The sequence below is a fragment of the Stegostoma tigrinum genome, chromosome 24, assembly GCF_030684315.1.
Source record: "Stegostoma tigrinum isolate sSteTig4 chromosome 24, sSteTig4.hap1, whole genome shotgun sequence".
NCBI lineage: Eukaryota > Metazoa > Chordata > Chondrichthyes > Orectolobiformes > Stegostomatidae > Stegostoma > Stegostoma tigrinum.
Window position 1 is genome coordinate 25,322,324 of NC_081377.1, and position 143,783 is coordinate 25,466,106.

At 40.9% G+C, this 143,783-nt stretch overlaps 1 protein-coding gene across 5 annotated transcripts; it reads left to right on the top strand.

The window, feature by feature from the left end:
• Positions 1-1,319: 1,319 nt before the first annotated feature.
• On the top strand, positions 1,320-92,419 carry maco1b (macoilin 1b). 5 transcript variants are annotated; one of them, XM_048557847.1, is made up of 12 exons: positions 1,320-1,383; positions 1,558-1,679; positions 39,158-39,299; positions 49,564-49,690; positions 56,033-56,156; positions 60,943-61,121; positions 63,025-63,529; positions 79,895-80,053; positions 81,252-81,434; positions 82,182-82,302; positions 83,174-83,348; positions 87,201-92,419. In XM_048557847.1, exons 2-12 carry the CDS (start codon positions 1,600-1,602, stop codon positions 87,401-87,403), a joined length of 1,998 nt encoding a protein of 665 aa, XP_048413804.1. In that variant the 5' UTR covers positions 1,320-1,383; positions 1,558-1,599; the 3' UTR covers positions 87,404-92,419. The 5 variants fall into 5 exon arrangements, with proteins under 5 accessions (XP_048413804.1, XP_048413803.1, XP_048413805.1 ...); XM_048557846.1 differs by lacking the exon at positions 1,320-1,383 and having other exon boundaries at positions 1,396-1,679; XM_048557848.1 differs by lacking the exon at positions 1,320-1,383 and having other exon boundaries at positions 1,396-1,679; positions 56,087-56,156.
• The last annotated feature ends 51,364 nt before the right edge of the window (positions 92,420-143,783 follow it).

Below are 143,783 nucleotides of genomic sequence, written 5' to 3' on the forward strand. Positions count from 1 at the left end.
CCTTAGACATCTAAGATTCCATAAATAAATTAACAAAGAAAAACAGAAAGAGAGGCAAGTGGAAAATGTATATAACATTTGTTAAGCAAATTGTGACAGATGCAGTGCAAAAAAAAGTAACTGACGCACATTGCAAGAGTAACAACAGTTGACTGCAAAAGAAAGAAAAACCTTAAAAAATTATTTATGGAGGCCATACAATGGCTCCTCAGGGAACTCCGAACTTCCAGCCATGGATATGCATATTGGGTGCATCCGAAATTATCACATGGCATCACAGTACCAAAGTGTAGTCCTGTGTCATTTAAATGATCACATATCAGAATGCGCAATCCTGAGGCAGCACCCATAGAATAAGTTCGAATTCAGCTTTGGTGTCTGCCCATCCTGAATAAAATCAGTAACAACTAATAACGAAATAATGTGGCGTAGAAAATTGCATTCCACAATTGAAACTACAGATTAAAACCACAGGCGCTGGTTTAGAATGTGGGTTTCAACTTTAAAACAAGGGCGGGTTGGGAGAGTTACAATTATTAGACATTTTTAAAGCACTATTCTGTGTAATTAATATAAATTCAGAAAGCTCATCTAAGTATTTGGTGAACAAAGGCAGCTTGAAAGGTGCTTTTTGACAAAGTTTTTTTTAGCTCCTGTATTTGCTGAGCAGATGCAGGGAAGCCACTTTTCGATCGGATGCTGGGCGCGATTGCTCTGAAAAATAAAGTATTTATAAATTTCATTGTAATTAACCAACACATGAATCTTCGTTTCCTATTTAAGGAATGAAGTGGATTTAAAATTGGCGAGTTCACCATTAAATTTTATCCCACCTCCTCCCCGCTCTGGGCCTGTAACTTCAATACGACCTGCATACGTGGAAGCCCAGGCACTGCGCCTCCCAGCGACACACCGCAACCGAACCTGGCGGCCCTCTGCCCGCCCCATTGCCCTTTGCAGATTGGCAGCAGGTGGCCGAACGGACGCCGTTCGGGAGATGGCGATTGCTCAGTTTCCGCGCCAATCATGCCCACTAAGCTTGTGTGACGCTCCGCGGTCAGTGCGCTTGCGCGAACCTCGATCTCACCTTCCCTACAACATCAACCCTCCCTTCTCGCTCTGTCCGCTTGACTTCCCCCAGTGCCCGCCCTTTACGTCTGACTATTGGGTCATCTCGGGTGATTGACAGCGGTACCGACCAAAGGTATCCGCAGTTTATTGGTACATTTGCACGACAATCAGAAACAGCCGTCCCCTATTGGTCAGCGGCCGGCGTTCATCAATAGTGATCGAGGCCAGACAAGCTGCCTAAGTCCCGCCCTCCCCCCCTCCGCCAGCCAAGAGCCTGAGACCGAGAGAAAATATTGGCTTGGACCGAAAGGGGTTGGTTTCATTTGATTTAATTCTTTGTTTGAAAGAAGAAGAAGAAAGCGGATGGAGTGCGAGAGGAGGGAGGGTATGAGGGGGAAAATATTATTTTCAGAATTTAACGTTATTCGGAATTAATTTATTTTTCCCCCCATTTGTTATGTTAACATTTATTTGAAAAAAATAAAGAGAAGGAAACTGTACTGAAGAAGGGAAAGGCAGCGAAGGACAATGAAGAGGCGCAATGCTGATTGCAGCAAGATCAGGAGGCCGTTAAAACGGAACAGAATCACCGAGGGGATATACGGCAGGTAACAAAGAAAAAAAACACGCTCAAAATGCAACCTTCGTCACCCTAAAAGATATTTTTAAATGTTAATCATCATTACTGGAAATAAATGACCCCCTGCCACTGTGAGGGGAAACGTTTGTTGGCGCTGGCTCTGGGTGTGTTTCCATTGGACTAGGCCGCAGAGAAGCCTGGGACTCGAGTAAGAGAGACGCGGTGGTGGGGAATGGGGCAAATAGCGTCATTTTCTCATTTGGGATGTCCTGGAAGTATGCTTATTTTTTGGTAGGATATATTTTTTAAAAATAATACAAACACTAGTTGTAGTTATATCCCATCGTGCTGCTGCTTCTAATGACATTGTAATGAAAGCAGTGAGGTGCTGCAGAGGGCCGCTGCTGTTAAGAGACTTCAGTCAGAGCTGTCATACTCTGGTCTCTGACCAGGTAAAGTTCTAATGTACTCGTGATCTGAATTGTTGAATATTTTTTGTACTGCATAACTTTTTTGGTGTTGGACATAACTGATCAATTTTGGAAAGTTTTTTTTTTAAATCTTCACATGGGTATTTGGCAAAGGTGTGAACAATTCTGGAATGCTTATGCTGTTTTTTCCTTTGTTAATCCAATGGATAAGTTTTCTTTCTTCCTTCCTTGCTTGTTCTTTCTCCACAGTTTAAATGATGTTGTCACTTTCAACTATGCCTAAGTTAGGTAATTTTTAACAGTTTTACACATTTGATATTTTGTATAGGGAGGAATTGTTACTAATAATAACTAAATATTGTTGTACACCATGGCTTTCAGCAATTTTGTATTGTCTATGTAAAAGTGTCTCTTAGTTTCTGCATTTCACTAAACTGTACTATGAAATCCATTTTTGTTTAGTCTGTTTTCTTCCACTCAAAGATTAAACATAGCAAAAATTACTAAATTAGCAATTTGTGTTTCAACTGCCAAGTTTTATTTTGAATGAGATCTTATGTCATGGAAGCTGTTGTAAAATTAAAGTTACCTGGCTATTACGAGAGTTAGGGATCCTGGTATTGTTGCATTTTGTATAACACAGAATTTAAAATCAAGCATAGTTTTGTGTGCAACTGCAATGATCAAATTCTGCATTATGGAACATAATTGAAAACCAATTAAATAATTTTGAACTATAATCATTGCTAAAGTGGCCTGTTTGTGCACAACAAGACCCCTTAGTAGTCAAGTAAATGATGCATTGGTTCAGTGATAAATATTGCCCTGGTCAGCAGGGGAACAAGCTGTTCAAAATAGTGCTTTTTGGTCTTTCGTGTACACGAGAGGGCATAAGGATCTCAGTTTTACATCTCAACAGAAAGTTGACACTTTTGATTAGTGTAGCACTCCTTCAGCACTGTATTAGACGTTTTGAGTGCGGCTTGAACTCGCGTGCTTCCAACTTGGTGAGATCACCACCACTGGTATGAAGGTGACACCTAGTGTCCTTGAAACTCTGACCTGCACTTTTAAGGTAAAGGTTGAGAGGCTTTTGTAAACAAACAAGATCTTCTGCTGATAGCGTTTCAATTATATTTTTGGTTAAATATTTACACTGTGTGGATGTTAATCGTTAAGCCGTTGCAATTCCAAGTAGATTCTTTGAACAGCTGAGAGGTGATGTTGTTTACCTGAGAGGTAAAGTTGTTGAAATTGTAAGACAATGGTCCGTCGGGTTTGCTATAACCTAAGTAGTAAAGTTTTATCCCCATTGGAAATAATGTTATGGCTCATGTTAATGAGAAGCAAGTGTTGGGAGCAGTTAGAAATGCCACAACACATTAATGTGGACAGGGGAAGTTATAGTTCATTCTGCACAAAGCATCTAGTTTCGGTGTTTGAAAGTTACACAGTGCAAGTCTTGACAAAAATATGCAAGTTTGATGACTTGAAATTCAGTTCAATCCAATTTAGTTAAATCTAGATGTGACAGTTTGTTTATCTTTACTACTTAACTGTGTAATAGGCTAGGTTACCAATTAAAACTAGGCACATTGGGACAAAAAAGTTCTCAAACAGTGTAAAAAGAAACTGAACAGCATTTCAGTCACTGTATTGTATCTATACTGTATTTGAATTCTAGAGTGTTTTTTTTACTGCATTCAGGTTCAATAGGCAAACCACCAGATGCTGGGAACCCTAAAATTGGTAACATCAGATGTTACTATCACTGCTTTCAATTTACAGTTCTGCTGTGTTCCTGTGTGAAAATGCTCTAACATTCATCAGTAAGAAACTTGTGAATCCCTATCTATTTATTTCATGCATTTAGTAGGTTTGACCAAAATACTACTAGATGATCTAAATGTACAATATTGCTTCAATTTTTCAAATGTTTAGAATGAATAATGTTTGCACAAAGCTAATTTGAGTTGTCAGAGATGGTTGCAGTAAATATTTTAATAAAATTTAAGTTGGAATTCGCTAAAAGGAAACTTGAATCTCATATCTGGTGAGGTGCACAGATTTAAGAGACCTTTTTCATACTGCACAGACAACAAAGTGATTAACTGTTTGAAATGTATACTGCTTAGTGGTGTTTATTGTCCACAATATGCAATGCAAATTTGCTGTAAATCTAAAATTGAAGCTCTGAGACACTGATTTGCAAATTCATCTGCTAACTGAACTCAAGTGATGGCAAGTGCATAGGTTGTAGGTTGATAGTTTTCATTGCAACAGTTCTTGTTTTGGGTTCTTGGTTGAAATTGTATCTTCATTGGCCATGATCTAGAGCCATATCTGGGACCCTCACTTAGGGAGATTGATCAGATTATTTAGGTGCTTTGTTTCTGCACCTGTGCATTGAGAAGAAGTAATTAAGCTATCCAATTTGTCGTTCAGCATTGGTACACATCATTTCATATTGCTCCTGCCATGGCGTAAAGCTCACTTCACTGCACTGTATTGAATTGTGGTTGATTACATTAACACTGAAGTTGAAAAATGCATGTTGAAACTTTTAACCCATTCACCTCAGGCTGAAAGGAACTTAAATCGGCTAGGCTTCTGACTTGTAATTTCATGTTATTTATTAATGCATGAAGGAGAAAGACGTCTTGGCTGTTGCTTTACTAGAATGTGGAATAGAACAGTTAGCTCCCACTTATTGAATGTGTTTCATTGTACCAGTATGCTAGTGTAATTCCTTTTTCCCTGCTTGTTATGTAAACTACCAGAAAAAAAGCATGGTAAATGTACAGCACCTTGCCTTGGGGGGGTGGGGGGGAGAGGAGAGGAAAGACGCATGTCATTATTAATCTGTAAATTGATCAAGTTTCAGAAGTAAAATGTGAATTGTGATTTACACAAACAGCATTTAGCCTTTGACCTCTGTGACTTTGAAGCACTTGTTGGATTTGCACATTAATCTGTCTTAAATGCACCACAGAAAGTAGGGGTTGGAGCTGGTCACACCAACATAATAATTGTAGATGCAATACTGATCAATGTCTCTCTCCCAGGGAAAGTAAACACTGTTGACTTTGCAGTTGGTAACTTGAGAGATTTTAAGAATTTTTATTTTACAGTTTTTATTTCTTCTTTGAACTTATTTTGCTCTCAATCTACTCTGTTGTATTTCCGTGCTTGATTTCATCTAATTCACCTTCTTCTCAGCCTTGTTTTCAAAGTCTTTGTTATCATAGTTTAATGAGAGAGACTGACATTACAAGATGTTTCATTGCCCTTACCAAATTGTTATAAGCTCTCATTTAGAGCACATTGTGGTGCGTGCCGTTACTGAGTTGAAACGTACAAGAAGCAGTCTCTTAACATGCACCACAGGATCCTCTCCCAGCACTTTCAGGTCACAGATGTAGATTACTGAAAGTGGTATGACAAGACAATGGGTCTACTATTAAAGCAGTAGTATAGGTTTTGTTCTAATAATTTTATTTGAAATAACAGACCTGTCTTTGTAGAAATTAAAAGGTTTGTCGTGTTAAATCCTGTATCAACACTTTTTTATCGCATGTCTATTACAAATCTATTTTTATCAAATCTGGTAGTGAATGGAAAATCAACTGTCTGCACATTTTAACAAAATCAAATCTTTTAAGCTTAATATGCAAGCAGTTTTTAAATTATACTTGATTCTGTATTTCATGTACATTTGACAACATTCAATATTTTATAAATTCCCATATTTTGATGGTAGTTGGTAGAAACAAGGTTAAATCATAGTTGAATAGTAGAAGAACCAGAGGAGATATGAGAGAGAATCCTTTTACTCTTATGTTTTGTTATGATCTGGAATACAGTGTCAGAATGCATGGTGAAACCAGTTTCATCATAGCTTTTAAAGAATTTGGAAGTGCAATTATAAAGAAAAGTAATTGCAGCATTAGGGAGTGAAATTGATTGGGTAGCTTTTTTTCAGAGACACAATAAGCCAAATAGCCTGCCTGGAGATTGTGATTGTTCTATAAGGAAGTGTGACTGGTTATTTGTGCTAACTCTTAACTTGGAGATTTTTAGAAATTCCAGATGCTCAGCTGTTTGTTTTGTGTGTTGGTACATGTACTAAGTACAAGAAGGTGCAGAAAAAGCTAGTGGTAACACCAATTAGCGATGTTGTCTGAGTGTGTTCCATTTGCATTGTGTCATGAAAAACACCATGAAGACTTTTTTTTAAAAAGTTTGCAGGTATTTTTATTTGTGCCATTTTTCAAAATGACCAGTAATCCTAAATAAACAGCCTTACGGTCTGCCAATGCTGAGGTTGCATATTGACTCATTAACTGTTATTTTGTCATAGTACAGTTGTTACTGCTCCCTGTGCATTTTATCAATACACTTTGTGTTGCTTCCTTCCCTACTGTAAATACATTTTCATTTGCTGGTTGTCTATTTTCTATAGAGATGTACAGCATGGAAACAGACCCTTCGGATCAACTTGTCCGTGCTGACCAGTTATCCTAAATTAAACTAATCCCATTTGCTAGTATCAGAGATAATGGGAACTGCAGATGCTGGAGATTCCAAGATAATAAAATGTGAGGCTGGATGAACACAGCAGGCCAAGCAGCATCTCAGGAGCACAAAAGCTGACGTTTCGGGCCTAGACCCTTCATCAGCTGATGAAGGGTCTAGGCCCGAAACGTCAGCTTTTGTGCTCCTGAGATGCTGCTTGGCCTGCTGTGTTCATCCAGCCTCACATTTTATTACCCATTTGCTAGTATTTGCCCATATCCGCCTCAGCCCTTCCTATTCATATACCCATCCACGTGTGTTTTTAAAATGTTGCAGTTATACCAGCCTCCACCACTTCCTCTAGCAGCTCATTCCATACATGTGCGACCCTCTGCGTGAAAAAGTTGCCCCTTTTTGGTTCCTCTTTAAATCTTTCTTCCCTCATCTTTAACCTATGACCTCTAGTTTTGGACTGTCCCATCCCGGGGTTTGGTGGGGGTGGGGGGGGGGTGCGGAAGACTTATCCATGCCCCAAAATTTTATAAACTTCTGTAAGGTCACCCCTCGGCATCTGATGCTTCAGGGAAAAAGCCCCAGCCAATTAGTCTCTCCCTGTAGGTCAAACCTCCAACCCTGGCTATATCCTTGTAACTCTTTTATGAACCCTTTCAAGTTTCACAACATCTTTCCTATAGGAGAAGAGGCCAGAACTGAACACTGTATTTCAAAAGTGTACGTGGAGTTGAAACTTGAAACTGAATTAGTTTAATTTATATTTGGTAGATTTTAATAATACAGTAACACAAAAGCTGAAATCTGCAGATGCAGGAAATCCAAAATTAACATAGTCAGCAGGTCAGGCAGCATCTTCAGAGAAAGGAATAGTCCTACTGTTTCAGGTTGGTGATTCTTTGCTAGACGTGAGCTGTCGGATCTGCTAAGGTTTTTTAGGCAATTCATCTTTTCACGTTTTGCAGATGCTGGAAGCCTGAAATGAAAGCAATGCTTTGATCTCTAATTCAGTTGTGACCCTGATTGATAAGATTAAAATATTATTTTCACATTCATGGGGATATTGGGTTTTGTAGTGCAACACAGTAAATCCAGCAACTGTCACTGTATGTAGTATATTGATGTCAATTTCCGATGTGAAAGTTCCACTTCAGACAGATATCATCATCTTGGTTTGTAAATTGTTCTTTTGTAATTCCCACACCATATTATTTTTTTGAAGTTAGTTGCTATATCCTGCAGAAATATGTTTTAAGGTCTTTAGATAATTGTGTTTATGATGTATGGAAATTAATGTATTATGATTTCAGATTGAACAGTGACTGCCCTTGACATCAAGTCAGTGTTCAGCCAACTGTTGCAGGAAGGAACCCTTGCAGTGCTGGAGTGAAGGGAAAAGCCCTCTTCCCTAGTTGGAGTCCTACCTACCTATTACCTTAGCTAGTCGTGGTTCATAGGCTCGTTTCCACAGTGTAGGGATTCTTTCAACCCAACAAGTCCATACCACCCCTCAGAGCTTCCTACCCAGACCCGTTCCTTAACCCACCTAATCTACATATCCCTGAACACGATGGGCAATTTAGCATGGCCAATCCGCCTTGCCTGCACATCTTTGGACTGTGGGAGGAAACCAGAGCAGACACTGGGAGAATGCAAACTCCACACAGACAGTTGCCCAAGGGTGGAATTGAACCCAGGCCCCTAGCGCTGAGAGGAAGCAGTGCTAGCCACTGTGCCAGTGTCAATCCGTGAGTTCCAGGGCATCAGTGCAATGTCCCACATCCAATCATCAGCTGCTTCATCAATGGCTTTCCTCTATGATAATGCTGATGACTTGATGAACATCCCCAGCTACGTTCAGGACAATGTATGATGACAAAAATACTAAAATGGTCTCTGTCTAACTGCAGCAAGATCTGGACAATATCTGAACTTTGGACTGACAAGTGGCAAGTAACATTTGCAACCAACGGCCATCTTCCAATGACTAACCACTGTGTCAATATATTAAATGGCATAATCATTGCTGAATCCCCCTTTATCAACTTTGAGGGTTAACATTGACTAGAATCACAACCAGATCTGCTCTGCCTCCGCAATGCCTGGTCACCACCTATGAGGAGCATCAGGAGTGTGATACCATGACCTCTACTGACCTGGATAAGTGAAACTGAAATAACTCTCGAGCTTGACACCCTCCAAGACAGACCAGCCCACTTGATTGGTATCCTATCCACAGCCTCAACATTCACACTCTTCTCCACCAATGCACCGTGGTAGCAGTATGTCCAATCTACAGGATGCACTACAGTAACTCACTAAGGCTATTTAATCAACATCTTCTACATCCACGAGCTCCCAGTTAGAGCTACAGCAACAGGTGCATGTGAATAACCAGTCAAGTTCACTCCAAATCCCACACCATTCTGTCTTGGATGTTTATTGCTGGATCAAAAACCTAGAAGTCCCTTCCTAACAATTTGGCCGTTTAATTGTCCTTCTGTATGTAAATCAAGCATTTATTTTCATTCGTTGATATTTTTTTCAAAAACAAATTTACTTTGCTGTTGTTCTAAAATGGAAAGCAGCAGATGTAACATTTCCGAAACGCGCAGGAAAATACATGATTTTCCCTAGGGTTTTGTGAGACTATTTTGATACTGCAGGGATATTGAAAGAATTTCTGACTTGTAAATATACTGAAATTCCAGGTGACCTTTACAAATTGAATGCAATATTTACATTATTTTCAAATAGATTTCAACTCCAGAAAGTTTAATTGAACATATTATCTATCTTCCTTGGACTAGTAACTTCAATGTCGGTATTATGTAACACTAGACCTGATGTGTGGTTTGTTCTTTAAGTACTAGTTTATGCCTCAGAGACCTGCTACAAAATATTGTTTTAAATTCACAATGCTTTGCACTTTTAAACCTCTGCCTACAGTCTGTTATTTTCTGAACTTTCTCCTCTCTTCTGGAGATGAAGCTCTGTCTTAATTTATGAAGTAAATTTAAATTTTTAAGTCTCGTGTACTGGTGGACATGTCAGCTGTGGGGAATATTACGGCTGACTCAGTCCTCCGTTCATTTAAGTTTTTAGCCATTCTATCACCTTGGATGCTAATTTCCAGCTGATTCTGTTCCGTTATTGCAGTTTTCAGAAGACCTTTAGCAAACAGTAATAACTGTATTGGTGCCCAACAACATGGCTTTGAGAATATCTGCAAACAATGTAAAACCTTTGCCTAGTCACAACACTGGAAATAGCTGACAACATCCTATCCACAAGCAAAGCAAGTCTGAACTTCAAATTCCTGCCTCATTGTTAATCATCAGAATTGTGAGAGGACCTACTTGGGTTATGTTTTCACTGGTCACTTCCCCTGGTAATACTCAGTTATGATTTTGTTAGGATTATTCTGCTCTGAATCTTTGCACAGCCTTGATTAGAAGAAAATGCTTGAAGAGACACTGAGCTAACATTGGATTATAACATGAAGGGGCTTCAGCAAAGCTGATGTCAAGGTGGGCAATCATTCATTTACAGGAGTAATGGCTGACACAGGCAGATTGCTACAGTTGCTGGTCAATCTTTGTAATCCCAGTTCAACATCACTGGCTTTCATTAGGGTGTCTTTGGTCCAACCATTTTAATCTCAACCCTTGCTAGCCTTTGTTTAGGAGGTCAGAGGTGGGATTGTTTGTACTTGCAGGTTGAGCAAGTAATTAAAGCTAGCAAGGTTTCCATTTATTGCAGGGGGTGTTTAATAGAAAAGTGGAGAAGTCATACAGGGCACTGTTGAGACCTCATCTGGAGTATTGTGCACAGTGTGGTCGTCTTATTTCAGGAAGAACATAAATACATTGGAGACAGTTCAGGGAAGTTGTACTAGGTTAATACCTGGAATGGTATTCTTATGGTTGTCCAATGAGGAAACATTGGACAGACTAGGCTTGTACCTGCGGGGGTTTAAAAGAGTAAAAGGCATCTTGATTGAAACATAGAAGGCCCTTTTAGGACTAGACAGGGTAGATGTGGAGAAAATGTTTTCTATTATGGGAGAATTAGGGGTGACTGTTTAAAAATCGGGGATCACCGAAACATTTTCTGAGGGTCATGTGTCTTTGTAACTCTGTTTCCACCACCTTTTCAAGAAAGAGGTGGTTGGAATCCTAAGCAAAAACAAATTACTGTAAAAACTCAGCAGGTCTGGCAGCATCTGTGGAGAGAAATCGAAGTTAGGTTTTGGGTTCAGTGACCCTTCTTCAGAGCTCTGTTCTGAGGAAGGGTCACTGAACCCAAAATGTTGACTCTGATTTCTCTCCACAGATGCTACCAGATCTGATGAGTTATGTAGACATAAAGATGTACAGCACTGAAACAGACCCTTCAGAGCAACTCGCCCAGTCCAACTAGATATTCTAAATTAATCACGTCCTATTTGCCAGCATTTCGCCCATATCTCTGTAAACCCTTCCAATTAACATACCAATCCTGATGTCTTTTAAATGTCGTAATTGTACCAGCATTCTCCCCTTCCTCTGGCAGTTTGTTCTATTTATGCATCACCCTCAGTGTGGGAAAAAGTTGCTTCTTAGGCCCCTTTTTTTTTGAAATCCTTCCCTTCTCACCTTAAACCTATGCCCTCCAGTTTTGGACACTTTTTTTTTTCTACTCTGGGGGTAAAAGGGCTTGGCCATTCATCTTATCATTTGTTTTATAAACCTCCTATAGGTCAACGCATCAGCCTCCACTGCAGGAAAATAGCACCAGCTTATTCAGCCTCTCCCATAGCTCAAACCCTCCAACCCTGGCAACGTTCTTGTGAATTTTTTTCTGAACCCTTTATGTTTTGCAACTTCTTTCATATAGCAAGGAGTCCTGATTTGAATACAGTATTCCAAATGCGACCTGAACAATGTCCTGTACAGCCCCAACATGACATTCCAACTCGTAAACTCCATGCCCTGACCAATAAGGGAAGCCTACCTAGCGCCGCCTTCACTACCCTGTCTACCTGCGACTCCACTTCTCGATCTCTGTTCGGCAGCACTCCCAGGATGTTAGCATTAAGTGTATAAGTTCTGCCCTGATTTGCCTTCCTGAAAAACATTGCCTCACATTTATCTAAAATAAACTCCATCTGCAACTCCCCTGCCCTTCTGATTAAGGTGCCATTGTACTGAGATAAGCATTTTCTTCTTTGGTTTCTGTTTATGTTTCTAATTCCAGCATCAGCAGTTCTTTTGTATTTTTTTTTGTCACTAAAATCTTATTTACCTCTTGGTCCAGGCCCTCATGGTTTTTAGCATCTCTAATACAAGAGTGGTAGTTTTTTTGTGCCATAAAGAACTTAATAAGTACTTGCGTCAGTCTTCACAGTGGAAGACATGAGTAGTATGCCAACAATTAGGGAGTCGGGGGCAGAGTTGATTATGGTAGGCATTACAAAAGAGAGTGCGAGAAAAGCTAAAAGGTCTAAACATTGATAAATCTCCTGGCCCTGATGGGTTACATCCTAGAGTTCTGAGGGAGGTGGCTGAGGAAATAGTGGAGGTGTTGGCTGTGATCTTTCAAAAGTCACTGGAGTCAGGGAAAGTCCCAGATGATTGGAAAATTGCTGTTGTAACCCCCTTGTTTAAGATAGGATCAAGGCAAAAGATGGAAAATTATAGGCCGATTTAGCCTAACCTCGGTAGTTGGTAAAATTCTAGAATCCATTGTCGAGGACGAGATTTCTAAATTCCTGGAAGTGCAGGGTCAGATTAGAACAAGTCAGTATGGATTTAATAAGGGGAGATCGTGCCTGACACACCTGTTAGAATTCTTTGAAGAGGTAACAAGTATGTTAGACCAGGGAAACCCAGTAGATGTTATCTATCTTGGCTTCCAAAAGGCCTTTGATAAGGTGCCTCACGGGAGGCTGCTGAGTAAGGTGAGGGCCCATGGCGTTTGAGGTGAGCCACTGGCTTGGATTGAGGATTGTCTGTCTGACTGACAGGCAGAGAGTTCAGTTAAAAGGCTCTTTTTCGGAATGGCAACCGGTGATGAGTGGTGTCTGGCAGGGTTCAATGTTTGGGGCTGCGGCTGTTCACCCTATACATTAATGATCTGGCTGAAGGGACCGGGGGGAATTCTGGAGAAGTTTGCCGATGATACAAAGATAGGTGGACAGGCAGGTGGTACTGAGGAGGTGGGGAAGCTGCAGAAAGGTTTGGACAGTTTAGGAGATTGAATTTCATCAGCCATTTCCTGGACCAATGTAAGCAAATGTGAGGTTTTGCACTTTTTGGAAAAAAGAATACAGGCATGGACTATTTTCTAAATGGTGAGAACATTTGTGAAGCAGAAGTACAAAGGGATCTGGGAGTGTTGGTCCAGGACACTCTCAAGTTAACTTGCAGGTAGAGTCCATGGTTAAGAAAGCAAATGTAATGTTGCCGTTTCTCTCAAGAGGGTTGGAATATAAAAGCAGCGATGTGCTTCTGAGGCTTTATAAAGCTCTAGTTAGGCCCCATTTAGAATATTGTGTCCAATTTTGGGCCCCACACCTCAGGAAGGATATACTACCCCTGGAGTGTGCCCAGCAGAGATTCACATGGATGATCCCTGGAATGGTAGGTTTAACATATGATCGGCTAAGGATCCTGGGATTGTACTCATTAGAGTTTAGAAGGTTGAGGGGAGATCTAATAGAAACTTGCAAGATAATGTATGGTTTCGAAGGGGTGGACGCTGGGAAGTTGTTTCTGTTAGGCGGGGAGACTAGGACCCGTGGGCACAGCCTTAAAATTAGAGGGGGTAAATTTAAAACTGAAATGAGACGACATTTCTTCAGCCAGAGTGGTGGGCTTGTGGAATTCATTTGCCATGGAGTGCAGTGGAGGCCGGGACATTAGATGCCTTCAAGGCAGAGATCGACAAATTCTTGATCTCAGAACGAATCAAGGGCTGTGGGGTGAGTGCAGAGAAGTGGAGTTGAAATGCCCATCAGCCATGATTTAAATGGCAGAGTAGACTTGATGGGCCGAATGACCTTACTTCCACTCCTATGTCTTATGGTAGATACCTGGGAACGGCGTTCTCCAAAGAAAAGGTGAAATAACCTTCCCTGACCTTTAAATCTCCATTGTTGAGATCTTCCCTGATAAGGTCCAGAATTGTGGTAGTGGGTTGGTACGTCTTTGCTTGGGACCAAACTGAACCAGACATGTTGACATTGCAGTTTCAACAGCATGGAGAATGAGCCATTCAGTATTCACGGTCTGATTCCCTGGAGCTACTCTACCATTTTACAATGCTCAAATGTGAGAGAACATGTACCACAAAGCTGCAACAATATTTGATGGGCTTGAACTCTATCCAGGACAGCAGTCTGCTTGATTTTTGTTTTGGCACCTGCATTCTACCCAACATTTCTACTTTTAAGCAGCGGCAACTACATTTCAGCACCACCTGGTGCTCAACCACAATCACTAGGGAGGGCAATAGTAGTAAAATTCAGAACATCATCCCAAATTGGATGTAATTTGGCATTTCCTTATTGTTGTTCGATCATCAGCCCACATAAGACCATTGTTTACCATCATATCAGAACAAGAAGGATGGGCAACTAAAGTTACTTTGATCTGTCACCAACCTAAAAGGATTGCCTAACAGATGCAATATTTCAGAACTAAGTAGTGAACCTATTAGTAAGGATAAGTATTCTCCTGTAAATCATAACAGCATATCATGATATGGTTGTGCTGATGTAGTTGAAAGCTTTCCTTCGCTTTGTTTCTAAACATGTAAACATTGACTGTCACCTTCTTTCATATGTAAAATGTATAAACCTTCAAAGACCAGGCAAGAATTTGTTACAATCCCACTTCTAAATTTGAGATGCAGTGAGATAAGCTGGCCTTCTCTCAAAAAAACTACTTAAAATTAACAGGGGAATAAAAGATGTTGTTATTCTCACCTCTCTTACAAAAAAAGTGACTGCTGCATGGTTATATTTTGAAATGTTACATTACTGTTCAAAATTATTTGCTTCTAGCTTCTTCTCTATTCCCGACTACCCTTTTGATAGTCATATGTTAACTCTGCTCTGTAGTGGTTTGGCTACACGGATGACAGGTTTTGCATTATTCATTAGTTAATGACTCACTCATGCCTTTGTAGCCAAATCCATGAAGCATATCAAATAAAATCAAAATGCTGCAGATGCTGAAAATTTCTGAAACAAATGCATACTGGAAAAATAACTCAGGTACGGTGGAATCTGTGGTGAGAGAAACGGTGTTAACATTTTGAGTCCGATACAAATTGAAGACTTAACTGTTTCTTTGCAAATGCTGCCAGAAAAGAAGCAGGACTGTTGTTTACCTGCTGACTGTAGCTGTCTTTGAAGTCACTTGTGACTTCAAGCCCAGTTCAGGGCTTGAAAGCAAAAATGAGGATTGTCACACTCTCACAACAATGTGTGAACTGGTGCTTTATCTTGAGCTGCTTTCTTGGTGGGTTTTTTGCAGTGGTTTACCATTGCCTTCTCCTCCAGAACAGGTGAGGAGGCAGGTCCCAAATTTACCTCCAGCTAGAAAGGAAAGCGAGCGATACTATTGGCATTTTAAATCACACAATAGTCTCAACCAACTGAAGTGAATTTCCTAGTTTCAAGTGCACATAATCAACAGAAATTAGAAGTTTGTGAATGAACTGTTTGTTCACCTTGCCTTGGTTGCACAGTCTCATAAGTTTGCAAATCTTTCTTGATAAAGACATACAAATCAGTTCTCTATATCTGAACTTTTTAAATAACTTTTTCTGTATTCCATTTGCCAGCAAATGGTCCAAAATGCGCCATATAAGTTAGTGTATTATCTTTATCATTAACACCTTTGATAATACAAATTTAATGTATATTCAGCAGTTTTTCATGGCAGTATCTTGTGCTCTTTGTACAGTTATCAAATCAATCCTAGAACTCTTTTGTTACTGAAGCCTCTGCTGACTGAAAACCAAAGGACATGGTAGCAGAAGTAGACCATGCGGCCCATAGAGTCTCCTCCTCAATTTGGGGAGTACGGCTAATTGGATAATCTTCATTCCTCTTCTTCCTTGCCTTTTCACCATAACCCTTGATCCCCTTACTAATTTTAAAAAATCTCCCTTCCAGCCTTACTTAATGATATGGCCTCTATAGCTCTCATAGATTCTTCCATCAATTCACCACCCTCTGGAAAAACTTCCTCCTGTCTTAAATGGGTGACTCCTCCTTACTATGAGATTAAGCTCTCTGGCCTCAAACTTGTCCTCCTTGTGAGACAGTCTCTCCATGTTTACCCTGTTAAGCCCCTAAGTAATTTGTATGCTTCAGTGAGGCCTCCCTTCATTATGGTAAAGGTCAATGAGTATAATGCCGGCCCAATTTCGCTTCCAGAAGAACATCTTTCCTAGAATCAACCTAGTGAACCTTCTCTGGTCTGCTTTGCAATCCAAAAAAAGTCTCCTTTTTATTAGATAGAGGAGGCAAAATTTTTCATTGTACTCCAGGTGTGGTCTGACTAGTGCCTTGCATAGTTTTAGTAAGAAATCCAATTTCAATACTCCATTCTCTTTGAAATAAAGGCCAGCATTCTGTTTGCCTTCCCAGTATACTTGGATGCAAGCTTTTTGTGATTTATGCACATCTTTATATCAGTCTTGTACTTTCTTCCCTACTTATTTATTTTGTATCATTCACTTCCCTCGCTCGAGTCATTTATTTAATGTGTAGTAGGTAATTGTGGCCCCCTCCACTGGTCCCTGTGGCACTCCACAAGTTTTATAAGTTGCCATTCTGAAATGCCCCTTTTATCCCAACTCTAGCTTCTATTAATTAGCCAAACCCCCCTCCATGTCAATATATTACCCCAATATCATGGGCTCTTAAGTAGCCAAAGGTGTGGTGCCTTATTTGCAATAATGTAATTACTTAACAAAATACAAATTCATGACATCAACTGGATCCTCTTTATCTGCTGTTTGTTCCCACCTAAAAGATTTCAATAAATTTTGTTGGGCATGATTTCCCTTTCATGAAGGCATGCTGTGTTACTTAATGATCTGTTATTGCATCCTCTAATGCAGTCTCTTGTCATCTACATTTGGGAAAATGTTATGCTAACTGGTCTATAGTTACCTGCTTTTGTTTTTGACGTTCCTGCCTTTTTGAATAAACGTTGGCAGTTTACCAATCCAATCCTTTTGGATTTTTTCCAGCATCAAAGGACTCTTGGAAGATTGCTACCAGTGTATTCACTGTCTCGCTCTCCAACTTTGCAGTCGAAGGTTTTGTGCATAAATGGTTCCAGGAGGAAATACTGCGCACAGACCTTGGAGGCTTGCACAGAAAGAAAGAAAATTAAATTAACTAATTGGTTGCATCCAAGGATTTTAAATTAATCAGGCCTTGGGGACTTTAACAGCCTTTAACTCATTAGTTTCACCAATACTTTTCCTTGCTCTTGCTATCTTGCTCTCATTTACCTACCCACAAGTATACTCTGCCATGAAGATCATTGTGGAGACATCTGCAACTTAACAGAGATAGCACAGTGTGGAGATGGAGGAGCGCAGCATTAGAGGAGCAGGAAAGTTGACTTTCCCCTCGCTTCTAAAGAAGGGTCCTGACCTGAAATGTCAACTCTCCTGCTCCTCTGCTGCCTGGCCTGCTGTGCTCTCTGACTCCAGCATTAACAGCTCTTACTATCTCGTACTTAACAGTGAAGATTGGATTAAATGATCCATTCAGCCTCGATGTTCACTTTCTTTTCTCTTGTGTCCTTTGCAGTTTATGAATGATCTTGTAGCATCGTATAATTTCAGAGTTAGATCTTTGTGAAACTGATAGTTATTTTGTTGGCTTATTATTTGCATTTTGTTGAAATTGAGTTTAATAATATGCTCAGGACAACACGGATTGCTTTAATTGATTTTGGGAAACTGTCTATTTTGCTGCATGAACTGTGACATATTTAGAAGAACATTTTGAGAATATAATCAAAACCGCTGCTACCACCATTACTGAAGGATTGTGTTTGTTAGGATAGGAAATTTTTAACTTTTATCTCATTGTAATCAATTGCAATGCACTAGGTGGTTGTTTGTCAATGTGTTGTCCTTGTTAAGTTCGTGCTTTTCAGAGGTTTGAGCAACTGTTTTCTATTGCTGGCCCATGTAATTGTTCCTTTTGTACTTGTCTAATTAGGTTTGCATAATATTTGGTCTGGAATTAATATTTTATCTGCTATTGACCGCAGTTCTGACTGACCAGCTGTGGATGCTGGAAAGGCAAATATAAGGGTATCTTGTCTGTTACCTTCGTAGAATGAGCACTGAATGGAGCTGCTCAATTATCTTGCACTGCTGTGGATGGTATTGTTGCTTTCCAGGCCAAATCCCTGTACCAGCTCAAAAGATTCATTGTATTTCCATCTTGTACTTTCCCACTGGTCTATTTAACATAGGAATTTGTTTCCTTCATTAGCCTACTAGGCCCTTTTGCAACAAAATAATTGGTTAACATATGGTCAGTTTTTTTTTGTAGTCAGTAGGTACTCATGACGCCCCTTGCCTAAATGTGACAATAGATGCTGGCCAATAAAATTGTATTAACAAAGTATTTGATTCCAGAGTTTCCCTCCATTTACCTCCCTGAGAAGTTTGACTTTTCATGGCAGACATGATGCCACAAATAGTTATAACCACCTGCTGTATTCACAGGTTTACTCATTCATCTGATTTTCTTGCGTGAAAAGTGTTGTTATAATCAAAAAATTTCTTGGTGGAGAAAGTAAAATCTATCTTCCAAAGAGTCATTTTTTTGATTGCCTCTCCATGAACTTGTTGCAGTAAGTAGTAGGAAAGCTGATGTGCACATTTGTGGTAAATAAGTTTTTAGTTAGCTGTCTTGGATAGGTTTTATGAAGTGCAATGACTGTCATAATGTGGGAAATTATAACTTTACTTTGATTTAGAGTCTGGTTTCCCAAGTGGCATTGAAGAAATATCCCAATAATTTATTTCAGTTATGGTCGAGGAATCTTCAGGATTTGCTCATTGCTTTTACTTTTCATGCATTTTAGATGCATCTTTTACTCCTGGGATAAACTGTATATCCTACTGTGTTTGTGGCACATCCTGTTTGAGTGAAAAGTATCCCCATGTACTTGACACTTAAGAGGATAAATCAATTCTCTGCAGTCTGGGAAATTCCTCGTTTTCAGTCACTTCACAGTACAATATGAGCTGACCTCATCAGATTTGAACTCTCAGTATTTGCATGATGTATATTCCTAATAATTAAACATGTGGCACTAAATTATTATCTAATGCTTTAGTTATGTTTACATATGCAAGATTTAATCCTGTGCAGTGTTGCCACTTTAAAATTTCGATGGGTGTGTTCTATCCTATGTTCTTTATAAAGTAGGAGAAATAAATAGCATGACTATTCGATTTAGTCTGTGCATTTTTCCTCTTTTCTTCCTAGACATGTAGGGAAGACCTAAAAGTTGCTGGATAAATGCATGGTTCTGAGCACACTCTCAATATTTGACTTTCATTTTCATTTCCCTCTAGTATTTTGTCAGCTTTTTCATTTTTTTTGTTTTTTTCCTTTTCAGGTTATGCACTGTTGGAAGAATTAAGAAATTGTGAGGCAAAGTAAAACTAAACAAATGCGAACGTTTTTTCTACTTTTGTTCTACCTGATTTTTTTTTAAGCTTGTATGATAGGAACTTAACTGCTCTTTCTCTGTTCAAATTAGGCTAGACGTAATTACATTTAAAGTGCATAACTGCTGTTGGAGAGTGTGGTTTCTTGCTCTTAGCCAGATGTTATGAAGGATTTCTAAAAGAGAACCAGAATATCCCTGGTGAAGTGAATTTTTGCATACTTCTGGCACATCTGTCATTGCCTTCAATGCTGTTTCACTTCAAAATTGCAGCAACAATGCTTGCCAGTGCAATGTATTTGAAAGATTTTTTTTAACAAAAGTGCCAACAGAATCTTATTCCACAAACCCTGTACCAGCTGTCAATAGTGTTAAGCACGACTGTTTTAATGTGCCTGTTTACCTCTGGTTCTTAGCGAAGATCTTGGGAAAGGGCACTGTCTGGATTAACTGTGGTCTGAGACAAAATTTCCATTCAGTATACAAAACCTAGTCTAATGACAGGCTGTACAACCTGATTGCATGCTTACAGTTCCGATTATTTGCCAAATGTCTAAGTATTTGACCTTTTTGAGAAGGTTCAACCTTGACTCACAAAAATAAAATTTGCTGTACACTGAGTTGGGTTTTGAAGTAATAAAAAGCACTTTGCCAGTTTTTAATTTTGTTCTGAGTTTCGATACCTAGGTCAATTGTTGCCTGATAAAAAGTTGCAGTTTTAAGATTTAAAGTTGCATGTATCATTGGGACTATTCAAATATATTTCTCCTGAATATCCAACTTTTTTTCCCTACCACTTTTAGTAATTTAGAGGTAATAAGAAATAGTAGGGAACAAGAAAGCAAATGGATTAAAGCATTCATGTCTTGGTGATGTCATCCTCCACCTGGATGAGCACAGTACAAATACCCAGGTCTCTGTCAGTCCTTTGTTTGAACATGGTTTTGAGCTTGTATGTGCCCTGTAATTGGTTTTAGTATTTGCTAGAAAAAAGGATCTGAGGCCTTTTTCTGAATGTAATATGATTAGGAAATGTGCAGATTCACTGTAAAATGTTAAAAATCATTACAAGTTTTTTGTATTGTACTAGAACATTTGGGATAATATGAGTTTTAGTTCGTGGCATGTTCTGTTTGGCAGGCATGCGCTGAGAAGTCTGTTTATGAAGAGCATTATAAGCAGCTGTCAGAAATTTGCCTTGTTAGGGAATGTCTTGAACCGCCTTGGAACTGCTACTATAGTTTGATGCCATATTCTCTTGAGATCATGCAAAGATTTGGAACCACAGCTTTTGGTACTGTAATTCTAACAAGTTGGTTATTTGTAAGTCATGCGGGAAAATCTTAAATGTTTGAGCCTTATCTACTGTTTGAGTCATGTTTTTAAATCACCCGATTTCTTGTGCATTTTGAGGGGTCTTACAATGATCAAATTTATTTGTTTTTTTTTAATGAAAGACTTGCAATGCAAACAAATGTCCCAAAGCGCTTTACAGTTAGCATTTGTACATCTGGACAGTTGGGAGAATGCCTGGGCTATGCCGAAAACTTAGAGGCCTGAACCGCAAACAATATATTATGCATGTGGGATAATTTCCAGGAAAGATATTAGCACATCCGCAAAAGATTGTCTCCATTTCTTTGTCTCTCATTCATGTTTGAATATTATAATGTTAAAATATTTAGAGTATTTTTTGATATTGTATAAACTGTTGCTTGCCAATGTGGATTTCGTACTTGTTTCTATGTTCTGTGCTCCACAGTGGTTTTATTTTCTTGTTAGTGAGTTTTGAGAAGATTTGTAGCTCAGGTTGAGGTTCTGGATGTGAGTTTGCTCGCTGAGCTGGAAGGTTAGTTTTCAGACATTTCGTCACCATTCTAGGTAACATCATCAGTGAGCCTCCGAAGCGCTGGTGTTATGTCCTGCTTTCTATTTATCTGGTTAGGTTTCCTTGGGTTGGTGATGTCATTTCCTGTTCTTTTTCTCAGGGGATGGTAGATTGATTTGGAGCCAATGTGTTTGTTGATGGAGTTCCGGTTGGAATGCCATGCTTCTAGGAATTCTCATGCATGTCTCTGTTTGGCTTGTCCTAGGATGGATGTGTTGTCCCAATCAAAGTGGTGTCCTTCCTTATCTGTACATAAGGATACGAGTGATAGTGGGTCATGTCGTTTTGTGGCTAGTTGATGTTCATGTATCCTGGTGGCTAGCTTCCTGCCAGTTTTTATTTTCTTGTTGCACAACTGAACTTTTAATTCTTGCCAACACATACTGTGGAAAGGTTGCTCAAAAAGAAGTGCTAGTTGTTTTGTTAACCTAAACTGTATTCTGATTAAACTGGAAATAGAAACAAAATTTGACGATCAGTAAATCTGAAATTATGATCAATTTTAATTATAGTGAAATTCAGTGTATACATATAACTCTGATCAAATATTTCTTCATGAACTGAGAATCATTTTGGGCTTACTTTTATTATTGTAGAGTTATTAGTGCAGCAGTTGTTGCAGTAGCAAAATTTCAAACTTGAGCAAAATTGTTAGTGATCATATTCAATTTTCTGAACACAAACATAACTCAGTCATTAATAAAATCAAAAAAGTAACCTACACCCCAATTTAAACAAATTGGAAAACAAAAAAATTACAGTGGAAAGTTGTTTTTCTGTTCCTACCCCAAATCCCAATGAGTTGCCAGTCAAATTTTCATATATTGTTGTCCCAGACACCCCCATCACCGCCCCAATGTTGGTTTCGTCGGTCTCACCTGGAGGACAGAATAACTAGAATTGTTGGCACAGTGATAAATAGTGGGAAAAGAGTTCCTCTGGGAATCAGTAACATTGGCTCTGGACCCTGTGATGTTGCATTTGGTCAGGTGGGCAAGACTTTACACCATTCAGGCCACAACCTCCTTGATTGGCTCCCAGCCACTACCTTCAGCATTTCCTGACTTGGCTACTAACGCAGTGGCAGCTGTGTGTATCATCTACAAAATAGACTGCAATAACTCAAAACGTCTCTTCCAACAGCACCTTCTAAACTTGTGGCCTCTACCACTTTGAAGGACAAGGGCAGCAGATGGGTGGGTGTACATGAAAGTGCCCGTGTTGTGTTACTAAGTGCCAGCCTGCCACCACACACCAGTCAACCTAACATGGTTGGTAGAAACAACATAAAAGACAAAATTATTTAGCATTTGGAAAAGCATGAGCAAATAAGTAAAAACCAGGCATGGATTTCCTGAAGACACGTGGTTCAATAAACTTGATTCAGTTATCTGAATAAGTAACAGAGATGGGTGGTAAGGACATGGACATCAACAACTGTGTATGATCTTTGAAAGAAATTTTAAGTACCAAAGAAGAAACCTGTGAGCAAATTTTAAGAGACAAGTAGCAGCATGAATATAAAACTGACTAAGCAACAAAAAGCAGAAAATAGTCATTGCATTTGCGCTATAACTATAATGTGAGATATCAAGGAATTTTGCTATGATCTATTGAAAAGAATTGTTACAAATTCCACTGTTAGTGGTGCTGATTGTCCCAAATGGCTGACATTAGCAAAGTGACAGATAAGCTAATGTGGAAAATGTCGTGATAATTTTTCAGGGGTCAGTAATTATGATTGGTTGTTAGCGCAGAACATGAACAGGCTGTCCAATGTGCTTACATGCTTTTATTTATCTTCCATCCATTCAGATGGATTGTTGTGCGCACTGCAACAACGTTTAATTAAATACGCTGTGGTTTCACAGACTATCAAAATAGTCATTTGTGTGATAGAATGCTGTCGTTGAATACTTCTCCTCCATGGATTCACTTCAAAATGGGACTCCTCAAAAGATCAAAACAATTTTAAACAAAACCAAATCTATTCAGCCTTTTTTTTACACCAGTGCATTATTGCATAATTATAACGTATACATATGTAGGTGTATATTCTAAGAAAGTCAAAGTTTCTTAGAAAATTGCTCCTAGATGTTGCATGGCTATCCTTGTGGGTTCAGCTGATTTGGGACTAGACAACTTTACGACGGAAAGAAATTGCTATTGGCTTTTTGAAATTCAGTAATGTTTTAAGGGTAAGCAGGAATTCGTTGACTGCTTCCCCTGAAGGTCTGAATAGTTATTTGTAGCTTGTGTTTGGATTTGTGCAACAGGCTATCGACTGTTATCCTGGGCAAGCCCCCAGTTTGGTTGTGTTATGGACCACCGACTTTTTTTTAAAAGTAGACAAAAGGTGAGACCTGAAGGAATTACTAATAGAACAATGACACAAGATTCTGTGATTATGAGCAAACAATACTGAATGTAATATGATTGTACTATGCAAGTTGCAGTATATGTATAACTTATTGATTACACATAGCCCCGTTTACTTCATGTTATTCCTAACAGCAAAACAGCTGCTTCAGTTCTATTTAATCTCTCCTGTCCTATCTCCTGGACTCATAAAAACTGCACTCCAATGCTTATTTACTGGTACAACTGCAGCATTTTACCAGCATCTAACCTCACATGACCCTGTTTTTTCCTGAGCCCAAAATCTTCCTCAGTTGTATGAAACATATATGACTTATGAGTTGATCAGATACTGCTCCTGGCTGTATTAAAATATATGCAGTCACCCAACTTCTTACGAGCCATCACACCTTCCAGGACTTTTCCTAAGCTCTGATTGCAACATTTAGCTGCTGAATCATTCCTTTAACTTGGTTAGAGTTCTAACAGAGCAATAAATGCTTTTGGAGCCTGACTCATGTCCCCTTATTGGGGCAGTGTATTTAAGTTGCCTTTCCAGCAATATAGCTAAATATGAGCACTTATAACATAGAGTCTACTGTCTACTGTCTCCTTCATAGACAACACTCACTCCTCATTATCCACTGAATTGCTGTCCATGTATTGGGAAAGTCAGCCCCAGATCCTGTTTTTTATTTTTCTCATTGGTCCAATCCTCAGGTTCTTCGCAGTTACTTTGGAATGATAGCAGCAGGAAGGCAATGCCCCTGACTGCTGTGGATAACAAGGATTTGGTGTTCTGAACTTTTTCTCTGTCTCCTTTTGAACTGTAAACTGTCTTGAGTTATCTCTTAAATCTTGTTGCATGGCCCTCCCATCCTGGTTGGAATTTAATGTTGCCACTTAGCAACCTTAGGAACTGACTGTGCCATGAGTATTACTGGTCATAGCTTATTAGCTTGCTTATTGAATTTCACTTTTTCAAAAGACATACTAAGCCATTAGCTCCGATGGCTTTCACAGTTAGAAGTTAACAGATGAGTTTGTGCCCCAGGTGAGACCAACCTAGTAACTAATTGGGAAACACAGAAAACATGACTTGGTTGTTTTAGGAGAATAGATTTGATCTGTATATGACAAGCAGAAAGCAACGATTTTATGCATTACCTCTGAGAACTCCAGATAGAGGCCATCAGGGAGCGGCCTCATAACCAAAAAAGAGCTCAAGGAGGAAGGCACACACGCATGACCTGCTTTTCTGCTGAAAGTCTAGGCAATCCGCAGTTGGTACAGAGATGGCAAACAAATTGCTCTCGCTCTCAATTTTGCTCCTGTTCCCTCCCCCTCCTCCCACTGTCATCCATATCCAGATTATCCATGTCCACTTAAGCAGGCGTGCGTTGACTAGTGAACCACACAAACCATCACAGCTGCTGAATTTAACTTCAAGTTTCATACTCTTCACTTTGGAAAACATAATGTTTTAAGAGCAATGATCTCAGAGACTGAGATAACAAGGTGTAGAGCTGGATGAACACAGCAGGCCAAGCAGCATCAGAGGACCAGGGGAGGCTGACGTTTCAGGCCCGAAACGTCAGCCTCCCCTGCTCCTCTGCTGCTTTGCCTGCTGTGTTCATTCAGCTCTACGCCTTGTTATCTCCAATTCTCCAGCATCTGCAGTTCCCACTATCTCAGACTGATATTGCTTTCACGTTTTTTTTAATCTGTTAAATCTTGTTTAATTTTGAATGCTTAATCATGTTTCACTTACACAGCTATTGTGGAATTTATTTTAATAAACGGGCATTTGTACTTAAAGCATAAAGCTGTTACTTTTAAATTAGAACACTCAAAAAGGCAGATGCAAACAAATTATGCAGAGTTGTTGGTTCATGCACCACTCTAAGGATGTGCCTCGTGTGATTGTGACAGTAGCTGAACTGAAGAGAAGTAATTTTTCTCTTGGGGAAACATCTGTACATACAGCAATTTTAAAAAAAATCTGCAGTCTTACCATATATTTGAGGACAGCCAGGCCTCCAATGAGGAGAGAGCTTAAAAGGGAGAGTCCCTCATGGTCGCCTCTGCTGGCATGGGAATTGAATCCACACAGTTGACATTACGCTGCTTTGCAAACAACCTGTTCACCTGACAACCCTCCACACATACACAATACATTGTGTTCATTTTATGACGGTGATACCTTTTCTTCAGAGTACGAAGCTGTTTTATGTTGTCACAAAACCCATCCAAATGGTCTGTCGTAGAAGTTAGTGACTTTCAAAGTGTTGAGAAAACCACTGATTTTAAAATTGCTGTCATAGGCACAGCTCTGGTAACTAAACAAGTTTTCCATGTTGCTCATTTTAATGGCTTCCTTAAACCTTCTACACAAGGAAGAGGACATTATTGTTATCAGAAGAAACATTTCATTGATAACTGAAGCAAAGATTTAAGATGTGACAAATTTACACAACTCCAAATTTAGTCAATGATTGCAGGCTTTTGGGATGTGGCCTTAACAGTTGGGAAGTGGAGTGGGAGGGAACAATCCCAGCAACTGTTAGCCATTTGCATGGTGAGATCAAACATATAATTAAAGATGATGCCAGGTGTTTCCTGTGTGTAATTCGATATGAAGCAATGCTATATCAAAAATTTCTGCTTTTGAGGTGGCTTAATCTGATTGACAACATCCTCCTGTTTTGTATTTTTCCAATGAGTATCCAGTGTGGTTGTATCTCAGCTGATGTACCTATATTTTAGTGAATGAATATGAAATAACCAGGAGATTTGATAACAGAACTACTTATTTTTTAATGGATAACTCCATGTACAGTAAATATCAATACAATTTCTGAAATCCTAGAGATGCACCATAACGTGGCTTCGTGCTCATTGCCTTAGTTGCAGTAAAATTGAAACTTACGTTGACATATTTGTGGTGCCATGATGGTTCAGTGCTTCCTCACAGTGCTAGTGACGTGGGCTTGATTCCACCCTCAGGTAATTGTCTGTGTAGATTTTGCACATCCTCTGTGTGGATTTCCTCTGGTGGCTCGGGTTTCCTCCCACAGTCCAAGGATGTTCAGTTTAGATGGATTGGCCTGCTAAGTTTCCCCTTATGTCTAGGAAAATGCTGGCTGGGCGGATTACTGTGGGAAATACAGGGTTACAAGGATAGGGTGGAGGGGTGGGTCTGGATGGGATGCTCTTTGGAGGGCCAGTGAGGGCACAATGGGCTGAATGGCCTACTTCTGCACTCTAGGGATTCTGTGATTCTGACAACAAAGAATAGTCAGCATTCTTTGAGAAATTGGAATTGGAAGCCTTATTTGATTGAATGGAGGTTACGCTTGGGTTCCAATCTGGGCTGGGTTGTTCTCTTGATGTAAATCTGTTTTAGGAAATGGGTGATATAAATTCATCAACTTGGGGCATATCCTGAAGATGATTGCCCCTAGAGTAACATTGTTTTGGAGCTCCATTCAAATAGGGAAAAAAAAGTGGTGCAGTTTGAATTGACTTTTTGAAGTCCAAGCTGAGACCTCCTGCACATTTGGTCTGACATTCCTGTCTTGTTAATACTTATTGTTGACACTGGATCATTCATCCTGATGAAATTGAAAATGTATGGATAGGTGAATGTTTGTTTGTTTTTGATGTTTTGAGGATCATTCTATTTAACCTGGGAAACTACTAGGCTGGTCCACGAGGAAGAACAAACTTGTCGTTGAGAGGGTATTTGCTTAGATTCAGTTTTTAGTGAATATTAGTTTGAAAGGCATGCTAACATATGAATGGAGCAGCTATACATTTCAGAATTTTCTTTTTCAAATTCACTTTTCCAATTTTGCAATCCTTTTGTAATTGAGTTCAATACACATTGCTGGAAAAATCAAAGCTCTGTAGAAGGGTTACTGGACCCGAAACATTAACTTTGCTTTCTCTCTACAGGTACTGCCAGACCTGAGTTTTTTCCAGCAATTTCTGTTTTTGTTTTTAATTCCCAGCATTCACAGTCCTTTTTTTGTTTTTTTCTTTGTTTAGTGTTTACCTTGGTGCACCATCTCTTTTTCAGGTCTGCCCGCCTTGAAGTTCTGCACATCTCTCCGACAGAATTTCACTTCTAATCTCTTCCTTGTTCACCAATGTTACTTTCATTGCTGCTTCCGGTGTTTGATAATGTATTTGCCAAAACTCATTTCCACAGCCACGTCACATTCCTTAGTGACTACCTCTGGCTCAGATTCATCCCACATGTATTCCAAATGAAATATCAACCTTTGTTTTGAATCTACCCAGTGTCACAGATCTGCATGGTGTACAGTGCTCTTCATTCTGCTGTTCTTGCTGCATTTTGAAATTCACACTTGGTGCCGCATGTCGCCATATGCACATTCAAACTCTCTCCAGTACTGCCTCATGCAAGCTTTAGAGCTGCCTGCCCCCAGTTCCACTTCATCCTCTGTTTCATTCAACATTCTAATAGGAATGTTTTGTTTTTTTTTCCTTTCCAGCATTAAGGAATGCATAAGATGCCCAGAGCCCTCTGGAACCTTCCTACCCTCTCCTCTCTCAGACTTCATCTCCTATCCTAATCCCAACCCCCGTCATGTATTTACAGTCCCTCTGACCCAGTTATGAAGAAGAGTCACTGGACCTGAAATGTAAATATTGCTTTCTGTCCATAGATGCTAGATCTGCTGAGTTTTTCCGGCAACTTCTGTTTTGGGCCTGGGTTCAAGTCCTGTCTGGTGTTAATGCGTATGATTACGTGTCTGAACAGAATAGGTTGATGAAAAATATTGGCTAAACGTGATTTCAGCTCTAACAACAGCATTATGCAGGATGAGGCACCCTGCCTGACTGGCACCACATCCACCATCATCCACATTCACTTCCTCCAACACTGCACAGTGGCAGCAGGGTGTAGCATTTATAATTAGAACTGCAGCAACTCGCCACAGGAGCTTTGCCTAAATCCTTGCCCTCTCTTTTTCTCCCTCCCAGTCAAGTGAAAACACTTCACAATGTGGCTTTAACACTCCTCAACGGTGTCCATCCATGCAATGTTTGAAATAACCTTGACTGTAACAAAAAGTTGGATCGCTTTTTAAAAAGCTATTTGTAAATTTTCCAGTTACTGGGCATGAGAGAAGCAATTAATCCATCTTTAACTAGAATTGCATCCTAATGTGATTTTTGAGGGAAAAAATTAGACGGCTTGCGATACTCAGCTTGGTTGGGGCTGTGTTTCTTTGAACATGACTATTTCACTACTGCTACAGTTTTGAAGTGATTTAAGTAGGCTGGAACATCTCCAGCATGTAACTAGTTACCGGATAGTTTGCCAACCTGAAAATGGTCCAAGTCTGTTTTCAGTTAGTCAGTCCTCTATCTATGCTAATAAATCTCATCCATCACCAAGTGCTTGTGTGTTGTGCAGTAACCTTTGATGTGGCACTTTATCAAATACCCTACATCTACTGGTTCCCTATAATTCACCGAAATCATTTGTATCTTCAGAGTTCCCTAAATTTCTCCAGACATGCTTTTTCCTCTATAAAGCTCTGTTAACACCTGTATTTTAAGACTGCACTTGCTGACACCAAGCAGCATGTGCATTAGCAGTGATACCTATCTAGTACAGTAAGGTATGCATAAAGCAAGGATATAACTTTAATGGGAGACTGTATTATGCCAGAAATAAACTGTAAGACCAGAAGCAGTTGGCACAGGAATAGGCCATTCCGCACATCGAGTCTGCTGTGTCATTCAGTAGGATTATGGCTGATCTGATAACTCCATTTTCTTGCTTTATCCCCATTAAACCAGAATCCCCTTGCTGAATAAAACTGTCCATGTGAATGTACTGGATGACCCAGCCTGGATAGCCCCTTGCAGTAAAGAATTCAGATTCACTCCCCTCTGAGAGAATAAGTTCCTTTTTTCATTTTTGTCTTCATTTCAGAATAAAGGATCACATGTTTTCACCGCCTTGTCCTAGACTTTCCCATGGGGGGGGGGGAAAGAGGAGAAGAGAGTATCTTTCCACACCTACCCTGTTGAGTAGCCTAAGAATCTTGTATCTTTCAATAAGATCACCTGTCATTCTTCTAAATTTTAATTAGTATAGATCCAACCTTCTTTACTCCTCATAACACAGTCTGGATAAAATAGAAATTTAATTTTGAAAAAAAAACAGCTTGTCAGGTAAAGAGACGGCTGGAAAGTGGGAAGCCTTCAAAAATGAGATAACGAGAGACCAGATACAGAATGTTCCTGGTAAGTGTAGGGAATGCTGGATGACTAGAGAAATTGAGATTTTTGTCTGGGGGGGGGGGACAAAAAAAGCATATGCTGAGTATAGACAGCAGAGATCAAGTGAATCACTAGAAGAGGTAACGGCCGTAGATGCACACTTAACAGGGAAATCAAGCGGGTTAAAAAGGAGCATAGCTTTGGCAAATAGGGTTAAGGAGAATACAAATACACTACAAATACCCTCTTGTTCTTAATGTAACTAGGGAGCGAATAGGGCCCCTTAACGATCAGCAAGGCCGCCTATGTGTGAAACCACAAGAGATGGGAGAGATCTGTCACCCATCGAGAAGGATATGGAAGTTAGAGAACTTGGGGAAATAAATAGCCACATTTAAAAAACACCTCCATTTTATGGAGAGAGAGAGATGCTGGGCATCTTAAAATGCATAAAGTTGGATAAATCCCCAGAACCTGATTTGAGTGAACCCTAAACTTTGTGGGAGGCTGGGAAAGTAATTGTTGAGACCCTTGCTGAGATATTTACATCATCGATAGCCGTAGGTGAGGTGCTGGTAGACTGAAGATTGGCTAACATGATGCCTCTATTAAAGAAAGCCAGGGAGCAATAGATTGGTGAGCCTGATGGTGGTGGGCAAGTTGTTGGAGGGGAACCTGGAGGACAGGATTTACTTGTATTTGGAAATCCACAGACTGATTACAGATAGTCAGTATGTCTATGCCTGGGAAATCATGTCTCTAACTTGATTTTGTTGCTTCCTCAAAAAAATCAGGATTGATGACAGAGCGGTGGACGTGATCTTTGTGGATTTCAGTAAGTCACTTAACAAGGGTCCACATGGTAAAAGCAAGCAAGGTTAGCTCTCGTGGACTACAGAGAACTAACCACTTGGGCATAGAGCTAGCCAGAAGATAGACAAAGGATTGTAGTGGAGGGTTGCTTTTCTGACTGGAGGCCTATGCCCAACAGTGTGCCACTAGAATTGGTGCTGGGTCCACTGCTTTTTGTTGTTTATAATAAATGATTTGGATGTGAATATAGGTGGTGTGGTTAGTAAGTTTACAGATGACACCAAAATTGGTGGCATAGTGGACAGCCAAGAACTTTACCTCAATGTACAGTGGGACCTTGAGCAGATGGGCCAGTTGGGTGAGGAGTGGCAGATGAACAATGCAATAAAAAGTAGTGGATCCAGCCCTGATCGTTGTGGCACAATTGGAAATGCACACACCAGCTGTTCAGCCATATCACGAGGACCTTTTTAGAATGCAAGTCATCAGACCCATGAATTTATGAATCTTTAGTTCTGTTAATATGACATATGTTTTCCTCACATAATAATTGTCTTAAATTTCATCTACTTATTGTTTTTTTTTGATTCTCTTAATGGTTTCCACTCTAAGACTGGTACAAGAATGTCTCTGCCATTTCACTGTTTCCCATTGTTAATTTTCCATTCTCATCCTGTAAGAAATCAACATTCATTATTCTTATCCTTTTTATATCCTTGAAGAAGCTCTTGCTGTAGTGTTTGTTTTTGCTAATTTACTTTCCTCATCAATTTTCTCCTTGTTTTTATTTTGTTTTATCCTTTGTTGGTTTTTCAGTCCGACTCAGTATTTGGATCTGCCACTAATTTCCTGTACCTTTTATGCATTTTCTTTAAATTGTATATAATTCTTAACTTCCCTCGCTAGCTTCATTATAATTCATCTTTCTCATGCAGGTCCTTTTTCTCAAAAGACGCTTCTTTTGTGAATAGTTACAGAATAATACCTTAACTACCTAATCTTTTAATCTATTTTCCTAGTCTACACTATTTGAAATTTCAACTGTTGACTTTGTTGGAACAGCAATGTACATAGTCTTTAGTTGGGATTTGGCTGCAAAATGTAGCATAAGCAAGCTGAAACTTGCTTGTAATCATGCCATTCATCCTGTTTAGTGTCTTGCTCAATATCTTGACAGCTGCTAAACTCAGGCAGTTCCCAGTGGTGGCTAATTTTAACGATTACACTGTAGTTGAGCATTCGTCGACAAAAGTGAAATGATTGGTCTGATAGATTTTCTTATCTAAAATTTCTTTCATACTATGTGGGCATCCTTTTACGAGATCGGCATTTGTTGGTCGAGCATAGTAGAAAAGGAGGTGGTAAGCTGCTACTTTAATGCTCTCAATATTCCAAATGAATGTGACTATAGCATTATATAGCCTCAGCAGTATATCCCTGTTCTTGTTTTCTAGCATCTTCAAATGAGTGCAAACATTGCATTTGCTTTCCCAACTAAGAACTGAACCTGCATGTTACCCTTAAGTGAATCCTGAATGAGGACTCCAAGTAAGTCACTCTTGTGTTTCAGAATTCCAAAGCCTTCCCCTGTTTTAGAAAATTGTCTACATCAGTTCTTCCTGTCAAAGTACATAACCTTTCACTTTCCCACATTGTGTTACATCTGCCACCTCTTTGCCTATTCTCCTAACCTGTCCAAATCCTTCTGTAGTGTTTCTGCCTCCTTTTACACTACTTACTTTACATTACCACCTTCGACCTATCTATATGTCATCGACAAACTTAGCAACTCAGTTCTTTAGTCCAGATCATTTAATGTATAACAAAAAAAAATTGTGGTCCCAACACTGAACCATGCAGAACTCCACTGGTCAGTCTGCCATCCTGAAAACATTCTCTTTGTTAGCATTCATGAACGACATACTGATTAAGTGGATTTTGCTGTAGCTGGTGTTCAGCTGCTTGAGTGCTGGAACTCACCCAGGCAAGCGAAGAGTTCCATCACTACTGACTTGCACGTGTGGATAGCACAGGCTTTTGGGAGTTGAGAAGATAGTTTGTGCAGGATTCTGCAGTTCCTTCTGATATTTCTCGACCATCACATGCAAAGAATCAAACTTGAATGACGTTTATAGCCTTGTGATGTTGGCGACCTTGGGAGGAGGCTAAGAAGGATAACCCATTCATCATTTTTAATCCTAAAGATGGTTGCTAATCCATCGAGATTATCAGCACAATTGACAATGTTAGGCTTTCCTATCTTTGAGAGTGAGGATATTTTAAAAGTGTGCCTCCTCCTGTTAATAACTGAACAATGGCCTATTGCCATTCATGATTGGATGAGGTGGGACTGTACAGTTTTTATATCTGATTAGTTGGTTGAGTTATCATAGCTCTTTTCAATACAATTTCTGCTTTTTGAATGCAAATAGTTCTGTTTGTGGATATTTATAAGAGGTTCTTCAGTCCATTTAACTATGATGTTTAAAGGCATGTTATTGCAGCTGAGGTTGCAAAAGTGAGGTTTTCAAAAGTGTTCTCAAACTTATTTTCCTGATTTACATTAACATTTAACTATTACTTTGCCCATGTCATGTGGCATTTTCTCTATGGAGAAAGGAATCGTGTAGATGTAACCCCTTCCATATGACCATAATGTCATAATTGCCCTCCTACCCAACAACTAACCACAACGAACAAAGTTCACAATTTATATTGTAACACAGCAAACAGTTTGAGCAGAGAGATTTCCATAGAAGGGTCCAGACTTGAAACGTCAGCTTGCCTCCTCCTCTGATGCTACTTGGCCTTCTGTGTTCATCCAGCTTCTACACCTTGTCGAACGGTTTGAGCATTCAATGATTTGATCGTTGGGGGGGGGAGAAAAAACCCATCTTATACACCAAAGAATAAGTAAATTGATCGTGTTGATGACTTAGGAATTTATCTACCTGTGAAGTGATCTTGCCTGAAATTAGCCAAATTGGTAAATCCTTTTATGTGAATCAAGCCAAATGTGATTTAATATTTTCATTTAGTTTTTGTGTGTTAGCAGCGAGAATGAGCAAATGTTGATCAGGCTCTCTAGTACTGTGTAGTAATCAGTTTGTCTGTGATTATCTATTATTTAATCTCTGGAATTAAAATTGTCAGGATATCTTTAATGAACGTAAGTCTCTGTTCATCAAAATAAGTAAACTATTAAATTTTGTTTAATTGAATGATTTAAATCACTGATTAAACTTGGTTTTGCTCGCTCGCCTATCTGACGCAACAATGCAATATATGCAGTTTATTTGGCCAAATAAACAATAATTAGTTCCACAAAATCAATTTAAAATTATCAGTTTAGTGCCTTGAAAAGTTTTACACCAGTTGCAGTAGTTGTCTAGTAATCTGCACTTAATTTCCAATAATGCAACATCAAGCCCTTGAACTTTGGTATTTCTTGTTGGCTGAACTTATTGTAGGTGAGTTTCATATCCTCAAAATGAACATTAAACTTATTTCAATTTGCATTAAGTACAGAAGAGCCATAGTTATACAGCATGGAAAGAGACCATTGGGTCCAACTAGCCCATGCTGACCATGTTCCCAAATTAAACTAATTTCGCTTGCCTGCGTTTGGCCCATATCACTCCCAACCTTTCCTATGTAGAACCTCATCAAATTCTTCACAAAGCTGACGTAAACCATGCCTAACCCTCTACCCTCATCAGTCTTTTTAGCTACTTGCTCAAAAAACTGAATCAAGTTCGAAGCAGAATTTCCCTTTGCACAAACTATGCCAACTAACCCTAATCAGTCCTTGCCTCTCCAAATGCATGTAAGTCTTCTGTTTCAGAATCACCTCCAACAACCTGGCCACCTCTGATGTCAGGCTCACAGGTCTGTAGCTCCCAGTCTTCTTACAGCCTTTCTTAAATGAAGATACAATGTTAGCCACTCTCTGCTCCTGTGGCACCTCACCCATGGTTATAGATGATACAAGTATTTCTGTTCGGGATCCCACACTTTCTTTAATTTCCCACAGTGTCCTGGATGCACTTTATCGAGTTCAGGAGACATAGCCACCTTTGTTTTCTACGACCGTCAGCACTTCGTATTGTGATCTGATTTGTATTTCCTCAAGTTCTCTAGCTTCTATTTCTTGGTCCCCAGTAAAAACTGACACAAAATATTCATTTAGTATCTCTCCTGTCTCCAGAGTTTCAACACATCAATGACCTCTGATCTTTAAGGGGCCTTATTCTCTCCTGATGTTTTCAAAATACAGGAGGAAGATAGAGCTTGGTGACACGCAGTTAGAACAACCTCTCAATGTTGGCAAAACTAAAGAACTGATTATTGACTTCAGAGAGAAAGGAGGAGAACATGCCCCCATCTACATCCAAGGCGCTGGGCTTGAGAGGGTGGAGAGCATTCTTAGAGTGTTGATCACCAACAACCTAGCCTGGACGTAAGGCACATAAATGCCTCCTCTTCCTCAGGTGGCTCAGGAAATTTGGCATGTCCATAAGAACTCTCACCACCAACTACAGATGCATCCTTGAGAGCATCCTGTCTGGCTGCATAACGGCCTGGTATGGCAATTGCTCTGCCCAGGACAGTAAGAAACTGCAGAAGGTGGTCTGCACAGTGCAAACCATCACAGAAGGTTAACTTCTATCCATGGACTCCATTTACATGGCTTGCTGCACTAGAAAGGCAATCCAAGATCCATCGCACCCTGATGGCGGTCTCCTCCAATCTATTCCATCAGGCAGAAAATACAGAAACCTGGACACCTGTATCAGCAGGTTCAGGAACAGCTCTATCCCAGTGGTTACTAGACTGAATGGACTCTCTAGTGTCAAATAATGCTGATCTTGCTAATGCTGATCTCGCTTGCCACACAGCCTGTGCAATGTAACCTGTATGCCTCTAAGTCTTTTTGATCTGTAATTCCTTGCTTACTATGATCTGCCTGTACTGCTTGTAAACACAACTTTTCACTGTACTTCAGTGCAGGTGACCATGAAAATCAATCAATCAATCAATCATAACATTTCAGCTCCACCATATAACACAAAATATGTAAGCAGTTTGCATTTTTTTGGTTGGAATTTAATTTTTGTGGTTTTGAAACCAATAATTTTGGCAGGATTGAAATATTGACTAAAACCATATTGTCAAGATTTATAGAACTAACCTAATATAAAAAAGTTAATTGCCTGCTGATACTCTACACAAGAGTCCCCGATCCATTGATGATAGGATGTAAAGGTGACCACTGGTAGCAGGCTGGTGGAGAGCATAAACACAGCCTGTTCTGTTGAGGCCCATTTCTCTGAATAAATCTACGTGCTTTCCTAACAAATGTATATTTTGTGGTAAATCATTCACAATTGCAAGAATTCTCAAGGTGTTGCTTTTTGTATCTCAGGTCATTTACCTCAATTCTTAAATCATAGGCTTTCAGTTCCTTGCATACGTTGTAACAGGTAGAGCACAGGTCAGTTTAGCTGATTTAAACCTGATTCCTGAATGAAATCAAAATCCAGAATATTAAACTAACATGACCAATACTCTAATTTAGAGTACAGCTATTCTTCTGTTTATCCCAACAAAACCTTGATTATTTTTCATAAAATATAACTGGATTTTTACTTTTGAAATTATCCTGTGTCAGGTCAGTTATTTTATCAGTCATTCTACATTAATGGAAAGCAGTTAGTTAAACAACTTGGAATTCTTTTTGAGAATCATCTTTTGGCATGCTGCAGTATACATTTAATTCTAAAGCTGATTTTTGAGTGAGATGAAGACAGTCGGTACTCCTGTCGCAGGAGCCTGTAACACCTTGCTGTTAACAGAGTGTACTTATCTTCCTGCCTTCCTCTTAGCAAATGTGAGCTGCAAGTGTTGGCATCAAGAAACCATTATTGTATTCCTTTTATTATTCCAGCACTGTTTTTATTTCCTTCCTTAATCATCCTAAGCCATCAAATTATTTTCATTGCTAAATGAAAACTATACATTGTCAGAGTGGAGTATTGTAACCATGATTTGGTTTACCAAAACATTTTGCCATTGGCTAATTCTTTTTGTATGGCAACTATACGCAAAAGTATGAGATGACTGGTTTAATATTTAGTTTAACAAAGTACTCTGAAAATAACACTACAGTTTTATTTTGTACAGAAGTAACACCATCTAATGAGAGATAATGGGAACTGCAGATGCTGGAGATTCCAAGATAATAAAATGTGAGGCTGGATGAACACAGCAGGCCAAGCAGCATCTCAGGAGCACAAAGGCCCGAAACGTCAGCTTTTGTGCTCCTGAGATGCTGCTTGGCCTGCTGTGTTCATCCAGCCTCACATTTTATTATCTTAACACCATCTAATCTTGATTTATATTCAAATTCAAATCAGTCCTTCCTGTACGACACAACTGGTTTTGACGAAATGAAGTTATTTTCAAGTTGCATCCACACTAGTGCTAGTTGACTTGATGTTTATCCTTAACTAGACATGAACATACTTTCTGACCTTTTTGATGTTGGTTTTGATGTGTCAGCAACTTTAAGATTTGATTTTCTACAGGACAAAACTAACAGCAGCTTTTGGCTTCTGCAGATATGTAGGTGAATGTGGAAATCCAGAGCTAGGTGTCAGTAATTCTCAACTTGTCTACTGGTTGCACTGTTGCATTCCTCTATAATGGCATCTGTGCAAAGGTTAATGTGATGGCCTGAATTGAGACTAACTACCTGTTATTACTGCACTAAAGATTTCAAAAGCAATTAGGCACAGCAGATTTTAGTAGCATGAAAGGTGCTATTTACATTTGAGCCATGTCCTGGCCCTGAAAGTGCAATTTTATAAGCATGGTGTCACATTCCCAAGAAGAAAAGTAGTTGTAGATTATAAAAATATTGTTTTTATCTTGTTTATGACCTTTAACTCTGGATACACTGTAATTTTCATTTTGCTTCTAGTCCAGTGTTTTTGAATGTATTTTGTTACTTTTTTCCTGTGTTACAATGTGTGCATTTTGAGGCGGTTTCTTAAATTCAGTTAGTTTGAACTTCACAGCTCCTAAAGCAGATGGCCTGGCGAGCAGGCCGTTTTGGACCAGATACCTGAAAATTGGTTACCTCAGCTGATTAGTCTGAAGTCTTGACAACTGTTCGACACTGTGCATTGTTCAAATGGTTTCTTCTCCAATTGCAGCCAACTCTGGGCAATTAAAATGGGAATTAAGGTGAAAAATGCCAGAAAGCCAAGACCAAACATTTGCTGTAAATGATAAGTTTGGACATCTGGTTTAAGTTTGTAAACTTTCAGCAGCAGCTAAGGTCAAGATTACTTTGTTTCTTGAACATGAATTTTATTTTTGTATCATCTGATTTAACGATTAACAATTTGACAATGTGAGAGAGGTGTTTATAGCTGCACTGATACCCCAAGATTTAACATTGCCATTTCTAATGCATGTTACTTCATGTTCATTGTGTCCTCAGAGTTGCTAACTGCTGTCACCAGTTTATTTGTTTAATGTTATCTAGATTCATTGGGGCAACAAAGGAAACGCAAGAATCCCCACTACCTTTTAATTAAGTAGAAAATAGATGGATTCTACAAAGTCAGAAGATTCTACATTTATTTCTGACAGTTTGCATTTTGGTCAGTTGGATTAACTGATTTCAACAAGAAAGTCAATCAGGGTGTTGACAGTTTATGGGGCTCCAAGACTAAAGAATGGAAGTTTGGGCAGTACTCTTGAATTCCCGATTACTTTTATAATTGCAAGTTGTTTTTCTTCTGGATTCCTTCTTGAAGGATGAACATATGGAAATGTAAAGACCAAATTGAGTTCAGTTTTGATGCATGCTGCAATTGATCTGAAATGTAGGTTAGTTAAATGAATATACCTGTTAAGGTGAAGAACTGAAAGCCTGAAACCAATTAAAAGATAGCCACTGGAAAATCTAAACCTTTTACAACTTTGAGTTCTACATCTTGAGTGAACAGTTTGCACCATTTTCACTTCCCCAGTGAAACTTCACTGGATGTTACCTGCTGTCTTAAAAGCAAATACAAAGGTTTCTTTGGATTCCTGAGATCATGGGATGATTTGATGGAATTGTTTCACGTTATGAAGAGCTAGGAGAAGGTGTGGAGAAATAGGATGTTTTTAATAATTGAACAGTCTAGAACAAAGGGAGATGGACTCAAGGTTGAATACATTTAGGAAAGTATTTTATGCACTTTCAGATGGTTGAATTGATTGTAGTTTGTTGAAACAGACAGCCTTGCAAACATTTAATATTGGGATAAATGAATATTTGAAGAAACAAACAGGAAGCTGGGATTAGAACCACTGCTCAGATGAACTACTTGGACTTGATTGATTGTTTCCGTGCAATTTGATAAAGTGGTCTCATAAACTAAACTCTGTTCACTTGATGACAAAATCAATTCATTGAAAAATATAATTCATTGTCTGAAGTAACTTTTCTTTTCAATTGCAGCACTTTCTTGTACCTTAAATTCCTTGTTGTGTGGGCACTGGTATTGCTGGCAGATTTTGTCCTTGAATTCCGCTTTGAATATCTTTGGCCTTTCTGGCTGTTCATCAGAAGTGTTTATGATTCCTTCAGATACCAGGGTCTGGTAAGTTGGATAAAGACTTTGTTACTAAAATATACCAGTTCTCTGTTGTCATGTCATTTAATGCACAGCACTATTATAATATTTTAAGAATGGAGCTTGACTTAGAAACTGTGATCAGAGCCCCTAATTATTCGCCTTGAAGGGTTTGCAGGAAGGTCTTTGATATATCAAGAAATTGGAGCAGACTGCAGGAACCTATGGGATCCTTGCTTTCATGTCTACAGACAGAGTAGCTTTTTCTTGTATTCTGGACCTTTATGAAACTGCGCTTGAGCCCTGGCTGAAGTCTTATGGCCAATTTTAGAAGTAGACTTTTGGAAGGATTGGAGGACTTAAGGAGGCTGTAAAGGAGATTTATCACTGTTACCAGTTTTGTGAAGTTAGAGGAACTGAGGTACCTTGTAAAGCATTGAAGGCTGTACATTTGATAGAAGTGTTCAAAATATTGAAGTATTTTGATAGACTAAATAAGGATAAACTATTTCCAGTGGCAGATAGGTCAGTAAACTGATGAGAGTTGGTAGGAACTGCCGATGCTGGAGTCTGAGTTAACAAGGTGTAGAGCTGGTTGAACACAGCAGGCCAGGCAGCATCAGAGGAGCAGGGAAGTTGACTATTCAGGTCTGGACCCATGTTCAGTAACCTGATGACTAGATTGGTGGCGGGAGGGGGGGATAATAGAAGTCATGGAAAAAAAGGATGATATCTGGATTGCACTGTCTAATAGAATGTTTGAAGAAGGTTTGGTAATGGATATAAAAGGGAATTGAAAAGGAATGTCCTGGCTATGGAGAAAGTGAAGAGTAAACTTGCATGCCTGTTAAAGAGCTAGTATTGGTGCATTTCACCATGAGTTCCTCCTATACGGTACCATTCTGTGATTTTAAATGGAAATACATTTTTGTTAAATTGAGCAAGTTTTCCTGAAATTATTTTTGAAGATGTTTTATTTCCCAGAAATCTTTGAAATCTAAATATGAAAATATTGAACTGTAGTCACATCTAAAGTAACAGAAGTATGTATCTACCAAAGGAGACTGTGTTCATTAGTGACACTTTACATTAATGATGTCTTAAGAGCTGTTGTGAGCTGAAGATTTTCTATGGTGCAGAAATATTTACTGAAATAAATCATCTCGAATCACAAAATGTACTTATTGTCAACTAGAATTTTAAATCTGTCTCTCCCTGTATCCCTTTATAGCTGTTTTGAGAACATTCTTTTGTTGATGAATGCTGTCTTGTGTGCACTAATTAATTTTGAAACTTTGTTTCAATACTTACCCTTTTTATATGTCACATAATTTAGAAATGTTTCTTGGGTTCGTCCTTCTTTTCAGCTGTTCCACAGTTATAACCTCTGACTCCTTATCGGTCTTGACTTTATCCTTCTCTGGTGTTCTTTTCAACCTGAGTTTGAGCGTTATAATTTTTGGCAATTGCCTTCCTAAAATTGTTCTATCTTTGCTAATGTTTCTTTTCTCAAAATAAACTAATAAATCACTTTATCTGGCGGTTTGGACAGTTATTCTGAGTGTAAATCTGCTTTGGTGTTTGAATTCTAAAACCAAACACTAACATCTGTTGACATCTGTAGCTTAAGAAAATTAGGTTAAACTTTTGAATATGGCTCTGCGCTATGAAAGAAAACTTCAAAGGAACACCAATGGACCTAAACTTTTTTAAAGTATTGGAATAAAGACTAAATGTTTAGAATAATCTGCAGTTTAGAAGTGAAACAAAATGTTAGTGATGTCCAAATTGGAATTTGATCTTCTAATGGAAAATCCTGGGTATTGGTGTGCCAATACTTTCTTTTGTGGTATTAATAAATTTCCACTTGCATCTTTCCTCATCAAATCAGAGTATACCACATAAGGAGTTGCTTTTGAAATGTTGCTGTTACGCAGCCAGTCTGCAGTAAGAGAGCCTCATAAAGTGCTAATATGAATATTCTTGGTGATTTGTTTTTAGCAGCTGTGATACAGACTTAACTCTGCTTTCCTTTGACATTTTAATGTTCCATTAGAGCCACTGCACGTAAGAAGAAAGGATGTCATGATGCCACATAAATGAAGAGCAATACCTAAGACAATTCAAAAACTGGTGGCTTGAGTGCTATGTTTGAAATTTTAAGCATAGCCTACAGACCCATTGGCAGACTGCTATCAGTTGAAACATGTTGATTAATGTGCCTTTATCTGCAGGTGCTGTAATTTTGTTCTTAATTTTTTTGTAGGGATTTATTTGGTAACTCGGTGCTAAACCAAATAGGATTATATCTCTTCATTTCTTAAGTCTATGGATCAAACATGGAAGAAACCTACTAATTAGTATGCACTAGACTAGCATCTCCCCAAAACAACTTGGGAATTGAGGTTCCACCATGTAGGTCGCCATTTAGATGGAGCCCTGGGAAGCAATGCCTTGGAAGAATTTGGTCAAGCTGTTTTTGTCCTGAGGAAAATAGCTGTTAAAGTTGGCGTGTGCTCAGTTAAAGAACTTCCACAAGTCTTTAATAGTTGTCAACCTGTCATAATATTGTGGGAGTGACCACTACACAGTCATCGTGAAAGCAAATTTCACATTTACAATGTACCCTCAATTCTGTAGTTTAGTATAGCACGTTTAAGTGGGATGTTTGTGCAGTCTATTAAGTGCTGAGAGCGATGAACAGCAAAATTATATACCTGCAATTTGTAGTCCCACAATTACAGCCGTTGGTATCCAAGAATATTACTCTCTTGACTTGGGAAACAGTTGAATGGACTGGCCACTGCAAAGATCATAGATTATAACTGCCTCTTCTTAAGACCAGAGTACCAGAACTGCCAGTCCTGCTACCAAAGCTGCTTCAGTGAAGGTACAAAAGTGGCAAGTTACCTAACCGTGTAGAAAATGGTTTGCACTCATAAATAGGGACCCATTTTGTCTGGGCGGTTTATTCCTGCCCTTTAATCATTAGCAAAGAGAATGAAAGAATCAGTAAATCTGCGAACCTGCCCTCTGTTTTATTTCTGCCAGAATCACACATCTGTACTTCATGCAACCTTGATTTACTTCTATGTGTGAGTTGAATGGCAATGCTTAGTTTAGCCACTCTGTAAAGATAATTTGACATTTATTATATCCTAACAGATTACAGATGATGTTAGCATTATTTGAAAGAAAATGTTTTCAAATATGTACACCATGTTTAGCCCACTTAACATTTTTAATTAGCATCTTTGTTCAAGTTACATCTATTGAAAGAAGCCAGTCAGCATTGTTTAGAAAAATTGGCTTTCTTTAAAGATCCCCTGGCTTTAGCCAGTATTGCTGCAAATGACCCATGAACTGGAAACCATTTCTCCCACACCAATCTTTGAGTCAGATACTCACCTCTTTAATTCTAAAAGCCCTATGCCAAATTTGCACTTGGGTAATAATCCAGAGATTATAATTTTTGAGATTCTGCTGTTCAATTTAGTGTCTTGTGCCTCATTGCTTTCAGTACAAAACTTGTTTCCTAGTTTCATCTGTTGTTGGTACCTACATATACCCATGTAGTCCCCCGCCCCCCACTCTGAGCTCCTTTCCAGCCATAAGCTGATGACCTGAATTGTGGCAACACGTGATCAACACAACTGTGACTCTGTGATACCGTTTTCTGTACAATCTCACTCACCAACTGCAGCTATTTCTTTTTTATTCCTCCTACTTGAAATGGTTTCTTGTGCCACATGTCATGGTGAATTTGCACATCCACCCTACGGCCCTAATCTTACTCAAACAGGCCGAGACAAACTTATTGAACAGTTGCAGAACCTGCCACTCCTATAGCCTTGCCCTCAGGGCCCCGTTCCCTACATGACCATACTGTCCTGTCCCTGATTCACTGAACAGATCAGAAGATCCTGTCCTAAGTGGTGTAACTGCGCCCACGTACCTTTCGCATCCCTAATGTGGTGCACTGTCTGTAGTTCAGCCTGCAACTCAAACTCTGAACCAAGGTTGCTTGAATCTCAAGCATTTAGTGTAGATGTGTTTGTCCTAATCACACAGCTCTTGCATGCTGCAATCTTGACACATCACCTGAACTGCTGTCCTTAATTATTTTGTTTCCCTACTTGTGTTGCTTTTTGTCTGTTTTAATGTACAAATTGGTGATAAAGTTACTCTGTTAAAATTTAAGATTAAGTGGCCAAGAGCTTCTAGTGTGTCACCAAACTGCTAGCTGTTTTCTTTAGAGAACAAGAACCAATTCCAGTAAGTGCCTACCTGCTTGCCATAAGGCTCTCCCCTCATTCACTCCCATTAAGAATATGGATGATCTATTCATGAAATCTGCAAAGCTGAGAGTCCACGTCTTTGGCATAAAGGCGACAATCAGTTGATTAAAGCAACCAGGAACACTAGCAAAACCGTTATCAATCCAAATTGAGAGAATATTTTTATTGCCTGGTGTTATACTTGGTAGGAAGCTCATTATAATTTTTGAAAGCTAGTCAGTTCAGCCCTAGGACAACGTTACAAAAGTCTCTTGGCATGTTGACCATGGCCTAATTCTATGTGCTGTCTTGATGATACCCTTGAACAATTCACCGAAATACGCTACTGTGGTATGTTACCCAGTTGTGACCTCATCTACTTCTGACTGGAAATTATTGGTGCCCCTTCTTTGTAATTAGGATAAAATGCTAAATTTCCCCATCCAAACATCTCCATAGTAACCGCATCAAGACAGAACATAAAGCTGTTGAATAAGACAACTTGCTACTGCCATCATGTTAGCAGAAATGGTGCAAAATGTACCCTTGCTAACAAAATCTATACCTTGAACTTTTTTAAACAATTGGCCTATAATAGCTCGAAATAAAATCGACCTCCTAAAGCTTAAAATGATATCTTAACCGTGATATATTAGAGATCTTAAGATTTACATCTCTGCTCTTGGTATTATTTTATCCAAAAATTGGACTGTGAATAGTGTGCTGTTAGTAAGTGGGGTAGGGGTGGTGAAGAACCATCTGAGCTGCCTCCTGATGGTCCCAGCATCACAGATGGCAGTCTGCAGCCAATTCTACTCATTCCACATGATAGCTAGAAAGAGCTAAAGGAACTGAATTTTGTGAAGGTTATGGGCCCAGACCCTGCAAAAGACTGTGTGCACCAGAACTTGCTGCTTCTCTAGGCAAGTTACTCCAATCCAGCTGTCATTAGTTTTTGCCTTGGTTTTGGTTATTCCTGCACAGACTTTGAAATAGTCTGCGTGGCGCGTTTTAAACAGAAGCGGCAGTCACAGTTTAGAATTATAAAGCGTGTGCAGGGTGCAGCAAGACCTCAAGAATGTGTGCCCAAGCATTGATAAATGACAAATAACATCCATGACACATGTGCTAGGCAGTGACAATCAGACTATAGAGAATATACCATAATATCTTGACATTCCATGGCATTACCTCATTGAGACCCCAACTATCAGCATCCTGAGCGTTACCATTAAATCCAAAACAGAACTGGTCTATCCCTGCAAATACTCTGGCTCCAAGAGCAGGTCAAAGGCTAGAATCAACAGAGAATAAATTGCCTCCTGGCTCTCCAAATTCTGTCCACCATCTACAAGGTGGGTGCATGTTAGGAGTGGGATGGAATATGCCCCACTTAATGGATGAGTGCAGCTCCAACAACACTTAAGAAATTTGAAACCAACCAGGACAAATCAGCATACTTAATCGACACTACATCTGCAACCAGTCATTCTCTCTGCCACAGTACAGTGGCAGCAGTGTACACCTGCAAGATGCACCACAGAAATTCACCAAGGGTCCTCGAACAGCACCTTCCAAACTCAACGACTACAACCATCTAGAAGGACAAGAGCAAAATCAAGTGAATACCTGTAAATTCCCCTCCAAGCCTCTTACCATCCTGAATTCAAAGTATATAGTTGGGTCAAAATACCTGGAGCTCCCTCCCTAAAAGCATTGTGGTATCTACATCAAATGCGAAACTAGAAAAAGTCAAGAAGACAGTTGACCACTGCTATCTCAAGGGCAACTGAGAATGGGCATGAAATGGTAGCCCAGCCAGTGAAGCTGACAACCTTTTCATACCATGGGGTGGAGGGTGGGTGACATCATTGTTCAGTGGCAGCTCCACTGTCTGAAGGAAGCAGGCACCTTGGCTCCGTTCCAGCCTCTCTGACTCTGTGGAGTTTGCATGTTCTCCTTGTGTCTGCATGAGTTTCCACTGGGTGTTCTGGTTTCTTCCCACAGTCCAAAGATGTGCAGGTTAGGTGGATTGGCCATGCTAAATTGCCCATAGTGTTCTGGATGTGCAGACCAAGTGAATTAGCCATGAAAAATGAGGGTTATGGGATGGGGTGGGGCTTTGGATCTGGATGGGTGCTCTTTGGATAGTTGGTGCAGACTGAGTCAAATGGCCACTTTCCGTTCTGTAGCATTTCTATGATTCTACAAATCAATTGACTTCGAGCATTGGCATCGCTAGTGGCTCCTCTTAGAAAAGCAGCTATTCAGCTGATTTGAAAAACAATGGAAATGGATGCAGTGTTGCACGCAGCAGTTTTCTTTTTGTATCTTGCTGCTCCCTTTTAAAAGTTTCATCCTTCTGCAATTGCAAAGGAACAGACCAAGAAGCTGTGAATTCCTGTATGGCCTGATAAAAGCGTCTAGACCTTTGCTGGGGCAGATAGGGAATGCAGGCCGTTGTATTTGGATTAACTATGAGCTTCACTTACAGGCTGCAAAAATTGCATGTTGAGATTTGTTGCCATGTGTAATGTTCTCCTTAACTTCTCAAACACATTTTTACCCTAAAGTTGAGTTGTATATGGAAAAATTATGGAAATTAAGAATATTCCAGACAATAGCTGGATGGTACAGGGATTCAATATCAAACAGCTGGTGGGTGATGCTGCAAACGTTCTGATGTATGTATAGAATTGCTTACATTTCGGTCCTTTTCTGGTGTCAGATTTGGGAATTATGATTCCTCGCTGCATTATTGATAATTAGATCAGTTAGTTTAGTTGACCAGACAACTAGTTTGCGATGCAGAATGACAGCAGTAGTGAGAGTTCAGTCTCTGCTGAGGTTACCGTGAAACTTCTCTCTCTTAAGCCATATCCTTGCCTGAGGTGTGGTGACGGAAATTACCCCCAGTCATACGCGCTCTCGCTCTGTTAAGAGAGTGGCCCTGTGGCCATCTGGGTATATGGCAAGTTTACCTTTTATCTGTATTAAATCTGTATATAACTTCGTGCTGTGTAATTGGTGTCCATTGTACTAATTACATAATAAAACCTTCTTTAGGTTGCATATGTATTCTGCAGTTGCTTGCTAATTGCAATAGTAACGCATGACATCAATGAATTAGAATTTTCTTTTCCAAACACTTGTTAAAATTGTGGAGTCGGGCCTACGACAGCTCTCAGCTTTTTCGGACTGACCACCTGAGGAATGTGGAGGTGGCTGTCAGCTGTGCTGGGGATCTCTTCTCCAAAGTTAGCTCTACTGGAGTGATTCCAGGCACAGAACTGCAGAGAGGCTGCTAAGATTTCGTCAAGACTTGGACGAGAGTCATAATTTTACAGCACAAGAACAGAGCCTCTGGTCCAACTTATCCATGCCAACCCGATATCCTAAACTGATCCAGTCCTATTTGCCAGCATTTGGCCCATATCCTTCTAATCTCAGCCTGTTCATGTCCCCATACCTGCCTCCACCATTTCCTGTGGCAGCTTATTCCATACAGCACCCTCTGAAAATGTTGCACCTCTGGTTTGTTTCAAATCTTTCCCCTCTTGGTTCAAACCTCTGCCCTCTAGTTTTAGATGCCCCCCTACTCTGGTGGGGGCGGAGCTGGGGGTGGGGCTTACCTATTCACCCTATCCATGCCCCTCATGATTTTATGAACCTCTCGAAGGTAATCCCTCACCCTTTGCTCCAGAGAGAGAAGTCTCAGCCTAATCAGCCTCTCCCTATAGCTCAAACCCTCCAATCCTGGCAATATCCTGACATCTTTTCTAAACCCCTTCAACTTGCACAAATCGTCCTTTAAATCAGGAAGACCAGAATTGAACACCAGTGCTGTAGCCAAATTTGGAACAATGTGGCTGTACACAAACTGCCCAACTCCTGTGCTCACTGTGCTAACCAATGAAGGCAAGCGTGCCAAATGCTGCAACTTTCAAGGAGCTGTGCATCTGCACCCCTTGGCCCCCTTGTTGAGCAACACTTTCCAAGACCCTACCATTAAGTGTGTATAAGTCTTCCCCTGGTTTGCCTTTCCAAAGCAACATCTCATGTATATCTAACTTCAGTTCTGTTTTGCTAATCATTGGGCCATCTGATCAAGGTCCCATTGTACTCTAAGACAACCTGTCCAGTACACCACTTTTGGTGTTCGTCTGCAAACTTACTAACCATATTTCATATATTCACATCCAAGTCATTCTCTATAAATGATAAAAAGCTGTATGAGCGGGAAGACAACTTGTTTGTATACATTTTGCACAGTCCTTGATTTGATGAAAAAAAAATTCCTTGGCTAGATGCTGAAACCTTTTAATTTCACTTCAAAGTTGTAAATTTTCACTTCGTGGCTATCTCAAATTTTGGAAAATCCTTGATCTCAAGACTGTGTGGCTTTCTCAATTTTTTTTCCATGAACTTTGAGTCTCTAACTTAAATTATGCATGTGGATCTAGAACGCAAGCAGCGATGGGGTAAATGACATCAATTGGACTAACCCAATTTTTAGTTGGCATTTGGATTGATTTTACTTATTCACTTGAAGTGAAAGGAGTATTGCTACCCTCCCAGCAAATATTCCTGTAAAAAGGGATATAAGCTTCATTCAGTTTGGAAAGCATTTTTGATCCTGAAATAGTGCTCATTGCTACTGTTGATGAAAATGCATTATTCTAATGGTTTCTGTGGTGATCAAGGTTTGTTTAAAAATGGAGTGAAAATGTAATTTTTGAAAACTGTTTGCTTGTTTATCGCAATTCAATTAATGACATTCTACAAATGTCTTGGTTTGATGTAACGTTTCAGGGAAAATCTAGAGAAACTTAAGTGGAAAGACTTTTAATAGTTAGCTAAATAAGTGTAATAAATTACACTGAGCTGCTGAAGTGATACAGTTTTCCTAATTGCATGAAGAATGTGTTGGTGTCCCTGTTCCTACAGTATCATATTTCATAACTAGGTTGTTCCTAAATGAGATTTTAGTGTGAGGCAGACAGTGGCTTTTAAGTGTTAACCCACATGCTTCCTTTGTTACAGCTAGAGGTGAGTGTACATGAAGAAAACTAATAGTAAATCAAGCCCTAGTCATAATGTTCATTGGAAAATTTGTTTTCTGATGCTAAGGTACTTTTTACTTTGTTCTACTAACCTATCAATTTTATGTTTACTTTGGATGTCAGTACCTGAGTTTGGTATAGAATTTATTAAGTCTGACACATTTTATTGTTTGACAAGGGTGTACAGATTATTAGATAGTTGTTACTTTTTTTAAAGTCAGACTGTGCTCTTCTTACTGCAATCATTAGTGCAGCTATTTTCTCTTAACAGTTCCCATCAAGAAATGCAATTTTGTTTTTTTAAAAGTTGCCAGGTTATCTAACTGAAAGCAGCAATTTGTCCACCTGAGTTTTCTACAAAGGATCTCTTGGCACATGATCACAATGTATATTAGATTTCTTGAAATGTTTTGCCATATTCCACAGAGAATCTGTTTTTGAAATGCTAAAGCAGTTTAGATTGTAGCCAAATCGAGAAATGGGAGGGCAATGAACATTGCCCTCTTCGAACCCACAGCACTTTATTTTGTGGGGATTTTAACCACCTACCTCCATAATGACCCCCTTTCAATATGAAACCATGCTTAATTATGTTTAGGAGAAAATTACTGAAAACAACAAATGCTGAAGGTCGCAACAGGTCAGACACCATCCACGGAGAGAGAGAGAGAGAGAGAGAGAGAGCGAGCAAGCTAACGTTTCGTGTCCAGATGACTATTCATGATGAAGGGATGTCTAGACTTGAACCATTAGCTTGATCTCTCTCGCGCGCTCTCACTCCATGGATGCTGTCTGACCCACAGTGATCTCCAGCATTTGTTGTTTTACTGCTTAGCTATAGTGTTTTCTCTAGGAAATTAGAATTGATCTTCGGGGAGCTCAACTGTATTAGTTTGAAAGACTGTAAAGATTGAGCTTGTAATGCATTCCTTTGCTCTGTTTTTCTTGCAGGCTTTTTCAGTATTTTTTGTTTGTGTAGCGTTCACATCAGACATAATATGCCTACTCTTCATACCAGTGCAGTGGCTTTTCTTTGCTGCCAGTACATATGTATGGGTTCAGTACGTCTGGCACACAGGTATGTTCAAGTTTTTTTCTCCCCCTCCCCAATTAAAATTGGCTTTTGTAGGAAAAAAGCAACATTTAGAATTGTGAACCTTACAAGTAAGAGCATGATTTTAATCATCATTTGGTGACCATTTTGAAAATCAGATTCTAATTTGGCCTCACTGCCACAACTTGGGATCCATGCCATGTTGCTGCAACTTCATGGGAGAGAAGAAAGACAAATTCTTACCTGGAAAAGTGTACACTATTGTCAATATCTCAGTAATTAACTTGCAGCAGTCAGGTTCATTGTAATTGAAAATTTACAAATGCATAATCTGTCAGTTGTATTGTACTGTATAAATTCCACTTTGTCTTATGGTTTAAGTGATAGCATATTCATAATGTTACTAATCTTAATTGTTTGAAAATATTGCATTTGTAGTCCTGAATAAACAGCATAATGCTTATTTCACCATTTTTAAGATGCACTTAAAGCCCACATGTTGAATACAAATCAATATTATTGAATTGAATCATTTATTATCATGTGTAGTCAGTGTAAAAAAAGAAGTGAAAAATGTGTACCTTTCACCATATGTACATGGTGCCATTCACATTAACTTAGAATAAGTTAAGAAAGAATAAATAAGAGTCCAACTTCCCTTTTGGACTGCAGCAGTCCCATTCCGGGCTTTCCAGACCTTGCCACACCTTCACCAGAGTCCCGCTGTAGGCTGTCTCACTGGCCCATTCTCAATCTGCTGTCTTTGCAGAACACAACTCGTGCATTCAGCTCTCGCTGTGTGGTTCCTGGTCACGACCCAGCTCCTTCCTAACTCCATCTGTAGTAATTGTATGACTTCGCTTATCCCTTTTAACAGCCTACCTAAGGAGAGAGAAGGGAGGCAAAAAAGGAAGGACGAATAAGGAGAGAGAACTGGCGAGCAGAGTGGAGCTCCAAATGGAGCGACTTACCCTACTGCCACCTTGACTGTGGTATACTGTAGAGTTTCAGGCAAAACAGGGGTAAAAGTAATAGGCCTTGACTGAAAGGAGAACTTTTTCCAAGACCTGCCCTTTACTAAATTGTAACATATTCTACTTTGGTTTTAGGATCAGTACGTCAAGGAGCCAACAAAGGCATAGCTTATTTCTGATCCAGTTTTGTGTGATGACAACAATAATTGATTATTGTATCCTGTACAATAATTTATTGTAGCCTGTAGTGAAGGAGTCTGTGGTGAAGAGTGATTGTATGATTTGAAAGTGATTTAGTCAAGATTGAAACTAGGTTCTTAAATCTGGAAAGTCCAAACTATGTGGATATGAAGGGAGATTTGCATTAAGTAGATTATGAAATTAGATTAAACAAGCGTACAAAAAGGTTGCAGAATTATTTAGAAAGATTAATGATTTATTTTGGTTGGTAAAATGGAATAGCATATTTGTTTTGTTTGAAATGGCAAGGACAAGGAAATGTTGGTATTTGAAGTGTTATCAGGCCTGCCAAGCACAAATCACAGCAAGTTAACATCCAGGTACACAAGCAATTAGGTGTGGTGTGTTGGTCTTTGTGTGAAGAAGTTAGTTTAAGGATAGTAAGTCAGTAAGACCATATCTGGATTACTTGTCAGTTTTTAATCAATTTAGATAATTCTACTTTTAATCGTCTTCATTAGTTAATCTAAGGAAAGATAAACTTGCCTGAGAGACAGGGACAAAGGTTCACTAGACTGATTCCTGGGATCTGTGAGGAAAGATAAAGTAGAGTATGCCTATATTTCCTAGAGTTTAAAAGGATGAGAAGCAGTTTCGTTGAGACGCTTAGAATTCTTAAGAGGCTTGATAGGCAGCTGCTCAGAAGATATATCCCTCTTTTGGAAGTAGAAGTTGCGGCATTAGAATAAAGAGTCATCCATTTGGGATTGAGATGAAAGGGACACTCCTCCTCCCCCCCCCCCCCCCCTCCCCCTGGGGATGTTTGTGAATCTTTGGAATTCATGACCCCAGAGAACTGCAAATGTTCAGTTGCTGAGTGCATTCAAGTCAGAGATCCACAGATTTTTGAAGGGAATAGGGGGATTTGGAAAGTGTGTGAACGTAGAGGGAAGATAGAAGACTAGTCATAGTCTTATTAAATGACAGAGCATGCTCAAGCATTGGCACCTCCTGCGATTTATACTATACTTGGGTCAAAATGTAGTGCTGTAGTGGTTGTCAATTGCTAAAGTCACTTTGGATCCAGTTGATAAGGGGAAGTCCTGATTTACGTATTCAACAACTACTTCTAGTGGGAAAGAACCTAGCTTTTGCTTGATGTCTTCTCATGAATAAGGCTGATGTTAGTGTTTTATTTAATGGATTGCTACTTATAGTAGCCTAAATTGGTGAAAATCTTTTAAAATAAATAGTGCCTGTGCTGATAGATATACTAGAAAAAAGAATCAACACCTTTTCCAGGCAATGGTGGACTCAGTGGTCAGTTCATTCGTACAGGTCAGTGATGTGGTATGCAGCTTTCTGTTCTGGTTTGTTGAGTTCGGTGTGGTATAATAAATGTCACAATGTCAGCATCTTTCAGTCAAATTGACAAACTAGTTTGTGAAGTTCAAAGGACTTACTCAGCCTGTTGGACCAAATATGACAGTGATGTGCAACAGTAGCTGGTGTTGTTTCATTGTTGTGCTTAATTTAAAGTACCTTGGTCCTTTCTTTGTTCTGTATGTAATGGCTACTTATTTCATAGCTTAGCAAGTCTTTTTTTTAATAAAACTGAGTATATTGAGGCTGTTGTGGTATCAAAATTGTTTATCCTGATAATCCACCAAATGGAAAGTCAACTAATCTCTACCACGTTAACAATGCGTGAAAATTGGGTTGCGAATATTCCTCCTGGTAACAGTTCACGAGGCCTCGTAATAACTGTTGAAAACCATACAGCTGTATTTTGCCTGTTACTTCCCTGAACTCCCTCTCGCTGCCACCCCACAATTTTTTTTAAAAACATACCTGTTTTTGGAGCAGCTCTTTGTGACTGTAGCACCTGGGCCTTCAGGTACTTGAGGCTGCTGGCCTCTGGATGACAGCCTCAAGTAGGATGTCACTGGTGAATGAGAATGTCACTGGGCAGCACTTAAACTAATTTAGTATTTAGTCTGCTAAGTTTACTGAGTGATGGGGCAGGAGTTGACCACAATTGAAGTCACTTGTCACAGCATCTATTGCACAGAATAACACATCCTGGCCTTGAAGTTCAAAAAAGTAACTTGGATCCTCAGTTCCATTTCTTTAAAAATTATATGGCTAAGGAGGCAAAGCAGTTACTCTAGTCAGTGGTGTATTTTTCTATTCTGTCATGTTATCTTTGCCACTGTGGTGGCAATTGATAGTGAGTTAAAGTTCTTCAGGCAAAAGCAGTAGTAAAAGGCAACCATTCTCCATTAGTCTTTATATCTTTCTTCAACACAAGTTTTCTGGATGGCAGGTAGACTTTTCTCAGGTATTGAAATGACCTGTCTATCTCTAGCTGGAATGTAGGATACTACACGTATTCCTGACATAATGTTGACAAACAAGCATGAAATCGCAAGGAAATCTCTGCTAGCTGAATTCATAGTCTTCACACTGATGTGGTTTTGAATAACTCTTGCCTGCAGGGAAAGGATTTTAATGTTCTTCTGTTCGCCTTTTGCTTAATAATGCCACCATATGAGTTATCTAGTATTGGTTTCTACAGTTGGGTAAGTTCTCTGAAGAGAGAGCTCCAAGTTTATTAAAGGGGGAGAAAAATTTGAGCACTAATTCCTAACTCAGTGGTTTGTTCCCTCCCGTCCTGAGGGAAATGTTAACGTAGTTTTAAATTTTATTTTTCATGGCCATTCCTGTAGTTGTGCTAACCATGAAGTGGTAAAACATAGGTTGACTGCATATTCTTCACTGATCCCAGCCAGACCTTATGTGAGAGTACCAAGTTAAGACAAGATGTTTCTCCTTATGGAAGCGGGACGGTTAAATCTGCCTGGTTATCTGTTTGTGCACTTAGTGAACATCCATTACAGGAACAGCATTGTCAAAGTCTTTTGTAACTTGTCTGGTGTACATTAAAAGAAGGGAGCTCTGAAATGGCAGTGAATTTTTTAATGTTGAACTGTAATTTGCAAACCTGTATGTAATTCCAAATTGCAGATGCAATTGTAAATAAAGATAATTAGACTGTTAATTACTGGCTCATTTTTCTAATATTTTTATTTCTTTACATCATTCTTTGTAGTCTCTTTTGAATAGCTGTCTGTTTTTAATAAATTATTAGCTGCTTAATTCAAATGGGACTGAGATACATTTTAAAAGCTTCATTTGCATAGCGCCCTGAAAACTGACAGTGAAAGAGAAGACATTATTTCTACCTTGCACACTAAATTCTGGACCTGTATTGATTGATTGCTAATCCCTGCGTCACTGTTCCCTGTATTTGATATTTTGCATGTGCTGATATGTGGCCTAAAAAGAAGAAATGAGGTGGGGGTGGAAAGATGATTTCCTTAAATGTATTTACCTCTCACTTCAATTGTAATGTCACTTGCTATGTTTCCGTTGCTGTAGTGTGCATGATGCCATGCGAATCAGAAAATTGGTGGAATTAGAAATAAAATTATCTAAGAAATAACTTTTTAAGAAAGAAAACCAAGTTTTTTTGTGACGTTTTGTTTCTGAAATGATTTTTAGTTAAGATCATAAAATGTAAGAGGAGAAAGAAGTTATTCAGTCCATTGGGGCCACTCTGCCATTTGTTGGGATTATGGCTGACTGCAATTTTTTTTGTCTTGCACTGTACCTCTTGAATTCTTTACTGATTTGAAAATCTGTCTCTCAACCTTGAATGTACTTAATGACACAGCTTTTACAGCAATTCCACAGATTCATGACCCTCAGAAGGACGTCTTCGGTGCTTCTGTCCTGAAAGGAGTGACTCCATATTCTGTGATTATGCACTCTAGTCTTACACTCTCCCACAAGAACAAATAACCTCTAAGCATCTACCCTGTCAAATCCTTCTAAAAAATTTTGTTTCAATACTGCCAGCCGCCTCCTTCAATATTTCAATGAGTACAGGCCCAACCTGTTCAGCCTGTCCTCACAAAAACATCTCTCCATGCACAGGATTGACCTAGTGAACCTGCTCTGGACTACCTTCATTGTCAGTACATCTTTGCTTTAGATAAGAGAACCTAAACTGTTCATAGTATTTGTAAACACTGTGTTTTTACGTTCTCGTAACAGGCTAGCACTTTGCCAGTGGCAGATGTTAAGTTAACTGTCCTATAGTTATGAACTTCATTTTGAATTTGGCCGTTACGTTGGCAGTGCAAAGAAAATTTGCTGGGAAATCTCAGCAGTTCTGGCAGCATCTGTGCAGAGAAGGCAGAATTAATGTTTCAGATCCAGTGACCCTTCGTCAGAAATGAAGTTGACTTCCTTGGTTAACCATGATTGAGAGATCCCTACCTAGAATCCTCTTCCCTCGCTTGGATAGCATTAGAGTTGTGAGCTGCCAACTATTTTCCTGACATCTGCCTTCATTCAACAATTGCCATTTCTGCTCAACTCCTTTCCTGCTATACATATTAGTGCTGTGGTCACTTTGCTCTTTCTCCCTACAGTCTTCTCCCTTGTCGCATACCTTGTATCTGTTGGATGCTTGCAGGGGCGGAAAATTTTCAAGTGTTTCTCCCTGGACCCCCATTTCTGCCTCACCTGCAGTCACTTGATTCTGATTTTTTTTAATCAATTTGCTGCTTGACCTGTCTGATTTCCAGCTAATGGACATCACCCTACAGTACAACAACTTCATAGAAGCTTATCTTAGAATCCCTACAATGTGGAAACAGGCCCTTGACCCAACAAGTCCACACTGACCCTCCGAGCATCCCACCCAGACCCATCCCTCTCTAACACACCTCGTCTACACGTCCCTGAACACTATGGGCAATTTAGCATAGCCAATCTGCCTGGCCTGCACATCTTTGGACTGTGGGAGGAAACAGGAGCAGCCGGAGGGAACCCCTGCCAATACGGAGAGAATGTGCAAACTCCACACAGTCTCCCCAGGGTGGAATCAAACTCGGGTCCCTCGTGCTGTGAGGCAGCAGTGCTAACCACTGAACCACCATGGTACCTCGATTTGAGGAGCCTTATCTTTGTGAAAAGGCGTTTTGCAAACTTACATTGCATTATTTAGCTGGTGCGTGATGCAAGATTATTGGAATTTTTTTTGCCTTTTATGAGAAAGTCAGAACTACCTTCATTGCTATGTTAATGGAAAATCGTTCCTCAGATTCAAGTGTTTAGTTGATGACTTTTTTATCTTTTTCAGAAAGAGGAGTATGTTTACCAACTGTATCATTATGGATATTATTTGTTTATATAGAAGCAGCAATCAGATTTAAAGATTTAAAAAATTTTCATGTAGACCTTTGTCGCCCTTTTGCTGCACACTGGTGAGTTATCTATTTATCTGAAAGATGTATGTAAGCAATTATTTTAGATCACAAATGTCTTCAGGATCTCGGTATTGAGCAGTATTTAGTATCCCTGCATGACAAATCTTCTGTTGTGTTAACTTTATAGGTAACTATCTACCCAACTCTCCTGCCACATTTCAGAAAGGAGCAATGCAAAATAAAGGTTGCTAAATCTGACGCATAATGACGTTCTGTCAGAGACTCCAGAATATCTCCTTTTGGACTCTGACAGCTCTTGCAGCCCAAACTCAGGCTTTTCCATTTTTGATATCACAGCATCTGGAGATGCTTCAGAGATAATAGGAACTGCAGATGCTGTAGAATCTGAGATAACAAAGTGTAGAGCTGGATGAACACAGCCGGCCGAGCAGAGGTGAAGGACCTGGGCCCGAAACGTCAGCTTTTCTGCTCCTAAATTGCTGCTTTGCCTGCTGTGTTCATCCAGTTCTACACTTTATGTGGAGATGCTTGTTGTTCCTTGTGAATGTATAAGTGCATGTTCCAAGCACTTTGCTTTACAAACAAACAAAGAAACCTACAGCACAGGAACAGGCCCTTCAGCCCTCCAAGCCTGCGCCGATCAAGATCCTCTTTCTAACCTGTCATCTATTTTCTAACGGTCTGTGTCCATTTGCTCCCTGCCCATCCATGTACCTGTACAAATATCTCTTAAAAGACGTTAACGTGTCTGCGTCTACCACCTCCGCTGGCAATGCGTTCCAGGCGCCCACCACCCTCTCTTTGTAAAGAACTTTCCACGCATATCTCCCTTAAACTTTCCTCCCCTCACTTTGAACTCATGACCCCTAGTAATTGAGTCCCCCACTCTGGGGGGGGGGGTAAAGCGCTTTGCTATCCACCCTGTCTATACCCCTCATGATTTTGTAGACCTTTTATCTGATTAATTTGTCTTTTGGGGTAATTGTGACTTTTTTTCATGTAAGCTTTTTAAGCTACTGTGTCTTCTCATTTGAGAACTCTGTTTAAAAAGTTACACTGTGTGTTTGTAGTATTCTGAATTAGATCAGAGTCCATTTACTTGGAAATTGAGCAGTGAAGATTGTTAAAATATTAATGGGACCAGAAAAAAAATTTGTACATTTCCACACTGATACATTTGTTTTGCCGCAGTGAATGCTGGTTATACCAAATGGGAAAAACAATTCACCTCCTGTTAGTCAGTCATGCAGCACAGAAAACTTCAGTCCAATCCCTCCATGCTAATCAGACGTCCCAATCTGACCTAGTCCCATTTATGAAGTCATAGTGGTCTACAGCATGGCAACAGGCTGTTTTGGCTCATCCTATCCATGCAGCCTCGTTTTCACAAATAAACAGGCCCATTTGTTTGTGTTTGGTCCTATCCCTTCATACCTGTCCCGTTTATGTATCTGTCTAGATGTTGCTTAAATGACACCATCTGTTTTTGCTTCCACCACTATAATTGGCAGCCCGTTCTAGATGCTCACCACCCTCTGTGTATGGAAAAATAGTCCCTTTTGGACCCTTTTGTATCTCTTCACCCCCCCCCCCCCTTCACTTTAAACCTGTGCCCTGTCTAGTCTTGGATTCCACTCTTGTGGGGAAAAGCTGTTGGTATCTACCTTATCTATGCCTCTTATGATTTTATAGTCTTCCATAAGGTCACCCCTCAGTGTCCTATCCTCCATGGGGAAAAATAAAGTCACAGCCTATCCAACCTCTCCTAATTCAAACCTTCCAGTTCAGGTAGCATCCTGGTAAATCTTTTCTGTAGTCTGTCCAGTTTATCCTTTCTATGGTAGGGTGCCCAGAACTGCACCCAGTACTTCAAGTCTAGTTTCAACAACAGTTTGTCCCAACTCTCAGTTAAACTGATTCCATCTGCTAGCATTTGGGGCACATCCCTCTAAACTCTTCCAATTCATATACCCATCGGATACCTTCTGAATGTTTCTGGTATAGTTACCCAAATAGCCATGAGTAGTGCTTCAATAGGAGGATCTCCAAGCAGAAGTAACCGTCACTGTGCTGCTTAGCTATTTAAAATTTATAGATGGTTAGAAATAGAATTGAGAGGGAATTAAGATAAGTAAAGCTGAGAACATAAAATTCCAAATGGAATGCAGAGAGGTCAATAAAAGCCAAACAATGGAGACATGAGGATGAATAGTACTTGAAGCTGTGATTTTATTTTTATAATCAATTACTTTATTCAAAAATTTAAGATCATGATGAGATACTTATTCACTGGTGTGTGAAATTGTGGTGTGGTGGATGATGCATACAAAAGTTTCTGCTTCACTCCGAGCCATTCATTATCAAAGCACTGTCATTAGCTCCAGCATCTTCAGATTGGAGAAGGCAAGAAACTGATTAGATTTCTTCCTTTTAATCACCAAAGGGAAGGAATTGGTGGAGGATAATCTCTGGAAAGGGAGTGTTGAGTTTTAAAGCCAAGTTGCTATTAAAAAAGAAGAGGTGTTGTGCATCCTAAAAAGATAAATACTGGGTCCTAATGGAATCCATCCCAGATTGTGAGGGAGGCAAGAGAACAAATTCCTGGAGCATTCAAAGGCATCTTTGTATCCTCTTTGGCCACATGAGGTCCCAGGGGATTGGAGAATGGCCAGTGTTGCCCCAGTGTTTAAGATGGGTAGCAGGGATAACCTTGGAAATCACAGGCCCATGAGTCTCTCATTGGTTGAAGGAAATTATTTGGAAAAGCTTCTCGGAGACAAGATCTGTACACATTTAGGAGCAAATGGACTTGGTGATAGTCAGCATGGTTTTATGCAGGGAAGGTTGTGCCTCACTAACGATAGAGATTTTTTGAGGAGGTGATGAAGAGGGAGGGAAGAACAGTTGATTCTTTTCCGTGTTGTTAAAGACTTTCCTGAAGTCAAGATCCTTCATGGCAGACTGGTAGAAAAGGTGAAGTCATACGGTATCATCAGTGAGCTGGCTGGATAGATACAAAACTGGTTTAGCCACAGGAGACAGGGTAGCAGTGGAAGGATGCTTTTTGGAATGGAGGTTGTGAGGAATGGTGTTCCACAGGAATCAGTGCAGAGACCACTGCTATTAGTGATTTACATAATGATTTGGAGGAAAACCTAGCTGGTCTAATTAGTAAGTTTCCAGATGATACAAAGATTGATGGAGTTGCAGATAGTGAGGAGGATTGTCAGAGGATACAGCAGGATAGTGGTCAAGTGGAGGCATGGGCAGAAAAATGGCAGATTGTGGTTTAATCTGGACAAATGTAAGGTGATACATTTTGGAAAGTCAAGTCCAGGTAAAACTAAATGGTGAATGGCAGAGGAGTGTTAATATGTAGAGGGATCTGGATATGCGGGTCCACAGATCACTGGAGGTGGCAGTGCAGATAGATAAGTTAGTAAAAAAGACTTCTGGCATGCTTGCCTTCATTAGAAGGAACAGTGATTATTAGGATAGACAAAGTCATACTGCAGCTTTATAGAACTTTAGTTAAACCACACTTGGAATATTGCATACTGTTCTGATCATCATACTTCCAGAAGGATGTGGATGTTGTGGAGAGGGTACAGAAAAGGTTTACCATGATATTGCCTGCTATGGGAGAATTTTGGCTGTGAAGAAAGGCGAGATAGTCTGTTTGCTTTGACTGGAACACAGGAGGTTGGGGGGCTACCTAATAGAAGTTTGTAAAGTTGTGAACGGCATGGATCGAGTGGTAAATGAGGCTTTTTCCCAGGGTGAAGGGATCTATTTCTAGGGGAAACGAGTTCAAGGTGGGAAGGGAGAGTAGTTTAAAAGAGATGAGAGGGGCAAGTTTTTCACACAAAGGGTGATGAGCGCCGGGGGCGTGTTGCCAGAAGACGTGGTAGAAGCAAATACAATCGCAGCCTTCAAGAAACACCCGAATGAATACGTGAAAAGGAAGGGAATAGAGAGATACAGGTCCTGTAAGTGAAGACTGTTTTAATATGTAAGGGCAAATATGCTAGCTCAGGCTTGGAGAGCCGAAAGGCCTGTTTCTGTTCCTTGTTCTTTGACTTCTGTCAGAAAGCATTTGTAAGAGTAACTAACCGGCTCTGATGCTACTGAGGTAATGGATCAACAGCTCAACGAAAATTGTCACTTCCAACAAAGGAGCAATATGAAGAGAAATTGAATGATGGTGAAAGTCACCTCACAGGAGCCAAGGCTTGTTTATATCTAATTAAATTTCAGTAATTTCAGAAATATTATTCAGTAAAGTTTGTATACGATTTTATTACAAATGGTTGAGTTTAGCAGATACTTTTTACAAGTGTTTTCATGGAAAAATCCAGAAATTTAATTCCATCTATCAAATGTTCTTTCTACTTGTGCTTTTAAAGTGCAAATTTTTAATTGCTTGGTGACCTTACTTAAAGAATGTAATTTGAGGGAAGCAGTGGCATATTATTACTAGACTTGTAATCCAGAGATTGAGGTTGATGTTCTGCAAATATGAGATCGAATCCCATCATGGCACATGGTGAAATTTGAATCCCAGAAAAACCTTGAATGAAAAATAAATAATGGCCACATAACCATTGCCAACTGTCGTGAAAAGCTATCTAGGTCACGAATATCCTTTCAAGGAAGGCAATCTACCACCCTTGCCCTTCTGACCTATATGTGCCTCCAGAAACTCTGCCCTCTGGAGGAGTAGGAATGGGCTGTGAATCATGGCTTAGCTAGTAACACGTGTCTCATGAGGTAATTTTTTAAAAATAAGTTACTTTTTTTCCTCCCTTTACATCTGATAAAGCATTGGCTATCCTGTGGTGACACTTGGATTTGGCTTCAAAAGTTATGTAAGCTATAAAATGCGGTTAAGAAAGCAGAAGGAAGTCCAGAAGGAGAATGAATTTTACATGCAGCTCCTACAGCAGGCCTTACCGCCAGAGCAGCAGATGCTACAGAGGCAAGAGAGGGAAACCGAAGAAGGTAAGAATTTCTTTAGATAGTCCTTATGAATACCCTAATTTTTTTTTAGTCCGTGTTTTAAACCAGGATGTAAGTAAAAAGGCTTCCTGATCAGTGAGGCGTTAGATTAAAATATAATTTATTATCAACAGCCAAAGCAGGAGTGTGTGACTTTGCTAAACTAAAGAAACTCCAACTTGGTCAAAACAGACTGACCTATGTTCTGCCCTGCATCAAACCCTTCTCTGTCACCCTTTTGCACTTGCCACCCTCCAATAATTTTATGTCCTCCAGTGGATTGAAATCTGAATTTTTGTTTCTTTGGAACATTATTTCTGTAGTCAGGGAATCAGTTATTTGCCTAATGTTGGCTAATATTTTGAAATGGCTTGCCTAAGCATTTATTGATCTTTCTGAACATGGTAAAAATATGATTTTCTGATACCATTGAGAGGTGCCGCCTTGACCTCCAAATTGTACTTCTCTTTTGGAGAGGATCAGCCAAGCCAAAATTGTTTAAATCCTTTATTGTGTATGCTTGAGATATTTATTGGAAAATGTTTCTCTTCAGTGTTGAAACCAGTTTAGATAATTTTGGCCATTTGTCAACAACAGCCACTAAACTAGGAACTGTATCTCGCTTGCTCAGTATTTGTTCATTGTGCATTTTTGGCATCAGTCCACTTTGGGAATGTCTTACAATGTTGGAATTTTTAAGGAAACTGCAGCTTGATCTGTCAGCATTTGTGTCCTTAAAGCTATCACTGTGCCCATGAAATATCTTAGCTTAAAAATTAATTATCTGCATGCTTCTGATCCACTGCATCTGGTTTGGATAGTGCACAAACCAGTGATTTAGATTACACTTGATACATTAGGTAAAATAGATAAAACTGAGAAACAAGTTTGCTCCAGGTGTGCGTGTGTGTATTTTCTATGAAAGCAAACCGTTAGACACAGATCAAAGCAGATGTTGGGGAGTCCATTTCCAAATATGTGCCTTCCACGTAAGAGTTTTGGTGCAGATTCACTAGGAGGTTTCTGGTGGTTATGGGTTGAATTTGAGGACAAGGTTGCCTAAATTTAGTTTGCACTTTCTTGTAAATAGAATGTGAAGGAATGGTCTGTTCATTTTATTTAAAACTTTTAAATGAGTTAATAGAATAGGGAAGGAGAAATAATTTCCTGATGTGGGAATGCTGAGAATAAGGGGTCATAAGCCCCTTTGTTTGTTCACGATCATGATCAAGTACTGTTTTTCAAATGTGAGCAATCAGTAGTTTTCTTTCCCAGAAAAGTTTCAAGCAGCTAGGACATTCAAGATTGGAGCAGATAGATTTATGATGGGTAATAACATCAAATTTTGTGGAGCAAAACCAGGTGAATGGAATTAAATGCGGTTAAATGAAATGCAATTAGTGCTCAAGGACTAAATTACGTGCTTTGGTTCCTAGGTTTGGGTTAATTGTGCCATTTGTCTGAGTCAGATTGAATACTTGAGCACTGCTGCACGGGCTGGCATCTAAGTTGGGCTGGCACTGCTGGAGTAATGCAGTTTTGAGGGTGTTATCATTTGGATGAGGTGCTAATGTAAATGGTATAATATGAAACAACACAATGAAGGATGTTGGGACTGAAATGGATATTTTCTTCCTTTTTTGTGCAGTAGTTTGTATATGCTTTGTTTTTGAAGAATGTTAGAAATGATAAATAAAAAATTTTTAGCATAAAGGTCTATTTGACATCCGTTATGATCCTTACTGATATTTTGCTTCACACTTGCCTTTTTAACAGTTTTAAGGTTTTGCTTAAGTTGGTACACAAGGAATGAAGTGCATGATGCTTCACACACTGCAGTGATAGTTCAGGCCTTCTACACACTTGCTTGTATTCTGAGTGCTAATTCTTTTTAATTTTCTCCTAGTTGCTACAGCCAAAGGGATCACAGATATAGATTCTACACAGCTCCCACAACATAATGGAGGAATTCCAGCTGGTAGAAAGTTGACAGCGGCTTTACCAGAACTAGAATACAAAGAAAAAGGGAAGGAGAAGGACAAAGAAGCCAAAAAACCGAACCTTGGGATTAATAATAATATTTTACAGCCAGTAGACTCAAAAATACAAGAAATTGAATACATGGAAAATCATATCAATAAAAGATTGAATAATGAGTTTGTAGGGAGCACAGAAAACCTATTAAAAGAGGACTCCTTTACAGCTGCTTCAAAGAATTACAAGAATGCTACTGGGGGAATCAACTCTTCACCTAGAAGTCACTGCACATCCAATGGTAGTATCCCTTCTTCTTCTTCTGCTAAGAATGAAAAGAAGCAAAAATGCACCAGCAAGAGCATGAGTGTCCACAAGGAAATAATGGAAAACTGTATACCTAACAACCAGCTCAGCAAACCAGACACATTATTAAGGTAATAAATTTTTACAGTATTCACAAAACATTTTTTGCTTTGCCTGACTAGAAGGAAAATAGTTTCCTCTGCTCAGTCAAGTTAGTGCCATCTAGTGTTGTATATAAACTGCAAGAATTGAGTACTGCTGTGAAGTAGCACAAAACCAAACAGCTTGTGTTAGGGGAGTTGTGTGAATTTTTTTTATTCTTTACAGCAGCCACCAAATGATTGAGTGTCAGTACTGAAACTTTTTTTGCCATTTTTAATGAAAGTTAACACAAGCCTTTTAGAAGCTGAGACCTTGTATCATTGCTATACGAGTTTGAGCTAGGTTTCGTATGCTCGTAACTTGAGGTATACAAGTAATCACGTATTCCAATTTTGATGTTTAGCTCCAAGTGCTTTTGACAGTTTTCACCATAGATTCGCATCAGGGTTTTCTGCAGTCACATAGATTAGTTTGACCAATGGTGTTTCTTCCAGGGCTATTTCCCAGTAGCTAAAGTGTTCTGAGTTACAAAGAAAATTACAGCACAGGAACAGCCCCTTTAGCCCTCCAAGCCTGCACCGATCGAGATCCTCTGCCTAAGCCTATCATCTATTTTCTAAGGGTCTGTATCCCTTTGCTCCCTGCCCATCCATGCACCTGTCCAGATACATGTTAAAAGACACTAACGTGTCTGCATCTACCACCTCTGGCAATGCGTTGCAGGCACCCACCACCCTCTGCATAAAGTACTTTCCACGCATATCTCCTTTAAACTTTCCTCCTCTCACTTTGAACTCATGACCCCTAGCAACTGAGCCCTCCATTCTGGGGTAAAAGCTTCTTACTATCCACCTTGTCTATACCCCTCATGATTTTGTAGACCTCAATCAGGTCCCCCCTCAATCTTTCTAATGAAAATAATCCTAGTCTACTCAACCTTTCTTCATAGTTTGCACCCTCCATACCAGGCAACATCCTGGTGAACCTCCTCTGCACCTTCTCCGAAGCATCCACATCCTTTTGATAATGTAGTGATCAGAATTGTACACAGTATTCTAAATGTGGCCGAACCAAAGTCTTATACAACTGTAACGTGACCTGCCAACTCCTGGACTCAATACCCCGTCCGATGAAGGAAAGCATGCCATATGCCGCCTTGACTACCCTGTTGACCTGTGTTGCCACCTTCGGGGAACAATGGACCTGAACACCCAGATCTCTCTGTACATCAGTTTTCCCCAGGACTTTTCCATTTACTGTATAGCTCGCACTTGAATTGGATCTTCCAAAATGCGTCACCTCGCATTTGCCCAGATTGAACTCCATCTACCATTTATCTATCCAACTTTCCAATCTATCTATATTCTGCTGTAATCTCTGAGAGTCCCCTTCACTATCTGCTACTCCACCAATCTTTGTGTCATCTGTAAGTTGCTAATCAGAGCATCTACACCTTCCTCCAGATCATTTACATATATCACAAACAACAGTGGTCCCAGCACAGATCCCTGTGGAACACCACTGGTCACAGGTCTCCAATTTGAGAAACCCTTCCACTACTGTGTCTCCTGTTGCCTAGCCAGTTTTTTATCTATCTAGCTAGCACACCCTAGACCCCATGCGACTTCACTTTCTCCATCAGCCTGCCATGGAGAACCTTATCAAGTGCCTTACTGAAGTCCATGTATATGACAGCTACAGCCTTTCCCTCATTAATCAACTTTGTCACGTCCTCAAAGAATTCCATTAAGTTGGTAAGATGTGACCTTCCCTGCGCAAAACTGTTGCCTATCACTGATAAGCCTATTTTCTTCCAAATGGGAATAGATCCTATTCCTCAGTATCTTCTCCAGCAGCTTCCCTACCACTGACATCAGGCTCACCGGTTGATAATTACCTGGATTATCCTTGCTACCCTTCTTAAACAAGGGGACAACATTAGCAGTCCTCCGGGACCTCACCGTGTTTAAGGATGCTGCAAAGATATCTGTTATGGCCTGGGCTATTTTCTCTCTCACTTCCCTCACTAACCTGGGATAGATCCCATCCAGACCTGGGGACTTGTCCACGTTAATGCCTTTTAGGATTCCCAATACTTCCTCCCTCCTTATGCCGACATAACCTAGAGTAAGCAAACATCTATCCCTAACCTCATCATCTGTCATGTCCCTCTTCTTGGTGAATACCAGTGCAAAGTACTCATTAAGAATGTCACCCACTTTCTCTGACTCAACGCGTTACTTTCGTTCTTTGTCTTTAAGTGGGCCGATCCTTTCTCTAGTTACCCTCTTGCTCGTTATATATGAATAAACGGTTGTGGGATTTTCCTTAACCATGTTTGCTAACAATATCTCATGACCCCTCTTAGCCCTCTTAATTTCTTGTTTCAGATTCGCCCTACATTCCCAATAATCTTCCAAAGCTTTGTCTGTCTCCAGTTGCCTAGACCTTTATGTATGCTTCCTTTTTCCTTAGCCAATCTCTCAATTTCACCTGTCATCCATGGTTCCCTCATCTTGCCATTCCTATTCCTCATTTTCACAAGAACATGTGTCTCCTGCATGCTAATCAACCTCTGTTTAAAAACCTCCCACATATCAAATGTGGATTTACCTTCAAACAGTTTCTCCCAATCTACGTTCCCCAGATCCTGCTGAATTTTGGTATAGTTGGCCTTCCCCCAGTTTAGAACTCTTCCTTTAGGACCATTCTCATCTTTGTCCATGTGTATTGTAAAACTTAGGGAATTGAGGTCACTATTTCCAAAGTAGTCCCCTACTGTAATTTCAACCACCTGGCCGGGGCTCATTCCCCAACACCAGGTCCAGTATGGCCCCTTCCCGAGTTGGACCTCATACGTACTGCTCTAGAAAACCCTCCTGGACGCTCCTTACAAATTCTGCTCCATCTTGACCCTGAACACTGAGTGAATCCCAGTCAATGTTGGGAAGGTTTAAAATCTCCTATCACCACCACCCTGTTGCTCCTACACCTTTCCATAATCTGTTTACATATTTGTACCTCTCTCTCACGCTCACTGTTGGGAGGCCTGTAGTACAGCCCCAACATTGTTACTGCACCCTTCCTATTTCTGAGTTCTACCCATATTGCCTCACTGCTTGAGTCCTCCATAGTGCCCTCCTTCAGTACAGCTGTGATATCGTCTTTGACTAGTATTGCAACTCCTCCATCCCTTTTATCTCCCTCTCTATCCTGCCTGAAGCATCGATATCCTGGGACAACCAGTTCCCAATCACGCCCTTCCCTCAACCAAGTCTCAGTAATAACAGTAACATCATACTCCCAGGTACCAATCCAAGCCCTGTGCTCATCTGCCTTGCCTACTACACTTCTCGCATTAAAACAAATGCACCTCAGATCACCTGTCCCTTTGTGTTCATCATCTGCTCCCCGTCCGCTATTCCCTTTAGTCACGCTGACTCCATTATCTAGTTCTTTACAGGCTTTAGTTAGTACCTCCTTTCTGTCCAATATTTGGTTCCCTTCCCCCTGCCACATTAGTTTAAACCCTCCCCCACAGCATTAGCAAAAGCGGCCCCAGGGACATTGGTTCCAGTCCGGCCCAGGTGTAGACCATCCAATTTGTAATAGTCCCACCTTCCCTAGAACCGGTTCCAATGTCCCAATAATCTGAACCCCTTCCTCCTGCACTGTCTCTCAAGCCACGCATTCATCCTGGTTATTCTTTCATTTCTGCACTGACTAGCACGTGGCACTGGTAGCAATCCTGAGATTACTACCTTTTGAGGTTCTACTTTTCAACTTGGCTCCTAACTCCCTAAATTCTGCTTGTAGGACCTCATCCTGTTTTCTGCCTATATGCACCACGACACCTGGCTGTTCGCCCTCCCCCTTCAGAATGTTCTGCAGCCGATCTGAGACATCCCTGATCCGTGCACCTGGGAGGCAGCGTACCATTTGGGAGTCATCTTTTCGACCACAGAACCGCCTATCTACTCCCCTTACAATTGAATCCCCAATGACTGTAGCCCTTGCACTTTTTTTCCTGCTCTTCTGTACAGCAGAGCCAGCCACGGTGCCATGAACCTGGCTACGGTATACCTGTTTTGGAGGGAGATGACCGCAGGGTATACCTGCACTGCATTCTTGCTCTTTCTCTGCCTTTTTGGTCACCCATTCCCTTTCTCCCTCAGCAATCCTAATCTGTGGTGTGACCAACTTGCTAAAAGTGCTATCCACAACCCCCACAGCATCGCGTATGCTCAAGTGAGTCCATCCGCAGCTCCAGAGCCATCATGCAGTCTAGCAAGAGCTGCAGCTGGGCACGCTTCCTGCACGTGAAGGAGTCAGGGACATCAGCGGTGTCCCTGAGCTCCCATATTGAGCAAGAGGAGCATGACACTGGTCTGAGATCTCCTGCCATTGTTAATGTTAAACTTAAATAAATGAAAAGGAACGGCAAAAGGTTTTGCCAATCACACGATATTAAAAAAACGTGAAATAGAAAAAGCTTTACCTTCTCCACACACCACCAAGTCCCCTTTTTTTTTGGTTCGAGGGCGGCGGTGGGAGACACTACACATGTAGTGCCTCAGGTTCAGCCGCTGCCCAAATCAATGCAAGGTATTCCTGCTCGAGGTAAGCTTTTTAAAGTGGGAAAAACTTGTGTTCCTGCTCGAGCTCTCCTCCTGAAAATGAAGTTAATATTGATTTTTTTTTCAAATATTGGTATTCATGGTACCCTGTTGTTCTTGATGACTACCCATATTAACAAACCCTTCCAGTTTCATACCCTTCTGAATATTTGCATTCGATTTAGGGCCTTTTGATCAACCCAGATTTTAAATGCTCTGCTATAGATTACTGTACCTTCCTCAGGCTTTGTGCTGTGTCTCCCTGTCCCTGGCTTGCACTCCCCCTGTCCCCACTTAGTACTTTCAGCGCCTCGATTTCTTCCCTTAAAAGCTAGCCCTTTGAAGCTTTTGGTGATCTGTCCTAATATTTTCCTAAGTGGCTCAGTGTCATTATTTTTTGTTTTATAATGCCTCAGAAGGACTTTGGGATACTCTGATTTATGTACTGCTTTAAAGAGACAATGTTTTTTTGAATGACATTGAAGTAATTGCAGCTTTTAGCATAAAATAGTCTGTCACATGCTTTGTACTCAAATGTAGCAAATATAAATGTGGAGCTAGCATTGTGCTATGCTGATCCCAGATCGAATGGGTTTCTTGGTATCCACACTTTTTAATTTGAAACTGATTTTGGTGAATGGATATGTTTGAATTACTACTGTTGGTTTTAACAACTCATTTCTTAAGATAAGTGAAAGAGGGTTGAAATGGTTGTACAGGTGATCTGTCAAGCAATTTTGCATATTTTATGACTGTTTTGTGATTTGAGGCCTCTATTATCAGGGATTAAGTCTTAGTACAGTTACAAAAAGTGCCTGCTAGCTGGTTAATTTGAATATGCAGATAGCATACTAATTGGGTAGAAAGAAGAAATTTGTCAGATAAGGTCAATTGGTTTCCCTGGTTTGTTTATGAACTGAGCAGGTGAAGACCAAGCCACGTGATTTTTGAGGTAAATTATCTCACTGTTTCAGGAGCAGGAGTAGGCCATCAACCCCACAAGCTTGTTCCATCATTGTAAATCGTAGCTGATCATCTCCCTGAATTCCATGTTCCTGCTCTCTATCTTCAATCCTTACACATCATTAGTAACTTTTAAAAAAAAAGTCTCTTGAAATGTTAACTGTTTTTTTCCTTCACAGATGCAGCCAGATCTGCTGAGCTTCTCCAGCAACTCTGTTTCTGTACTTAAGCATAATTTGGTTTGATGCAAGTTAACAAAAGTTCAAGTTAGCTTTTTATTTAAACCTTTCTTTCTTGTGGATTCCATGATCCAGAAGCCTGGGTTCAAACCTCAACTGCTCCAGAGGTGTGTATTAACATCTCTGTACGGGTTAATTTGAAGTAGTCTGTTTTTTATGTGTTTTTTTCTGATGCTGGAAATCGGAAAAAAACAAAAACAAAAACAAAAGTATGATTCTCCTTTTTGGCAGACCCTAAACTGTTAAAAGTGTTATTTCATTTTGGTTTTGGATTAAACTCTCTCAATCATGATATTTATCAAGGACTTAAGGAAGAATTTCAGTCTGTTACAGCCCATAAACTAGCACCAGCTTTGCATACAATGATGGTATTGTATTAAATGGTATTATCACTAGACTTTTTATCGAGACACCCCAGGTTCAAATCCTGCCACAGTAAATATTGGAATTTTAATTCAATAAAAGTATCAGAGATTAATAGTCTAATGACGACCGTGAAATCATTGCTGATTGTTGGGGAGAAAAAACTATCTGGCTCACTAATGTCCTTTGGGGGTGGAAACCTGCTATCCTTACCTGATCTGGTCTACATGCAACTCCAAAACCACAGCAATAGCGTTGACTCAACTACCATGTCGGAAAATTGGGAATGGAGGGTAAATACTGACCTGGTCTGTGACATCCACATCACATGAATGAATTTTTAAAAAGTGCATGCATAACTGTGTTACTGATGCATTTCCTGACAGATGGCAACAAGAGTGCGGTGTGTTTGAAACTGTGATGCAATGTGCCTGGACACCCTGAAAGCCTTTGATAAAGTTTCAGTTGATTGTCTAATGTAGTGGATATAATCGACAAAATGCAGAAATGTATTTACTTGCTAAATGAGGACCAGTAGTTATTCTTTGTAGAAGTATTATGGAACCTGTACTACTGTTACTCTAACAGCCAGCACTAAGTTTGGAATGCAACTTCCTTTCAGAATTGCAAATAAACGCGAAGCTGGGGAGAGGAAGGGGCAGTCTATTTTTGAAAAAGTAGACAGGATCCACACAAGACCAGAAACACAACTTAGAAATTATAGTGTGAAATTGAACCAAGATGTATGCAAGTTTCGCACTTAGAAGGAAGAAAAAAAAGGAAAACATTTTTCGGTGCAGAAGTTAGAATTAAGATTGATCTTTGGTATGGAAACGGTGCAATAAGAAACATTTGAATTTTCTGTCAACTATGTGTGGAATCTATATTTGATTTTGAAGCATGTTTGGAAAGGACTTAAGTTTATACCAATTGTACTTTTCGAATAATGAGAAATATTGGTCCATGTGATCTGACTGCAGTCCTAACAGCAGGAAGGAAGTTAAGAAAGAAACCTTGTGACTGTTGAACACAAAGGAGAAATGCAAACCAAGGAGCTGGAGGATAAAGATGATCAGTGCACCCCTTTCAAAAATCAGCAAGGTCCAAATCCATATCCTGCTTTTTGTTGGCATATCTGGAGGAATGAGATGTAAAGTTTTAGTGAAAATTTATGTTGAGTTGGGACAGTCCATTGAGCTAATGTGTTGGACAACTGATTCTTTCTCCTTTTCACAAGGAAGCAAATTCATTTTGTAGAGACTCCTAACAGCTTGATTGCATGATTTAAACTGCACACTGTTGCATACCAGAGTTGTGGGCTTGTGGATGAGACAGTGAAGGAACTAAAGCAAAGTTTTGTGTAATGTCAAGACGTTTGTAACACCATTCAGGTTTGATCAGTTTTCCCATCTTCTGACTTTGCTCAACTATCATTGTGAAAACACTTTTTGCTATTTGCTACCGTGCTGTGAACAGACTGACTGACTGACTGCAATATTTGCCTGCAAAACATTGTCTGCACTCTTCATCGCACATTTATTAACTTCGAATTACCTCAATGCAGATTTTTCTTTGACATTGTAAGTAGTAGTCAAGGTTAATTTGGATTTGTTGCTTAAGGCTCAACTGTGCCTGCAAGGGAAAGGGAACACTGATACAACTGGGAAGTTAAGGACTGATATCAGCAAGCACTTCACATATTGTGAATAGTGCCATCAGCACTCCTCAAGTGGAGTAGAAAAGTCAAAAACTAAGTCACTGAGAAATCAAATGAATGCTGAGATGGTGAATTTCACTGGAGGGTGTGAGCTTGCTCAGTTAGTCCTATAATCCAGCTTTTGATGTGTACATTAGCCTTGTGTATGTAAAAGGTTGTTTATGCGAGTGTGCTTAACTTTATTCAGGGCTGTTTAGGCAATGTGTCTAGTATATACTGAACTGAATTTTAAGTACTCAATTTCTAAGTTGCTTATGTCTAAACTACACTTGTCCGCAATACTGACTCATTTTGTGTAATGGGTAGTGAATGGAAATAATGTGGTACGTTGGAATTTAGTGTTTCATTTGTTGTCAGGTAAATGCTAAGTAAGAGTAAACATGCACCAATGTCCTAAAGAATTTGCTGAACTGAGAGCATAGAAAAGGTGTGTATGGAAAGTACTATTACAGTAATCATGGGGTGCTTTCAGTATGCAGGCAGACTGGTAAAATCAGGTTGCAGAGGATCTCAAGGAAAGGAATTTATGGAATGTTTGAGTTTTTTTTTAAACAACTTGTGTAAAGCCCATCGTAAATAGGCAATTCTGGATTTGATGTGGAAGAGCTTAAAGTGAAGGGGCCCCATAGAAGACTGTGACCACAATATGTGAGAATTCAGTCTGCGGATTGAGAGGGAGAAGCGTAAATCAGATGTAACAGTATTCCAGTTGTTTAAAGGTAACTACAAAGACATAAGCTGACCAGAGTTGATTGGAAGGGGAGTGAAGTGAACTTCACTAGCAGTGATGGCAGGAATTTCTAAGCGTAATTCAAGAGGCACAATTGAAATTTATCCCAAGTAAGAAGCAGCATATTTAAGGGGAGGATGTGGCAATCCTGGCTAATGAGGGAACAGCCTAAAAGGAAAAGTGTATGATGTAGTGAATTGGGAAGCCTTAAAATACCAGCAGAGGATAACTAAAATAGGTACTATAACGTTACTATTTAAGAAAAGGAGCAGTCCAAAAGCAGGAAACTATCAGCCGGGTAGCCTGATCATCTTTTTATCAAATGAGATTTTAGAGTCCGTTATTAGGAATGAGGTTGCAGAACATGTGGAGGTCTGTGGTAGGATAGACCTGGGTCAGCTTCAAGGGGAGATCATGTCTGACAAACCTGTTAGAATTCTTTGAAGAAGTATGAGAATGTTAAACTAATAATACCCAGTGCATGTGACCACTTTTCTGCATATCATCCTATCACATCAGATGTTGCTAAATAGGACAAGAGCCCATGGTGTTAGGGGCAAAGTACTGCCATGGATAGAGGATTGGCTGACTGGCAGAAAGCAGACAGTAGGGGTCCTTTTTAAGATGGCAGCCAGTGACTAGTGGAGTTCTGCAGGGCTCTGTGTCGGGGCCATACCAACCCATGTTATACATTAGCAATCTGAACAAAGGAATGGAGGACATTGTGTCATCTGTAAACTTGGCACAAAGATAGGTGGTGGGACAGGTAGCCCTGATGAAACAACAGACCGCAGAAAGACTTGAACAGCCTAGGAGAGCGGGCAAAGAAGTGACAGATGGAATACAGCATGGGAAAGTATGAGGTAACACACTTTGGTAAGAAAAATGAAGATGTGGACTCTTTTGTAAGTGGAGAAAGGCTTCGGGAATCTTAAACAGAATGGGACTTGGAAGACCTGATTCAGGATTCTCTTAAGGTTAACATGCAGATTCAATTGGCCATTAGGAATACAAATGCAGTGTTAGCATTCATTTCAAGATGACCAGAATGCAAGAACAGAGATGTACTGTTGTGGCTGTATAAGGTTCTGGTCTGACTGCGTTTGGATTATTGTGAGCAGTTTTGGGCCCTGTATCTAGGGAAAGTTAGGAGGTCCAGAGGAACTTTACAAGAATTATCCTGGGGACGATTCCTCATGTGAGGAATAGGTCTGGGTCTGGGTTTGGGTTTGGGTTTGTGCATGATAGAGTTTAGATTGATGAGGGGGAATCCTGAGAGGCCTGGATAGAGTGCATATGGAGAAGATGGCACAGCCTCAGTGAAAGGATGACTCTTTAGAACTGAGATGGGGAAAGAGTTTCTCCAGTCAGAGGAGTATTAATCTGTGGAAGTAATGACTGCAATCGGCTGTGTAGGTCAAGTAATTGAATAGAACACAGAAAATGGAACAATACAGCGCAGAACAGGCCCTTCGCCCCTCAATGTTGCGCCGACCTGTGAGCTAATCTAAGGCCATCCCCCTACACTATCCCATCATCCATATGCTTATCCAAGGACTGTTTAAATGTCCCTAATGTGGCAGAGTCAACTACATTGGCAGGCAGGGTGTTCCAAGCCCTTACCACTTGGAGTAAAGAACCTGCCTCTGATATCTATCTTAAATCTATCACCCCTCAATTTGTAGCTATGCCCCCTCGTACAAGCTGACGTCATCATCCTCGGAAAAATCTCTCACTGTCCACCCTGTCTAATCCTTTGTCTGTATTCAAGACATAGATAAGTCCTTGGATTAGTTAAGCAGTTTAAGGTTGACTGAAGGCAGGGTTTTTAAAACTTTATCAGCCATGATCAAGTTGCGGAGCAGATTTAGTAGATTGAATGATCTCCTTCTGCTTCAATTCTTATGATGTAGTTTAAGGACAGGATTTACTACTTTTCCTAGCCTTTTCATGTCATCTTTTACTCTCTCTTTGCCATGGCAATTTGACATACCTTCCAGTACACATCCTTCTCAATCAAATTATTTTTGGTTTGTTTATCTCTCATTCTCTCTTTCTGTTGCATGCAACAAAAAGAAGCCTTTAAGTCCATCTAGCTCACCTTGAAAGCACTTCACTCCTTCCTGCCAAATTCCCCCTCATTGGTAGAAACTGAAAGTAGTTTGATGTAATGCAACCATCTACTACAGTTGTTTAAATAGTAATCCTCTAACCTTTTTTCTGTTGTGCTGGTATTTTGTATTCTTCGAGTGCTTCTCTAATTTGTCTCCTTTCAAAACTACAGATTGAGGATTACTAAATTCTTCAGACTTTAAAAGCACAGAGTCGAATATTTTGGAGATGAAGATTTTATTGCCACAGACTGAGAATTAGTTAAATTTAATTAAAATTAGGTTGGTTCCCTTACGAAGTAGAATGCTTGTGGCAAATTGGTTTGTGTACTGAAGTGTAGCATCCCTGAATGTTGCAGTGTGATTGTCTCCATGGGAACCTCATAATCTTGATGTCCTTGTTTATGTGTGTTGCCATAGTTTTACCAGACCATAGAGCTGCTGTCTCATTAGAAAGAGACAACTGGTGGTGGTTTAACCAGAGGGCCATGCCACCTCAGGCAAGGGGAGAGTTCCATAAATTACTTTCCTTGAGATCCTCTAGCAACCTGATTTTACCAGTCTGCCTGCATACTGAAAGCACCCCATGATTACTGTAATAGTACTTTCCATACACACCTTTTCTATGCTCTCAGTTCAGCAAATTTTTTAGGACATTGGTGCATGTTTACTCTTACTTAGCACTTACCTGACAACAAATGAAACACTAAATTCCAACGTACCACATTATTTCCAAGTGGAGAAAGAGAGTCCTTCATGGAAACCTCAGCCAGTGATGGGAATTGAATTCATGCCGTTGGCACCACAATGCTTTGCAAACCAACCGTCTAGCTAACTGAGCTGTCTTTAGTGTATAAAATAGATGAATCCCAAAAACCTATTTCATTACATTGAAGTAACTAAACAATTTTATGCAGGTCTGATGCACTGGATGGAGCACCCTGGAAACCCAGAAAATGCCCAATTGCACACTTGTCTGACTTAAGTTTATATGTCAGGTCAGGTGAGACCAGACAGGAGCAAATTATTGCAAATGCTGGAACCTGTACTGAAAATAGAACATGCTGGAGATCCTAGTGGGTCAGACAGTATTCATGGAGGGAGAACAAGCTAGCATTTCATGTCTAGATGATTCTTCAGAGGCAATATTTGCAAATTTCTGGGTTGTCTTGAAGTTTTCCATCTTTTGTTTCTGAGGTCAGAGATCAGGGCAGTTGGTGATGGGTAAAAAATGCTGGTCTAGTCAGAGATTTTTTTTTTACAAACAGAAAATGCTGTATGCGCCTTTATTAACTCAGGCAAATTCCTTTTAATCTGTGTTTAATATCCAGGCTTTGTAGTGAAGGTGCCAAAAAGTACTGTTCAGTTATTGTAATTATGTAATTTATGTAAGCATGCATGGAGCCGCATGTTATATTTCAAAGAGTTTGTATTTATTCTTCTATTTCCTCCATTCATTGTGTTCTTTATGCTGAGACACAAATTATTTGGCTTTAGGACAATTCTTCTTGCTCGGGTAGTATTTATTTAAAAATTCACAAATAGTGATTCGTGTAAAGGATGGAAGTCATTGTACCTATTTTAAATATGTGATGTAAAATTGAGCACTGAATAATATTGCAGCTTCATTTCTTAATATCGATTTTATTTTCTTCTGCATTTCTCAGTTATATCTCAATGTTCAGTGTTACAGGTGGACACTAAGCTTCAGGACTTTATGGCAATTCAGGGCCCGCTAATTAATACTCAAAAACTAATGTCATCGTATTTCGTGAAAGGGAACAACTGGTCTCGTCTGTTGGAACAATGACCATTCTACAGTTTTTCTATCTTGTGTAGGTATTTGTAGAATCGGTACAATACAGAAAGAGGTCATTCAGTCCATTGAGTCTCCACTGACTCTCCAAAGAGCATCCAATCCATTGAAGCTTTACCATGGCTAACCCACCAGCCTGCATGTCCCTGGATGGTATGGGACAATTTAAAAAAAAACCCTCCTAACCTGCATATCCTTGAAAAGTGGGAGGAAATGCACGTAGACACAAGGAGAATATGTGAACTCCACACAGACAGTTGCCTGAGGCTGGAGTCAAACCTAGGTTACTGGCGCTGAGCGGCAGCAGTGCTAACCGCTGTGGCACCTGTGTGTTGGAAAAGACCTATGTTGTTTCCCATTTTCAGATGCCTTTATTTTTCCTGGAGCGTTGAGGGCTGATCTCTTAGAGGTTTATAAAATCATGAGGGGCATGTATAGAGTAAATAAGCAAAGTTTTTTTTATCCCCGAGGTAGGGGAGTCGAAAACTAGAGGGCATAGGTTTAAGATGGGATGGGAAGGATTGCTTAAGAGATCTAAGGGGCAACTTTTTCACACAGACAGTGGTGCATGTATGGAATGAGCTGCCAGAGGAAGTGGTGGATGTCGGTACGATTACAACATTTAAAAGGCCTCTGGATAGATATGTGATTTGGAAAGCATTAGAGGTATAAGGCCAAATGCTGGCAAACGGAATTGATTTGTACAGGATATCTAGTCAACATGAACGAGTTGGACCAAAGGGTTTGCTTCTGTGCTGTTTATCTCTATGACTCTGTAAGACAGGCTGGCATATGAAATAGAATTTGACAAAGTTATGAAGCACAAGGTGCAATCATCGGTTCATGGCAATTTGTTTAAGGCTGCACTTATTTTCATTGCTCTGTACAAATACAGTATTGCAGTACCACATCATGGCACTTGCCAGGAACAGCTGTGGTGCTGTCCATTTAATCACACTGCAAGTTGAAATCAAACTTGAGTGCCTATTCTTGGGCAGATTGTAAAAATTTGTTGTCAATCCGTCTTCACCCATTGTAAAACCAGGCAGACAAGTTTCACTGAAAGCTCTCTGAACCTTTGGAGTTCTACCTGTACGTTGTATGGAGGATGAGCCTTACTGACATTAAACAGTTTCTGTGGAGATATCTGCATCACATCAAAGCCTGACAGAGTGGAGGGTTATTCATTTGGAAGTGAGAGGAATAACTCCAATCCATGGAAGAAATCTGTTCAAATAGGCCAAATCTGCTAAGGCCCTATTACTTCATACTGGTTAAATGCTGTAAAGAAAATGCGAAGAAAGCTGCTGCCTCCAGTGTTGCCAAAGCATTTCTGAAGTGCTCCACTTTTCTGACATCACCACCGGTACCATCTGTGCACATGCTAGTGGTAGCTGTTTTTCTAGCCATCTTGGTGTTGGCAAGGCACACGCCTTTACTTAATTACACGTTCCGAAAGCTTTCCTTGTGTTGAAGATAATTTACATTTGATAAGAATATTGCTGACAAGAAAGTCCTTAAATGCAGCTGCAGGTTTTGCTACTATTTAAGCAGATGATGTGTTTTCTGGTTGTTGGGGCTGTATCACAACAAACTCCTAATATTTTGCTACGTTTCAATAAGCATTGTGTAATTTTGAGAGAGGCTGCCGAACATACCAGAGAAATCAATTGCTCCTCATGCATTAATTTGCAGTGTAGAGCTACTTTGAGGTCTGTCTGTCCAGTTATCTCTTCACTCTCCTATTGGTATTATCATTTTGTGTTGAAGTGGAAAAAGCAGTGATTGAAATGAGTTCCAACCCTTCAAGTTACTCTTCAGCCCAGTAGCTGAATTTTTTGCAGTTATCTGCTGGGGCAAAAAAAAACGCACCTGACCTGGTGTTAATAGGTTTAGTGGTTTTAAAAAGGAATACTTGAAATGTGCTCCAAATAATCCTACTTTTGATGTTGCAACATTTTTGGTTTTGTTTTGGCAAATGCGTGAGTCGAGACTTTATCTTGCAGTGGATCTAAAAAGAGCAGAAACAACAACACATTTTATATCACGTGTGCAGTCTTTATTTTAAGAGATTACTCTTTGCCCGCCTGATTATGAGTCTAGGAGAAGCAAAAAATCAGGCAGGCCTCAAAACTGCTTGAATAGTTGTCTCGGAGGCTGGTTGAACATAATGGCCTCTTGTTCACCTTGGTGTCTGATGCTATTTTAAAGCAGCAGAAATTCAGCTTTCAAATTAAAAGCTTAAGAAAAACCAATCAAAACAGTGGGTTGCCAAATCTTTTAAATTGGCATTGTTTGTAATATCAGTTAAGAGCTGAGTTATGCCCAAATACAAAACAAGCAAGAAATGGAACGACATTAACATGTAGTATATTTGCAGTGATTGAAATGAATTGTTGGTGGCAATGAATTTGTATTAAAAAAAATTTGAATTCTGAATGTTCCTTTTGAAGCCGTGAAAATTCCATTTTCTGAATAAATGGATGGCATGTTGAACCAGCAAAATGCCTTGTCACCTCTAATATTTGGTTATGAATACATTAAAAGTTTTAGGAAACAGATTTGAGCAGTTGATTTCAAGCACAGCTTTTGAGTGTTGTCAGACTGGAATTATATTTTGCCATATGGAAGACTAAAGAATCATCTTTCCTTAAAAAATAAAAGGATATGATTTGAAAGGAAACAATAGATGGTCTAATTTACTTTCTATAATAAAAGAGCAAAAAAAAATTATTTAAAGCTCAACTGAAAATCCCAGAAAATTGAATTGTTCAAAAGAAATCCTCAGGAATAGTTAATACGCAAGTCCTTACCATGTATAAAAACTGAGAATCGCAAATGCTGTAAATCAGGACAAAAACAAAAGCTGCTGGAAAAGCTCAGCAGGTCTGGCAGCATCTGTGACGAAAAGAGTTCTGAGAAAGGGTCACCAGACCCAAAACATTAACTCTGATTTTTTTTTCCTCCACAGATGCTGCCAGACCTGCTGAGCTTTTCCAGCAAAGTCTGTTTTTGTTACTTACCGTATATGCCTTGCATTTATTGTGTCAATTATATTTGAAGACAGGCATACAAAATTTGGCCAAAATGTTGAGAGCATGTTTTTGATTAGTTTAATGCTAATCAATTGGTAGCCATTGGCAGTTTTGTGCTGCTCATGGACAGATGATTACATATTACATATAATCCAAAATACACAACCTCTGATAATAAAAGTGACACATCCTCTCATTTGTTATGAGGATAAACATTTCAGAAGTCTTTATGCTCCTAACTAAAATCTGTTAAATTTCTTCGGACTCTTTTAATATCTGATCAGTGTTTTGTAGTTGCTGTAGTGTGTACTGGAATTGCTGCATATTTTTAATATTTGAGTTGTGAATATACATAATTTTTTTTTACTCCCAGGATTTCTAAGCATTCCTTGCTAATTATATGGTCAATTGGATTCAAAGACTGATACCAACCAAGACAAAATCTCAACCAATGCTTTCCATTTTGCCAGTTGTTAATTTCTGAAATCTGTATAAACAGATGCTACAAAATGACTTGTAAAGGATTCATGGACCTATTCTATTTTTGTTTCATGGCTTAGAGTATTGTACATGTACACAACCGGTGTAACTTCCTACAGAGCAGGAGCAGAGTTCCAAAATGTACACAAGCTGTGATCAGAACTGAGCCAACTGTTCTCTCAAAGGTTGTTACTGCCATTTCTTTAACTCAAATGAACAGAATTAGCCCTCCGTATGGAAGCTTGTTCAACTTAAATGCCCCCCCCCCCCTCTATCCTGTGAGCAACATTAGTTATTTTGTACTGATGATTTTGCTTTCTTAAGGCTGGAACAGGACATCAAGAAGCTGAAGGCAGACTTGCAGTCAAGCAGACAGTGTGAACAGGAGCTGCGCAGTCAGATCAACTCACTGACCAGCACAGAACGTAGTATCCGTTCAGAAGTAGGACAACTCCGACAGGAGAATGAACTGCTACAGAACAAGTAAGATATTTAATATTTTGTGAAATTTTTATGCATATGTTTAAAATATTTAAAATGGATATGTCCTCTTGAGCCCAAACTAGGGACCACTTTTAATGTGTTTGCTCTTTTAGGGCCAATGAGGCAAACCTTTCTTCTGAGTGTTGTTTGACTTTGGAACTCTCTGCTTTGGACATCAGTGGAGGCTGGGACGTTGAATGTTTTTAAGGCAAAGTTACATTTTTGTTAGGCAAGGAACTCCTGAGAAGTCTTCAGTTTCAGAATGTTAACTCTGTTCTCTCTCTACAGATGCTGCCAGACCTGTTGATTTTGTCTAGCATTTTTTTGTTTACATTTTAAGATCTCCAACATCTGCAGTACTTTGCTTTTAATTTAGGTAAGGGATTCAAAGGTGGTTGGGGGGGTAGGTGCGAATGTGGAATTTGGAATGCAAAGAGATTAGCTGAGATCTTGTTGAATGACCGAAAGGACCTGAAAGGGCCAAATAGACTACTACTCCCAATTCGCGTGTTAGATTGTATAATTTAGGAACAGAAGTAGGCCATTTGGCCCGTTAGTCCACTCAATCATTTAATGAGATCATGGCTGGTATGATAATCCTCCACTCCACTTTCCTGCCTTATCCCCATGACCCTTGATTCTCCTACTGATTAGAAGTCTTTCTATCCCAGCCTTGAATATACTTAATGACACAGTCTCAACATCCCTCTGTACTAAAGAATTCCATAGATTCATTACCAACTGAGAGAGACAATTCTCCTCATCTGTCTTAAACAGATAATCCCTGGCTGCGAGATTATGCTCTCTGGTTCTCGAAGACCACTTCATAATTGAAAATGGAGATACATTTACAGAAGATTAAATCTTTGAATTGGATTACGCTTGGTTAATTTTTGGCAGATATTGTTTCGAATTTCTGTTAAATTTCCAGAGTGGTGACAATAATGACCTGTTTGCATAAATTGTGAAAATTGTTTTTAAGGACACATTTGTAACATTATTCCAGATGCTGAAATAATAAACTCCATTGATGTTTTTTTAATAAAATGTATGATTGTTTTACTGGTAGGGTGATTCCCTTTTCAGTGAAAAATCTAAGCAAACTTTGATTGGAACTGTTGTCTTTTCATGTTTGTTTACTGATTCTTAGTTTGGCTATCGTTCAAATTCTTCATTTGTAAATTTAATTTCTTTCCAGGTTACATACTGCTGTGCAAGCCAAACAGAAGGACAAACAAACTATAAGCCAGTTAGAGAAGAAACTCAAAGCTGAGCAAGAGGCAAAGACCTACCTTGAAAAACAGTTGGTGGATGAGAAGAAAAGGAAGAAACTGGAGGAGGCAACTGCAGCCCGTGCTGTGGCACTTGCTGCAGCTACAAGGTCAGACAGCAAAGTTTGCATAAGACCTATCACTTACTGCAAACTAAAGATACAAAATCTTCATTTATACCTGATAACATCATTAACAAGCATCAATCTTAAACCCACTGCTCTACAATTATATTCTTGCTCATGAAGCAGCACTCTGACCTTAATGGGCATTGAGGAGAAGTCAGGAATCACTCAGTGGAGTGCAATAATTCAACGTTTGCATGCTTCATAGTCGTTGATTCATGCTATAGGAATGCCTTAATCTCATTCTCAATCTGAATGCTATTAGGCAAGAACTACTTTGATTCAGATCTTTACTTGTGTGCTCTCTGGCTGGCAGGTTTGCAAAATTACCCTTGGTAGTCATTATCCCAGGATGTGACAAGGACCATCAAATAGGAAGAAACCCTTTAATCTGCATTTAACCTTTGGCGTATCGAAAATCTGAGTAGCTTGGTATTTTGTTAACTCACAATGATAAATGAGCACTGTCTTAACACCAGCAAAACACTTTAAACATCTTGTAAGCATTCCATTTTCTCCCTCCCATCTAACCTGATGATGCAGGAATCAAAACTTTTTTCCAGTACTAAAATTCTAATATAATTTTATTAGATCCAAGCTCCATTGATCAAGTTCTGGGGCATAATCTCCCAGATCCAAGGTATTAACTCCCTTTGCTGCCTAACAGCCAGAAAGGCTTGCATACATGTATGCAGAAAAATGAAGAATTTAACACCCTTTTGTTTTTTTAAGAGGGGAATGTACAGAAACTCTAAGAAGTCGTATTCGAGACCTGGAAACAGAGTGCAAGAAATTAACAATTGACATGAAAGTCAAAGAAGACCAGATTCGCGAATTAGAGATGAAAGTGCAGGTAAACTAATGCTTATGTAATATTCTGTGCAACATGTGATAGCTAATCATGATCTAAAGACAATTAAGGTGTATATTTATATGTCTAAATTGCAGTACCATCTTTAAGGTTTTAAAAGTGGCTGTAACACAGTGGCAGATGGGCTAGAATAATATTAACTTCCTCATTCATATCTTCCTCAACCCCTGCCAAAAAAAACTTAATAACAAGAATGCTGGAAATATACAGCAGTGTCTATGGACAGAGAAACAGAGGTAGCTGTATATCAAAGGTCTTTGATCTGAGAGATCAGTTCTGATTCTTGATGTTGTTGCTAACTATTTCCAACACTTTTTTTGTTCTTGTAAATGCTGGAATTCCGAAAATTCTGCTTTGTGCCAAAACAAAATCCCTGATAAATCTGCTGAAATTCGCTGACTAAAGTTGTAAAATTTAATCACATGATCAAACTATCAGAACACAGCTAATATGTCTGAATAGCTTCATATAACTAGTAAATTTGTTGCCCCTTTCAGAGAAAGAGGGAAGTGTTATATGCAGTATGCCTAAGTGGAAAAATTAATGTAGAGCTAGTGTTAAGCTTATTGGATTTGAAACAAATTCCAAAATTGTTGGAGAGACCTCCGTGGGTCTGGCAGAAGCTGCAGAGTGAAAGAAACCAAGTTAACATTTTGAGTACAATAGCACTTCTTCAGAACCATTTCAGAAACTCTGTTTCTCTTTCCGCAGATGTTGCCTGACTTGCTGACTTTCTCTACAGTTTTCAGCATCTGTCTTAGTTTACCATCCATATTTTGCATTTATTGGGTTTGAAGTATGGTTTACATCATGCCCTTAGCAGTTGTACTCTTTTTTTTTTAATCTTCTGAAGGAATTGCGTAAATATAAAGAGAATGAAAAAGATACAGAGGTACTGATGTCCGCACTTTCAGCCATGCAAGATAAAACACAGCACTTAGAAAATAGCCTGAGTGCTGAGACCCGGATCAAGCTAGATCTCTTCTCTGCACTAGGGGATGCTAAACGGCAGCTGGAAATTGCACAAGGTAAGAAACCAGTCAGAAAGCTGCATGGCTTCATTCTAGGTATTACTAACCAAAGTTTGCATATATTTTTCAAAGTGGACCCAGCATCCTGGCAGTTTAGCATGCTTGCTTAATGAGTCGAACTTAGAAGGCTGACTAGAAAGGCACTTAAGAACGTGTATGTTCACGCTGTTAAAAACACAAAATGCTGACTGAACAGATCAGGCAATGTCTGTGCAGAGAAAAACAACGAATGTTTCAGGCCAGTGAGTTTGCATCAGAAATGAAAAACAATTAGGGATGCAACTGCTTTTAAGCAAACACAGATGAGCAGGAAAAGAGCAAAAGAGACCTGCTTCGGTGTGGAAAGCAGGAGAAATGAAATGACGAAAGGGAGATGATGTAAGGCAGAAGGTGGTGTAGAATCATTTACATACTATCTGAAAAAAATGGGGTCATGGGTTATTATCTGAAGTAATTGATCTGTGCAATCCAGAAGGCTGTCATATGCGTGGCTGAAGATGATTCATCCTACTTACTTTGAATTTTATTGTAAGTGTGTAGGAAGTTGAGGATAATGTTTGATGTGGAATGGAGAATTAAAATGACAGGCTACCTGAAATTCAGGTCATATTTGTAGACTAGGTGGAGTGTTCCACAAAGCAATCACTGAATCTGCCTTGGTCTTCCCAAAGCAGAGGAGAGTGTATTTGCTATTCACAGTGCAGTGTGTGAAGTTTAAAAGCACAAGTAAACTTGTTGCTTCACTTGATCCCCTACAATTTGCCTACTGACTTATCAGGCCCACAGAAGATGACACATCCCTGGCCCAGCACTCATCCTTGGAATGTCTGGACGTCAAAGACACTTTTATGTCAGACTCCTGCTTGTTGACTACAGCTCCGCCTTCAACACCATTACCTCCTCCAGACTGATCACAGAACTCTGTGATCCTGGTCCGAGATGATGGGAACTGCAGATGCTGGAGAATCCAAGATAACCAAGTGTGGGGTTGGATGAACACAGCAGGCCAAGCAGCATCTTAGGAGCACAAAAGCTGACGTTTCAGGCCTAGACCCTTCAGGGTCCTAAGATGCTGCTTGGCCTGCTGTGTTCATCCAACCCCACACTCTGTTATCCATTATCCGGGTCTTGGCTCCACCCTCTGCAACTGGATCCTTACCTTTCTGACCCACAGGCTGCAATCAGTGAACTTGGTTAACTGCACCTCTTCCACACTAACTCTTAACACTGGAGCCCCCTACTCTATTCCCTGAACACCCACAACTGCGCTGCTAAATTCCAAACGAATGCCATCTACAAGTTCGCTGACGACTCTGCTATAATGGGACAAATACCTATCTCCCTTCTGTAGTTTGATTCACCACTGTTAGAGGGCTTGGTGATGTGCAATGGAAACAGTCTGTTTTTAAACGTTAGCAGAACTAGAGAAATTAGTAGGCAAATTGTAGGGGATCAATGGAAGCAACAAGTTTACTTGTGCTTTTAAATTTTACACACTGCATTGTGAATAGCAAAACTAGAGAACTGATCATTTCTGTCAGAAAGAAAGGAAGAGAATATGCCCGAAAACATCAACGGAACTGATGAGCAAATGCAAGGTTTTGCACTTTGGAAAAAAGAATACAGGCATGGACTATTTTCTAAACGGTGAGAAAATTCATAAAGCAGAAGTATAAAGGGATCTGGGAGTGTTGGTCCAGGATTCTCTCAAGGTTAACTTGCAGGTAGAGTCCGTGATTAAGAAAGCGAATGTAATGTTGTCGTTTATCTCGGGAGGGTTGGAACGTAAAAGCAGCGATGTGCTTCTGAGGCTTTATAAAGCTCTAGTTAGGCCCCATTTAGAATACTGTGTCCAATTTTGGGCCCCACACCTCAGGAAGGACTTACTGGCACTGGAGCGTGTCCAGCAGAGGTTCACACGGATGACCCCTGGAATGGTGTGTTTAACGTACGATGAACGGCTAAGGATCCTGGGATTGTACTCATTAGAGTTTAGAAGGTTGAGGGGAGATCTAATAGAAACTTACAAGATAATGTATGGCTTAGAAAGGGTGGACGCTGGGAAGTTGTTTCTGTTAAGTGGGGAGACTAGGACTTGTGGGCACAGCCTTAGAATTAGACGGGGTCAATTTAGAATGGAAATGAGGAGACATTTCTTCAGCCGGAGTTGTGGGCCTGTGGAATTCATTGCCATGGAGCGCAGTGGAGGCTGGGACATTAAATGCCTTCAAGGCAGAGATCGATTAAATTCTTGATCTCACAAGGAATCAAGGGCTCCAGGGAGAGTGTAGGGAAGTGGCGTTGAAATGCCCATCAGCTATGATTAAATGGCGGAGTGGATGCGATGGGCCGAATGGCCTTGCTTCCACTCCTATGTCTTATGGAACTGAGATTGAGAGGGTGAAGAGTATCGTGTTTCTCAGCATGACAATAACTGACAACCTGTCTTGGACTTCCCACATAGATGTGACAGTCAAGGAGGCAGAACAACACCTTTTCTTCCTCCAGACTGCTCAGGAAATTTGGCATGTCCATAAGATCCCACGGAAAGCATACCGTCCAGATGCATAGCGGCCTGGTATGGCAACTGCTCTGCCCAGGACCGTAATAAACTACAGAAAGTTGTATGCGCAGCCCAGACCACCACAGAAGCCAGCCTTTCATCTATGGACTCCATTTACATGACTTGCTGCCACATCATCAAAGACCCATTGCATCCGACAGCCTCTTCTGTCAGGCAGAAGATACAGAAGGTTGAACGCATGCATGAGCAAGTTTAGGAACTGCCTCTTTCCAGTTGTTATCAGACTGATGAATGGACTCTGTAGCATCAAATAACACTGATCTTGTTCAAGCACATGCCCTGCGCAATGTAATCTGTATGCCTCTGTCCGTCTTTATGACTTTACATCCTTTACTTACTATGATCTGCCTGTACTGCTCACAACCAAAGCTTTACGTACTTAAGTGTCTACTTAGGTACACACGACAATCAATCGGATTGTTTGAGGTTCTGAAACAATTAGAAGAGAGGAGGTAAAAGCACATCTGTCTTCATATAAGATGGTAATGTGGGAGACAGGAGGATGTGTTTTAAAATTTGGTATTTGGTGCTGCCATCATGTTTGAGGTGATGGGAGTAGTGGACAATAATCCATTGAATATGGAGGCAATTAGGTTACAAGTTGTTTTTTTACATGCACTTGAGCGTTTACTTGAACACTTTCTGACAGACTTTAAACTTTGTCATGTTATTTAATTAGTGCATGGACACTCATTCCTTTTACCTGATTTTTTGTTTTGTCCCTGAAAGCTGGCTCTGCATTTTATTCTACTCCCGCCCCCATCACATAAATACATCAAATATTTACAACAAATAGTTTACTTACAGTTGTCCATTTAGTAATCTTACAATGGAAATTTCTCCATCAAAGCCCAGAAATTTCACTCAAATTATTCCATGACTATTACCATCTTCTGTGCTGTTACTAGAGATGTACTGTATCTGCTCGCTGCTTCATGTTCTGTTCAACAAAATGGAACATTTTAGAATAAGAGTGAGTGCTGGTCTGAAGAGTGACTAAAGATAATTATTTGCATCCAGATTTCTGTAGCCAGTGATGCCACAACTGCCCCTTATTCTACAAATAAATGGGATATGCTTTTGTTTAATCTAAAAATGACAAATACACCTATATTTATTTCAAAATAATGTAGTTGTTTCTACTTAAATTCTGAAACAGACTTTTAACTGGAATGAAAGGAATTGATAAATTATTGTGCATAAACTTTAATTCTTTGGAACTCTGAACATTTTCTGATCTTAATTGTATATGTTTTCTTTTGCAGGGCAAATCATTCAGAAGGATCAGGAGATTAAGGAGTTGAAACAGAAAATCGCTGAGGTCATGGCTGTAATGCCCAGCATTGCATATACAGGAGCAACCAGCACTCTGAGCCCTGTGACACCACATTATTCCTCCAAATTTGTGGAGACTAGCCCTTCAGGACTTGATCCTAATGCCTCAGTTTATCAGCCAATGAAGAAGTGACTGTGCGCCTCTTTCTCCTGCCCTTCCTTCTCCCCCATCCTTTCCCAGACTTTATTGATGTGGTGACATCATGCAAGAGTGTTCTGCAGTCAAGATGACAATGTAACGTGTGACTGTACGTACTAGTTGTAGTCAAAAAAACAAAAATACAAAAAATGACATCATGGTGTCGACTAGAACTGCCCGATGGCTTCTCCTTTCCTGTAAATTTTTAGAAAACCTCCCAGAACTTTGCAGTTTTGTTTTTGGAAAGTCTGGTCAATGCATTGTGACTTTTCCTTGGTTCTTTCCGCCTTTTATTTTTCATTTGGTTTCCTCTTGGAGATTTTTTTTTTAAAAAATCAGATCTGTGAACCCACATTCATGCAAAATGTCAGGGTTGGAAACATGGCAATAAATTTTAGATTGATTTTTGAATCATTGTTGCTGACTAGCTCTTTCACTGTTGGCCCATTTAATCTTCAAATACAATGCTGCCTGTTCTACCACAAGTGTAGGAGTTCAGAGCATTGAATAAATTTGCTTAACAAGTTCATGTGTATCAGTCAGTGAATTTAACTATTTTACTGTACTTGCCTCAGTCCCTGCAACCTTCAGAACCAACCTACATTTCTAGCTCCAAGCCAAACTGGTGCTGTAAAGTAGTATTAAAAAACATGTACTTTTTAAACAGTGACTTTGTCACTATGTGCCTGAAATTGAGCAGTGTTTTAGTTTCAAGTTATCCATGTCAAGAAATTGTAACTGGGAAGGTGTGCTCTCAGTTTGTGTGTTTTGAATATGTACAGTACCAGTTAGACATGGAAATAGAAAACTAAATCCCCTTTGTTGACTAATTTAGTTGGTGATTTGGGACTAGTTGTATTCTAACTTGCTGTTTCTATCCTCAGTTCGAGGATATCCAAAATGGCAGCTAAACATACCAAGAGAGAGAAGTGAAAGCCTGTCCTAATAAAGTTCTGAGGAACATCATTACTCCTTTAATGACTCCCACATCTGCAGTACTTATACTTAATGGCTTCCTGTCTTCTCCTTCAATTCTTAACTATCCAAATGCACGCTATTCTGTGGGATTAAACTTGTAGTTGATGACTTGCCAATCAGTATGCTATTGAGATAAATTAATAGTTATTGTAGGAAATATTTGTCACTATTCCAGGACAAATTATGATGAGATGTTCAATAGTCAAGTAGAAGTAACTGTTACTTGAAATGGCTAAAGGTGAAAAGTGAATTGAATGGTTTGGGTGTTTGAGCTGGCATAATGTCATCTCTGTTATGCTGCGTAGTTGACTACTGTTAGTTTCCAAAAGGACTTGGGTAAAATGGTGCATGCATACACACACATGGACATACAAATTAGTAACAGGAATAGGCTATTTAGACCCTTGAGCCATTTCTGCCATTTAATACGATCACGGCTGATCTGATTGCAATCTCACTCCCACTTCCCTACTTACTCTTTGCATCCTTTGATCCCCTTGTCAATCAAGAATCTATCTAACTTTATAAATACCATTTTATCGAGGTAAATTTATTTCATCATTTAGCTGGGTAACTTGAATGGTTATTAGATAATTTCACACAACTAACTGTGTTTTGGGTTCCAAGATACAATACTGTGGTATGCCAGGTGTACTGTGATTTATTAAACCTGCATTAAACCTTGAGAGTTAAGTAGTTAAAGGCATAAAGAAATGGCAGTTTGTTACCTAGCTGTTGAAGTAATATTTATAGTGGAAGAAACCAATAATTTGACGTGCCATTTCATTCTTACATGGACAGATCATTAAGGTCTAAGTGTGAGAGTAACTGATTAGTTAAATGACTACCAATTTACTTTTTAAAGTTGCTTATTTTGAAAATCTGGGTACTTCTGTTCTACAGTGAAAACTCTACTGTGATAATTCTCAATTAACCACAATGTTCAGATTTATTGAACATTTTTTCAAGTATTCTGGAAAGCTTCATGTATTACCTTCCAAGGCCAAACTTCCCTATACCTTTAGACCAAACGAAGCTTGAAGCAATGTTTTAGGCTTTAATGGATGACAACTTTTAACAAAGTCTTGTGATTGAGTAAAAACACTTGGGAACTCTTTCAAAACAAAAAGTAATGATTACAGTGCCTTTGAAATTTGTATCCAGAGGAAACCACATCTTCAGTAATGCATTCATCCTTTGCAATATTCACGGTTCAAATCAGACCTTTAAGTATATCTCTAGAGAAGACAACTTGATACACATGAATAAGTGTTATGCTTTATATGACTTTGCGTTATTGACACAGATTTTTTGTATGCTTGTCAGTGTTGCCTAATTTTAAACAAGAAGTATTACATGACTTGTTTTTGTTTTTTGCACAGGTCAGCAACAGGGTTGAATACTTTTCGTTTTCACTTCTGTTGAACAGTGTTTTTAATTGAACACATTTTCATTCTATTCAAATTCATTACCTTTGACTGCAAATTGGACTGTACTTGATCCACTCAAAATGAATTGTATAAGTGATCATTCTTTATTATGGTTAATGACAGGCATTATTTAAATCTTTGTTTAAAGATTAGTCTTCACTTTCAGAATGGTCTGTTTTTTGTTGGATATTTGTTATACCCTGTAGAACTTGGATTACAGATTACTTGAAATATAAATTTTATCTGGAAAGTACACTTCTAGTGCATATATCCAGACCCAGTACAGACACATAGTACAAGTCTTCAAGAGCAAAACAGTAACTTTTTTTATTTTCCATGAAGCAATTACATTGTCATTACCTTAACAGTATACTAGAATGTGATTGTTCTGAGTGCAATAAGGAAAGGGGAACCTGACTTTGTGCAAAGGATATAGTACAGGTTGTAGATTTGCCAGTGAATGCTTTGTTTTAGTATTTTTTTGCCGTGTTAGGACATAATCTGATCTTGTTTAAATGCATCCTATTAGCTCAAAATTATAATCCAATCTTGTTGTGCCAAGAAAAATTTTTAAAAAGTGTTTGGAGAAACGCATTACCGAAGTGCACAATTTCTTTTTTAAGTTTTGAAATGGTTACAGCCAATTGATCGTATGATAAAGGTGCTTAAAGTGAGCAATTCATTTTGGCTAGTTGTATGTTTAAGATCAAGGGTTTGGGCAATGTGAAACTGTTCACTAATGCATCTTGCATTTTGCCCAGTCTGCTGATATAAAGCCTTTTATTTTTGTGCACCAGAATGGAGTATGGTTGACTCTTAATCCCTTTGGCTGTCCAACAAAATATGCTTCCAGAAGGGCATGACAAACTCTCAGCTGTTTTTCCCCAGTCCATGTGCCATCCAGGATGCAATTTGATGAAACTAATTTTGAAAACAAGTGAGACTTTGGTAGATCTCAACCTCTTGTTAAAATTTTGTTTAAAGCCTATGTGTAACGCATCAGAACTTTTGTTAAAAAACTTTACGCACTTTAGTTTGTAATTACATGGAGGACATTTATTATCTTAAAAATGGATACAATCTGAAATTGCTTCCAGAAATGCATATTTTTTTCTCTCAAACTTGTGTAAGAAGCAGAAATTGAGCTGATTATTTCCAAATTTCATGGTTTCTTCCTGACTGAATGTTTTGAATGCTATAATGATACAAAATGTATAATATTTGAACTTACTTTTTCCTCCAAATCACACTCTTTTTGGGGGGAGCGGGGGTGGTGGGCAATCCAAACGATAGTTTTTTTTAAAAATTCTACCAGTGGAATTTTTGCTTGTGTTTGCGAATGTCTAAAACCGATGCATTCTGCACCAGAATAAAAATGTGGAGAGGTTTGCACACTGAATTGCAACGTTGCTGTTAGTTAGCTATATAGTAATTGACAGGAATATAATAATTCAGGGCTAGTAGTATGTTGGAATATCTATGGTCAGAAAAGCTCTAATCTTGATTCAAATTCTGATACATACTTATTGAAACAATACAATACTGTGACCTTCATTAGTCCATGTCTTCTAAACATCTCTCCCTGTAAACATACATTTAGTGCTACAGAGAAGACCACTCCATCATGCCTGACATTTTAATCTGTCAAACTGTCTTGAAATTTCAAATTCACAAGTACGTATATTGGAAATAACTGTTCAGCTGCCTACATAAAATGATTGGCTTGATAAGTTACAATGAAATACATTTACATTGACAAAAGCATTTGTTTTAAGATTTTATTCTGCAATATTTAGAGTTTTGATTATATTGTGGTACTATCCCAGTCTAGTTGAAAAAGACCTGAAACAATATTAGCCACACCTACACCTATAATTGTGGTTCAAGTAAAATTGTAACACGTCCAAAATAAATTTGTGTCCTCTGGTCAAGAGCTACCTTTATAACCTTGGGGATTTTGTCCATCTTTGCAGATGTTGCCTTTTATACACATGGTAATTTAGTAGCAACTTTGCAGCATTTTAAAATATTCTAAAGTCTTCAAAAGTATGCAGTGAATATTGTGATCCAAACTTCTCACTCATTTGCTCTCAAGATTCAATATTTGAGTCCTGGGCTGCAATACGAACACTTTGTGTGCTTGCAGTAGATCCTATGTGGATTAGCTATTCCCAGTTTTATTTTTCTAAAGTTTTTGTGTTTGACAGATGTAGTCCCTCTGTTCAAAATAAAGACCCTGTTTAAATGCTGAATCAGGTTCTTAAAGACATAACTCTGTTGCAACCAACAAAAATTGCAAAGTTTACTTCATTTTTTTTACAGGATATTGGCTTCTGCCAAATCTGTATGGTTTTGGCTGTCATTTTGGATTTTTGAATCACCTTCTGTAATTGTCATCATAAAATTGTTGCAAAAAATTGTCTCATGGATTATTTGAGCATTGTGCAGAACATGGAGTATTGTCACTGACTTTTTTGTGTTGAAATTAATAACACCTCCGATTCCCCTTGTTGCCACTTTGGCACTTTTCTTTATATAACTGGTCTTGGCTGCATTCTCTTTCTGTGGGGTTTACAAGGAATAAACGTTTTTCTTGCAGATAGATTATGCTGTGTTTTGTTCATTAAAAAATTGCATCTTGAGTACATTCAAGCTTATCATTTGCATTTCACTTACGTTTATTGACTCAACATTTTTCTTGTACACATTCCTTATTTTTCTTTAAATTTTTAATAGCCAGTTATAAATGCGTACCTGGAAAATTGGAGATAAATTGATGTATCTCAGAATATAACACTTGACAGGCACTAAGAGGAGAAATCACTCCATGTTAAAATGCACAGGTTTTCCATGTAAAACATGGGAGAGGGTTTACTGTGTAACATGGGTACAATATATCTGACTGGATATTTTAAACTTTTGAATTAAGTATTGCTAAATATTGACAAATATTACTAAAGCTTTTAAACCATTGGAATTTTGATACAGCACTAATGTTGCTGTACTCATTTAGATTCCTACCTCTGAGAAGGAAAATTTCTGTTTCACAGAAAAACACACACATGGACAGCTAAAGTGATGATAAACAGCATAAAACAAAAGGGGCTTAGAAAAATTCAAAAATAAACAATACAGACCCTACTGAATAGGCAAGATGCAAAGACCAGTAAAGGGGCACAAAGCAGCTTCTAAGAGTTAAATAGAAGGAATTATGAAAGAAAACTTACCCGTATCGTCAAAATCAATAAGAAATTTCTTGTCAGGTGGGAAATCTGGTGATTAGTTGCAATGTTGGCCCACTAGGGACTGAAAGTGGGCAAAATTTGAATAAGTGCTGTGAAATGGTTGTGAAAAGGAAGATAGCTTCCTGCAAGCCCGTGGTAATTTGGGATTGGGAGCAGGGATTGGATAAAATACTAAAATGTAAATAGAACAGTGGTAATTAGGAAATTAATGGAATTGAGTGAATAATTCCCAAGACCGATTGCTTCCTTTTGAAAGAAACCATATTGTAGATGTCTGAACGATAAATTTTCAGTTTCCTAGATTCAGATGTTGTCCCTCTGGATTGGAAAATTGCATTATCCCTTGTTTACCCATCTTTTTTAAAAACAAACCAGGGAATTACAGACCAGTTAGCCTAACATCTGGTGGGGAAAGTGTTGGGAGTCTAATCAAGGATGGGATGATTGTACATGTTGAAAAATTTCAGTTAAATCAAGGATAACCAAGATAGACTAATGAAAAGTCATGTGACTGACTTAATTGCCTTCTGGACAATTAGGGTGAGTAATAAATGCTGGCTCAGCCAGCAATGCCCTTATCTGATCAATGAATGAATGAATGAATATATAATACCAGACAAACTTCATCCAATTGTTTGAAGAGGTGGCTAAGGTCGTGGACAGGGAAATGTCCATGGACCTTGTTTATATGAACTTCCTGAAGGCATTTGATATGGTCCCACGTAAGAAATTCTTAACTAAGGTAGATGATCACCACAGTGAGGGCAAATTATTGATATGGCTGGGCAAATAGTTGAGTGATGGATGGCAGCAGGGATAATGAATAGGTGCTCTAATTGGCAGAATGTTACCAGTGGGTGTTCTGCAAGGATTTGTATTAGGCCCTCAATTATTTGCCTCATCCAAATTGTATATGGCCTAGACTGTCATCAGCAAACTTGGATATATGACTCAAAGTTAGGGGCATTGTGTACCGTGTAGAAAACAGCATTAAGTTGCAAGGAGATGCCGATAGACCAAATTAATCACCAAAACTGTAGCAGATGGGAGTTCAGTATACACAAGTGTGAGGTTATGCTTTTCATTCCAAAATGGATAATTCATGATACTTTCTATGTAGTGAAGTTATATAGAGAGAGTTGGGATTTTGGTGCATGAACTTTAAAATGTCACGTGTTGAAAATAATGAAGGTAATGAAATGCTGGCCTTTGAAGGACTTGGGTATGAGGATGCAGAAGTTATGTTGTAGTTATACAAAACCCTGGTTAGACCCAGCTTGGAGCACTGAGCAGATCTCGACACCACACTTTAGGGATGATATATTCACCATGGAGGGAGTGCAGCATAGGTTTTCAAGAATGATACCTGGACTTTCGGGGTTCGGTTATGAGGAGAGATTATATAAATTATGCTTTTTAAAAAGAATTTAGAAGGTTAAAGTGTGATTGATCAAAGTTTTCAAGATATTAACAGTAGAAGACAGTATAGATAAAGATAACCTATTTCCACTGGTTGGGGGATTCTAGAAGTAGGGAGTATTGTCTGAAAATTAGGGCCAGATTGCTCATGAGAGATATTAGGAGCATTCCGATACATAAAGGGTGGTAGATGTTTGGAACTCTTCCACAAATTTGTGGAAGATAGTTTTTACTTATTCATTTATAGAAATAGGTTGTTGCTAGTCAGGCCTGTATTAATTGCTCATTCGTGATTGCACTGCAGAACTCCTTGAATTACTGAAAACCTTGGGGTCTAGGGATACCCATTGTACTGTTACAAAGTGAGTTCCAAGATTTTGACTCCTTGCCAGTGAAGGAACAAGTTGTGGAGATGCTGGTGTTGGACTGGGGTTTTCACAGTGAGAAGTCACATGATACTAAGTTATAGTCTAACAAGTTTATTTGAAATCATGCAGGCTTTTGGATCACAGCCCCGTCAGGTGCAGTGAGACAGCAGAGCACACAGACTCGACAAAACCCCGCCCACGGCCGACAACCTCATTGCTCCGCCCACAACCTCCACAGCCAGCAACCCCAGAGGAGGCAGCCACACTGAGCCCTGCCGCATCTTCACCATCCCCCCAGACCTCCCACTGACTGAGGACGAACGGTCAGTCCTAAGCTAGGGGCTCACCTTTGTCCCCTTACAACCACACATCAACGAATACCAGTCACGGTTGGACATAGAGCAGTTTTTCCACCGCCTTCGCCTCCACGCTTACTTCTTCACCCGGGAACCTAACCCTCCCTCCACTGACCCCTTCACCCGCTTCCAACACAAGTCCTCCTCCTGGACACCACCCCCAGACCTCCTACCCTCCCTCGACCTCTTCATCTCCAACTGCCGTCGAGACATTAACCGCCTTAACCTCTCACCCCTCTCACCCACTCCAACCTCTCCCCTGCAGAACGGGCAGCCCTCCGCTCCAACCCCAACCTCAACATCAAAGCCGCAGACAAGGGTGGCGCAGTGGTACTATGGCGCACTGACCTCTACATCGCTAAGGCCAAATGCCAACTCTCCGACACCACCTCCTACCTCCCCCTTGATCATGACCCCACCCCCGAGCACCAAACCATCATCTCCAACACCATTCATGATCTCATCACCTCAGGGGACCTCCCACCCACAGCCTCCAACCTTATTACTCCCCAACCCCGCACGGCCCGTTTCTATCTCCTTCCCAAAATCCACAAACCTGCCTGCTCTGGTCGACCTATTGTCTCAACCTGTTCCTGCCCCACCGAACTCATCTCCACCTATCAGGACTCCATTTTCTCCCCTTTGGTCCAGGAATGCCCTACCTACGTCCGTGACACCACCCATGCCCTCCACCTCCTCCAGAACTTCTAATTCCCTGGCCCCCAACACCTCATTTTCACCATGGACATCCAGTCCGTATACGCCTGTATTCCGCATGCAGATGGCCTCAAGGCCCTCCGCTTCTTCCTGTCCCGCAGGCCCGACCAGTCCCCCTCCACCGACACCCTCATCCGCCTAGCCGAACTCGTCCTTACTCTCAACAACTTCTCTTTCGATTCCTCCCACATCCTACAGACAAAGGGGGTGGCCATGGGCACCCGCATGGGCCCCGGCTATGCCTGCCTCTCTGTAGGTTATGAGGAACAGTCCCTCTTCCGCACCTACACAGGCCCCCAAACCCTACCTCTTCCTCCGTTACATTGATGACTGTATCGGCACCGCCTCGTTGCTCCCAAGAGGAGCTCGAACAGTTCATCCACTTCACCAACACCTTCCACCACAACCTTCAGTTCACCTGGGCCATCTCCAGCTCGTGACTCACCTTCCTGGACCTCTCAGTCTCCATCTTAGGCAACCAGCTTGTAACTGATGTCCATTTCAAGCCCACCGACTCCCACAGCTACCTAGAATACACCTCCTCCCACCCACCCTCCTGCAAAAATTCCATCCCCTATTCCCAAATCCTCTGCCTCCACCACATCTGCTCCCACGATGAGGCATTCCACTCCCGCACATCCCAGATGTCCAAGTTCTTCAAGGACCGCAACTTTCCCCGCACAGTGATCGAGAACGCCCTTGACCGCGTCTCCCGCATTTCCCGCAACACATCCCTCACACCCCACCCCCGCCACAACCGCCCCAAGAGGATCCCCCTCATTCTCACACACCACCCCACCAACATCCGGATACAACGCATCATCCTCCAACACTTCTGCCATTTACAATCTGACCCCACCACCCAAGACATTTTTCCATCCCCACCCTTGTCTGCTTTCCGGAGAGACCACGCTCTCCGTGACTGCCTTGTTCGCTCCACACTGCCCTCCAACCCCACCACACCCGGCACCTTCCCCTGCAACCGCAGGAAATGCTACACTTGCACCCACACCTCCTCCCTCACCCCTATCCCAGGCCCCAAGATGACTTTCCATATTAAGCAGAGGTTCACCTGCACATCTGCCAATGTGGTATACTGTATCCATTGCACCCGGTGTGGCTTCCTCTACATTGGGGAAACCAAGCGGAGGCTTGGGGACCGCTTTGCAGAACACCTCCGCTCGGTTCGCAATAAACAACTGCACCTCCCAGTCGCAAACCATTTCCACTCCCCCTCCCATTCTTTAGCTGACATGTCCATCATGGGCCTCCTGCAGTGCCACAATGATGCCAACCGAAGGTTGCAGGAACAGCAACTCATATTCCGCTTGGGAACCCTGCAGCCCAATGGTATCAATGTGGACTTCACAAGCTTCAAAATCTCCCCTTCCCCCACCGCATCCCAAAACCAGCCCAGTTTGTCCCCTCCCCCCACTGCACCACACAACCAGCCCAGCTCTTCCCCTCCACCCACTGCATCCCAAAACCAGCCTAACTACCCTAACTAAGATAATAAAATGTGAGGCTGGATGAACACAGCAGGCCAAGCAGCATCTCAGGAGCACAAAAGCTGACGTTTCAGGCCTAGACCCTTCATCAGAGAAGGGGATGGGGGGAGGGAACTGGAATAAATAGGGAGAGAGGGGGAGGTGGACCGAAGATGGAGAGTAAAGAAGATAGGTGGAGAGAGTGTAGGTGGGGAGGTAGGGAGGGGATAGGTCAGTCCAGGGAAGACGGACAGGTCAAGGAGGTGGGATGAGGTTAGTAGGTAGCTGGGGGTGCGGCTTGGGGTGGGAGGAAGGGATGGGTGAGAGGAAGAACCGGTTAGGGAGGCAGAGACAGGTTGGACTGGTTTCGACTCCCCCTCTCTCCCTATTTATTCCAGAACCCTCACCCCATCCCCCTCTCTGATGAAGGGTCTAGGCCCGAAACATCAGCTTTTGTGCTCCTGAGATGCTGCTTGGCCTGCTGTGTTCATCCAGCTTCACACTTTATTATCCTGGATTCTCCAGCATCTGCAGTTCCCATTAACACAGACTCAGGATGTATAGGTAGAGAGATCAAAAGACCATGTAATGGATGTGAGTGGAATGTCAGGTGAGAAGTCTCTGCAGGTGACCTAAAGTGTCAACAGCTCAATAACAAGCAAGGGGATAACCTATAATCTGTTTAAGTTAGATAGAGAGATAATTGCAAAAATTAAAAATAAGGTGGTGTTGGAGACAAGCTAAATGATGGAATTGCATACCAAATTCAAAACTATAAACTAATTAAGGGAGAGCGATTATAACAATTGATCAAGTTGATGCTGTCAAACCAGGACAGTAAGGAAGATTTTACAGATATAGAACAGTATAGTGGAGGCCCCTGTAACGTGACATGAACCCAAGATCATGGTTGAGGTCATCTTTGTGGGTAGGAAACTTGGCCAACAGCCTCTGCTTGGTGATTCTGTGTTGTTGTGTATCTCAAAAGTCCACCTTGGAGCATGCTTACCTGAAGATGGAAGGCTGAATGCCCTTGATTGCTGAACTGTTCCTGACTGGAAGGGAACATTTCTGTCTGGTGATTGCTGCACCGTGTCCATTCATCGGTTGTCATAGCATCTGCATGGTTTCACCAAAATACTGTGTTTCAGGGCATCCTTGCCTGTAGCATAGGCAAGAGACAACATTGGTTGAGTCACATAAATATCTGTTTTATGTAGGTGGTGGGTGGTGTTCATGTTGTTGATCTGACATGAATTGCAGAGGTGGCCATGACAGGGTTTTGTGCTGGTTTGGTCAATGTCGTCCTTAAGTTGACTTGATCGAACATATGGTTGCCTTCAAATCTGAAAGTAGAAACCTTCTGTTCAAAGCTTCTTGGGAGCTGTATCCTTTGAATAAGTTGTTGCAATAGTTGTTACAGCGATCTTGGAAGATTGCTTGGTACTTTTCAGAATGAACCTACATCCTGGACATTCCTCCCAAGAAAGCACCATTGGTAAACTAAAAAAAACTAATATTTGAATTGTATATATCTGCAATTTGGCTCCATAAGCATGTTAGTATAGTAATTTAACCAAATGCAAACATTTTAAGATCTGAAGTGTGATCAGTTGCTGAATGAGTGCAAGTTTTTTTTTCCCAACGTTATTTCACTTTTTGCTGTACCTATTCCATCTTCTGCAAATTTGCTCCCACCTCGTCCCACTACCCAGGCCCCAATCCCACATCCCCATCCTTTCCAGGATTTATGATTGGGTTTCCTTTGTCCTCACCTTCCACCCCACCAACCTCGGAGTTCAACTGTATCCTCAGAGATGCCATCATTAAACAAGTAATCTCCTCCATTCTGCCTCCTCAGTCTTTATTCTTAGCTATGTTTCTTGGCCCTAGCATTACTCAAACCCATAATTCTCAGTGTATTACAAATAGGACCTATTAGGCCAGTATATTTTATTTATATCTACTGCAAGAATGCCTAATTTAGCCAAATTATTAACAGCATTATTGAAGTGAAATTTGAGATCACTATTTCACTTCTGTTTTTATTCTCTCAAGAATCTACTAGGAATTTGTTTCACCATTGTGCCAAAAAATGCTGTAACGTGATTGGGACAAGAATGATATATAATTGCACACAGTTGTTAAGTTTTATTTATGCACTCATTATTCCATCAATCATTGGTACTGTACCTCCTCAGGATTGTTATCTTTGCTCATGACGAGAAGAATGTCTACAGTTAGTATTACAAGTGTACCATTAACTGCTACTCTTTGGAGAGAAGGGAATTTTTTCTTTCAAATGTCAAACTTCCTTCCCATTTCCACCTTTTCCTTTGCCTTGAAATGTCATTTTCTGACTTGTTCCTCATTCCTCAACTCTTCAGGATCCATTTCTTGGGATAAGCTATTGACCCATATTCATTATAAAGTCTGATGACTCCAACTGCTTCCTTGACCAGACTTTTTTCCGCCCTGCTTTCTGTTGAGGCTATTTCTCCCAATATTTGCTTCTGTTACCTGTTCTGATAATGCCACCTCCCAATTAAGCATTTCCAATATGTTTTCCTTTATCCTTGACTGAAAATTCCCTTACCTCTCAGTTGACAAGGTCCTTAGCTCTATCTATTCTGTCTCTTGCAAATTTGCTCCCACCTCCCCGTCCTTTTCAGGATTTATGATTGGGTTTCCTTGGTTCTCCCTTTCCACCCCACAAGCCTCACAGTTCAATTGTATCCACAGATATGCCATCATTAAACAATTAATCTCCTCCACTTTGCTCCCGCAGCATTGCAAAGGCCTGTTCCCTTCTGACACACTTAATAAACCACTCACCTTCCTGTAGCACCTTGCTGTGGCAGCACAAGAAATTCAACATTTGCACTTTCACCTTTTGCCTTCCCACCACCCAATACACCAAACATTATTTTCAGACAAAACAGCAGTTTATTACATGGGCACAGGTGAATCTTCAGTTCATTAAGTAATGCTGGTTCTGAAGAACAATCCAGTAAACTCCATTGCCCCGCTGTATCCTTTGCAAACCTATTTCTGTCTATACCTATCCAACTTATTTAATAAATTCATTAATAATTTCTGCTAACGCTACTCTCAGAATGCAACGTTCAGGTAATCATCATTCCCATTTTTTAAAAAACATTTCTTCACATCATCAAAGATAACAATGTGTGGAGCTGGATGAACACAGCAGGCCAAGCAGCATCTTAGGAGCACAAAAGCTGACGTTTTGGGCCTAGACCATTCATCAGAAAAAGGGGAGGGGGAGACGGTTCTTAAATAAATAGGGAGAGGGGGGAGGCGGATCAAAGATGGATAGAGGAGAAGATAGGTGGAGAGAAGACAGACAAGTTAAAGAGGCTGGGATGGATCCAGTAGGGGTTCTTCCTCTCACCTATCCCCTCCTCCCGTCTCAAACCGCACCCCCATTTCCTACCTACTAATCTCATTCCGCCCCCTTGACCTGTCTGTCCTCTCCGGACTGACCTATCCCCCTCCCCCCAACCTCCCCACCTACACTCACCTCTACTGGCTCCATCCCCGCCTCTTTAACTTGTCTGTCTCCTCTCTACCTATCTACTCCTCTATCCGTCTTCGATCCACCTCCCCCTCTGTCTCTATTTATTTCAGAACCTGCTCCCCCTCCCGTTTTTCTGATAAAAGGTCTAGGCCCGAAACGTCAGCTTTTGTGCTCCTGAGATGCTGCTTGGCCTGCTGTGTTCATCCAGCCGCACACTTACTTATCTTGGATTCTCCAGCATCTGCAGTTCCCATTATCTCTTCTTCACATCCTCACTTGCCCAACATCCTAAATCTATATCCCCGATCCTTGTACCATCAGATTATGAGACAATAAGTCTGTTACAGTCATATACATATTTATCATAGTCCCCCACTTAATATCCTCTACTCCAAGAAGAGTAGTCCCAGTTTTCTCCAATCTAACTTTACTAAAATCTCTCATTTCTGGAACCATTCTGGCAAATGTTTCCTCTCCAAGGCTGCTTTCAAATTAAAATAGTGTATTCACCACACAAAATGCAAGCCCGTCTACAAGGTGGAGACCAGTTTGAGTCACAAAATTGCATTTGTTTGGTGCAGAAGGAGGCCATTCCCCCACCATGCCTGCACCCGCTCTTCCAGCAAACATCATTGCCTCATGTGATCTCCTGCATTTTCCACATTCCCTTGTGCACTTATCCAATCCAGGTTGAGCGACTGCTTAGTGGGAGATTTCCACTTAATGTGAATGACCCAAAGCTGTTGCTCATCTGTCATTTTAACTCTTCACCTTATTCCCAATCTGAGCATCTGGGTCAATGTGAGGTACCAACGACAATGAAACTCAATGCAAGCTTGAGGAATGGACTTCTTTCGATTAGGCACCCGAGTCTTCTGGACTCTGTTGAGTCTTCAATATAAAACATGACCCTCAGTTTGTTTCTGACAGCAGCTGTTGAAGATTCTGCTCTTCCTATTCATATCACCTCCGCTCTTTTTTGTACTTTCACTTATCACCAGCTCCTTTTCCCTTGCACCATCATCTTGTTTGTCATTGAATCATTTCTGTCTTCCACCCTTGTCTGTTACCTGTCTGATCATTCCCTATTTCTGTTGCTGTTTTATACCCCATTTCAAATTAAAATAGTGTATTCACTACACAAAATGCAAGCCAGTCTACAAGGTGGAGACTAGTTTGAGTCACAAAATTGCATTTGTTTGGTGCAGAAGGAGGCCATTCCGCCATCGTGCCCGCACCCGCTCTTCCAGCAAACACCATTAGATTTCTAAACTTTTTCTGTTGTGGCAAAGAATTGTTAACTAGAAATGTTAACTTTGTTTTGTCTCCAAAGATGTTTCCACACCTGCTCAGTATTTCCAACATCTGCTATTCTTCTGATTCTCAGTGTTTCCCCATCCCAAATTGCCCTTGAGAAGATGGTGGTGAGCAGCCTTTTTGAACCGCTGCAGTCCATGTGATTAAGGATATTCACATTTTAATCAAATTTGAAATTATGAGTGTGAAGACTGCCATCTAGTGACACTTGTTGTGTAATTCATGAAAGCTCTGCTGGTTTTATTCCAAATACAGGCATCTAGTTAATTACTGAGTAGTTAGGAGATCACCTAATAAATGGAATAGCTTTCTTTTAAAGAATGATAGCAGCTTTACAACATGCAGATAGTTGGATTTTATTTTTGCTTAAAAATCCTCAAAGCTTGGCTTCAGGCAGAAAGAGAGAACTGCCATCTGGAATTTGTTGAAAATAGCTCTGATTTGAGTGGTATTTGGAATTCCGGAAAGGAGAAATTGGGTAAGTCATGCTGATCTTAAAAATGAAAAAGCATTTTTTTCCTCATGGCATTTTCTAAAAATGAATAATTAATATTGCACAATGGAAACTCTTCTACATGCCAGTGAGGGATTGTAAGTCAAAGTAATTTCTAGTGTTATAATTGACATGGCATCAACATCAATAAAAATTGAAGTAAGCATCTTTTTACTTACCAGGTTTAAAAGACCCAAAAGTGTATTGCTTTATCTTCACCATGATGCCATCATATAAGTACAATTTTACAGCATGGCCAATTTATAATACTCATCATAAATGGTTTGATATTCACTCCAGATGGGTAGCTATGTCCTTAAAAACACCAAGATTCAATCTACGTGCTCTGAGTAAACGTGATTGGTAGAGAAATCATAATTCCTTTTAATATTTTAGAATAAGGCAGGAGCATCACCAGTTGTATCTAAAGTTGAAATTCCTTTATGCATGAAGCTGCAACATAAGAGTGCAAGCTATAGATTGCTAAACTAGTCCTGCAGCCAATGGATCTGATAAGCCTCTGCAGCTTGGCCACACTCGGAGGTGACCAGTGATGGATAGCATTGGATCGGATTCTGGTTGGAGTAGATGGCTCTCTGAGCATCCCCATCCTCAATGATTCTTGAACCCGCCAAGTCTGTGTGAAAGACAAGAATAAAGCATTTCCCAGCGATGTTTGTCTGGAATGCTGCTTAGATGATGTGTTTCAATGTTCTTCATGTAGACCAGACAATGACCAATTCCCTTCACTTCTTGTGATGTCAAGAAAAGATCAAGGGTTGTGGGCACAAACAACATACTTATACAACTTATATCCAATAATGTGGAAAATTGCTATCATTACAAAATGTTGGAAGATAGTGTTACCAGTGCTGCAATGTGGCATTTGCCCACGAATAACTTGCTGACAGCATGCTTTGATACATCCTACAACCACTCAAATTCCAAACCTTCTCCTAGTCTTGCTGCAAAAATAAGCTGCATTCTGGAGATGAGATGAGAGTGACTGCCCTTGAACTGAAGGTGCTGTGGTCAAACCAAACTCAATAGAAATCAGTCATCTTCATTGCCTAGAGTCAACCTGACACAGAGCTACTTGATTGTTAGAGATAGTGGGAACGGCCGATGCTGGAGAATCTGAGATAACAGGGTGTGGAACTGGATCAACACAGCAGGCCAAGCAGCATCAGAGGAGCTGGAAAGCTGACATTTTGGGTCTGGGCCCTTCATGGTCTCCTGTCATCTCAGTTCTAGCACATTGTCCTGTTCCAGTTACAAGGCATCAGATAATGAAATGCTCTTTGAACAAAAACAGAAGTTGTTGTAAAAGCTCAGCAGGTCGGGCAGGATCTGTGAAGGAAATAACAGACTTAATGTTTCGGGTCTGGTGACCCTTCCTTGGGGTTTTTGCTTTTCCAGCAACTTTGTTTTTGTTCCTGATTTGCAGCATCCACAGTTCTTTCAGCTTTTATTTGAAATGCTGTTTGAATTTTGCAGCAATATTAAGACCTCATGTAGAGTCAAGCGCTTACTCAGAAGGAAAGATGGTACTGTTCTGGACGCCAGCATTTAGCCTAACATATGTGATTAGAAAGACCTTTAGAGATGAAACATTCTCAAATTTATTTTTGACTTGCAAATTTTGTGTTACTAACTGCAGTCAGAGTGATTTCTGGGGAGAATCTGAATAGTTATTTAGCATGTTCATTAGTTGGAACACTTCCCTTTAAAGTGACTACAAAGCCAGTGATATACATTGCATTCATGGTAAATTTACCATCCTATTTTTCCATGAATTTTAAACAATATGCAAAAGTTAGGGATTTAGAGAACATCTGGAATATGGAATGAATAAGTAGCTTCCCATATAAACTGCCACAAATTAATGAACTAGATTCAAGTTGTGTATGATTCCTGAAGTGGTGATGTTCGTCCCAGACTTCTGATTCAGTGGGTACCCGGTATGGATGGGAAAAAGCAGATTGGAAGTCCTTCCCATTGCCCTGATTCTCGGCCTGGCCGACGTGGCCATCAACGGGCTCAATTGAGGAGATCATTCACCTGCCTGTCTCTTTCCCATTACTATGCCCATGCCACTGGAGAAAAGGAATGTGGAGTCCAATGCTAGACGTCAGGTCACCGCAACTGCTGGAGAACAGGGGAAACTGCAGTGCATCATCACTAATATTCCCTCTAGGCTATGCGGAGGTCCATGTATACCGTGCTGACACAATGAGTTCTGTTTTGCATGTTGCTGCCACATGTGTATCTTAAAGCTGCATGTATCAAATAAAAATTAGAGTGATTTTTATTCCCCCCCCCCTTAATGTCACTTCAATCTGATCAGCTACAGTTTCTTTGAAGTTTCTGATACTGGTGTATGCAAACTTTCAGGAGAAGTATTTAGTTCCTTTAATTGGTAACCTTCTGATTGGATCAAAAGAGATATGAAATGGGATTAATCAGGTAACATACTACTCTGTGAAAACAAAAAATCTTCTCCGGTCTTTGAGCCACTACTATACTGTATATGGCTGTCTATTGGTTTTCTTTCAAAGACTGAGATTGAGCTCCATGTGTGGGAGAGGGACAAAGAGAAAGGATGCTACCTTTCCTGATCTGAAAATAATAGGTAATGCAGTATTGAAGTGTAAATTGAGAGGTACACTCCATGATGTTTCAGCAATGGGCATTTTGTTTTCCCTCAACTACAAATGCAATGTTGCAATTGCAGCTTGACTTCCCATATTGAAGTTGAGCAAATACCCAACTTTAATTTAAATACTGTTAACTTCTCTGTTCTAGAAGCTGCTATTTCTGTCCAGTGCACTTGTCTACAGGTTTTGCATTGTTTCAAGTCAAAAGCTAGATGGAGGGTGAGTTTTGTAAAACATTGTTGTCACTAATGGTAACTTCTAAGGGTTCAATATTTGATAGATTATCGAATCATTGTGATTGGTTAATTGTATCCACAAAAGTCATAATGGCCAAGGCCCTCGATGTTTGTCATTGAAAGGCGGTACAGTGGCTCAGTACTGCTGCCTTCACAACGTCAGGGATACAAGTTTGATTCCAGCTTTGGGTGACTGTCCATGTGGAGTTTGCACATTCTCCCCCTGTCTGCATGGCTTTCCTCTGGGTGGTCTGGTTTCCTCCACATCCAAAGATGTGCAGTTTAGTTGGATTGGCCATGCTAAATTGCCCCTCAGTGTTCAGGGTTAGGTGGTTTAAACAGGGTAAATGGTGGATTATGAGGATAGGTTGGGAGTACTGGTTCTGGATGGGGTGCTCTTGGAGGCTGGTGCAGACTCGATGGGTCAATGGCTTTTCTCTGCACTGTAGAGATTCTATGAAGCTGGATTGGTGTCTTTCCACATGTGAGTAGGGAATAAGAGCCAACATGTTATCCATTCTATCATTGGCCTGGCTGTTGTCTAAAATCCAAACCTATCTATGTCCATAATCTAGCTCTGTTCATCTCACCAGAGAAGATGAAGTTTTGTTGGAAATATTTTGGCTTGATGAAGCATGGAAGTCACACATCAGATGCTGCCTTGGGCACTTTGTTCTACCGAAGGGTTTGAATGTACTGCAGCCATTTTCACAAAGCTACAGTCAACATGATTTCTACAGAGATAATGGGAACTGCAGATGCTGGAGAATTCCAAGATAATAAAATGTGAGGCTGGATGAACACAGCAGGCCAAGCAGCATCTCAGGAGCACAAAAGCTGACGTTTCGGGCCTAGACCCTTCATCAGATGAAGGGTCTAGGCCCGAAACGTCAGCTTTTGTGCTCCTGAGATGCTGCTTGGCCTGCTGTGTTCATCCAGTCTCACATTTTATTATCTATGATTTCCACAGTCCTGATTAAAAACAAACATAGATTTTATCTTTTCACACATCATTCTTATTTCATCATATAGCTGATTGAAGACTCACGGTTAAATGTCATGCAATAAAACGTGAATTTTTGCACCACAGATGTCCTAAAAAATGTGACAACCATTTAAGGAGTTTCTTTAGATGTCGTAATTGCTCAATTTAGCAGTAAATGAAAAAATACCCACAAGCAATAATGTGTTAATGGCTAGATGACCTGGTTGTGTAAAGTCAGTTCAGGGATAAATACTAACCAGGGTACCAGGTCGCTTTGGAATAGAGTCATGGAATCTTTTGCATGCACTAAGAGATCAGGCTGAACTTTGTTTTAACATCTTATCCAAAAGCTAGCACCTCTGTCGGTGCAGCTCCCTAGAGGTGCAGCACTACATCGTATATTGCTCTCTAATCCTGGAATAGGCTTTGAACTGACTGTCTTCTGACTCCAAGATGAGAACACCACCAACTGGAGTTGCGCTGGGCGGACACACAAAGAGGCATTAAGTTATACCAAAACGTTATGTTCCAGGAGGAGAGAGTGAGTGGCGTGTTTACTTAGTACCACTGTGCCACCTTCCCCCAGAACCTGGCAAGTTCCTCTTTATCACATAATAATCCAGTTTCTTCTCAAATATCTTGGTTGTCATTTAACATGGAGAAGTATTAACAGATATTGAACATCTGTATGTTAAACCAGTTAATAGTTTTCTATTTTTTCTCGGAGTTTTTAAACATGTTAGCCAATTCTATTCAACTTTGTGAATGCCCACATACTTGTTGATATTGGTGAGCACTCTGACATCTTCAGTAGCATTCCCAGCACTACTTCAGGGTCAGCTCATTAGTGAAATGGCTAAGAGTCCATGGCAAAGGGTGAGTACAGGATAACATAATTGTTATGGGGATATTGCAGCCACATCAACAGCTAGTGCAAAATTTACATAAGTTTCTCCATGGAAATATGCTCATCGTGTTAACTCATCTACTGCTTACTGAAAGATATTCAAGCACCTTTAAATTTATTTTTATCAGTCAGTGCTGCAATGACAATGACCATCAAGGTTTTTAATGGATTTGCCATTTAACACTCAGACAATAAATCTATCACAGATGATATCCTGTTAAAAGCAAGTTCACAGCAAAAGTTGAATGAACAGATTTTCAGTTCTTCTTTTCACATAAAACAATAATGAATTTGTGTTTTTTTTATTTGTTCTGTTTATTTTTGATGTACCTTTGGTTTAATGGAAATTGTTAATAGATGTTCTATTGTGGTTATACTGACTGTGAATACCTTTTGTTTGAGTTGCATGCAGACTACAACCATCCTGCCTTTAGTTCCTGATCTCTGAATTAATGTTAAACATAGCCATTCTGGTAGTGGCTATTTTAGTTTGCCTCTGTGATTAGGCTGAGTAAACAGTAGACTATTGTTAAAGGTGTGGCAATCCAAAGGCCCAGAATAATGATACGGAGACGCATATCTAAATCTCAGATTAATTTTGGATTAATTTGTAGCTATAGCCCCTGATTCAACATTCCCCAACCACTGGAACCTTCTTCTCAACATCTATCCTATCTGGCCCCATCAGAGTCTGATATGAGATCATCCTCATTCTTCTAAATTCTACTCAATAAAAGCCTAGTCAGTTTGCTGCTCTTGATAAATCAACCCCTTCATCCCAGGAATCAGCCTAGTGAATCTCTTATGAACAGGTCTCAATGGCAGTATATAGTTTCCTAAATAAGGATCAAAACTATACGCACTACTCCCTCATCAACACCCTGTACAACTGAAATGAGCATTCCCCATTTTTAAACTCTAATCCCTTTTACAATAAAAGCCAAAATTCCATTTGCCTTCTTAATTACTCGATACCCCTGCAGGCAGGCACTTGTTACGCATCCTGAACTGCTTTTGAACTGAGATAATGGGAACTGCAGATGCTGGAGAATCCGAGACAACAAAGTGTGGAGCTGGATGAACACAGCAGGCCAAGCAGCATCTCAGGAGCACAAAAGCTGATGTTTCAGGCCTAGACCCTTCATCAGTGGGATCTAGGCCTGAAACGACAGCTTTTGCGCTCCTAACATGCAGCTTGGTCTGCTGTGTTCATCCAGCTCCACACTTTGCTTTTGAACTGAGTAGCTTGCTGGAGTAGTTAAGATTCAAGTATGGAGCCACTTGTAAATCAGCTCTGGTAAGGGTGGTGAGTTTCCTTTTCTGGACGATATTAATGGACTTTTAGAACAATCAATGTTAAGTGCATGGCCTTCATTACTGAAACTGGATATTCTCATTCTCAAGTGAGAATAGATTTAAATTTTAAACCTTTAATCAATCATATGAATTTATTAATGAATTTAATTCAAATTTTGCCAGTTACAGAGGTGGAATTCAAATACCTGAAAGTTACCACCCAGGTTGATAGTGCTATTAAGAAGGCTTACGGTGTATTAGGTTTTATTAGTAGAGGGATTGAGTTCTGGAGCCATGATGTCATGCTGCAACTGTACAAAACGCTAGTAGGGCCTCATTTGGAATATTGCATGCAGTTCCGGTTGCCCCATTACAGGAAGGATGTGGAAGCATTGGGAAAGGTACAGAGGAGATTTACCAGGATGTTGCCTGGTCTGGAGCGCAGGCCCTATGAAGAAAGGCTGAGGGACTTGGGTCTGTTCTCATTGGAGAGAAGAAGGCTAAGAGGGGATTTAATAGAGACATTCAAGATGATCAGAGGGTTAGATAGGGTAGACAGTGAGAGTCTTTCTCAGGATGATGACTTCAGCTTGTACAAGGGGGCATAGCTACAAATTGAGGAGTGATAGATTTAAGACAGATGTCAGAGGCACTCAGAGAGTGGTAAGGGTGTGGAGCGCCCTGCCTGCCAATGTAGTTGACTCAGCCACATTAGGGGCATTTAAACAGTCCTTGGATAAGCATATGGATGATAATGGGATAGTATAGGGGAGGGGCTTAGATTAGTTCACAGGTTGGCGCAACATCGAGGGCCGAAGGGCCTGTTCTGCGCTGTATTGTTCTATGTTCTGTGTTCTTCCTATTATCAGATTGGGCCTTTTGATTACTAGTCCACCACTACACAATTATCTCCCCAATTACCTTCCAATATGTTGTTTTTTACCACAACAGTGATCATCTCTTATGGATGCCAGGACCCCTGGAACTCAGCAGTTCTGTTTCACCTGCTTTTGACATCAAACATCTGCAACATCTGTCTTTTACTTCCTTCCTTCTCATGATCGGCCTGAAACATTCCTTCCAGCTGCTCTGTATTTCTTTCAATTCAGTGTACTGCATTTGTTGCTGTGGTTTGTTCTCTATATTGGAAAGAAACTAAATGCAGACTTGGTGACTTCTTTGCAGATTATATTTTAACTGCCCTCAGTCTTCTGAAATGTTCAAATGAGCTTTAACACAAAGTTGGAAAACAGTTCTTCACGTTTTGAGTCAATATTTTATGGATTTCTAGACTTAGTATACAATCAAAAATGGTTGGATTCTAACTTTGGCCCTCATTTTGCTGCATTTATCTTTTCTGCTTTGTTTTTCCACTTTTTATTTACTGTCGGACAGCTGCTATTCAGGATTGTGCAATTCACACCTCCTTACCACACACACATAGTTTGTTTCTTTATTGTTTCATGAAGTCAGGTAATCAAGGACAAAATTAGCAGTCACTTAGCTAAAAGTGGACTCATTAGGAAAGGAAGCATGGATTTGTTATGGGCATATCATACTTAACCAGTTGTCATGTGTTTTCAATGAAATAAAAAAGAGAACTGATGAGTGGAAAAAACTTGATGTGGTGCGTATTAACTTCCAAAAGATGTCGATAAAGTGCCACTAGATACATGTCATCAAATTTGAAGCAAAAATATTGGCAGCATGGATACAATGTTAGTTATTACTTATCTAACTTTTTCCGGTTCTGATGAAAACTCAGACTTGAAATGTAAACTCTGTCCCTCGCTCAACAATTGCTGCATTTTCTGTGCACATATGTAATAACTGACTTTACCATTGACATCTGAGGTTGATGGATAGTTTGATGCTGCCGTAATAGTGGAGGAACGAGTTTGAGGAAACATTAGTTACTTGTCTACTTGGAACTGTGCTGTAAATGTTTGTGACCAAGAAATTCTGTGAAGAAAACAAATCCTGTCATCTTCAGTGTGCAATTAGAGACACGGCCAAGATTGCATGGAGAATCTGAGAACATATGTATGAGCTGATGTATCAATTTATAATCAAATATTATGAATTACAGCCTTTCACACCATTAGGAGAATTTAATAACAATTGTCTCTGAAGCAACATTTCAGAAACAGGGCAAACTCAAAAATACCGGCTTTAAAAAACAAATTACAACTATTGAAAACAATACCTATGCTGATGTATTACAGGGATTTTAAGGACTTGCATGGTATGCTTATGCGACTGAATTTATCACTTAGAAGCATTTATGCACAAAGGTTCCTCTATTGCTGTTATAATGTATTTGCTCGAGGGTTACTACTGCAAACCAATCCTGTTACTGGACTAGTGATACAGCTACATGAATTCAAATCCAACCACAACCTCTCAGAAATTTAAATTTCCTTAATTTTGGGAATATAAAGGAAAGTCTATCTGGTTCACTTAATGCACTTGAACAAAGTAAATCTGCCATTCATACTGTGACATAAGGGTTTTGGAATTTGAACTAGTGGTGCATGGGTTTGGTCTGTATCTCTGAAATGATTTAGCGATTTATTTGTAAGTATTTCTGTAGCTATGGAGATTACTTTTAAAATATAGTAGAAGGTAGAGGCCTGCTGGAAAGTAAGGGGCTTTTTTTTTGCAATGGGAATGTTCTATAAGTAAACAGAGTGAACAGTTATGCATTAGGTTTCAGATAAAAGGATATAGAATTTTTTTGGCTTAGGTGAAAAGCACCCATAGCTTACAAGTCTCTTAGTTCTGGTATGGCAGTTTTGCCAAGGTCCTGGTTGAAGTTGTGTATCTAAAGTAGTTGTTCCTGAAGATAGGAAATAGTTTAAAACTGTTAAGAGCTAGGCTACCTCAGTGTAAGGCGTTTAGTTTGAAAGTTACACAGTGGAACTGTTTGGTTAAAAAACACCAAATCTTATTTGAAGCTGAAAAATTCTAAGCTCAGTTGTATGAAGACTCAAAGAAGAAGCTATTAGATTCTTGAGACTAGGAATTGAAGCCTCAGTTAAATTAAGCCCTGCAGAGATGATAAAGAAGAAATTATCTCCAGTGCAAGTATTGTAGAGGAGTAGTGTTGGGATTAATGAGGTTATATTTTACACCACGTTTTGAAATCTTTAAATTTGTGTTAAGTGCAAATAGTTTGGTTTACTCTACTTATCTTCATTTCTTTTGCATAATAAACTTCTGTTAAAACAAATCTATAGCATTCTGTACATGTGTTTCATTGAAGGACACTCTTTTTAAAGCCAAGAAAAAAACTGATCTGTCAAGCCAAATTGCAGCCTAGGATCAATTGATATCATAACAATACCCAGTCTGACCCATATATAACTCCAGAACAACAGCACTGTGGTTGGCTCATAATTACCCTTTGAAATGAGCAAACACTCAATTATAGTCAGAAATGTGGTTCACAACCATCGCTATCTTGAAGCCAATAAATGCAAGTTTTGCCAGGAATGTCTACATCCTGTGGCTTAACCAAAATGTGAAAACACTAAGAAAAACAGTTCTGCTGTAAATAACAGTATCAATGAATCACCTACTCCACATCATCTAACAATTCTGCACTTTGATGTAAGAGTGCATTTAAGAAAAATTTTGTTCAGAAACTTGAGGCTGTTTTGTTTACAAGTGTTAGAATTATGTTGCATTTTTCTCAGTTCTATCTATTGTTTGTAATGATCTATGTCTGGGACACTGGTGTCTTTCATTTTAAGAGAATTTGCACTACCATTCTACTGCACAATCAGAAAATAAGCACCACTTCCTGTCACCGGAAATTCAAGTTCAATTTAAATCAAAAGCCCTACATAAGTAAGGTTTTGCTGTTATTTGAGTCCAATTTGTTATATTTAGCAGTGGACACTGAGACAAAGGCTATTTTGAACTTACTATCAGTATTATAAACACTCCAGTAGGTTTATCTCATTAGTTGCAAATTTTGTAAAAGTAAGTGACCAGTATGGAAGTAAAATCCATACTTTAAAATAATTAACCAACAATAAGGCACTATTAACTCTTTTTTTTCATACTTCCTTGTGATTTGGTATTGTTTTGTGAAGCAAGAACAATATGTGATGAAATGGTTAATTTTTAAAATTCCATTTGTGTTTATTTGGTCATTATGCATTTACAAAATCTCATCCATTCACACCCCTTCCACCGGTTACAAGTTCAAGTGATGGTAAACCATTAGTTTTTGATATTGTCCAATTTAGCCACCAGCTGCTAAACAGATTGTCATTCATATTCAATATCTTTTGTTTGTCGTACAAAATCTCATTATGCTTTAAATGAATGCAGTAGGTGCTTGAGTGCAAAAATCGAGGCTGACACTGTTACACACTGCTTTAAGCAGTGTCCTTACAGTGAGATGATAAACCGAGATCTCCTCTGTTCGCTTGAGTGTTTGAAAGAGTTCCCACAGCACTATTTCGATGTCAACTAATGGAGTTATCCAAGGTGTACTTGTCAAAAGTTACCTCTCAATCAAAATTACAAAAACAGATTATCTGGTCACTATCACACTACTATTTGTGGGAGCGTCCTTTGCGCAAATTGGCTGCTACGGTTCCTACATTACAGAAACGATGATACTTCAAACCTATTTCATTGGCTGGAAAATAATTTGAGACATCTAACTATCATGAAAAGTACAACGTAAATGCTCCATCTTTTTAAAACTATTTAGATTTTCCATGTTCCTTTGTATAGTTAGTTGCATAGAGATATTATTACATATCTCTGGAGTAGGTAGGACTTGAACCTAGGTTTCCTGGTTCAGAGGTAGGGACACTGCTACTGCACCACAAAACCCCTCAGCTGTGTACGTGTTTTTTTTTATTTTCTAGTCAACCTGAAAAGAGATGTTTTGAGTTCTGAGGAAGGGTCACCGGACCCAAAAAGTTAACTCTGTTTTCTCCTCCACATGCTGCCAGACCTGCTGAGCTTTTCCAGCAACTTTTTTGTTTCTGATTTACAGCATCCGCAGTTCCTTTGGACTTTTTATTATGACACACCTCTGAAACTGTTGGGCCTTGGACCTGGTCCTCCTGGCCCAGGAGTAGGGACATGGCTACTGCATCACTAGACTCTTCATCAAATTGTATCATGCTTTCTAATCACCATGCCCACAGATGTTATTACTCACCTCTGAAACTTGAAGCTGGGCTTCCTGGCTAAGAGGTACAGCCAGTACTAGTGTGCCACAAGAACCTGCTCGTTGATTGTATAATTTTAAAAAATAAATTAACTTATCTTCCGAATCAACTTGTTTGGAGATGTTATTAAACACTGGAGCAGGTGGAACTCGGGTTCTACCACAGTGCCACAAGAGCCTGTGAGTTAGTTGTATATTATTTGGGTGTTAATTAGATTCAGGTGATGGGTATTAAATAAGGGTTGAATATCTAGGATCCAAATGACAGATGGTTGTCAGTTGAGGGGTACCATATAGAACATAGAACATAGAAAAGTACAGCACAGTACAGGCCCTTCGGCCCACGATGTTGTGCCGTGGAATAATCCTAATCCAAAAATAAAATAACCTAACCTACATTCCACTCAATTCACTGCTGTCCATGTGCATGTCCAGCAGTCACTTAAATGTCACCCATGACTCTGCTTCCACGACTACCACTAGCAAACTATTCCGTGCGCTCACAACTCTCTGGGTGAAGAACCTCCCTCTGACGTCTCCTCTATACCTTCCTCCTAACGCCTTAAAACTATGACCCCTCGTGACAGTTAATCCTGCCCTGGGGAAAAGTCTCTGGCTATCGACTCTATCCATGCCTCTCATTACCTTGTACACCTCGATCAGGTCACCTCTCTTCCTCCTTCTCTCCAGAGAGAAAAGTCTGAGCTCAGTCAACCTCTCCTCATAAGACAAGCCCTCCAGTCCAGGCAGCATCCTGGTAAACCTCCTTTGCATCTTCTCCAAAGCCTCCATGTCTTTCCTGTAATAGGACGACCAGAACTGGACACAATATTCTAAGCGTGGTCTCACCAGGGTTTTGTAGAGCTGCAGCATAACCTCGCGGCTCTTAAACTCGATCTCCCTGTTAATGAAAGCCAAAACACCATATGCTTTCTTAACAACCTTGGGTGGCAACTTTGAGGGAGCTAGGCACTTGAACACCAAGATCCTGCTGTTCCTCCACACTGCCGAGAATCCTGCCTTTAATCCTATATTCAGCATTTAAGTTCGACCTTCCAAAATGCATCACTTCACATTTATCCAGGTTGAACTCCATCTGCCATTTCTCAGCCCAGCTCTGCATAGTGTCAAAGTCTCACTGAAGCCTGCAATAGCCCTCGATACTCTCAACTGCACCTCCAACCTTTGTGTCATCAGCAAACATACTAACCCAACCCTCAACCTCCTCATACAAGTTATTTATAAAAACTACAAAGAGCAGAGGCCCAAGAACAGAGCCCTGCGGGTCACCACTCAGCACTGACCTCCGGGCAGAATACTTACCAACTACAACCACTCTCTGCCTCTTGTCAGCCAACCAATTCTGAATCCAGATAGCCAAATCACCCTGTATCCCATACCTCCTGACTTTATGAATGGGCCTGCCGTGGGGAACCTTATCAAATGCCAAATATACAAACTGTATCCCAGTAAAGATTTTAAGTGCATGATGACTCCTTTCCATGCCTGGCCAGCTAAATCCTAATATGGTAGCAGAGGATTGTCACCTCGAAGCGAAGGGGTGGCAAACTTAATAATCTTATCACTATGGCTTAACTCAGTTTCTGTCACTTTCCACAATGGCCATGAGAATTTCAGTTAATAAAAGAAAATTCAGTTGGCAACCTTTGTAATTGCAGAATTATCCAATAACTATGAATTTGTCGAACAAACCTGAAAAAAATACAGTAATGAAGGCTGACATTGTTGTGCCCTAGAACAAAGAACAAAGAAAATTACAGCACTGGAACAGGCCCTTTGGACCTCAAAGCATGCACTGATCCAGATCCTTTATCTAAACCTGTCACTTATTTTCCAAGGATCTGTATCCTTTTGATCCCTGCCCATTTATGTATCTGTCTAGATACATCTTAAATGACACTATAGTGCCCACCTCTACCACCTTCACTGGCAACGCGTTCCAGGCACCCACCGCCCTCTGTGGAAAAAACTTGCACAACTTTAAGCATTGTCTCTAGAGTGAAGCCTTGTTTGTTTTGAGCGAATATTTGTAAGAATTCCCATAGCATTATCTGAAGAGAACCAAAGGAGTTATGCATGGTGTACTTGTCAAAAGTTACCTCCCAATCAACATTACAAAAATAGGTATCTGGTCACTATCATACTGCTGTTTGTGGGAACTTTTGGCTGTACTTTTGCTGCTGTTGGGAAGAGACAGTTTTACATTCCACCCTAATTCTTGAAAGAACAGAAAAAAAAACACATGGCAGAAATTTAAAAAGCTTTGAAGGCAAACTTCAGCCCAAAGTGAACATTACAAATGAACGGTATGTATACAATGCTAAGGAAAAAGGTGAGGAAAGGTCCATTGATTGAGTCATATAATCATTAACTCAGCTTCCAGAAACTTGTGAATTTGCTCCAACCACTTTTCTTTTTCTCTCTCTTTTTCTCTCAGACATTTACTTCCACTTTGTCCTGAGTTCAAACGGCATTGGCCGCAGCGAGAGCCCAGTGTGGACCTTGAGCAGGCTCCCCCCAGCACACAGACCTCGAGCAAGCCCTTATAACTTTCCGGGGCACAGGACCAGGTATTGGGATCAGGAGTTGCTACATCGGCATGGATGACGTCAGCAAGTGAAAGGTAGTGCCTGAGGATCGGTGACTTTGTCATTGGGTGGATGTGGGCTCTTGTTGAGGCACAGCAGTGGCAGAAGGGCATCACAGCAACATCAGTGTGGGTCCAGTGGTGAGAGACACGACTCCAACATTGTTTGGTCTGGTGCAGGTGATGGCAAGGCGGAAGTAGAGGAGTATTGGCCCACCTGTGGAAGATGGCACCTGAGGACCAGGTGGGTCTGGTAGAGATGGCATCAAAGTGATCGAGGAGAGATGACGCAGGCGTCATTGATGATGATAAGCTGGCTTCGAGATCAATGGATTCGTTTAAGCTATATCTTTCTTTGTTATTTCTTATTCCGACATGATTGAAATTGGCACTGAATAGTGGCAACAATTGAAAGCTTTTCACTGTATTTTATCGTGTGCTTATTGTAAGATACACATAACAATAAAAATCTTTCGTCCATTCATCTGTTAAAGGATGAGATAACTAGAGAGAGGTTTGTGTTCAGAATAATTGAAAGCATGCCGACTGAGAGAAGTCAAACTTACATGCAGGAGAGCATGTACAGAAGTGCTGAGGTTGTGAATCAAACATTCTGCAGATTCGTGGCAGAGTAATCCAAGTCTTATCGACAGGTACTGCAGCAATTTGGGGCAGGAGAATCACAGGTGCAAGATTGAAAGTTTCAAATATTGAGGATATCATTGCATAAAACAGAACATGCCCAGCCTGGGAAAACAAGAGGGTTTCAGCTGTAAATCTAAGAAACAAGTTGAAAGCCCAAATTAACAACCCTAAATGCTCTGGGTGAGATTTGCAGTGTTACATCAATTGCTGGACAGACAAACAAACAGCGCAAACAGATAGGGTCCCACTGCAAGAAAACAAAAGAATTTTGAGGCTGAAGTCACAAAATGAAAAACTGCCTTGCTGGACTCAACCAATATATCTAAAGGAAAGAAGAGACTGAGAATGCCAGATCAGTCCACTGGGAAGATTCTGAATGCAAAGCAGAAAGTGCATTATAAGATGTAAGGTGATGAAGGGTCTAAGCCCGAAACGTCAGCTTTTGTGCTCGGAGATGCTGCCTGGCCTGCTGTGTTCATCCAGCCTCACACTTTGTTATCTTGGATTCTCCAGCATCTGCAGTTCCCATTATCACTAGTATATTATAAGACTTTGGAGAAAAAGCTGACATCTTGCAACTGTATCATCGCAAGATACAAATGTGTGTGTAAATATCAAACTAAAGTGGGACAAGTTGGACTAACAAACAGTTGCCAATGTTGTGAACAGCCATGTATATATTTGACAACGTGGCTATCTCAAAAAGTACATGATAATTCAAGCCATTTTTCTTTTAGTTTATATTAGTCTCAAAAAGGGGATATTTGGATTGAAGTACAATCATGTAGAAATATCTGTTCTACCTACTGTAATCATGTGACCACTACCAAGAGGCAGACACCTTGAGTCCACTTCAATAAAGTCCATGAGTTTGTACAGTTCTGTGCTGTACACTTGAAAAAGCTAACATGATTTGAAATATTCCAGATACTGGATGTAAGTGTCACTATAACAGAAGGAATAATGTCAGACGTAATGGTGATGACTACTGAAACAGTAATAAAGGTGAGTTAATTTCAGTAATAGCCAGGAAAAATTAATAGATGTTTTAGATGTGACTCTTGAGAACTATTGTATGGAATTGCCAGAGAATTGACATAAGGAGAGAAATATACAGAGGAGCTAAAGATAATGATCTGTTATGGATTCAGACTTGAGTCAGAAGGTGTTCTAACTTCTAATAAACATATTAGTCACAATCCTTTAAGTTGTGGATTAAGCACATACACTTCAAATATATGTGAGGTAGGTTGTTTACACTATTATCTTGATTCACTACATAGTGACAATCATTACGAGGTTAAAGATTATAAAAGTGCTACTTGCTTCAAGTTGTGTAATGCCAACATGTCAAGGTCACTCAGCACAGCAGTGATTCCATATAATGTGGGTGAAGAAAGATAGTTACAGATGTTGATGTAATCGCACATAAATTTACCTGTGCTCGTGAGCAAACATTCTGTAAGTAAGATACACTTGTAACTTGAAATGGAAGCTTGAAATTAGGTTTAGGGAATCCCTTGAGCTGAACATTACCCAATCATGAAATTATCGGATTGTGTCACCAAACCCTAGCCTTTCTTTTAAAGGTCATAGGTAATTATTAATGCCATTAGGTGATAAGGAATTGAAGGTAAAAAGCATATTCTCTAAAATTACAGAGAATTTGGGCCACTCTACTCAGTTGTTAAAAGTGCTACTGAAAGGTGCTAACAAGAAGTTACCGTACATACTTCAATAACAATCATTCTTGTGCAGTCAACCCTAAGTTATGACCAAAAGATACTTATCTAGGCATGTTTCATGGAGAAGTCAGTTGTAGTTTCTGAGGGCTAGTAGAACAATGCATTTTCTCATGTTGCATTACAATAATATGACTAATTGCTGATTAGAGAATTCAAGTTGAAGTACACCAATGGAAATGGAATGTGTGTCATAAGAACATAAGAACTAGGAGTGGGAGTAGGCCATCTGGCCCCTCGAGCCTGCCCCACCATTTAATAAGTTCATGGCTGATCTTTTTGAAACTCAGCTCCACTTACCTGCCCACTCACCATAACACTTAGTTCCTTTACTGTTCAAAAATTTATCTAGCCCTGCCTGAAAAACATTCGGAGAGGGAGCTTCAACTGCTTCACCGAGCAGGGAATTCCACAGATTCACAACCCTTTGGGTGAAGAAGTTCCTCCTGACCTCAGTCCTACATCTGCTTCCCTTTATTTTGAGGTGATGTCCTAGATCACCTGCTGGCGGAAACAACCTCCCTGCCACCACCTTATCTATTCCCTTCATAATCTTATATGTTTCTACAAGATCACCCCTCATTCTTCTGAATTCCCATGAGTATAATCCCAGTCTCTCTTCATAATCCAACCCTCTCAACTCTGGAATCAATCAGGTGAGTCTTCTCTGCAACCCCTACAGTGCTAGTATATCCCTTCTCAAGTAAGGAAACCAGAACTGCGCACAGTACTCCAGGGGTAGCCTCACCAGGAACTTATACAAATGCAGCAGAGCCTCCCTGTTTTTAAACTCCATCCCTCTTGCAATGGCAGACAAAATTCCATTTGCCTTTTTAATTATCTCCTGTACCTGCAATCTTACTTTTAGTCACGTTATTGTAGTAATAAATAATCATTGTAAAAAGCTTTGGATGCAGAATAATACCAAGGAATTGGAACATCAACAAAAATCTTCAATTAGCTGTCAAGTGTTAAGAAAGTTTTATTAATGGATGGACAAGTTCAAAGAAATTGTTGAGGATACTGGAGGAAGGACATTTTTTGACATAATACTTTGAATGGAGCGTGAGTGGAAAAAAGATAAATTGGAACAGGATAAAACTAGTACAAGAACAATTTGACATTTACAAGGCTGTAGTGCTGTAAGTGGTCAGAAGTGGATTCTTCCTGAGGTGACCACAATACTGACAATCCTACTGGTCTCATCAGGAGTCTTTGAGCTGGCACCAAGACTTTACAACGTGGACTCACATTCTTCCTTGTTTACCTAGACTGCGCCTTTTCATGATATCTCACATTCATATTGAAAATCCATTTGAGAGCACAATCATTGTTGCATTGTTTACGAGAGACATCTCCCACATCTGGGTGGCAGCACCCCCTGTCAGTTCAGAGATATAAAGTTCGGAGATCTGAAAGCAGGCCCATAACTCAACATTGATGTGAGCATTACATTTGCAATGTACCTACCTGGCATCGATAAGATTACATTCAGCAACATCGGTTTTATTGTATTGACGTCATACACATGAGGTGAATTAAAATTCTACTCCTACAGCATGCAGACTATTACAATTCTCACTGAATTAGGAGCAGCATGCCATCTCGCTGCCATAATATTGACGAACAGCTCCTTCGCCATCTTCAACACCCACTTTCAGAGCTCCTTCACCCACTTCAACACCCACCTTCACAGTTCCTTCACCCGCTTCAACACCTACCTTCACAGCTCCTTCACCATCTTCAGCACCCACCTTCACAGCTCCTTCACCACCTTACACACCCACCTTCACAGCTCCTTCAACCTCATCAACACCCACCTTCACAGCTCCTTCACCCTCATCAAAACCCACCTTCACAGCTCCTTCACCACCTTCAACAGCGACATTCACAGCTCCTTCACCCTCATCAACACCCACCTTCACAGCTCCTTCACCCTCATCAACACCCACCTTCACAGCTCCTTCACCACCTTCAACAGCGACCTTCACAGCTCCTTCACCCTCATCAACACCCACCTTCACAGCTCCTTCACCCACTTCAACACCCACCTTCACAGCTCCTTTACTCTCTTCAGCACCCGCCTTCACAGCTCCTTCACCACCTTACACACCCACCTTCATAGCTCCTTCACCCTCATCAACACCCACCTTCACAGCTCCTTCAACCTCATCAACACCCACCTTCACAGCTCCTTCACCACCTTCAACAGCGACCTTCACAGCTCCTTCACCCTCATCAACACCCACCATCACAGCTCCTTCACCCACTTCAACACCCACCTTCACAGCTCCTTCACCCTCATCAACACCCACCTTCACAGCTCCTTCACACCATTGAACACCCATCTTCACAGCTCCTTCACACCCTTCAACACCCACCTTCACAGCTCCTTCACACCCTTCAACACCCACCTTCACAGCTCCTTCAGACTATTCAACACCCACCTACATAGCTCCTTCACCCTCATCAGCAAGCACCTTCACAGCTCCTCCATCCCCATTAACACCCACCTTCAAAGTTCCTTCACCCTCTTCAACACCCACCTTCACAGCTCCTTCACCACCTTCAACACCCACCTTCACAGCTCCTTCACCACCTTCAACAGCGACCTTCACAGCTCCTTCACCCTCATCAACGCCCACCTTCACAGCTCCTTCAGCCCCTTCAACACCCACCTTCACAGCTCCTTCACCACCTTCAACACCCACCTTCACAGCTCCTTCACCACCTTCAACAGCGACCTTCACAGCTCCTTCACCCTCATCAACGCCCACCTTCACAGCTCCTTCAGCCCCTTCAACACCCACCTTCACAGCTCCTTCACCCCCATCAATAGCGACCTTCACAGCTCCTTCACCCCTTCAACACCCACCTTCACAGCTCCTTCACCCTCATCAGCACCCACCTTCACAGCACCTTCACCCCTTCAACACCCACCTTCACAGCTCCTTCACCCCCATCAACACCCACCTTCACAGCTCCTTCACCCTCCTCAGCACCCGACTTCACACTCATCTGCACCCACCTTCACAGCTCCTTCACCCCTTCAACACCCACCTTCACAGCTCCTTCACCCCCATCAACACCTACCTTCACAGCTCCTTCACCCTCCTCAGCACCCACCTTCACAGCTCCTTCACCCCGACAACACCCACGTTCACCCCCATCAACACCCACCTTCACAGCTCCTTCAGCCTCATCTGCACCCACCTTCACAGCTCCTTCACCCCTTCAACACCCACCTTCACAGCTCCTTCACCCCCATCAACACCCACCTTCACAGCTCCTTCACCCTCCTCAGCACCCAACTTCACACTCATCTGCACCCACCTTCACAGCTCCTTCACCCCTTCAACACCCACCTTCACAGCTCCTTCACCCCCATCAACACCTACCTTCACAGCTCCTTCACCCTCCTCAGCACCCACCTTCACAGCTCCTTCACCCCGACAACACCCACGTTCACCCCCATCAACACCCACCTTCACAGCTCCTTCACCCTCATCAACACCTACCTTCACAGCTCCTTCACCCTCTTCAGCACCCACCTTCACAGCTCCTTCACCCACATCTGCACCCGCCTTCACAGCTCCTTCACACCCTTCAACACCCACCATCACAGCTCCTTCAGCCTCTTCAACACCCACCTTCACAGCTCCTTCAGCCTCTTCAACACCCACCTTCACAGCTCCTTCACCCTCATCAGCACCCACCTTCACAGCTCGTCTGTCACCATCAACACCCACCTTCACAGCTCTTTCACGCTCTTCAACAGCCACCGTCACAGCTCCTCATCCTCATCAGCACCCGCCTTCTCAGCTCCTCCACCCCAACAACACCCATCTTCGCAGCTCCTTCCACCCCTTCAACACGCACCTTCACAGCTCCTTCACTCTCTTCAACACCCACCGTCACAGCTCCTTCACCCTCATCAACACCCTGCTTCACATCTCCTTCCTCCTCAACACCCACCTTCACAGCTCCTTCACTCCCCTTCAATACCCACCTTCACAGCTCCTTCACCCTCTTCAACAACCACCTTCACAGCTCCTTCACCCTCTTCAACACCCACCTTCACAGCTCCTCCACACCCTTCAACACCCACCTTCACACCTCCTTCACCCACATCAACACCCACCTTCACAGCTCCTTCACCCTCATCCACACCCGCCTTCACAGCTCCTTCACACCCTTCAACACCCACCTTCACAGCTCCTTCACCCTCATCAAAACCCACCTTCACAGCTCCTTCCACCCCTTGACCACCCACCTTCACAGCTTCTTCCCCCTCATCAACCCCCACCTTCACAGCTCCTTCACATCCATCAACACCCACCTTCACAGCTCTTAAATCCCCTTCAACACCCACTTTCACAGCTCCTCCTCCTTCATCAACACACACCTTCACAGCTCCTTCACCCTCTTCAACACCCACCTTCACAGCTCCTTCACCCTCTTCAACACCCACCTTCACAGCTCCTTCTGCCCCTTCAACACCCACCTTCCCATCTCCTTCACCCTCATCAACACCCACCTTCGCAGCTCGTCCTCCTTCATCAACACCCACCTTCACAGCTCCTTCACCCCCGTCCACACCCACCTTCACAGCTCCTTCACCCCCATCAACACCTACCTTCACAGCTCCTTCACCCTCCTCAGCACCCACCTTCACAGCTCCTTCACCCCGACAACACCCACGTTCACCCCCATCAACACCCACCTTCACAGCTCCTTCACCCTCATCAACACCTACCTTCACAGCTCCTTCACCCTCTTCAGCACCCACCTTCACAGCTCCTTCACCCACATCTGCACCCGCCTTCACAGCTCCTTCACACCCTTCAACACCCACCTTCACAGCTCCTTCAGCCTCTTCAACACCCACCTTCACAGCTCCTTCACCCTCATCAGCACCCACCTTCACAGCTCGTCTGTCACCATCAACACCCACCTTCACAGCTCTTTCACGCTCTTCAACAGCCACCGTCACAGCTCCTCATCCTCATCAGCACCCGCCTTCTCAGCTCCTCCACCCCGACAACACCCATCTTCGCAGCTCCTTCCACCCCTTCAACACGCACCTTCACAGCTCCTTCACTCTCTTCAACACCCACCGTCACAGCTCCTTCACCCTCATCAACACCCTGCTTCACATCTCCTTCCTCCTCAACACCCACCTTCACAGCTCCTTCACTCCCCTTCAACACCCACCTTCACAGCTCCTTCACCCTCTTCAACAACCACCTTCACAGCTCCTTCACCCTCATCCACACCCGCCGTCACAGCTCCTTCACACCCTTCAACACCCACCTTCACAGCTCCTTCACCCTCATCAAAACCCACCTTCACAGCTCCTTCCACCCCTTGACCACCCACCTTCACAGCTTCTTCCTCCTCATCAACCCCCACCTTCACAGCTCCTTCACATCCATCAACACCCACCTTCACAGCTCTTAAATCCCCTTCAACACCCACTTTCACAGCTCCTCCTCCTTCATCAACACACACCTTCACAGCTCCTTCACCCTCTTCAACACCCACCTTCACAGCTCCTTCACCCTCTTCAACACCCACCTTCACAGCTCCTTCTGCCCCTTCAACACCCACCTTCCCATCTCCTTCACCCTCATCAACACCCACCTTCGCAGCTCGTCCTCCTTCATCAACACCCACCTTCACAGCTCCTTCACCCCCGTCCACACCCACCTTCACAGCTTCTTCACCTCCATCAATACCGACCTTCACAGCTCCTTCACCCACTTCAACACCCACCTTCACAGCTCCTTCACCCCCATCAATAGCGACCTTCACAGCTCCTTCACCCCTTCAACACCCACCTTCACAGCTCCTTCACCCTCATCAGCACCCACCTTCACAGCTCCTTCACCCCTTCAACACCCACCTTCACAGCTCCTTCAGCCTCTTCCACACCCACCTTCACAGCTTCTTCATCCTCATCAGCACCCACCTTCACAGCTCGTCTGTCACCATCAACACCCACCTTCACAGCTCTTTCACGCTCTTCAACAGCCACCTTCACAGCTCCTTCATCCTCATCAGCACCCGCCTTCTCAGCTCCTCCACCCCGACAACACCCATCTTTGCAGCTCCTTCCACCCCTTCAACACCCACCTTCACAGCTCCTTCACTCTCTTCAACACCCACTGTCACAGCTCCTTCACCCTCATCAACACCCCACTTCACATCTCCTTCCTCCTCAACACCCACCTTCACAGCTCCTTCACTCCCCTTCAACACCCACCTTCAAAGCTCCTTCACCCACATCAGCACCCGCCTTCACAGCTCCTCCATCACCATCAACACCCACCTTCACAGCTACTTCACCCTCATCAACACCCACCTTCACACCTCCTTCATCCGCTTCAACACCCACCTTCACAGCTCCTTCATCCTCATCCACACCCGCCTTCACAGCTCCTTCACACCCTTCAACACCCATCATCACAGCTCCTTCCACCCCTTCAACACCCACCTTCACAGCTCCTTCACCCTCATCAAAACCCACCTTCACAGCTCCTTCCACCCCTTGACCACCCACCTTCACAGCTTCTTACCCCTCATCAACCCCCACCTTCACAGCTCCTTCGCATCCATCAACACCCACCTTCACAGCTCTTAAACCCCCTTCAACACCCACCTTCACAGCTCCTCCTCTTTCATCAACACCCACCTTCACAGCTCCTTCACCCTCTTCAACACCCACCTTCACAGCTCCTTCACCCTCTTCAACACCCACCTTCACAGCTCCTTCTGCCCCTTCAACACCCACCTTCCCATCTCCTTCACCCTCATCAACACCCACCTTCACAGCTCCTTCACATCCATCAACACCCACCTTCACAGCTCTTAAACCCCCTTCAACACCCACCTTCACAGCTCCTCCTCTTTCATCAACACCCACCTTCACAGCTCCTTCACCCTCTTCAACACCCACCTTCACAGCTCCTTCACCCTCTTCAACACCCACCTTCACAGCTCCTTCTGCCCCTTCAACACCCACCTTCCCATCTCCTTCACCCTCATCAACACCCACCTTCACAGCTCCTACTCACCTTCCCCTTCAAATCTTCATTTTCTCTTGCTTTCGCATTGCAGTTTTATACTCTCATTGCAAAATCATCAGAGGTGGTTGTTTCTTGTTGCATTTTTTATTTTCTTATGGAAATATGGTTCATGGAAATGTGTGCAGTCATGATTCCAGTTTGCATACATGGAAATATCTACGTGTATTAACATTGGGATCATTTGTGTATGCTGTATACATTTATGCACACTTGGTATTTATGTGCAATGCATTAATTTCATTTTGGCCAAGTTCCATCTAAAAAACAATAAAGCCGCTATCTGTTTGTGACCTTGAGCTCAGGCCTTATTTGAACCTCATGGATTCTATTTACCCACACATCCACAAGACATTTAATGATTCAAACATTTCGTGACAGCTTTTCTGAGTTTGTGCCTTTCCCTGTCACTTTAAATGTTTTTCTTGCACGTTTACAAGTGTAGATCGGTGGATCGTATATCTCAGAGCAATTGAATCGGAGAAATCTATGATGTCACCTACATAGTTAGAGCCACAGCATTGTGGAATTATGCACATCATATCTACCTTTGAATTCCATTTTGGCAGATTTGGCCAAAGCAGCTTCAGCTGGCATTGCCTGGATGTCTGGAGAGATTCCCACAGAGACTCTTAAATGTGCATTTGTGCATCCTACTTTCGGATCCTGGCATGTGGTCATCCATCATCACTTCCCAGACAATGAAAACAGATTTACCCTGAGAAATCAAGATAGTATTTAGCTGGCCGATTTTGTTTCCTGCCATTCAGAACAAGAGAATTGTCCCTTTGTAAAGTTTCGGCCTTGTATTGTGGTGTAAAGAAAAGCACTCTAAACTTACTCATTCTTTGATACTCACGAGCCAGTCCTACCTCAACATAGATATAGCTCCATGTAGGTAAAGCTAAGGATTTAGCTTGAAACTCCTAGCTGTGCACAAAAGTTTTCCCACTCTCAGGGTCTTATGGAATTTGTTTCTGTCCTCTTTTTACAGTTGTGGAACAGATATTTCAAACTGCTGTCAAGCTTGCAACCATCAAAAATGGCAGAATTGGCTCAAAGAGGAATCGATGTACCACTTGCAAAATCATGTCCCAACATCTTTTGTGCTGCTGCTTCAAATGCCAATTACACGTATCAGAGGAGAAGCACAAAGTGCCCATTAGCTGAACATGTTTGGGAAGATACATTAGCAAATGCACATTATGTGCCATGATGGAATCGCCATGGAGAGTCTGTGTCCTTGTGACAATTGCAACATCAATGTGTAGCATTAGCACTTCTCACCAGGAGTAATCGATTTTTGTAAGAAAAGGACCACCCAGTGCTTGCCTATTCCACTGGGAGTATCCTAGTTAGACATGGCAAATCATGAAGCAGTGGCCACATGGGCTTGTGGAATTTTCTTTTAGTCACTGGTCTTGACATGACATGCAATGGCTTAGTGGAGCTCAGGCAGTCATCTAGTGCAGTAATGTTTCAAGGAGAGTCAACGTAAAATTCCTTGACAGCTGGCGCAGAGAGTCACAATTTAGTTAGCGGCCGGCCAGCTCCCAATGGAAGAGAATGTATGAGTCCTGGGGAAGCACCCAAACTAAAAGAAAGCTTGATAACTTCACAAATGTATTTCTCTATACAGAGATAGTAAGAAACTGCAGATGCTGGGGTCAGAGGCAACACAGTGTGGAGCTGGAGGAACACAGCAGGCCAGGCAACATCAGAGGAGCAGGAAGAAGTGTCCCAACCTGAAACGTCAACTTCCCTGCTCCTCTGATGCTGCCTGGCCTGCTGCGCTCCTCCAGCTCCAGACTGTGTTATTTCTCTACCCATCCCATTTGTTCAACTGCAGACACTGCATCTGCAGATATCTGGGGATATTTCAAAACCCAGTCTAGTGTCTTCCCAATATGTGTCAAGCCACATCCATGGAACCCGTTAAATCTGCCTCGGTTCTGCTTTCTGGCACAGGTTGGAACATCTGTGCAGCTGCAAAGTAGAAAAACTCTGCTGGTGACCACCACCCCTCCCCCCTATCCCAACTCCATTTCACTCACTTGTTACACATCCAGCTTCAATTACAGGGGCATTTTTCAGCAGCATTTCTATTATACAGTCAGTTTTCCCAAACCATAACCCACCAAAAATAAGACGAGTTCTTAGCTTTTGGGAGACTACTTTGGTCAGTAGATAAATTGGCCACAATGAATATTTGGAAGGTTTAAACACTGGAAAACCATTGGAGTGAATTACGTATGAAAAGTCATTCCTATCACTAAGAGGCTTGCCTTCCCAGCCAAAGCCTAAAAGAACATGTACTTAACCTACAGAGAGTGCAACAGAGATTCACTAGGCTTACACCAGGGACATCAGCTGGACAGGACTTTCATTTGAGGAGTGAGTTCAACTTGGCCTGTACTTAGCAAAGTTTAGAAGAATGAGAGTTGATCTGATTGAAAAGTGTAAATTTCTAACAAGGCAACAAGGCCCTCAATGCAGGAAGGAAACTTTTCCCTCATTGGGAAGTCTAGAACCTGGCATCACATTCTCAGGATACAGGATAGGCTATTTAGTACTGAGATGAGGAAACATTTCTTCACTTAGAGGGTAGTCAACTCGTAAAAATTTGTCACCACACAAAGCTGAGGAGGCCAGATCTCTGAGATTATTCAAGAAAGGGGATGCAGGAATATAGTATTGAGATAGTGGATCAGCCAGGACTAGACCGTCTTTCGCAGCCAGCTGCAACATGGAAGCTACTGCTCTTTGTGTGTAAGCACTGACCGCAAAGCCATGAAAGGTGACATCAAGCAGAATGCACACATTGTTACTGTCTGTCTGTGTGGAATCACTTCCTGCAAAGGTATCCAATAGAAAGTGTTATATCTGTATCATAATCATCTATCAAAATCCTTCTCAACATGATTGCCCATCAACTCTCAGTGGGAGATTCTCAGAGGGAGAATCAAAAAACTGTTTTTTCCTGAGATGCTGTTTATTTTTGGTGTTAGGGGTTCAAACCTTCCCAGAGGAATTGGATGAGAACACTGTCAAGCTGCAGAGTATAGGGTCCTGGTGAGGCCACACCTGGAGTACTGTGTGCAGTTTTGGTTTCCTTACTTGAGAAGAGATAGGCTAGCACTGGAGGGGGTGCAGAGAAATTCATTCAGTTGATTCCAGAGTTGAGAGCATTGGATTATGAGGAGAGACTGAATAGGCTGGGGCTATACTCATTAGAATTCAGAAGAATGAGGGGCGATTTTATAAGAAACATATTAGATTATGAAGGGAACAGATAAGGTGGAGGCAGGAAGGTTGTTTCCGCTAGCAGGTGAAACTAGGACTTCAGGGCAACGCCTCAAAATAACGGGAAGCAGACGTAGGTCCAAGCTCAGGAGGAACTTCTTCACTCAAAGGGTTGTGAATCTGTTGAATTCCCTGCCCAGTAAAGTGGTCAAAGGTCCCTCGCTGAATGTTTTTAAGGCAGGGCTAGATAAATGTTTGAACAGTAAAGGAACTAAGGGTTATGGTGAGTGGGCAGGTAAGTGGAGCTGAGTCTCAAAAAGATCCGCCATGATCTTATTAAATGGCGGAACATGCTCGAGGGGTCGGATGGCCTACACATGCTTCTAGTTCTTATGTTCCTATGTAAGTCATGTAGTTCCTCCAAAGGTTCCACATCGTCTTCTTACTTTGTAATTCTTTTTTAACTCAGGAGAGGATTACACTGAGATTTCATCTTCACATTCTGAGATCTCACTGTCCAGTCAAAGCCTTATTCTACTCTCTCTGTATTGTGGTGTCCATTGTTGCTGGGGATGATGCCATTGGACCTTCGTAGATCTGCCTTGTTTGTATCAACTTCTGGAAACTCCTCCCACTGTTGCTGTGCTTGGTTCTTTGCTGCTTCAGATTCTAGCTGTGCTGCATCTTGTAACTGGATCTTCCCATTTTTATCATCTGTGAGCACTCACCCTGCTGCCAGTCTTATCGCTTTCCACCTGTTAATACTGGAACAGCATATTTTGGGAAAGAGCTTATAGATTCACGCATCATGTCTGGTCAAAGTAAATCTTGTTGGAATGGTGAAAGTGTGCCAAGGAAGAAACAGTGCAAGTTCAGTAACCAAATTCTTCCCAGGTTTAAGCCACCAAGAATATCTGTCGAGGGATGGGAATAGTGAGCAGCGCAATGAAACAAAATGAAAAGTGAGCGTTGGCTGAATCCATTCTGCTGTCTCTCATTTAATGAGTTCTAAACTATGCTGTAGAATTTCATTCCACGTGGAACAATCCCTCTTCCGTAACTACGCTGGCCCTAAGCCCCACCTCTTCCTCCTTTACATCAATAACTGAATCAGCGCCGTGTTGTGCTCCCACGAAGGGCTCAAACAGTTCATCCATTTCACCAACATCTTCCAACCCAACCTTAAGTTCACCTGGACCATCTCTGATACCTCTCTCTCCTTCCCGGACCTCTCTGTTTCCATCTCAGGCAACCACCTGGAAACCGATATCCATTTCATTCCCACCGAATCCCACAGCTACCTAGAATACACCTCCTCCCACCCACCTTTCTGCAAAAATGCCATCCCCTACTTCCAATTCCTTTGCCTCCACCACATCTGCTCCCAGGATGGGGCATTCCACTCCCAAGCATCTCAGATGTCCTCGTTTTTCAAGGACTGCACCTCTCCCCCCGCAGTGGTCGAGAACACCCTCGACCGTGTCTCCTGCATTTCCTGCAACTCATCCCTCACACTCCCTCCCCGCAACCACAACCAAAACGGAATTCCCCTTGTCCTCATGTTCCACCCCACCAACATCCGAATCCAACACATCATCCTCTGACACTTCCGCCACCTGCAATCCGACCCCACCACCAAAGACATTTTTCCCTCCCCACCCTTATCTGCTTTCCAGAGGGATCACTCTCTCCGTGACTGCCTTGTCCGCTCCACACTCCCTTCCAACCCCACCACACCCGGCACTTTTCCCTGAAACTGCAGGAAGCGCTACACCTGCCCCTACACCTCCCACCTCACCCCCATCGCAGACTCCAAGAAGACCTTCCAAGCAGATGTTCACCTGCACATCTGCTACTGTGGTATGGTGTATCCACTGTTCCCATTGTGGCCTCCTCTACTTCGGGGAAACCAAACGGAGGCTTGGGGACTGCTTTGTGGAACACCAAAGCTCGGTTCGCACTAAACAATTGCACATCCCAGTCGCGAACCATTTCAACTCCCCCCCCCCACTCCTCAGATGACATGTCCATCCTGGACCTGCTGCAGTGCCACGACGATGCCACCCAAAGGTTGCAGAAACAGCAACTCATATTCCACTTGGGAACCCTGCTGCCCAATGGTATCAATGTGGAGTTCACAAGCTTCAAAATCTCCCCTTCCCTCACTGCATCCCAAAACCAGTCCAGATTGTCCCCACCTCCCTAACCTGTTCTTCCTCCCACCTATCCCCTCCCCCCACCTCAGGCCCCAACCCCATCTCCTAGCCTCATCCCGCCCCCTTGACCTGTCGGGCCTCCCTGGACTGCCCTATCCCCTCCCAAACTCCCCACCTACACTCACCTTTACTGGCTCCATCCCTGCCTCTGTGACCTGTCTGTCTCCTCTCCATCTATCTTCTCCACTATCCATCTTCTATCCACCTCCTCCTCTCTCCCTATTTATTTCAGAACCCCCTTCCCCACCCCCATTTCTAAAGAAGGGCCTAGGCCCGAAAAATCAGCTTTCCTGCTCTTCTGATGCTGCTTGGCCTGCTGTGTTTATCCAGCGCTACACCTCGTTATCTCTTTATTTCCTTTATTTTTGGACTGTGGACTAAAAGTGGAAGATACTGCTTTAAACCAAAGAGACTGTATGAAGAGAGATAACAAGGACCCTTGTTATCTCAGATTCTCCAGCATTGGCAGTCTCCACTATCTCAGACTGTATGAAGACATGACTGCTGTTTTAAAAAGATCATGTTTACTGAGGTGCCCTGTGAGTTATATGTGACGGTTCTTTCCCATGGAACCGTGAGTAGTGAGAGCAGAGAAGCACCTAGACTGCAAATAGAGAACAGAAAATAATCTCTCTCTCTCTGTTGGTCTCTTTGTATGTCTCTCTCTAGTTCTCCAAAGAGGAGAGGTTATAACCTCTCCAGTGACTGTTAGTTGTCTTCCACTCACCTTTCTGTGCAAGCCTCATGTTGAAATATTGAATCAAGAACAATAGAAGTAACAGTCGGCCATTTCCACTTCAAACCTCCTCTGCCATTCAATATTACCATGGCTGATCATCCCACTTAATTTTCTGTTACCGCTTTTGCCCTAAACCTTTGATCTTTTTAGCCCTAAGAACTATATCTAACCTAGTCTGAAAACATTTAATGTTTTGGCCACCACTACATTCTGTAGCAGAGAATTCTCCTCAACCCAGTCACTGTATCCTGTGACTGAGCCCTGGTTCCGGACTTTGCAGCCATTGAGAAAAACCTTCCAGTGCTCACTCTGTCTGGTCCTGTTAGAATTTTGCAGCTTTCTGTTAAATCCCCCCTCATTCTTCTAAACACCAGTGAATACAGTTCTAACTGATCCAGTCTCTTTTCATATGTCAGTTCTGTCATCAATTGGGTATACTTTCATTGCACTCCCTCTATGGTGAGAACATCCTTCCTTAGATAATAAGACCAAAACTGCACACAATACACCAGGTGTGGTCTCACCAAGGCCCTGTATAATTGCAGAAAGACATGCATGCTCCTGTACTTGCATCCGTTTGCGATGAAGGCCAACATTTTTCATCACCTCCATACTTACTTTCAATGACTGGTACACTTGTTGCACTTCTCTCTTTTCCAAACTATCACCATTCAAATATTAATCTGCCTTCCTGATTTTGCTACCAACATAGATAACCTCACATTTATCCATTTATACTTCATCTGCTATGCATGCGCCCACGCACTCAACTTGTCCAAATCACACTGAAACATTGTTGCACCCTCACACTCAGGTTTGTGATGTCTGCAAACTTGGCGCCATTACATTTAGATCCCTTATTTAAATCGTTAATAGAATTTTAGAATAGATTAGGTGCAAGCCCTGATCCTTGTGGCACTCTGCTAGACACTGGATGTCTCTTCAAAAAATTTATTGCTAATTTTGTTCCTGTCTGCCAACCAGTTCTCAATCCATGTCAGTTCACTACCTAATTCCTTACACTTTAATTTTACAGGTGTAAATAAAACACTTACAAAAAACAGTGAAAGAATGCATTTTTAACCAGTGGATGAAAGAGAGCTTTGGTGTATAAACAACTTTGTTTCATCAGCAAAGGACTAAAAAGGAAGGAACTCAGAAGGGAAAGGAACTCAATAAATTCTGTGGTCTGGTGCTATCAAATTGTGTTTCCTAACTTTTTTTCTACTGTTAATAACTGTATCTTGTCGGTTTCAGTTTCTGCGTTTCTCTCTGTGAGTGGAGGGGTATTTTAAGAAGGGATACCATTTAAGCGGTAATGTTATGAGTTAGCACTTCATATTTTCACCCACACAAACGTGGGAAGTGGCTCCCCTGTTCCTCATCATTCATGCACACTTTTAAATTTAGTGTTCCATGTTTGTCCCATACATTAAAAGAAACAGGAAAATAACCACTTCAGGCAGCAGTTATGTATGAGCTTGTGCGTTCTACTTCAACCTGATCAGACAGGCTATGACATACAGTACCTCCAGGGCGGATTAATTCTGATGATGTTCTGGTACACAAATACCGTAGTGCACTGGTTTTCTGCCATCGCTGCTGCTAATAGGCTTTCCTCATAAATCTAATTTTATTGAGGGTTAGAGAAAGAAGTTTTTTAACTGTACAACTGTATAAAACCTTTTTGTTTTATCAAGCTATTTTTCTAATCAACCTGTTCAGAGATATTATTACACACCTCTGGAGCAGCTGGGACTTGAACCTGGGCCTCTGTATAATTGTATACAATTTGGTGTTAATTGTTTTCAGGTAATGGATATTAATTGGGACCTCATAATTTAAATGTAGGAGCAGATTGAAAAAAGGTGTCTTTGGTTAAAGATGAACTTTATGCAATACTACAGGATGCATTTCGACAAGAAACAAAATCTCTATAAAAAAATTTTAAAATACAACATAGTCTTAGAACTTGGACAGACAGATGATAAATGCTAGGTCATTGGTGCCTCGTATTTTATACATTTACAAATTTCAAATTACAGAGACATACTTTGCAGATTGTGCCAGACAGACAGTGTCCAGTCAATCTTAATTTATTTTATACAAGCTTTTTCTGAATGGTCATGAGTTGGCTTCAAGGAAGAAATTTGTTTGATAATCATCCCATTGAGTATGGAGAAAGTAAGCAGCGATATTGTGGATGGAGTATTTTCAATGAACTTATATGTTACTAATATACTGTCCAGCTCTCTCTGCGGTATGGGAGTGTGGTCGTGACAACTGTTCTTTACAGTTAGACTTATGTTGGCTTGTGGAGGTCTTTGTTATCAATCATGCTGCCATAGTTTGTTGAAGGCGGAGTTGGGGGAGCTGACCTCGTGCTGGATCTCCTTGCTATTGATGGCTTTTAGAGCCAAGTAGCTGCCAAGGAATGGGAAGTGCTCAACACCTTCCAGAGTCTCTCCTATAACATATATGGAAGGTGGAGTATTTGACAAACCAAATTTAGAGTGATTATATGTTTTGGCAATATTCAAAAGACAAATGGAATCTCTTGTGTACTGAAATGAAGAGATTGGGAGTGGCTTGCAAATCTGATGCAGAGCGGACAATAACAACAGTCAGTCGTTTACTGTAGGTGACCTGTACACTTCCCCCATCTACAATCCGACCCCACCACCCAAGACATTTTTCCATCCCCACCCCTGTCAGCTTTCCGGAGAGACCACTCTCTCCGTGACTCCCTTGTTCGCTCCACACTGCCCTCCAACCCCACCACACCCGGCACCTTCCCCTGCAACCGCAGGAAATGCTACACTTGTCCCCACACCTCCTCCCTCACCCCTATCCCAGGCCCCAAGATGACATTCCACATTAAGCAGAGGTTCACCTGCACATCTGCCAATGTGGTATACTGCATCCACTGTACCCGGTGTGGCATCCTCTACATTGGGGAAACCAAGCGGAGGCTTGGGGACCGCTTTGCAGAACACCTCCGCTCAGTTCGCAACAAACAACTGCACCTCCCAGTCGCAAACCATTTCCACTCCCCCTCCCATTCTTTAGATGACATGTCCATCATGGGCCTCCTGCAGTGCCACAATGATGCCACCCGAAGGTTGCAGGAACAGCAACTCATATTCCGCTTGGGAACCCTGCAGCCTAATGGTATCAATGTGGACTTCACCAGTTTCAAAATCTTCCCTTCCCCCACCGCATCCCTAAACCAGCCCAGTTCGTCCCCTCCCCCCACTGCACCACACAACCAGCCCAGCTCTTCCCCTCCACCCACTGCATCCCAAAACCAGTCCAACCTGTCTCTACCTCCCTAACCTGTTCTTCCTCTCACCCATCCCTTCCTCCCACCCCAAGCCGCACCCCCATCTACCTACTATCCTCATCCCACCTCCTTGACCTGTCCGTCTTCCCTGGACTGACCTATCCCCTCCCTACATCCCCACCTATACTCTCTCCACCTATCTTCTTTTCTCTCCATCTTCGGTCCGCCTCCCCCTCTCTCCCTATTTATTCCAGAACACTCACCCCATCCCCCTCTCTGATGAAGGGTCTAGGCCCGAAACGTCAGCTTTTGTGCTCCTGAGATGCTGCTGGGCCTGCTGTGTTCATCCAGCCTCACATTTTATTATCTTGGATTCTCCAGCATCTGCAGTTCCCATTATCTCTGATCCTATAATGATTAGTTTAGGTTTGTGTTCTGAGGTGACTGAGGTTAAAGTGTTTTTCATCTTGACTGATTTAATATTCTCAGCTCAGGTCGATCTTTGATTAAATGAATGATCACTGCCACGTATGGTGTACCCGGTATGGGGGCTATCACACAGCCATATTTGACAGCAGTCCAGGCTTTGAAGGAGTTTCGGATGTTCCATTGAGAACAGTTCCAGTCATTTCATCACAAAGCAACTGCAGGATTGTGATGACATTTCCTAAACATTCAAAACACTGGAGAACAGTCCACACAGCCTCATAATTTACTCAGCCAAATGCTTCGGTCATATTGATGAATAGATTGAAGAGATCCTTGTGTGGTGCTTCACACTGTGTGTGCATGTGTGTCTTTGTCTGTGTGTGTGTTTGTGTGTGTGTGTGTGTGTGTGTGTGTGTGTGTGTGTGTGTGTGGGTAGTTCACTCGCCTTCCAGGCAAAGGATGTGCATGTGGACTCTCCCTACTAGCAGAAGCCTAATAACTTTGAAGGCCTCAGCTGCTATGACAAGGACTGCGGGCTTTGCTGATTATCATCCATTTGATCCATTGATGGCGGTTCATCATGGATTCTAGCAAAGGGTACCGAGGTGATAGCCTGGAGAATATTGCCTGGCAACGTGGATTCATGGTCAAAGGTTTGTCGATAATGTTCTTTCCATCTTTCCAGCATTGATGAATGGCGTTGTCATCCTCAAGAAAAGAGCCACATAGAGAAACAGAAGAGATATTGTCCGTTTGACATTGGTCAATAGATGGTCCCAATGGCTTCAAAATAGGCTTTTCATTTGTGCGAGGTGTATCGCCGGATTTCTTGCACTTCTCATCCCATTGCTTGCCTTTTATGTTACAAATTTGGCTTTGAGCTTCAGCCCTGAGCTGGTGGAATGCTGACTTGTGAACTTTGGTTGTCCTGTCAGTAATTAAGGCCGTTAATTTTTGTTCAAGGAGGTCATATATTTCTGCATATTTTTCATTCAATCCATTCTGGTAGCAATGATGCCAAACCCAATGCTCTGGACATTGCAGCCTACTATAGCTGACAGGGTTCTATCCCCACTGTTCTGAAATGGAGTTGGGTGTGTGAAGATTTTCCAGACTGGTGTGAGCTGCTTCTGGAGTTTCTCTGCTTGGTTAGAATTCTTTAGGGCTGAAACATTGATCGTTCACCTCCTGAACTAAATGGTTTATTTTTTGTGTTAGACATTGCTTATTACAGACTGAACAAGTGAATGAGTAGGTTGACATCACTTAGAGTGAAAAAAAAGGACAGAATCTAATTCAAATTAGGGAGGACACATCCACCTTCTTTGGGGAAAGCACACTGTGTTTTGTGCCAGTTATATTCTTTAGTAACCAGTTCCAGGCCTTCCCTGGGATCAAGGCTCCTCTAGGACTATTTATCAAATACTGATGTATCTCCTTTGAAAGCAGCACCACTGGGAACAGTGGTGGTTGCTGGTAATGCACCCATCCGAGTCCAGGATCAGTGAGAGACCCAGGTCACAGCTGAGTGAAGGCATGGAGGAGTTTGATGAAAGGGGAGGCCATGGTGGGTTGTATGACAGGGTAGGGGTTGGCTGTTAGTGGGCGTTCCATTCCTGATGCTGGGTCCCTCGAACAGGTATTGAGTGGCTGACAATCCCTTCCTCTGGGATGCAGCAGGCAACCCCATGTGGACATACCATCCACGAAACATCCTCTGTGGCAGCATTAAATTCATACACAATTATATTGTTTCCTTTACCTATTCACATGTGCTCTATGTTTACATTGTCTCTCATTCTGGCTCCTAAAGTGCATTTCTAATACTCCCTGAAATTTAATCATAAATGGACAGCTTTTCAATGAGCACATTAAATTAAAAAAAACTGGAAACACTCAACAGGCCCTTCAGAATCTCTAGAGGGAGAAAGACGTCAATGTTTGAGGTTGATCTGCCCTGATGGAAGGCCACAGACTTGAAATGTTAATTCTGTTTCTTTCTCCACACATTCTTCCCAACCTGCTGAGTATTTCCAGCTTTTGTCGGCATTTATTCTGGATTTCCAATATCTACAGCTTTTTGCTTTTGCACTGACATTGTGACGACAAATTCTCAGGCAAGACTAGTGCAAGGCTCAGCTCCAACCCCAACATCAGTCCTCAGATCCTCATGTTTTGCAACTTTTCATATGTGTCCAGGGTATTCTGGGTCTGACAGAGCCCAGGATGCTGATGTCACCAGCAAAATCCAATTAAAATATTGATATGTAGCTACCACTCCCAAAATGCTGGTGCTCTGTGCAAAACACAGATGGCTAAAAAAAACCATGTACTAACAGGGAATTCTACTCTCTGAGTCAGCCTTGGCATAAAACAAGCCCACCATTAGGCAATGTTTAGTTCCAGGAAAGACTTGGAGGCTTACCCATGTGAGCCAAAAGCTAGTTTCAGACCTCTACAACAGATGTTGCACACAATGTCTAAATCAATCTTTCCTTGCAAGGTTACAGAAATTTTGAGGTTGTTACACAAACAGCTTTCAAAGTTCTTTCAAGTACAAGGCAGAGCTTGCTGAATCAGTGCCAAATGCTACCTCAGTGTACAAGCTGTGACCTGCTAATCTTGTTTTTTCAGCAATGTTTTTTTGTCCAGTTTTAAATAAAAAATGTATTTCCTTCACTCTTTCATGAGATTTGGGCATTCCTGACAAGGCCAACATTTGTTACGAAACCCGAGTTTTATTTTTCTAACATTATAATCATAACGCAGACTAAAACACTCACTTTCTCTACTTTTACATGTTCAGAAATGTAATACCTTAACAGGATAATGGTGACAGACATAGTGAAAACCAGCAATGAAAAAGAAAAAGGTGCCACCTAAACTATGTTAATACATTTGATTAGCAAGTTCAAAGTAAAGTACCAAAGGTAGAATCACATTCTATCCAAATGGTGACAAGTAGCTGACCTGCCATAACCAGCATCACTGTGTTGTAATAGTGTAGCTGTCTCATGGAGATTTGAGAATCAAATCTTGGCGTCATCTGGAGTGCTTCTTCTATACTGTCCTATGGCAATGTAATGGCAATGGTAATTGTTTTGATAATGGGAATTGGAACTGAATGTGTAACTGCCACTGTCTGGTGAGGCAGTTTGATACTGGGCTTTCCCAGCTCCTCACACGAATGAATCCCAGCAAATTCACTTACTGGGTGCAGCTGACTGTGCAGAAATCTAAGCATCAGGATCGCTAATGTTGGTCTATCAAAATATTTTAAAAAAACCTAGCAACAGCAGACAGTGTTTGCTTGACTGCTTTTAGAAACTAGTAATGTGGCTTTCCAATGCCTACATTGTGCAGTGGACCTTCCACAATAGCTCCAGAGAAAGCACTCAGACAGGTTTTATTTTTAACATTACATTTTGTCAAAACTGTTCATTCAATAGTTACACTTCTAGATTTTACCTTTCCGAGGTTGGATCTATAATCATATTTTTAGCTGTAATTGAAACTACATGTAACTGCATGAAAAGGGAGTGATAAAGGCCATTTTTTTAGATCTAAATGTTTATCAACTGAGCCATAAACTAACATTATTGCATATAGTCTTTTCTAATTCAACATTTCTAGAAGTCATAATTTCTAAATATTATAGACATAATAAGCCCTCAATAGCAATGTAAATCATCAAGTTAAATATATAATTCTAAAACATAGACATCATAGAGCTTTGATTTGTGAGGCGTAAGGTTTTCAGCAGGGAAAGGAGCTCTTCAGACCATCGTGTCCACACCAACCATTAAGCACCTACTAATCAAATCCTATTTTCCAGCTCTTGGCCTGTTTTCCTGTAACGTTGTTTGCTATGGTGTTTCAAGCGCCCATCTAAATACTTTATAATGCTCTGAAGGTTCCACCGCTACCATCCTTTCAGGCAGTGAGATCCAGTTAGCTACAAGCCTCTGGGTGAAAACCTTCCTGCCAAAATCTCCCTGAAAGCCCCTGCCCCTTACCTTAATCTATGTCCCCTTGTGACCGATCCCTCTACTAAGGGGAAAAGTTTCTTTCTATCAATGCTCCTTAATTTTATACACCTCAGTCAGGTCCTCTCTCAGCTTTTTCTGTTCTCAGGAAAACAACCCCAGCTGATCTGCTCTCTCTTCATGGCTGAAACTCTTTCATTCAGGTGACATCCTGATGAATACCCTTTGCACTGTATCTAAGTGCAGTCACATTCTTTCTATAGTGTGGTGATCAGAATATGAACAGTATTCCAGCTGTGGCCTAATTAATGTTATATACAGCTCCACCATAACCTCCTTGCTCTCATATTCAATTCCTTGATTAATAAAGGAAAGTAATCTATATACCTTATAAGTGATCTAATCTACTGTTGCCACCAAGGTTCTAGGGACATGTACACCACTCTGATGCTCTGTAATTCTTAGGATCTTACCATACATTGTGTGCCACCATGCCTTGTTAGTCTTCCCAAATGAACCACCTCAAACTTTTCAGGATTAAACTAAATTTGTCATACTTCTATGTATTTGACCAGCCCATCAACATTGTACTGCAAAAGCAATTTAAAATTAAGGTGTAATTCTTCAAATAAAATTAGTTTGCAAAATTCTTGTTGCTTCAGGTAATGTTTCTTCATAATCTGTAGCAGTTAACTGTAAACCTGGTAATCATACAGGGCATTGCTGGTTGGGTGAGATGGTAGCTCGGTGATTAGTGCTGCAGCCTCACAGCACCAGGGATCTGGGTTTGATTCCATCCTTGAGAGACCGTCTGTCCAGAGTTTTCATTTTCTCCCTGTATCTTAATGACTTGGATGAGGGGATTGAAGGATGGGTCAGCAAGTTTGCAGACGACACAAAGGTCGGAGGTGTCGTTGACAGTGTAGAGGGCTGTTGTAGGCTGCAGCGGGACATTGACAGGATGCAGAGATGGGCTGAGAGGTGGCAGATGGAGTTCAACCTGGATAAATGCGTGGTGATGCATTTTGGGAGATCGAATTTGAAAGCTGAGTACAGGATTAAGGATAGGATTCTTGGCAGTGTGGAGGAACAGAGGGATCTTGGTGTGCAGATACATAGATCCCTGAAAATGGCCACCCAAGTGGACAGGGTTGTTAAGAAAGCATATGGTGTTTTGGCTTTCATTAACAGGGGGATTGAGTTTAAGAGTCGTGAGATCTTGTTGCAGCTCTATAAAACTTTGGTTAGACCGCACTTGGAATACTGCATCCAGTTCTGGTCGCCCTATTATAGGAAAGATGTGTATGCTTTGGAGAGGGTTCAGAGGAGGTTTACCAGGATGCTGCCCGGACTGGAGGGCTTATGTTATGAAGAGAGGTTGACTGAGCTCGGTCTCTTTTCATTGGAGAAAAGGAGGAGGAGAGGGGACCTAATTGAGGTATACAAGATAATGAGAGGCATAGATAGAGTTGATAGCCAGAGACTATTTCCCAGGGCAGAAATGGCTAGTACGAGGGGTCATAGTTTTAAGCTGGTTGGAGGAAAGTATAAAGGGGATGTCAGAGGCGGGTTTTTTACACAGAGAGTTGTGAGAGCATGCAATGAGTTGCCAGCAGCAGTTGTGGAAGCAAGGTCATTGGGGTCATTTAAGAGACTGCTGGACATGCATATGGTCACAGAAATTTGAGGGTGCATACATGAGGATCAATGGTCGGCACAACATTGTGGGCTGAAGGCCCTGTTCTGTGCTGTACTGTTCTATGTTCTATGTTCTATCTGCGTTAGTTTCCTCCGGTTGCTTCAGTTTCCGCCCACAGTCCAAAGATTTGCAGGTTTGGTGAATTGGCCATGCTAAATTGCCCACAGTGTTCAGGGATGTGCAGGCTAGGCGAATTAGCCATGGGAAATGCAGGATTGTAGGGATGGGGTGGGTCTAGAAGGGATTCAGAGAGTTAGTATGGTCTTGAAGGGCTGAATGGCCTGCTTCCACACTGCAGGGATTCTATCATTCTTTGATTCTAACAACAACCTGACTCCCTGATGCAACTCATGTGACTTTATCGTTAGCTACACCAAAGTTGTTCGGAAACATCCAATTTGTTGACGAAGATATGAGTAAGATTGTTATTGAAAAGGGGTCAAAATATATTTGAGCTAAGAAGAGTTTTCAGAATAAAGCTTCCTAAAAGATGATGTTAATAGTTTAATAGCATGTCTAGATACAACTGGAAAATCAGAGGTGGTTCATGTATATGTTTATACAAATATTGTGAAGTTGTTCCGTTTGCAATGTTATCACAATATCACATACATGTTTATCACATTGCAAAACGAAAACACATGTTACATCATTAAAAATATTACCAGCCATTTCCTTTAATGTATGTGTGTGAACACAATTCTAGATTAATATAACAGGAACTGTAATTAGTTTTGCATGGAATCTAGCGCAGTATTGCTGTACTTTGTTGCAAACAAAATGGGTAACAATTGTCTCAAATGTGCTGAAAGTTCAAATACACTTTAAAAATTATTCTGCTTTGCCATTGGTAATTGGAAAGCAATGGAAAGCATTCATTATTATAAAAATAGTTGTCAAATCTAAAGATATTAAAATTCTTGTCTAGGGTAAGCAGGCAAATACATTAAGTTCCATTTGCAAAAGTCACAGCAGCAAACGTGTGCAGTTATTCAGAATGGTGACGCAACTTAAAAAGAAATACTTTTAAAGGATATAACTAGAAACAAGTTTTGCAGTCTGTGATTGAGTGATTTCTCACAAATTGAGGATTTCAGTATCCAACTGAAAGTTGAGAAGATGGGAACAAAAGCGGAGGTTGCTGGAAAAGCTCAGCAGGTTTGGCAGTGTCAGTGAGGAAAAAAATCAGTGTTAACATTTTGGGTCTGGTGACCCCTCCTCAGAACAGTTCTGTACGACTGTGATTTTTTTTCTTTACTGACACTGCTGGAAATGCTGAGCTTTTCCAGCAACTTCTGCTTTTGTTCCTGATTTACAGCATCTGCAGTTGTTTCAGTTTTCAGTTGAGAAGGTGGGAATGGAGTTGGGGTGAGGTAGTTTCAAGTTAATTTCAGTAAAATGTCATCAGTGGCTTAGCACAGAGACGTTTTATTTTCTCTAATGGTTGGGTAGAGGTGAAACAGCCTCACAAACTCTGGCCACAATTTGATTAGGTGGAGACAATTGTGAAGAGGATACAATTCAATAGCATCTTTATGTTGATTGATATTCTAAATCAAAACTGGGTACTGATGGTGGTGGTGGAATTGGAAGATCCAATACTTTCCCCTTGCCAAGAAAATCAAAATAATATACTAATACTCTTAACTTTGTGCATTTAATTTCAGCTGTGGAAGGTATCAGTTATAATAGGCAGCTATTTCTTCATGTACGTATTCCATTTTTAGTCAGATAATGAATTGTACCTCATATGACTGGATCTTGCTTCTTGGAAAAAAAGATATATGCTCACTTTAATGTTGTTTATTATGTCTTCTGATTCCTAAATGTTCAAAATAATCTACCTATACCAAATGGATCATAGGGTTCAAAAAGGCAACTCACTGTCACCTCCTCAAGGGCAACTGGGGACAAGCAATAAATGCTGGCCCAGTCGGGCCAGAACCACATACCATGAAAGAAGTTAAATTAAAACTTTGATACTCAAAATATAGTATCAGAGATAATGGGAACTGCAGATGCTGGAGAATTCCAAGATAATAAAATGAGAGGCTGGATGAACACAGCAGGCCA

What these genes read in the sequence shown, in the direction of transcription:
- maco1b (XM_048557847.1), top strand. Translation starts at nt 1,600, where the DNA reads ATGAAGAGGCGCAATGCTGATTGCAGCAAGATCAGGAGGCCGTTAAAA. An exon ending in CGCCCTTTTGCTGCACACTG is followed by an intron (nt 56,157 to 60,942) that starts GTGAGTTATCTA and finishes CATCTGATAAAG; the next exon opens with CATTGGCTATCCTGTGGTGA. An exon ending in GCAGCTGGAAATTGCACAAG is followed by an intron (nt 83,349 to 87,200) that starts GTAAGAAACCAG and finishes TTTCTTTTGCAG; the next exon opens with GGCAAATCATTCAGAAGGAT.